General features: G+C 42.6%; 2 protein-coding genes across 4 annotated transcripts; one reads left to right on the forward strand and one right to left on the reverse strand.

Annotated features, from left to right (window-relative positions):
- The first annotated feature begins 16,115 nt into the window (after positions 1-16,115).
- Positions 16,116-70,886, forward strand: LOC147887731 (protein TIC 21, chloroplastic-like). Of its 3 annotated transcripts, none has more exons than XR_015543133.1 (5): positions 16,116-16,523; positions 47,272-47,529; positions 47,921-48,124; positions 70,424-70,699; positions 70,748-70,886. XR_015543133.1 is itself a non-coding variant. In XM_087393622.1 (4 exons), exons 1-4 carry the CDS (start codon positions 16,206-16,208, stop codon positions 70,538-70,540), a joined length of 897 nt encoding a protein of 298 aa, XP_087249748.1. In that variant the 5' UTR covers positions 16,116-16,205; the 3' UTR covers positions 70,541-70,886. The 3 variants fall into 3 exon arrangements, 1 of the variants encoding a protein (XP_087249748.1); XR_015543134.1 differs by having other exon boundaries at positions 70,756-70,832; XM_087393622.1 differs by having other exon boundaries at positions 70,424-70,886.
- A 51,447-nt stretch (positions 70,887-122,333) lies between these two features.
- Positions 122,334-124,300, reverse strand: LOC147887732 (uncharacterized). Its single transcript, XM_087393616.1, has one exon. It carries the CDS (start codon positions 124,214-124,216, stop codon positions 122,840-122,842), a length of 1,377 nt encoding a protein of 458 aa, XP_087249742.1. The 5' UTR covers positions 124,217-124,300; the 3' UTR covers positions 122,334-122,839.
- Between the last annotated feature and the right edge of the window lie 19,879 nt (positions 124,301-144,179).

Consider the following 144,179-nt stretch of genomic DNA (forward strand, 5'->3'; position numbering starts at 1 on the left):
GGTTTTTTGGGAGAATTCCAGCCCAACATCAACTTCAATAAGTTTGTATGTAATGTTAAATTGGACATGTAGCCTCAGTGACGACTGATGACCTCTTTATGAATATTGAAGAGGAAGTTGGAGAGGGAGCATGTGCCAGTGAGACATCACGTTTTCTAATGCAACTTTACGAGATGCAACTATGGAGCATCGATGGGTGCTACAAGAACTTGAGCAGGTGAAAGGTGACTATGAATGATTGCATGCACTGTTATCTCAAACTGGACAGCAGCTTGATATCGACAATGCATACGCAGAGATGTGCCTAATAGCAGCCAATAATTGTCAATAGGCATGTGATGCACAAGCTTCCTTGCAACATATCAAAGAAGGAGGCATAGTCTCGACAATCAACTGTGATTTTGTTGGCCTCGCCATGCGCAAACCATCCACAACACCTACACAATTATAGTTCATCATGGACGGGCCATGTTGTTCAATCTTCCAAGATCACTTTGACCAAGCCATAGGATACTATGCCCTCCCTTGTGATCATCGCTTTCACCTTGCCTGCCTCATGAATACTTTAAAGGTGAGAAGTGCATGTGCGGCATGCAACACTCCTATGGCGCGTGAGTTGTATTACATGCTCAGCATCCGTGCAACATACTCTCCTAATCTGAGGCTATGTAGAATTTAAATGATCAGGAGAGAAAAAATTGTGTATACAATCTGACATATAATATTAAACCATTTTTTTGGCATGTATAATTAATTTGCAATAATTGCATTAAAGGTTTGTTTTAATGGTGTATTGAATTAATATTCGTTTTGTTTTCAATTGTGATTAATTTTGTTTATGATGGTAAATTAAAATAATTCTTATTCAGTTTACTTTCAATGGAGTACTAAATCAATTATCATAAAGTGTAATACTTTGTTTTAGTAGTAGTCCCACGATGTTGATCATCCTTGCAATCTAGTTGATGCTCATCGCCAACATGGTACTAGGAGTTACCATCATTTGCGGATGCTTTGTGGTGTTATATTACCATGGTCTACACATTTTACTGGGGGCTTAAGACACCCACCAGCTTCCACCTAGGCACCTTGTGAAAAGCTTCTATGGATTTCATTTTGGCACACAACACCTGTTTTGATAGGATATTGTATGGATATATGTTGGTTTTTTTTTACCAGGCCCATTTTGTATCGATATTGCCATATACCAGTGGATATTGTATGAATATTACCATGTTTTAGCTTTTTTTTTGGGTGGGCTCATTTTGTATGGATACTACCGGGCCCATTTTTTGTAACAACAAATGTTTTCGGCCGGCAGAGAAGCAATCTCCAAGACACGGATACGAATAGCTTGCAACTTGAAATGTATACCAATGTGTTGATGCTTATAACAACATGTTTTGTCAAATTATTTTTGTGAAAATGCTGAAGTGCTTTATGTCGAATTGTCAAATGCTGACGTAACTAATGTACATGTTTAAATAATGCAATGCTATATCATGCGAGGTATTATGTCAAATTATTATTGTGCAATTGCTAGAGTAATTAATGTGTATGCATTGGGATATGGGTTGCACGATTGTCATGACTCATACTATGAAGTGGAATTGTAAATAATGCAATGCTATTATCACACGATTCATGAAACATGTTGCAAAATTAGTTTCACCATATGCAACATACAAATCGTAGAATTTCATTTATTAAATTAAAGGTTTACAATGCCCCAAAACATTGCATGGTAAATTGTAATAAGACACCACACGGTGAACATGTTTACCGTGTTGCAAAATTAGTTTCACCATATGCAACTTACATTTCGAAGACTATCGTCAATTAAAAAGAAGATTTACAATGCCCCAAAACACTATTGTTCATCAACAGGCCCCAAAATGGTACCAACAATGGCCTCAAGGGCCCTAAGCTAGCCCCTTGCATTTTGCAATTCCTCCATGCACATCACCCAAGAAATGCAACCCCTGGGGCGCCAACCCAATATGTACTACGTTACTACCCTCGTCCAAAATCTAGGGTATGGGGGGACAAGGTCCATATATAATATGCATGGATTTCCTTTAAAAAATTCAAATATGCAAGGGAAAAATATGAAAATTTCATGCCCCCCCACTCTCAAAATATAAGGTATATACCTTGAAAAATATGCAAGGTTTTTAAGATTTGTTCATATTTTTCATAATATGTGAGGCCCAAGGGGGGGTTCTTTTGGATGAGGGGGGGTAAAACAAATAATACACTAAAATATGAAAACCCATCTCCTTTCAAATTACTATAACTTTTTCATGTGTTACCGAAATTTCAAGGTGTAAAGACATATTTGAAGCTCTTTTAGTGTAGAACACAACCATGTTAATTTGAATAATTTCTACTCATGGAATATTGTTAAATTCATCTCATACTCAAGATTTTGATGGGTTTTCTTACTAAAGGGAGTTGGTGCCCCAGGATGCAACCTCATTCTAAAGCGAGAGCCAATGTATTCTTGATGGCAAACATTACATCTCCATCGTCTGCCATCTAACACCATAACATTATTCTCCACATTTGTGACAACTTCAACCACATCTGTAGACTGCATTGTGGTCCCAACACCAATACTAGCAGGTGCCTACAAGATGGCGGTCACTCTCTCTACACCACCGCCTCTGCATCGTGGCATTGTCCTATTGATATATCCCACGAAGTGCCATAACATTCTCGCCGACGAGCCTCAAAATGCCTGATGGCAGATATTGCATCTCCAACTGCTATCATCATAACATAGTTGTGTGTTGCTGTTGAACTTGTGGTCCTCTCTAGAGCCATCAGGTGCTGTTAAATTAAGGATTGTAGTTAATTCAATTTCTTTCATAATCATAAAAAACTTTTGAACTTGTTGTATCATTTTAGTCCTAACTTCCAACATGTGAGTACTCCATGCAAGCTTGCTAGACCTCAAGAGAGAGAAATCATCCAACTCTCTTGCCCCCTCCTGACATAGTTGGATGATTGTGAACATGGTAATCTACCTATTAAAATAGGCATGGGATGGCAAATCGCCTTTTTCCACATTCTTCTCTCTCCTAAGTAAGCATCTATTTGCACCATGATCATAAACAACATCATGCTCTATTGATGCATGTCGGTATTTCACACACACTAGTGTAGTAGCTAGCATCACTTACACAAGTACATATAAGTTGCAAGCAATTGGATAATACTTTCCAAGTTTGAACATGGAAATAAAACATTTGTAATACAATCTAAATTCTTTAACATAATTTCCAATTGGCATGACGTCAATCAACAAAATTTAAATGGCACAATTTTTAACGAGTCATAATGTGACCACAATCAATAGTGTCAATAGTATTTCAAGCGTGTGCATTTCTATACGTCACAAAGTCTCCTCATCCTCATCCTCATCATTGCTAGCTGGCTGTGACTTGCACTTGTCCAACGATGGGAGGATCATGCAACGGGCCTAGGAGATCACATTGTATCCACTTGGATAGATCTCCATCATTACTCTCTCCCTTAACATCATCCAAAACTCTACCATTTTCATAAACAGTTACCAATTTCTCTGGCTTCAAGTGATTTATTGTGACTGAATGTACAAACTTGTAATTACTCCAATTTCGTTCACTCGACGAATTGCTACAAGGCTGGGATAGCACTATCACAGCCAACATTTGCAAATGAGGTGTCGATGCTCCACACTCTTCCCACCATCTCCATGTAGGCATCTCCTTTGCAAGGTCTTGTATTCTTGTATATGCAAAGAACCCTTCTCTATTTTGAAAAGTGGATAATTCCCTGACAACAGCAGCATATTTAGATGTATCCTCAAAAAACCATCCCAAGAGATTATGCCAAGGCTGCATTACATGTTCCAATGTTTCCAAATAATACTTCCACCATTGAGGATCTAAAATATGACTAGCATAGTGAAGGTCATTGTGAACATGATTCCACACTTTTGAAACATCTTTTACAAAGGGCACGACAATCAGAGCTATAGCCAATGCCATCACTTGTCGATATTCTATTTTCCTTTAATAGGTCTCGCTTAGTAGTCCACCAAGCCATGTAAGCACTACCCAAACTTGAACCTTTCACGTCTAGTTTTCAAATGGCAAACCACACCAGCCTCATTACATCAGTCGCATCAGCTATTCTCTTCCAAAAGCTAGCAATGTGAGCGATCTGCTTCATCTCTGTGAATTTGTTATAGGCATTTTGTGACGTTGACTCAGCTATCCACTCGTTAGCTTCTACACTAAATAATGTCTCCATCATAACTCCTTGTAGCTTGAGCAAACAGTCCAACATTATATAGTTTGTTCCGAAATGTGTTTCACCAGGTTTCAAAACTTCTAGTGGATGTTCAACAGGTTGGTGGTTTATGAAAATGCCCAACAATCTCTCATGGTTGAGGAAGTACAAAACCAATCTTCGTCCTTCATCTATAGTGGCTTTGAACCATAGGGTCTTCGCTGATTCATACCAATCCTCAAGCACAAGGTCAAGGCAATGGCAAGAGCATGACGATGCCCAAATGGTTGGATATTTTTCATTTATAATTTTTCCAACTTCCCTATAGTTCTTCGCATTGTTGGTGACTATCTGAACAACATTATGCTCCCCAACATCCATAATTATAGCCTCCAATTGTTCAGCAACAATGTATTCACCTGTCTTGGCATTACCACTTGTGTCAATGGATTGACAAAAAGCCTCTCTTAAATGCCATGACCACAATGTTGATCAGAGGCCTCTTGATGACCTTTTTCCATCCATCACTAACAATGGTGCATCTCGTTCTCTCAATACCATTGTATACTACTTGCTCCATCTCTTGTTTCATCCTCTCATAGTATGCATCCAAGTAGTTGTTTTGGATAGCATTGTAACTTGCCAACATAAAGCCTAGACCTGCCCTTGCTACAGATGCCATGGCTCTTTTCCAATGTGGATTTGAACCATGCTTAGTGGGTAATCAATGCGACAAATAGCCTCAAAAACATCTTGTTGTGCTTTCTCTATATGTTGTTTAAATGACTCTTCCAAATATCTTTGTTGTAGACACGCATGCGATTGCGAATGAGACACGTCACTGCCTTGTCCACTCTCCATATACTTCATAGAGTAGCTTGTCATCTGTGTCAATGAGGCCACACCATTACTTTGAGGTGGCACATCTATAGATTGACTAGCTTGAGGTGTGAGTATATCATCATGGAATCACGAGGCTGGGATTGGTGACATGTAATGATATCGTCTACCTAGTTGTCCATACTTTTAGGCATTTGTCTACCTCGAATGGCTATAACTCTCTCAACTCCTAGCCCCTTGCATTTTCCAATTTGTTTGTTGTGATCACCCAAGAAGTGTTTTTGCATTATTGTACCAAATCCTAAGTACTCTTCATGACAAAAGTTACATTTCCACTTCTTATTAGGCAACATCGTAACGTAATCGCAAGCCTTTGTTGGGTTTCTTCCTTGTTTTTCTAGAGCCATGCTTGCAATGAAGACTGTAAGAGAAACATACAAAAATTTACATTAATTTTCATGTTTTGGATACTACCATATCATTTGGGTTCTAGGACACATAACAATATTTGGAATCATTTACAGTTCTACATCCAAAATCAATGTGGCTATTTGGGACACTAACTTAGAATACTCCATGCAAGCTTCATAGATCGAGAGAGAGAGAAATCATCCAACTGTCTTGCCCCCTCCCGACGTAATTGGATGATTGTGAACATGGTAATCTACCTGTTGAAATAGGCGTAAACGTGGTAATCTACCTGTTGAAATAGGCATGGGATGGCAAATCGCCTTTTCCCATGTTCTTCTCTCTCTCTCTCTCTGTACCATGATCATACACAACATCATACTCTATGGATGGATGTCGGTATTTTACACACACCAGTGCAGTAGCTAACATTACTTACACAAGTACTTATAAACAATTTTACTACTACTTTCTAAGCTAGGAGACTTTGTTAACCTAATACCCTCAATCCTCAATATTGTTTTTTTCTACGTATATATGTACCATGGAGTTTGGGTTCTAATAAGAGCTACGAATTATAGCGTATGCAACATAATCATATCTAATTTGTTACACCTAATAATGTATAAAACATAAGGATAGTAAACCCATGTATACCACTAGAGTACCACTATCTCTCCACACGTACATGCCACAATTTTGTGAGTTGCTACGAGCCAAAAAATTGCAAGCCCCACAACTGGCTAGACTTCGAGCAAGATGCAAACGGCTGGCATAAGTGAGCCCGAAACCGACTTGAAGTCAAATATTTCCTCATTACTCTTAAATCGTAGTTTGTAGAGTTTTACTAATATATAATATAAATTTTCACCACATAAGAGATGTTCCAGGTTGGCCTAAGCAAACCTCCAATTGGCATGTGGTATAATATTATTGATCAACGAACGAGTTGTTCCATGTCGCAGCTTAAGCAAACCTTCAATCGGCTCATTGACTTTTTTTTTTAAATATAGTTACAAGCTATAGCTACATGATTATAAATAAATACATATGCTAAAATTAAGAAAAACATACACACAAACATAAGCTCTTCCAAAAGTAAATCATTTCATGCATGTTGTAATGTCTACTATTCCATTTTTCCAAAGCTTGCTAGTACCTATGATATTTCATGCAACTAGATTGAAATCTTAAGTTATATAACTAAACTAAAATCCTAAGCCATGCAACTAACAAACTCTTTACCTAGTCCTAAGTGACAAATCTTTCCAAAGAGTCTAAAGCCTAGACAAGTTGCAACTTAAATACTTCATGCAAAAAATCAAAATCATCTATTTTTCGAAAGCCACGTACAATGTCACATGCAACTAACTTACTCTTTACCTAATAGTATGTAAATGGTAATTATCCGATTAGTATCTAAGTGCGAGTGGATTCCAATCGGGAAAAGCAAGCCCACCACTGGCATCAGATATTATTTTGAATTTACAACGACTAACAAAACTTACAAATTTCTTTGTAGCTTTGTTTATCCTCTTTCTTATGCTTCTTGTCTTTCCCAAGACTCCACAGAATTCTAGGAATCTCGATTATGTGAATAGTACCAATGTGGTGCTAGTTTATATATCATTAACAACACTGAGCGGTATAGCTAAACACCTCTCGGTGTATTAAATTATACCACTTGGTGTAGTGGAACATCGCTCGGTATACATAACACTGAGCGGTATAATATCTTACCGTGTAGTGTTCTGTTGATATACCAAGTGATGTATGGATTTACTGCTTGGTAACCAGTTGGAGCCGGCCTTGGTTAAAATTTGCTACTAGACCGTTTTAAAACGCCCCATGATTAATTTAAAAACGTTCAAAACGTTTTAATACAACATTTTAAAACTCATGTTTCAATACCGCCACAAATCCTAAATGACTCTAAATCTCACCCTCTCATTTATTGTTTTTGCTTTAGCCTCTTCATATCTCTCCACCCATCTTTGCATCTCGGGACTATTGAGGACACAAAACTTATTGAATTTCTCTCTTTGCTCTTCGCTCATCTTTCTTTCAACCCCTTTACCTTGGGGAACCTCCATAATGACACGATCATTGTCCTTGATGTTCCAAGCATGTGGCATATTGGAATCCATGGATGCAAGAAACTCTATGATGTATACTAATGACTCTTGCACAAGCCATCCCTCTACCATGCTTTCTTTGGGTCTAGATCTTTGCCTTACAAATCCCTTCAAGGTTTCCATAAAGTGTTCAAGGAAAAACATCCAATGAATATGAACGTTTCCTGCAATGGCAACCTCATCAACTATCTGTACAAGCAAGTGCACCTGAGTCATTATAATGCTTGAGGGAAAGTGCTTCTCAAGCAAGAACATAGCTTCAATGGGGTCCACCTTAGCCCTCTCGATGCTCGACACAGAGATCTCTTTTTGTGAGATCCACCTATTCCACATGCACTTGTAAGATTCAATATTTTATACCATCATTTAAAATTGTATGAAATATAATGAGGGTGATTTGATAGTAAGCATACCTGACATTCTCTTTTCCTTTTCCGTCCTCTATTTTCCTTCACTCCTCTCCTTTTCCCTCTCTCTTATTTTCACATCCTCTGTCTCCCCTCTCTCTGTCTCTCTTATTTCTTCTCTTTTCTATCTTATTTCCTCTCTTTTCTCTCTTTTCTCCTCTCCTCTTTTCCCCCCTCTCTTTCTCTCTTGTTTCCTCTCTTTTCTATCTTATTTCCTCTCTTTCTCTCTTATTTCCTCTCTTTTCTCCTCTCTTTTCTCTCTTTTCCCCTCTCTTTTTTCTCCCTCTCTTCCTCTCTCTTTTCCCTCCCTCTTTTCTCCTCTCTCTTTCTCTCTTATTTCGTCTCTCCCCTCTCTCTTTCTCTCTTATTTCCTCTCTTTTCTATCTTATTTTCTCTCTTTCTCTCTTATTTCCTTTTTTTTCTCCTCTCTTTTCTCTCTTTTCTCCTTGCTTTTTCTCTCTTTTCTCCTCTCTTTTCCCCTCTCTTTTCCCTCCCTCTTTTCCCCTCTCTCTTTCTCTCTTACTTCCTCTCTCCCCTCTCTCTTTCTCTCTTATTTCCTCTCTTTTCTATCTATTTCCTCCTCTTTCTCTCTTATTACCTCTCTTTTCTCTCTTTTCTCCTCTCTTTTCTCTCTTTTCAAAAACATATAGCATAATAAATAACAAAGAGAGGGATACAACATGATCTCATCATAGAGCATAACAAAATCCAAGAGCGGTTATATGAATGAGCTTCTATTTGGTTGTTTTTTTAAAACAGATTGTAAATGGAATGCCCTGCTCCCCGACAGTCTTTTGTGAATCCCAACTCACTTCCCCATGTTGCCACCATTCTCGACACATCGATACTATGCTACCACATGTAAACTCAATATTAGATAAAATAGGAAAATCCCAATTCCCATAAGAAACAATGGTGTCTGGTGAACCTTTACAAGATTTTGTGAAAACCCCCTCATATGACATATCATTGGAAAGACCTCAAATGGTAGAGATTAAATCTGCAATCTCTGACAATTTTGGAGTTTGTATGCTTGATATATAGCAAGAATAATATTAAAGTTTCATTCCCAAAGTGCAAAATTCTTTCTACTTTATCTAATATTGACATTGTAGCAGAAAAAATTTTGCATGATGCAAATTTGATAAAGTTCAACGTCAAAGTGCAAGCATGTGGGTGGGGTACAGACCGATTGTCATGGGAGCAATATTACCTAAGGGTCACATGAACCAACCTACGGGATCTCCGCAAGCTTTAGAGAGACCGCTTCGAGCCCAAAATTAACAAGGAGGAGAAAGACATCATGAATTGTGTAGACATCTTCTTGGACCGTGGGTACATCGTCCAAGAATAGTTTCAATATATATTAGAAAACGTGCAAGATGAAGTCTCGAGTGACCCGTCTAGCCATGAGGAGGAGGACAACATGAATGATAGCAATGCAGAGCAGTAGACCTCCTCCTCTCTTTAGCATATGCATGAGAATGTCTCTTTTTGAGACAAATTTTGTTTAGGATTACTCTTGGGGCGCCAACTCCCTTTACTAAGAAAACCTATCAAAATCTTGAGTATGAGATGAATTTAGCAATATGCCATGAGTAGAAATTAATCAAATTAGCATGGTTGTGTTCTACACTGAAAGAGCTTCAAATATGTCTTTACACCGTGAAATTTGGGTAACACATGAAAAATTTACATTACTTTGAAAGGAGATGGGTTTCCATATTTTAGTGTATTTTTTGTTTTACCCCCCCCCGTCATCCAAAAGAGCCCCCCCTTAAGCCTCACATATTATGAAAAATATGTACAAATCTTGCATATTTTTCAAGGTATATACCTTATATTTTGAGGGAGGGGGGACATGAAATTTTCATATTTTTCCCTTTCATATTTGAAAATTTTAAAGGAAATCCATGTATATTATATATGGACCTTGTCCCCCCATACTCTAGATTTCGGACAAGGGTAGTAACATATTACATATTGAGTTGGCGCCCGAGGGGATTACTTTTTTTGTGAGAATTTTTGTATATAAACACTCTTTTGGAGATAAATTTTGTACTTGAACACTCTTTTGGATACATATGGTAATCGTATTTTATGAAGATATAAGATAATATACGATGGAAGTCTTAAGTAAATTGTCTTTTCATGGTTTTAGTAAATTGAACTTGAGTTTTAAGTAGTAAATTGTCTTTTAAGTAAAGTGTAAGTATTTATTGCTTTTTTCGCTTCTTACCCGCTCTTGTTTATTTCTATGTTTGTCCAATCCCCCCAAATTAGACATGTCGGCACGTCGCACCTCCGGAGAGCACAAACCCCATGATCATGGGACCTCTCGTAGGAGACGTCATGACTATACTCTCCAAAGGACTTCAATTCCACTCAACCGACTCCTCAGGGGCCTACCCCTGGGTGGACTCCCCACTCAGGGGACTACCCCTCAAGGAACTCTTTTACTAGCAACCCATGGCTTTGTCGGGATTCCTGATGAGTTTGTCGCATCCATGAGCAACGCGAAGGCAGTAAGATTCTTCTCTCTCTAGTCCCAAAGGACCTCAGCTGTCCCCTCTCCTACACTCCTTGGGGGTATAGATCACGGACATCGACGGCTTTACCTACTCGACAATCGTCCCTTGTAGCCCCTTCTGAGGGGTCATCACCTAGGCATTCCATCATAGATGCCCTCAGGATATAATTTCCAAATCCTAAAGCGTATGAGTTTGATCGAAATGTCTTGCTTACACACATGGGGGAGCTCCTTAAGTCTCGTAGATACAAATTAAGGAATGTTGTTAAGGATGGTAAGCACAAGCCAGGGTGGGCGGACCCAAAGGATTGAAAGAGAGCGAAGAAGGATTACAAGGAGAATCCATATGTGTTTGAGCCTCAGCGGAGGGTGGCAAGGATATGCCTAGAGACTATAGGTCCTTCACACCTCGGGAGTGGTCGCAGACTCAACAACAAGGCATGGGTGGTAAGTATATATTTATCTTCTACTGAATTTATAATATGTTCAATCGTTCAAATGTCTTTTCATTCATATCTAGCTAATTGAATTTGGATCCACAGGAATCTATGATTGGAAGGCCTCCAGACAACGAGGAGTATAGAAGGGTGTTCAAAATTGGAGCCAAGAAATGGTTTAAGGAGAAGGAGAAAGAAGGAGTCCACATCGATTGGGAAAGAGTGGCGGCACGTCATGTGAGTATACCCTATTCCTCTTCCTTATCGTTTGACTATCACCATTGTCTTACAATCGATGCTCTTAGTTTTTCTAACTTGTTTCATTCTTAGGGAGGCATGTTTGATGCATCTAGAGATCCAAACGGAGAGACTAGATCTGAAGCAGAAGCGGTTGGGCTCGCAAAGAGAAGGGCGAGGGATTGGGTGCATGCAGAGAGATCGAGGACAAGGAGGGCAAGGAGAATGAGGAGGGCGCACACAGAGATATCAAGGGCAAGGAGGGCAAGGAGAATGAGGAGGGCGCACACAGAGATATCAAGGGCAAGGAGGATTAGAGATCCCATTTGATTATGGACAGGCCCTTGTATTAATATCACACCTACTGTCGATGGATGGACAAAGGCACATTGCACTTAAGATGATTATACCAAGGCTTAATGGATTGGTAGCCAATAAGGCTGACACTCGAGTATGCAAGAATTATACCAAAATATAGGAGGAAGATCACCCTTGGAACTAAGAAAGGTTACAAGGAGGAATTAAGCCTATTGAGGGTATGTTTGGAGCTTAAGAGAATAGAGTTCCCCAACTAGGAATGTGAAAGGTATACATGGAATTCACCATGGGCTAGAGAGGACCTCTAGACATATGACCTATGGGCAGCTGGTCTCGATCACCCTTTAGGATGGCAGGGTATTACACTACACCATGTGGTTAAAAAGAGGAGATAGAAGGAAATCACCCTTAGACCAATGGCGGATAACCCCCCAAGCAAAGACAAAGGTTGCAAAGCATGTTGAGTTAAAATAGGGTACATTCAGGTACCTTTAGGTGGGTTATACTGTGCGCCAGTATAGGGGAGTAAACAAAAACAGGAGGAAAATCAAGCAGGATATTAAATGAATAAGACTGGTGCCAAACATATTAATTATGGGTCCTATCACCCATTACATGATTGAGAAGTAATGATATTACCACCCCCAGGAGGGCGGGAAAAGGCATGGAATGGGAGCAACAAACTATGAGGGTTCATTGGATACCCCTGGCACATTGAGAGAACTACCTTTGGCATGGAGCTCGAATATCAGAGAGTACTTTTGGAGCATTAAATCTACACATCTCAAGTTCCAGCAACTCTGAGCCATCGGGCTGACAACCTTGAGGGACGAGAACACAACTATTGAGGCTCTCGATTCATGCTACTAGCCCCAAGGCATTCATGGAAGAAAACCAGGTATGGAGACCATTATACCTGTGAGCCACCTCGTTTGCTTGGTGAAGGTGCAAAGCAGGGCTTACTACTACGAGAATAAGAAGAGTTGCTCCTTGGGCTTGTCGTAAGGTCCATGCTCGGTTTTGTCTCCCCTTGTGCCCTGGGTGCTGTAAAGCAAGCATAAACAGGGCCTTATGATTTCACCACCTGCTTGCTAGGTGTAGAGAGACTATTCCAAGCATGCTCCTCGATTCCTCTTGAAAGAGTCCTGTCCATCATGGTGATAAGACCAAACATGGATAGAACATGTGCTCTTGTCAGATGGTTTTACGTGGCATGGGCTCCTAGAAGCGTCTTGACTGGTCTTAGGAGCTCTTGGCCGAATTGGCCTCATTTCTTTACGATGCTGGTTCCTAAACACATTAGTAGGTGAGCTCTGAGATGGGGAGCACTACCCCCATCAAGGATATTTAGAGAGCATTTATGTGCCCATAGTGTCACTTGTTATCATAGAAAGTGTTTTCAATCCGAATGTTGATCTTGGCTTAGAGAAAGGCCCATGACCTCTGCACGAGGGGAGAACATCACATAGCTTTGGCTTGACACCAAAAAAGCATTGTGGTGTGAGGAATCCCGTGGATGGGCTGAGTGCCCTGCATAGATACCTTGAGATAACATAAAACAGGGCTTAGCGATGCTGCTCGAAACACATGCTACGTCTCACTCCATGAGAGATAAAACACATTGCCTTTTAGCCAAATGCTTGCACACCAGAAATGACTAAAACTTAGTACCACTACTTGGTCACTAGGAGGGTAGCTATGGAGAGATACAAGAAGTTGCGTGCATGGTGTCCACATGATGACAGGTGTCCACAGGATATGGGATGTCGTTGCTCGGTGTTTACTTACGTTAATCAATGTAGCCTAAGAAATGCTGGTCCTAAGTTTTGGTGGGGTGCTACAAACTGTAGATAGCTTAAGCTACGACATATGAGCAAAAACACGAAAACTTTTCAAGTTGGCTATAGCTTTTTGACCAAGAATGGTCGAACATATCTAACTAGGAGAGGGTAACATGAATACAGTGGTACAACAATGCGCACACTGCAAACACTAGTTTGCCACTGCCCGTAGTCGATAGCAGAAGGTCTACTTGAGAAGTGCCCTGATTAAGATTGGGTAATACTCAGCGAACCCCTAGCATTAGAGTAAGATAGATCTATCACCTCTCACGAGAAGTGAGTTTCCCTAGCACTAGAGTAAGATAGGTCTATCACAGCAAGGGGGAGCTGACGGAAGGGCACTCCACTAAGGAGTTCTTGATGGACGAACTTGTGTATGCTTTCATTTATTTGTGTCATGAAGAAGCCATGTACTACTAAAGCTTTACCATCTACGTAAATATGCTTGCAGGATTTGTGGGTAAATATGGTGGAACCTCGAACTCACAACAGCTCCTTCAAAAATCGGAACAATGTGTAGAGAACCCCGCAATATTTGATGATTCATGACATGAGAGAGCCTCTTATGATGTCCCAGATCATAGATGATTGTTGCGCACATCTAAAACCTTCAAAGGGACTACAAATGTATCAGAAAAGTTGCTGGGCCAATGCTTGAGACATATTTCTTGGTTTCGAATTATGACCAGTAGTAGCTTTCTATAGGTTGGCAAGTTCCCCCTTCCCAAATGTTCGGAATGATAAAGCATGTTAAACCCTTCTCAATTTATGAAAAGAATAATGAGGTGTTGGTCTTGGATATGGGAGTAGAACGAGAGTAGAACAGAGCGGCGGGGAGTCTAGACACCATAATACTTAGAGTTCTTTGTTGAGGTACAAGGTTATTGGTCTCATAGCTCTACCTCTTACGCCTCTCTTGTAGCAGTTGCTTAGTACCATAGACTGTGGTTTGCCAAACCAACAATGGACTAGACACTTGTAGTCAACAGAAAAAATAGACGTTCAATGTTTTAGTATTTTTTACACTTTATGATGGCCTTTCTTACAACTTTTCTTTTAACACTAACCATTGCTGACTTCTGATAGATTTTCTAGGAGTTACAAATAATTCTCAACACTGCCAATTTTCAAAGAACTTGTGAAAATGGATGGTTCCCTTGGTGAATTGTTTAAAAAAAAATGTGATCTAGGACAAAGTAATGTGGTACCACATAGGGTGAACATTAGTCAGATTTATAGAATTTATGTGTACACTGTCAAGACTGTTTAGACATGTTTTCCCATGAAATATTTGAGAGCCCCTAGGATATTTTCTTTTGAATCATGTAGAGGGACATGGATAACAATTGTGCAGGGGTGTTGAAGCCTACCTTCCCATTGAGAACTAACTAATGTCGTTTCCTATGGATGGTGGCAAGTGAGTCCCTGCACTTCTCTACAAGACTCTATGAAAACATCTATGATAGCTCGCTGGATGGAACAAAGACAACATCGGCATGGGCATTCTTTCCATTGGCATGAGAGATGAAACTATATATTGCCCTTACCTTGGTGGAAGCCCCATAGCAGGTTTTTTTGCTTTTTTTAAAAATATATATAGACAAGAACAATGTTACTATCTAGAGGCTTAAAATTCTAGGGTGATTTCATATAAAGAGAAGGATGAATGGGAGATATGAAATATGGGACCCCTGCTTAACAATTCTGATACAAATAGAAGAGCACACTTTTTTTGAATGACATGTGAAATTCTGCAGTTAATATTCAGGAATGTACATGCTTTGAAAAAGAGAAATGCTCCATGAATAGCCTAGGTATCTGTATATTGTCCCCATTAGAATATGCTAAAACCCATAATTAGAGATCTACTCGGGCAACATCCCCCAAGGCTGGGTTCACACTAGGTGGCAACCATCCTAGAAAATGACTAGGTGGACCATTGAAGAGCATGCACTTCACATGTTGTGGACGACTAAAAAGTTGGGTAGCATGTAGGTGTTGGACAAGAGATGGGCATTGATTGTGATTGAATGCCCGTGCTGTCCCACACATTATAGACCAAACAATGGATGAACATGTGAGTCGAAGGATGGCCGCCACTGGGTGTGTACAACACACCTGATGGCTGTTTGTCTTGCTTGGAGTTTGAAAGCTATGACCTTCTTCGTCTATGGTGGAGTTTGGAAGCTATGGCTACGAGGCGGTGTGAACCCTCCCTACGAGGCTTTTCCACCTTCTCTGTGTGTTTTATGACAAAAAGAGGAATGGTTTGAAACGTTTTCAAAAGGTGGTGTGAAGGACTGCCATCTAAGTTGGCCCAGCCCGGGCAGTAACACGAAAGATTTTGTGTCCGCTGGCCTATGAAGGCCGCGCACGCCAAGCAGTTACATGTTTAGGCAGGCAACATAGTGGAACCAAACCCTCTTTCTTCCCTCTCGTTGAGCCACGTGGCACACTATAAAAAGCAATCCCAAATCCACATGAGCGAATCCTATATTTGATGTTGCTAGATATTGCCTCCTCGGGTCTAGTTTCTCTCCCTCGTTTCTTGGTAGGCAGTGGCTTGGAACGAGATTGTACCCGCCCAACCTTACACCGTTCAGTGCTGCCTGCCCGGTTCTAGTTGGTCCATTCCATCTAGTCTAATTGCTACATGAATCACACGTTGGTGGCATAAATTAGGAGTCAGATGAAGCCCGGGCGGGGTGAGGGCGCGGGCGAGGCCATGGGTTGCAAACCCAAAGTGATATAAATCTTAAGTGGGAGGTGCTATTATGCTGTGGAGCTTCATTCTTGCAACCATGCATTTGCTCTCCAAGCCAGCAAACCCATGCGTACTCCTCAGAGTCTCCATCTCCCCTTCTTCCCCTTGCACCCGCCCCTTTCTAAGATTCTCGTGCTCTGCACTTCACCTCTCTTCTCTTCAAGCTCATTCAGCCTCTTCACAGCTCGCATTGCTTCTCAGAAAACGTGAGCTTGCCTTCCCCCATGCCCGCACCCGCTCCCCTCGGATTGTCGCTTTGGCTGCTTACAATTACCAGACGTCGGAGAGCGACTTGGACGACCCCGCCGAGCGCTCTAAGCGTGATCAGGTAGCTCCGCGCGATGGCTCGCTGTCTCGCCTTTCGGACACATTGATTCGAGCTCTTTTGTTGGAATTTCCACGGGATAGTAGAAACATACTGGGGAACGCAGAATCTGCTTTGCAGGCCCAGAGCTCCTTTATTGCATGAGTAACCGTACGTTCCTTGTCGACCCAATTGAATTAAGACAGCAACTTTGCCATTGATTTGCTTAGAAAGTAGTAGGTTGCCAATGAATAACAAATCACAAAGTTTCAGCCCTTACCTCCAAATATTTATCATAGTCATGTTCTGGTAAGGTCCAAGGGCATCGGTCAAGAATGCTGTGGAAGAATGCAGGGGCCAGAATGGCAACGAGGGCAGGCTAGATGATGCAGCCCCGAGGTAGAGCATTTTGTGGTCCTGGCTTGTGTGTGTAGACGGCAGACCGCTGGCAGAGATCTACCCACAAGCTTAAAAACGGAAGGCTGGCTCGTATTTGGAAGACCCAGACTGCTGAGTAGAGGACATGGCCTGAAGTGCGAGCTGAACGTGGCCTCAAACACCATGTCAAACACTACAAGTCTGTCATTGAAGAAGCCACCAAAGAAGCTGGCCTGGAACAACTTCGCTACCCCTAAATATGATTTGGTTGGTGGGAGGATCTAACACGTTTATTGAAAGGCACTTCTCGACTGGTGTGCTGCCTCTCAGCAGCAATATGGTGAAAAACATTTGGGCAAGAGAGGACCCAAAGAGCTACTAGCAAAGACGTCTGTGGAACGCACCTGGCAGGTACATGGATCTCGCCACTAAGCTTGTTTGTCTAGAGAGTGCTTCACCAATGGAATCATGGTCAAAACGAGGAGAGGTTAATGAAGTAATGATGACCTTGGCTGTCCATCATGCAGAGCAAGGGACGAATGTCTTGCATCTCATAGAACTGCCTGTAAATCAGAGGACTCTGGTGTAGAACTGATAAATGGATGAATGCAGTGCGACTGGGTCTTGAGGCAGAGAAAATAACGAAATTGAACCATGTTCTGGCTGTTTCTGCAGGGCACCCACCTGTTAAAGTGCGAGGAAGCTTGCTGAAAATGAGATCAAAGAGAGAGAGAAGGAGAGGAGCGAAGAGACACGTTGAGAAGTTAAAAGAGTAACTTGCATTAAAACTGAAAACTGCATACATACATAGGGCGCCTAATGTTAGGGCCTCATTTATTCATACCACTCTTTGTACCTTAACAATTGGTACACATTTATTGTACTACCCTTCATTTATTTGCTGCCCCCTTGCACATTAGATTGACATCATTATTTTAACTCTCACACTCCCCCTTGTTCTCTTTTACATTCATCATGTTTCTGAATTTTTCCAACTTATCTCGAGACAATGCTTTAGTAAGCATGTCTGCTGCTTGATCTTCAGTAGAGCAATAAACCAGCTCTATCTCCTTTGCTTGCACCTTCTCACGAACATAATGATAATGAATTTCAATATGCTTCGTCCTTGCATGGAATACTGGATTTTTAGCAATCTGAATACAGCTTTGATTGTCACAATAAATCACTGTTGCACCTGCCTGTACTTCATGTATTTCAGCCAATAAGCACCTCAGCCACACTGCTTCACAAACGGCACTTTTTGCTGCAATATACTCAGCTTCAGTAGAGGATAAAGCAACCGTGGGCTGCTTCTTACTCTTCCATGAAATAACTCCAGAGCCAAGTGAGAAACAATATCCTGAGGTAGATCTTCTGTCATCAACACTGCTGGCCCAATCAGAATCACAATAACCAGCCAGCAATAAATCACAAGATGCAACAAATTCGAGACCATCATTATAAGTGCCCTTCATGTATCTCAACAACCGCTTTGCTGCCTTCATGTGGCTTTCCTTTGGATCTGCCATATACTGACTTAGAGCACTCACTGCATATGAAATATCCGGCCTCGTGATAGTAGCATAAATGAGACTGCCAACCAGTTTCCTATAACCTGTGCCATCCACTTTCTTTTCATCTACACGTGAGGTTAGCTTCTCATTCAATTCCATGGGGGTGTGCATTATTTTTGAATCAGCCATTTCAAATCTTTCAAGTACATCTTTCACATACTTGGATTGGGTAAGAAACATACTGTTTTCCTGCCTTCAAACTTCAATACCAAGACAGTAATGAAGCTGTCCCAAATGTCAAATTCAATTGACAAGCTCTTCTTTATGCGCTTAATCAATGAGGTGCTGCTTCCTGTGATTACCAAATCATCCACATAGACAATGATCAACAATAAATCTGCATTTTCATGAAAGACATAAAGGTTGGAGTCATTCTTACTCCTCATGAAGCCATTCTTTGTGAGATACTCATCAATCCTTGAGTACCATGCCCTGGGAGCTTGTTTCAAGCCATACAACGCCTTCTTAAGCTTGCACACAAGCCTCTCCTTGCCTTTGATTTCAAAGCCTTGGGGCTGTTGCACATATACCTCCTCTTCAAGAATGCCATTGAGAAAGGCAGACTTGACATCCATTTGTGCGACAGACCACCCATGATGAGTGGCCACTGCCAAAACCAATCGTATGGTTGTCATTTTTGCAACTGGAGCAAATGTCTCCTCATAATCAATCCCTTCTTTTTGCACATAACCTTTAGCAACCAGCCTTGCCTTGTACTTGTCCTTGTACTTGTCCAAGGTGCCATTTGCCTTGTACTTGATCCTGAAAACCCACTTAGTACCAATGGCCTGCTTCCCATGAGGTAACTCAACAAGTGTCCAAGTGTTATTCTTCATGATAGAAGAGTATTCTTCTTCCATTGCTTCTTTCCATTTGCTGTTTTTGATTGCTTCAGAAAATGAAGTGGGTTCATCATTAGAAAGAACTTTTGCCATCAAAGCAAAGTTCACATGTGACGTACCTTTGTCCTTGATTCTTTGTGATCTTCTCAGCCCATCATTGCCACTTTCAGCCTGCTCCAAAGTACTACTATCTTCAATAGTTTTAATATACCATCTGGGCAATTTCTTCACACTTTGTGAATTGTCTGCATCAACACCATCCATGGGAACCACATTTGGAATATTTGGGACTGTTTCATGCACATCTTGAGGCGGAATGCCTTCATTGATACTTGCTGGCCTGTTTTGAGCTGCCTTGAATCCTTCATCTTTCTTGTCGCCCGTCTCTTCATCAACCTCAAAGAAAATGAGGGGATCTTCATCTTCTTCCACCAAATGAAAATCAGCGCTGTTCTTTGTCTCATCAAACAACACATCACGTGTGATTATAACCTTCTGACTCACAGGGTCATAAAGTTTGTAAGCCTTTGAACATGTTGCATATCCAATAAAGATACACTTAATTGATTTATCATCCAATTTCTGCCTGTTTTGCTTGTGCACATGAGCATATGCCAAGCATCCAAACACACAAAGATGAGACACATTTGGTTTCTTACCATAATAGACTTCCTCAGGAGTCATACCATCAAGCGCTTTTGTTGGAGATCTATTCTGCAAATATATGGCTGTGTGGACAGCCTCTGCCCAAAACCTACGTCCCAATCTTGAATCTTTGAGCATGCATCTTGCTCCTTCCATCCCAGTGCGATTCTTTCTTTCCACTACTCCATTTTGTTGAGAGCTATAAGCTGTAGTAAGTTGATGAAACATACCACTTTCATTGCATAACAAATCAAACTCATTTGACATGAACTCACCTCCTCTGTCTGTGCGGAGAGTCTTCACTTTCATACTTGTTTCATTTTCCACATAAGATTTCCATTGCTTGAACACATCAAGAGTTTCACCCTTACTTTTGAGAAAATACAGCCAGCACTTGCGTGAATAATCATCAATAAGGGACATAAAATAACGTGATCCATCAAGTGAATTCACTTGAGCCGGTCCCCACAAATCACAGTGTATCAATTCAAGTTTTTGCGTTGCTCTCCATGAGCTTGCTTTTGGAAATGGAGTCCTTGCATGCTTGCCCAAGGCACAAGGCTCACATACACCCGGTATCTCACCAATCTTTGGGATTCCTGTGACCATGCCATTGTCAAATAAATACTTAAGTGCTTTCATATTTAAATGACCATACCTCCTACGCCAAAGCTGAGAGGTTTGCTCCGTTTGAGACATCAATACTTGCTGGTCACTCATAGTAATTAGCTTGTACAACCTGTCATTGCTGCGTATGCCACGAGCAACTTCTTTTCCCTCATTCTTGAGGTCTTTTATGATGAAGTACTCCTTGAAAAACTCAACACTCATGTGCTGATCTGTTATGCAGCCCACAGAAAGCAAATTTCTTGCCAAATTAGGAATCCACAATACATTTTTAAGAGTACCAATCTCACCATTTTTGAGCTTGATAGGTATGTCGCCATGTCCGTGAATGTTTTGTGTGGAATCATCACCCAAAAACACTTTGTTACTGCCTTCTTCATCAACATACTGAGAAAACCAATCACCATTGCTGGTCATGTGCGCTGTGGCACCCGAATCGACATACCATTCCCCACGATAGTGGGACTGTTTTGTATGATCAGCCATCAACAAAAACTCATCCTTGCTATTTCTTTCATTATTCTGATTTCCTTCTCCTGCAAAGTTGTTGCTATTTTGCCTTTGCCAATTTGAGAAGCCTCTGCCTCTCCCTCTTGATTGTTGTGCATGCTGTTTTATGCGACATTCACTCTCCACATGACCATCCTTCCCACAATAGTAACACGGGCCTCTTCTTGAAGTGTAGGAGCTGCGTCCTCTTCCACGAAAGTTGCCTCTATATCCTCCTCTTCCTCGAGGGGTAAATTGCCTTCTTTCTTGATAGGAGGAGTTCGAATCTCCCCCTTCTTCATGCCTGCCCTGATTTTGCCTTTCATTGTTTCGATTCCATCCACCTCTTCCACGGCCACGCCATGGTCTTCCTCTCACGGTGAATGCTTCATCTTTGTTCTTGGAACTCTTCGTCCCGCTTCCTTGTCTTCTTAACTCTTCTTGTAGCAAGAGAGCACTCAACTCCTTAAAGTTAGGAGTGGTCTCCCTCACCATTAGGGAAGTCACCAAATGTTGCCATGGTGAATTGCTTTCATTCATAGTAAGCCCATTCATGGTTATGCTTACCATATCCACATCTGTTACAACCTCATCCACTGAGAGCAATTGGTGAGTGATATCTTTCAAACGAGTCAAATAGGCAGTGATTTGCTCATTTGGTTCCTTCTTAAAAGCATGCAACTTTTGTTTAAGGAACAACAACCTTGTTGTATTTACTGATTCAAATAGAGTTTGAAGAGTTGTCCATGCTTCATCTGGAGCTGTAGCACCACTTATTTGAGGAATGATGCTGTCCTTCACATTCATGTTGATGTAACAAAGAGCTTTTTGAGCTCTTTTATCAAATTTTGATTGAACTTCAAGTTCTTCTTCATACCTTTTATCCTCAGCCCTCTTTTCTTGAGATGTCATATTGGGCACCGTTACTGGCTTCATCACATCAGGCCTTTCATCTTTGCCTTCTACAATCTCCCACAAGTCTTTCAACTTTAAGAGATTCTTCATCTTAAACTTCCAAATTTGATAGTTTTTGCCATCAAGCTTCCCACTTTCTGGGAGCACAAAATCAACCTTGCTGTCCGCCATTTTGACTGAATTACAGCAAGCAACAAATTAGAATAATCACCCCAAAATACACTTCAAACACGCAGCGGATACCTTACTGTTTTGGGGTCTTCAAATCCTCAATTTTAGAGGTCTTTGGCTGGTCTTTTGGGCTGCAAATCTTCTTCACTTTCATGCCTTCATGGCACTCAATCTTGGGCTGTTCTTGGCTGGTCTTTTTCTTCATTCATTGACACGTGTTGCAAACACATATGGGCTGCCCTCTCTTCGTGGCTTCACCTACCATAGGGCTGCCCCTTTTCTTATGTACTTGTTTCTCGCTTGATCTTCAATCAAGCCATGCTTGCTGTTGCATCTCTTCCTTGGAGTCAAGGGCTTCATTCTTCGTCACTTGTGTGGCGTTTCTGTTAGAGACTCACTGTTCCCACCTGTGAGCCCCCGTTTTGTGGGGACAAGGGGCAGTGAGGGTAAGGAGGGAAGGGAAAGAGAGACTCAGCAAACAGCAGCGTTTTGGGGGGGGCTCCAGGCCTTCCTAGATGCAATGGACTGGCTGCACAGGGCACCCTTTTATAGGGGCCTGTTGCAGGACCAGTCGGTCCAACCAGGGCCACCGACCAGGGCCGACCCTGGTCGGTTTTACAGACTGACCTGGTCGGTCCCCAGTCAGGGAACCGACCCTGCTGGTCGGCCAGACCAACAGGTCTGGGCAGTGCCTATAAAAGGCCCACACTTCCCTTCATTCAGTCATCCAGTGCAGGACAAAAAGCCTCTGTTTTAGGCTGTGCTGTGCACTCAGATTTGGCATACTTGGCTGAGTTTTGTGTTGCTCTCCTGGAGCCAGTTTTCTGCCCACCATCCGGTGGATGAATATATTCTCTCTCTGCCTAAGTTTTCTCTGAGTGAGTATTGTATCTGTGATCAGTTATCTGAGTTGAGTGTTGCTAGAGCGGGAGAGATCTTGGCTGGAGGTTAGAGTGATTCTTTCCTTCTGTTTTCTAACATGGTATCAGAGCCATAGGCTCTCGTCTCTTCCTCATAAATTACACTCTCTGAAGGAAGGAGTTCCTTGGCTGTAAGGCAACTCTGTTTTCAGCTCAGTTCAGTACAGAAGGTGAGTTCATTTATTTCTGTTTCAGTTTTTCAAGTTCTGTAGCTATTCACTGAGATGGATCAGCGATCAGAAGCCTCTACATCCATTGCTCATCCTTCCTCCTTCTCCAGTCATCTTCCTTCTTCATTTATCCCTAATTTCGGTGAAGCTGGAAAGCTTGATGGTACAAACTTTCCAATCTGGAAAGTCAAGATCCGAAGCCATCTGTTGGCACGGAGATTGTGGAAGATGGGACTGAAGAAAAGCCGGAGGATATTGTGGACAAGAGAGGTGAAGTTCTAGCTGAAGCAGATGCAGATGAACTCTGTGCATGGGAGGAGAGGGATGCTCAGGCCTTAGCAATGCTTATAGGCACGACAGCAGATTCTGTTATTCCTCATATCCAGTTGGCATAAACGTCTTCAGAGGCGTGGACCATACTGAAGGAGCTGTATGAAACCGATAATACAGCTCGTATCATCACATTGCAGCATCAGCTTTATAACCTTGATATGAATGAGGATGATAGTGTTCATGATCATCTGACGAAGGTGAAAGTTGTGCGGGACCAGCTCGCAGCGGTTGGTCAGAAGGTGGACTCGAGTCAATTAGCATTACTCACACTCCACAAGTTGCACGGAGTTTCAAAAGTTTTGTGACTACGGTCACTGCGGGTCAACGGACAAAGCCAATCAACTTTGAGGAGCTTTGTCCACTCCTACTTCAGGAGGAGGCCCGAGAGAAACTCTTTACGCAAACCGACAAAAAGGCATTGGTTGCCAAAGACAAGCCTGGCAAAGGCAAGTCAAAGGATTTCAAGAAATCAGAGGACGCTGAACGTAAGAAGAAAATGAAGTGCTTTTACTGTGAAAAGCTTGGCCACTCCGCCAAAGAATGCCGGAAGAAGAAGGCGGATCAAAAGCGGAAAAGAGAAGCCAAAAACAAAGAAGAGCCTAAGAGTGATTCTGCCAATGTGACAACTGGTCAGTTATTCTTACTCAGTGAACATTGTTCAGCTTATGCAGTTAGTGAAGGTAAAGAAGGTTGGTATGTTGACAGCGGTGCTTCTAAGCACATGTCCAACAGAAGGACGTGGTTCAAAACCATGGACAGTACACACCCGGATTCCAAAGTTTCTGTTGGGGATAGCCGGACATGTCCTGTGAAGGGCATAGGTAGCATTCCTTTCATTACCACGGCGGGTGAGGAGAAGGATATCTCTGGAGTACTTTATGTACCCGACCTTTGCAAGAATTTACTATCTGTAAGTCAGATGGACAAAAACAACATGGCAGTTCTTTTTCAAGATGGCAAGGTTACCGTGACATCTAAAGGGAGTGGGCAAGTGGTGGCACAGGGTGTTGAAGAGAATGGACTGTACCGTCTCAGTGCAATGTTGGTTCATGATGATCACGGAAAGTCCAAACTTTGGCATGAGCGCTTCGGTCACGTCAGCTATGGAATCTTGGCTGAAATGTCAAAGTCAAAGATGATGGATGGACTTCCACCAATTACAGGCAAGGATGATGTCTGTAGGGCTTGTCTTGAAGGCAAGCAGCACAGGGATAAGTTCCCACAAGAAGCTTCGTTTCGGGCCAGCAAACCACTTGAGTTGGTTCACGCCGACATTTGTGGTCCAATGTCTACTGCATCATGGGCAGGATCTAGGTATTCACTTCTCTTTGTGGATGATTTCAGTAGAATGACTTGGGTATATTGTTTGGCTAAAAAGTCTCAGGCTTTTGAGAAATTCAAAGACTGGAAGGCTAGAGTTGAAAAGGAGACAGGGGAAGATGTCAAGACATTTCGCATAGACAGGGGGGAGAATTCACCTCAAGTGAGTTTAATACATTTTGTCGCAAGCATGGGATCAAGCGACAACTCACCACGGCACATACTTCTCAGCAAAACGGGGTAGCCGAGAGAAAGCATAGAACCACCACTGAGACAGGGCTTGCTATGCTCCGAGGGAGAAATCTTTCTAAAGCCTATTGGAGTGAAGCTATCAATACAGCGGTACACATTCTCAACCGGACCAAGACGAAGGCCGTCAAGGATAAGACTCCATATGAGGCATTTTATGGTAAGAAGCCCTCTATTTCTCATCTCCGCATTTTTGGTTCTAACGCGTGGGTGCATGTGCCCAAGGAAGATAGGACCAAGCTTGATTCCCGAAGCAGACCATGTATCTTTGTTGGGTATAGTGAAGAATCCAAGGCCTACCGCCTCTTCGATCCAGTAAAGAAGCAAATACTCATCAGTCGTGATGTTGTCTTCGCGGAAAAAGAACCTGAACCCCAGGAGGAGCCTCAGATTGAGGAGGAGGAGATAGTTCAACCCCTGATCCCACCCCGTCCCAGATTGACCATTCAAGAGGTTACCCAATCAAAAGCTGATATTCCACCCGATACTCAGGAAGAGCAGGATGTTCCAGCAGAAGTTCCCGTTCCTCCTCCCACAGAGAAGCAGAAAAAGTTGCCCCAATGGTACCTCCGGACATTGGAAGAGTCTCGTGTCACCTCATTACTTGAGAGTAGCAGTTCCGGATTGCGACGGTCTCAACGTCTTCAAAAGACCCCATCCGTGAATGTTGCCTTGGTGGCTCAGATTGTTGAGCCAAGAACCTTTGCGGAGGCGAAAGACAATCCCGAATGGCAGGCTGCCATGCAGGCAGAGATGGATGCTATTCTGAAGAACCATACATGGGACTTAGTGGCCAGGTCCCTTCGACGGAAAGTCATCGGCACTAAGTGGGTATACAAACTCAAATACAAATCTGACGGCAGCTTGGATAAGTATAAAGCCAGGTTGGTTGTGAAAGGTTTTGCTCAAACTGAAGGCATGGATTTTGATGAAACTTTTGCTCCCACAGCCCGCATGGTTACTATCCGGACAGTGATTGCTCTTGCTATCCAATTCCAGTGGCCTATTTTTCAAATGGATGTGAAGTCCGCATTCCTTGATGGAACCTTGGAGGAGGAGGTATATGTGGAGCAGCCACCGGGCTTTCAGGATCCAGTGTCCCCATTAAAGGTCTGCAGGTTGAAGAAGGCGTTATACGGGCTGAAACAGGCCCCCAGAGCTTGGTACCAAAGGATTGATATATTATTTCAGAAGATTGGGCTCAGTCGGAGTCCTTCTGAGGCAAACCTTTACTTGTTCATTGAGAAGGGATTGCGATTGGTACTCATCCTCTATGTTGATGATCTTATCTTGGCAGGTGATCATGTCAAGAAGATTTCACAGGTCAAGGAGCTACTCATGTCTGAGTTTGAGATGACTGACCTTGGGTTATTACATTACTTCCTTGGGATTGAAGTAAAGCAGGCTAAAGACAGGATCTTCATTTCACAGGAGAAATATTGCAGAGAAATTCTGAAGAGATTTCAGATGGAGGATTGCAGAACAGCATTAACTCCCATGGAGGTCGGGCTGAAGCTAAGTGTTCACGACACATCTCAGCTGGTTGATACTCTTTTGTATCGACGATTGGTAGGAAGTTTGCTTTACCTTACCAATACGCGCCCTGATATTTGTTATGCAGTTGGGCTATTATGTCAGTTTTCTGCTTCTCCCAGGAAGAATCATTGGAATGCAGGTTTACGTGTGATGAGGTATCTGAAGGGTACTTGCACCTTTGGGATCAGCTACACCAAAGGCATTGAACTAGGCGGGTTCTGTGACAGTGATTGGGCAGGTGATGTGGACACCAGAAGGTCGACGACAGGATATTGTTTCTTACTTGCATCTGGAGCCATCTCTTGGCTAAGTAAGAAGCAACCCACAGTATCCCTTTCATCTACAGAGGCAGAGTACAGAGCCTCGTGTACAGCCGCTTGTGAGACATTGTGGTTGTGGTGGATTCTGGAGGACATGGATGTGTGTCAGGAGAATGCGACAGTGCTGATGTGCGACAATCAGAGTTGCATAGCTATTGCAAAGAATCCAGTGTACCATGCGCGGATCAAACACATCGAAGTTCATTATCATTTTGTTCGAGAGCTCATCATCGACGACGTGATCGAGCTTATCTACTGCCCGACCGCCGACAATTTGTCCGACCTTTTCACGAAGGCACTCCCTCGAGAACAGATGGAGCACCTCATCAAACGCATGGGGATTGGCCCACAGTTGTGACATTGAGGGGGGGTGTTAGAGACTCACTGTTCCCACCTGTGAGCCCCCGTTTTGTGGGGACAAGGGGCAGTGAGGGTAAGGAGGGAAGGGAAAGAGAGACTCAGCAAACAGCAGCATTTTGGGGGGGGCTCCAGGCCTTCCTAGATGCAATGGACTGGCTGCACAGGGCACCCTTTTATAGGGGCCTGTTGCAGGACCAGTCGGTCCAACCAGGGCCACCGACCAGGGCCGACCCTGGCGACTGACCTGGTCGTCCCCAGTCAGGGAACCGACCCTGCTGGTCGGCCAGACCAACAGGCCTGGGCAGTGCCTATAAAAGGCCCACACTTCCCTTCATTCAGTCATCCAGTGCAGGACAGAAAGCCTCTGTTTTAGGCTGTGCTGTGCACTCAGATTTGGCATCTTCTGACAGAGAGAATTTCTGCAGTTTGTCTCAGCACTTGGCTGAGTTTTGTGTTGCTCTCCTGGAGCCAGTTTTCTGCCCACCATCCGGTGGATGAATATATTCTCTCTCTGCCTAAGTTTTCTCTGAGTGAGTATTGTATCTGTGATCAGTTATCTGAGTTGAGTGTTGCTAGAGCGGGAGAGATCTTGGCTGGAGGTTAGAGTGATTCTTTCCTTCTGTTTTCTAACAGTTTCTACCCATCAAACTTGGGCACTTTCTCGCCATAACAGGGCTGATTGCTTTCTCACCTTCTTGGGGCTGATTCGCACTTCGTTCATGGGCTGGAAATTCAATCCAACATGCCTTTGTTGTTCCACAAAACTTGTGGCTTCAAAATTCTTCACAAACAGGGCTGATTTCATCACAAAAACAGGGCATATCTTTTCTCCATCATCTTGGGGCTGTTTGCTTCCATTTTGGGGTTCAAAACCAGGGCTGAAACCCTAATTTCGAGATAGTTCAGATCCATTTACTGATTTCTTCCACTTGGGGCCTGATTTTTCATCACTTTTAGGGTTGGAAACTGTGCAAAAACCCTAATTCCGGGATCTTTTACCTCCTTGGGCTGATTCTCTCCACTTTTAGGGTTGATTTCAAATCTACTTCATAGCAAGGACCTTCTCCTTTGTTGCTGAAGCAAAACCCCTTTGATTTGGGGCTGATTTTCATCAATTTTTATTGCATAAACCCTAATTTCGAGATTTTCTTCAAAGTTTTTGAAACTTTTTCAGAATTTCTTCTTCAATGTTGGTCGTTTTGCCTCATAGACTGCTGCTGAACAAGGGCGACCTACCCCTCCATTTTTAAGGTCAAAATGACAAAAAACCCTAATTTCGAGATTTTTCAGATTTCGCCCAATTTTTTTTTGACTTTTTCATACTGTTTTTGGTGAATGCTGATGCTGAAGACCTCTCCTACAGGGCAGCTACAATGCGATTTCAAAACGCTTGGTTTTAGGGCTCGAAACCCTAATTTTCGTCACTTTTTGGGTGCAAAATTTCTGCACGTGTTCTTCCCTTGCATCGCTTCACTTGGGCTCCTCCTTTCCTTACTTGTCAACTGAATTTTCTGATCAAATAACAGGCTGAACACGCAAAATCTTCATATCTTCGCTTTCTGGAATTGTCTTTCAACTTTCTTCGCGTCAAACCGTGCGCAATCGCGAGGGAATCGCTTCTATCCAACTCTCATGCACTCTTTCTGCTCTGATACCATGTTAAAGTGCGAGGAAGCTTGCTGAAAATGAGATCAAAGAGAGAGAGAAGGAGAGGAGCGAAGAGACACGTTGAGAAGTTAAAAGAGTAACTTGCATTAAAACTGAAAACTGCATACATACATAGGGCGCCTAATGTTAGGGCCTCATTTATTCATACCACTCTTTGTACCTTAACAATTGGTACACATTTATTGTACTACCCTTCATTTATTTGCTGCCCCCTTGCACATTAGATTGACATCATTATTTTAACTCTCACACCACCTACATAGACTATTTCAAGTATATGTGGCAGCCTGTGTGTAAAGAACCTAGAGGAAGGTCAGCGAAGATATTGAGGGAAGAAGCCTTCATACTGAAGAATGTAGATATTTTGGGTCATATTATTCCATACCTCACAAATGAGCTCACTCCCAATTGAAACGGATTTGGAAAGAAATCTCAGCCTCTCTCTCTCTCTCTCTCTCATTCCCTTCCTTTGGCTCCTCTGCCTCCCTTTCCTGCCTAGCTGAGCTCCTGCTCCTTTGCATGGGTGTTCGTCCCCTTTCCCCCCTGAAGAAGTACAAAAGGATCCAAATCCTGCAAGTGGGAAGGAGTGGATAACGTCCAAAACAAGAGAAGAATGGGTTGAAGGAGGACCGATTTAAAAATTATGATGCTCCAATTTAAAAAGAGACCCAAAATTGTAAGTAAAGTTATCAGCTTTATAAGTCTTAATGTTTGTACATATTTAGACATGCGCGAAAAATTAGCTACCTTTCTCCAATCATTCTTGCATTGCAAGAAGCTAAAGTTTCTCAGGACACATTGGACAACAGGCTGGTCGAAGTAGTTAAGAGGAGAAAGTGGTACTACACATAGTAGACAATATGGATTTTGAGTAATTACAACTCAGGAGTCCAGCCTGTAACCTCTCTCCCGAGGCATAATTGATATCATCATCATTATGTAACTGTTCTTTACTTGACCCCTCTTCTTGCCACTCCTTCTCTGCCAAATCAGCTCAGTTTGTCGTTTTTGGCACATCCTCTGTAAAATTCTCAAGTTGTTGCAAGTACCAAGAGGGAGGAGCATTGCTGATGGCGTTGCTCTCCAGAGGTTTTCTAGGAATGCCTGGGCTACTCTGACTGAAGCCTTCTCCTTTAGTGCTAGCCTTCGTCATGGCTGAGTCTGCCCTTCACCTCCGGAGTGCTGACAGAAACTCAGTACGAAGACTTTGTATAAATGGACGCTCAAGTATGTGTGGGTGTGTGGATTTGTATGTGTGAGAGCATTGTTTATACTATGGTCTACACCCACTGTTGGGCGCTGTTGACGTCAGTGGGGATGTCATAGTAGCTAGTCCCTGCTACGCGTGATGGAGTTTATGGTTTTAACCTTTTGAGTGACTATCATGAGATTGAAATTGCACTATGTTGTGTTTTTAGAGGATGAGTTTGGGCATGTTCGTGGACTCATCTAGGTATACTCTGACTGAAGCAGAAACTGCAAATGATGACACTTCTAGACTTTTTGGGAGCCTCCTTGGAAATAGAAGGATGCTTGGAGACTTGTTTGGCCAGCTTCTTCATCTGAGCTGGAGGTTTGTTAGTTGAGGGCTATAAGGTTTTTGAAGATGAGGGACTGGACCCTTGGCCAACCAACTCACTTATAGTAGATAAGAATACTGTCAGGCAGTTTCTTTGCTAGATCAAGTAGACACAGATTTGGGGGTGAACCTGTGAGAAAAGCAGTGGATTTGAACAGAAATGGAGAGAGAGAGAGCAAACCACACACAAACAGAACTGGAAAGGAGAGAAAGCGACAAGAGAGAATGCAAGGGATAAAGCCCTTCAACCTTATGAGCGACTATCATGAGATTGAAACTGCACTATGTTGTGTTTTTAGAGGATGAGTTTGGGAATGTTCCTGGATTCATCTAGGTATATGCTTCTGTCGTATTAGCAGACATGCAAATTTCACCTTGTGAAGTTTTCTTCCATGTTGTGACCTGCTGGTATTGCATGAATTCTTTCTATCTTAAATGGTGCGTTGCCCTATCAGCTAGATTTAGATGCTCGTTTGGGAGACACTAAAATGAAATTGTTTAGACTTCACCACCTCTGGAGTGCCGACAGAAACTCAGTACGAAGACTTTTTACAAAATGGATGCTCAAGTATGTGTGGGTGTGTGGATTTGTATGTGTGAGAGCATATTTTTATACTATGGTCTACACCCATTGTTGGGCGCTGATGATGTCAGTGGGGATGTCATAGTAGCTAGTCCTTGCTATGCGTAATGGAGTTTATGGTTTTCAACCTTATAAGTGACTATCATGAGATTGAAAGTGCACTATGTTGTGTTTTTAGAGGATGAGTTTGGGAATGTTCCTGGACTCATCTAGGTATAAGCCCCTCAACTGTTGGGGAAAACCTCTGCTGATATAAGCACAACTGTTGCTCCAAGAGATGATCAAACAACTAGTTGGCTCCTGATCAAAATTTGTGTTACCTCTTCTTGCGTCTCTTTCATTTTTTCTTTTATTTTCTTTGTAGATTTTTGGACTTTAGAACAACAAAAAATCTAAGTTTGTACGATTGGATATATTCTAGTCTTACAAAGGTTTAAATAACTAGTCGGATCCTAGGTGGGCTGACTTTTTCCGTAGGTGGGCCGACCCCCTCTACTCCATATAGGGGCTGCCATGCAGGGCTCTAGCCCTGGCTCTAGGCCCCCCTCATGCCCTATATGAGGGCTGCTGCACAGCCCCCTGCCTACAGGCAGACCAACAGGTCTAGGCCCCTCCTCAGCCTATAAGAGGCCTCCAAGGGGTGGGTCTCTAGCTCCCCGGGTGGCACGCAGGCCCCCAAACTTGGCCAAGCACAATGTGCCTCAAGAGGGCTGACACGCGGGTCTAGATGGACCCCCAGTTGGGGCCTCCACAGTGGGCAAATCTGCCCTCAGCCCTACCCTACTCTAGCCTTATAGGGGGCGGGAACACCCACAACAAGGGTCCCACTCATGTACTAACCTAACCTCTCACAGGGTGGGCACACCACAAGCAAGGCCCACTCTTACCTAAACCATACGACATCAGGAGATGTTGACCTCCAACACCCCCTCTGAGCTCCGGGATGGAACATGATCTGCAGGGAGCTGGGTGTGCTGTTGGAACAACGAGAGGAGTCCGGAGTGTGATGCTCCGTTGCTGAAGACCACCACAAGTACTGTCATAGAAGCCCCCCCCTTGGCACGAATTGTCTCAGCACGATCACTGGAAACCTGGTACTAATGCTCCCCGCCACAGGTGCTAGGCATACTCCTTTGGTTCGGTACTAGGTACAATAATCCAACTAGTACAATAGTTCAACTAGGACAATAATCCAATTGATACTGCCATCGGTGCAAGGTATGCTTCCCAGCATGGGCACCTGTATCTCAGAGCAATACAACCTCTGAAGCCCCCTCTCAGATTCAAACTGGTGCATTGCCCCTAGGTCGATGAACCTCTGTTCTCCAAAAAACAATGGGCATCCGACTATTCACTAGGATCAATCTCTGGTCTTTGGATTCACTGGTAATCATCTGACCCATCTCGATCTCCAGCAGCTCATCAGACAATAGCTGCATCAACAGAACACAAGGAAAACCCCTCTGGATCTGCCGGGTCATGATGCTCAACAAAAGACAAACTGGTAACATACGGGCACCTGAGTCAGCCGGAACAACTCCTTATGGCTCAAGGTCCTGCAGGAAAACCTGCCTCGATCAAAGACTCCTTTGCCACTATACATGTCTAGCAAGTCATGTTGCCACATACAGGCAAGCAATCTTCCATATGAACCAAAAGGCCTGCCGCAGTGCATCCTGCCTAGTGCTACTAGAAGGCTGGAACAATCGACATGATGGCGGTAGAACTTTCCTTTTGCCCACTAGTCCCCTCACTGATCCTCCGAGGACATTGCTGCCAATAAGGGTCTTTTTGGCCACAATGGTTACGTGTACGTGAGGCCTTTACTACTTCCCTTTCCTCAACTATCAGTTTCCTCCTTCCCTTTTGCTCTGCCGACAAAGCCTCAAAGTGAATGTCATAAGTATGATCCACAAATCTTTCCTCCTGGTTGAGCACCATTGAGACCAATTCCTTCCAGGTTAATGCATTCATCCTTCCATTGGTTATCAAGGACAAATAGAATGCAGAGTACTGAGAAGACAGGTGGGACAGCAATGTTGGGTATGTCCTCGGAAGATATCTGCTTCCTCGCCTGGAGAATCTCTAGCTGTAGTTCCTGTAATTTGTTGATGTGCTCCCGCATTCGTGAAGACTTCGTTGGATCCAACAATCTCATCTCTGGACTTCAAAGAGACCTCTTCATGGGGGAGGTTCTGTTGTACAAGGACGCCAAATGCTCCCATATACTTTTGGCTACCGTCATGTGCTTCATGTGGTTAATCACTTGAGGAGTGCAATTTAGGAATATCAACGACCTCACCCTTGAATTGACACGGTCCCATAGCTGAGACAGGGTCTCGGCCTCCTTCTATTGCAGGATCCTGGATTAGGTCTGTCAACTCCCACCAATATGATGTTTGACAAATCATACAACTGTAGCACGGACTCCATCATGACTCCATCATGACTCGCCAGAGTATTGAGAAGACGGGTGGGACAGCATTGTTATGGGCATGTTCTCGGAAGATATCTGCTTCCTCGCTTGGAAAATCTCTTGCTGTAGTTCTTGTAATTTGTTGATGTGCTCTCGCTCGATGAAGACTTCGTGGGATCCAACAATCTCATTTGGACTTCAAAGAGACCATCTTCATGGGGGAGGTTCTGTTGTACAAGGACGCCAAATCCTCCCATATACTTTGGCCACCATCATGTGCTTCATGTGGTTAGTCACCTGAGGAGTGCAGTTTAGGAATATGAACGACCTTACCCTCGCATTGACACGGTCCCACAGCTGAGACAGGGTCTCGGCCTCCTTCGGTTGCAAGATCCTAGGTTGGACGCAAGGGGATTAGGTCTGTCAACTCCCACCAATATGATGTCTGTCAAATCATACGACTGTAGCACGGACTCCATGATGACCTTCTAGACACCGTAATTGAGGCCATCCAATTGATGGTCAATCTTTAAGGTGGGAAAAACCGGAATTTTTTCCTTGCTTTCCACCATCTCAGCCAAGGTAGACATGTTGGAGTGAAGAGAATGGATGGGAAAGAAGGTACGAAAGGGGAGTGACGGCAAAAAGGAGAGGAGAGGGCTGAAGAAGATGATGAAGTGGCTTGGGGCCTAAGTACCTTCACTCCTGTGCTGTCCCGACCCTAAAAAATTCTTTCTTTCGAATCTGAAAACACCCTTCAAGGAAACCACAGCTTTCTTGTCACGCATAGGGTCCACACCTCTGTGCACTCACTCCTCAAGAACACCTCTGAACAGCAGCCCTAAACTTGCTCTGAGTTTGATGACTCAACACTCCCTCCATGTATCGGGTCTCTAGCCAGCTGTGTCTCTGCTGATACATGTGAGAAGTGCAGCAGATCTAAACAGAAATGGAGACACACACAAACAGAACTGGAAAGGAGAGAGACAAGAGAGACTGCAAGGGATCTCATGACAAAACTCTTCAACTGCTGGGGAAACCCTTGGCTGATATAGGCACAACTGGTGCTCCAAGAGATGATCAAACAAGTGAGGGAGGGGCATATGTATAGGCAGTCAAACACCCCCCCTCCCCCCCCCCCCTACCCCTCTAGTCGGCTGCTACATTTGGGCCGACCCACAGCCCTAGGTGGGCTGACCTCTGCTTCATATAGGGGTTGCCACGCAGCACTATAAAGGGCTGCAGCCCTGGGTCTAGGCCCGATTGGACTGCTCCTAGGGGCCGACCCCTCCCTGCCCTATATGAGGGCTGCTGCACAGCCAATAGATGGCTGAATCCCCCAGGTGGCCGACCAGCAGATCGGTCCACCTCAGCCTATAAGAGGCCTCCAAGAAGTGGGTCTCCAGCTCCCCAGGTGGCAACGCAGGCCCCCAAACCTGGCCAGCACAATGTGCTTCAAGAGGGGCTGACACACGGCAACCAGCAGGCCCAGATGGACCCCCAGGTGGGGCCTCCACAATGGGCAGATGTGCCCTCAGCCCTACCCTATTCTACCTACCCTCACAGCTGGCGGGCTCACCCACAACAAGGGCCCTCACTCGTGCCCTAACCTAGCCTCTCACAAGGTGGGCACAACCGCAAGCGAGGCCCTCATTCTCTACCTAAACCATGTGACATCAGGAGATTGCTGACCTCCAACACCCCCTCTCAGCTCCTAGATGGAACATGATCTGTAGGGATCTGGGTGTCCTGCTAGAACAATGAGAGGAGTCCGCCATGTAATGCTCCGTCATTGAAGACCGCCATAGGTACTGTTGTAGAAGCACCCTCTTGGCACGTACCATCTCAGGATGATCACTGGAAAACCTGGCACTAATGCTCTAAGGCCACAGGTGCTAGGTATTCTCCTCTGGTCGGATACTGAATAATCCAAGTGGAGGAAAAATCCAACTGATACTACCATGGTGCAAGGTCTGCTTCCTTGCATTGCAACTGTATCTCAAAGGGATACAGCCCCCTCTGAAGCCCCCCCTCAAGTCCGAAGTGGTACAGTTCGATGAACCTCTGTGCTCCAGAAAACAATGGGCATCCAACTACTCACTAGGATCAATATGCGGTGTTTGGATTCCTGCACTGGCAATCATTTGACCCATCTGGATCTCTAGTAGCTCATCAAACAATAGCTCATCAGATAATAGCTGCGGAGCAGAACACAAGAAACCCCCTTCGGATCTGCCAGGTCATGACGTCCAAACAAAAGCCAAACTGGTAACATACGGGCACCTGAGTCAGCGGGAACAACTCTTCCGGGCTCAAGGTCCTGCATGAAAGCCTGCCTCGATCAAAGACTCCTTTGCCACTGTACCTACTGGCAAGTTCCACTGCCACATACAAGCAAGCAATCTTCCATCTAGAACCAGAAGGCCTGCCGGCAGTGCATCCTACGTAGTGCTACTAGAAGGATGGAACAATTGACATGATGGCCATAGAACCTTCCTTCTACTCACTAGTCCCCTCACTGATTCTCTAAGGACACTGCTGCCAATAATGGCCTTTTTGGCCACAACGGTTACGTGTACGTGAGGCCTTTACTGCTCCCCTTTTCTGAATTGTCAGCTTCTTCCTTTCCTTTTGCTCAGCCGACAAAGCCTCGGAGTGAATGTCATAAGTACAATACACGAATCTTTCCTCTTGATTGAGCACCATTGAGACCAATTCCTCCCAAGTCAGTGTATTCATCTTTCCATTGGTTATCAAGGACGAATAGAATGCAAAGTGGGAAGATAGGTGGGACAGCAATGTGATGGCCATGATATCTGCTTCCTCGCCTGGACAATCTCTTGCTGTAGTTCCTATAACTTGTTGATGTTCTCCCACATCATTGATGAAGACTCCATGAGATCCAACAATCTCATTTAGACTTCCAAAAAGACCCTCTTCATGGGAGAGGTTCTATTGTACAAAGATGCCAAATGCTCCCATATACTTTTGGCCACTGTCATATGCTTCACGTGATTAATGGCCTGAGTGAAGGAAAATAGCAGACAACAGAATGGGAGCAAGAAAGCAGAAACCTAGAGTGTTTAATAGAAGAGATGAACAACATACAAGAAGGAGAAGGTTTTGTCTAAGTGACAAAACCTTATCGTATTTACTAACCGTAGTTAGTGAACTAATTGTGGTTAGGGGGAAAAACCTCTAAATGAGGGAAAAGTGCCCCTAACCCACTTATTGGCATTACATTGGTCACTGCCTAGAATATATCAATAATTCTAACACCCCCCTGTAGTGCCAATGTCATGTACAAGGAAAAGATCAATCACCAAAAGGAGATAAGTTCAGGGCACTGCGAAATGCCTCAAGCTTCTCACGTGGAAGTGCTTGGGTGAAGATGTCTGCAACATTGTCATGTGTTGACAAATAGATCATACTAATCTCCCCTGCATGTAACTTCTCTCTGACATAGTGATAGTGAACCTCAATGTGCTTTGTGCGAGCATGAAACATAGGATTCTTTGCCATGCAATAGCACTCTGACTATCAGTGAGAATAGGAGAAGGATCCTCCAATGAGAGATGAAGATCAGCAAACAAATAACGCAGCCAAACATATTCAACTGTCGCTGTGAAAGCTGCCCTGTACTTAGCTTCACATGAGGAAGTAGCCACAGTAGATTGTTTCTTGCTTAGCCAAGAAATGCAAGCTTTGCCCAAAAAGAAACAATGTGGAAACCAAGATAGGACTCAGGAAGAGAATTCATAGTGGTGGTAATCATCTCTGAATCCGGAATAACTTCGTCTATATTCAACAATTGCTCCCTCAAATCCTGAAGCTTTGTGAGGTGAGTATTCATGGAATCTCCCTCATCCATATGCGTATGAGATAGCTCTCTCTTCAGGAAGGAGACTCTGGCATCATTTCTTGCTGCAAACATACTCTCTAATATCTCCCAAGCTGCCTTTGAGGTCTTGCATGACCGAATGTGAGGAATAATGAACCTCTTGACAGAAAGAGAAATCACTGATAGAGCTTGTGCATCCCTAGAATCCCATCTTTTCTGCTCTGCTGTGGGAGCAACTGGAGGAGCAACAGCTCCAATTACTTGTGCTGCATTTTGACCTCTACCCCTGCCTCCAGCTGTAGGAGTGACGGGTGTAGCCACAGAATCTGGCCTTGCTTCATCTCCATTGACATAGTCCCATAGATGTCTGCTAACCAAGATGTTGCGTACTATAAAACTCCACAAGGAGTAGCTGGTACCATCCAACTTGTCCTCTTGTGAGAGGACACCAAAGACATAGTCATTCTGATTGTTTTGGGCCATGTCTGCTAAAAAATCGCAGCAAATGTACAAAACAGAATTCCCTTTCTGGGAATGAAGGTGCACACTAAAATCCCTGCTGGGATATCAATGCAAGTTGTTAGCTTCCCAAAAACACAGCCAATCAATGGCTCTGAATGCAACAAGACAGAAGCATAAACCCACTGGTATCTCTGCCAAGTGTTCCTGCAAGATACCTGCAAAGTGTCCAAAAGCCCCAAATATAGGAGATTGGGTGTCGAAAAACAAAAGACAGCTTGTTGTCTTAGCCTAGCAAAGGCTCTGAATGCACCCAAAATGCTCTGCAAATGCCCAAAAATCTGCAAGAAATCTCAGCAAAAATTCCCAAATGTTTGCAATGTGACTCAAACTGAGTCCAAAAAAGCGTGCAAAACTCCCAAGTTGTTTTTCACTGCAAAATTGCAACCCAAATGCAAAGCCCCAATTTCTTGTGGGAAATTACATACAAAAGAGGGCAAATAGACTGAAAGCCCCAAATGTTGCAAAATTTGCACTCTGCCTGTAAAAGCCCCAAATTTCACTGCAAAATTGCAGTGCTAAACGAAAAGCCTCAATTTTTTGAACAAATCTGCAATCTGCTTGCAATGTCTGTCCAAATTTCTGCAATGTGCCTCCAAATAACTCAAAAGCCACAATTTCTCTGCAAAGAAATAACTGCAGATTTCAATGGCGCAGACTTGTACGGTGCTGAAGCTGATGCAGATTGTACGGACAAATGTGTACGGCGCTGAGCTGGTACTGAAATCCGTACTGTGTACGGACGATTGAGCTCAGTGCTGTACGGATGACGCCAAAGAGGTTGTACGGAGGCTTCTCTGATACCAAATGAAGGAAAATAGCAGACAACAGAATGGGAGCAAGAAAGCAGAAAGCTAGAGTGTTCAATAGAAGAGATGAACAACGTACAAGAAGGACAAGGTTTTGTCTAAGTGACAAAACCTTATCCTATTCACCAACTATAGTTAGTGAACTAACTGTGGTTGGGGAAAAAACTTCTAAATGAGGGAAAAGTGCCCCTAACCCACTTCTTGGCATTACATTGGTCACTGCCTAGAATATATCAATGATTCTAACACTGAGGGTATAGTTTAGGAATATGAACGACCTTACCCTCGCGTTGACACGGTCCCTAGCTAAGACAGGGTCGTGGCCTCCTTTTGCTTTAGGATCCCTAGGTTGGACGCAAGGGGATCAGGCCTGTCAACTCCCACCAATATGAAGTCTGCCAAATCATGTGATTTTGTGCCTATGACAGTGTGGCAATGGCTCTTAGTGGTGGTTATTATGGATGGGCAAGTGTAATTGGTGACCTGGTCCTGTGTAGGTCTTCACATGTGCTTGGTGGCATGGCTTAGGGAGATTGGTTGCATCTAACAAGTTTTGGGCATTTGGGGAGAACATACGCCTCTACCCCTTGTGGGGACAAGTATAGGTCTATTTGGAAAGGGAATGGAATGTGTGTGGACTTGGGGACTCTTAAATAGTCCCCCCATATGGATACGTCTAATGTGTGAGGACACAAAGGGTCCTCAATCTCCTAGGATCCACCTTTTGGGGAGAGAAGCCCTCGGGTGGTTACGTGGATGCTGGGGGATGGGTCCTCTAATGGCTCCATGGGTCCTTAGGTTGCAATGGCCTTCTTGCAGACTGTTGTGAGGGGCATGGGGCACAGGGCACAATTGTGTGGAGCTCTGGTAATGCCTATGCTAGGTATGACGGCCTTAATATGGGATTAGGATGAAGGAGATGCTCATGGGTTTCTTCTAGATGCTCTGTCATGACAAGAGAAATGATTATTTAGTTAATTAATAGTCATTAGAACCTTATTATTGTTAGGCGCCAATTTGATGGTGCGGTTATATGTTTGTATTTATGATCGATCAAGCGGTGTAAATAGTACTGCCAAAACTATGTAACATTGGCCAATGATTAGTAATAAAGATGTGCACACACGTGTCTAGGTCCTAGGGGCAATAGGAAAGGGAAAGGGTGCATTAGAGTGCATTGAATGGTAGGTGCATGGGTCATAGGATAAGGGTAGGTGTAAATGGGAAGATGGAGTCAAGGGACATTAATGGAAGGGTATCACCCTTTCATTGTGAATCTCACGTAGCATTCTCTCTACTACATTGCATTCATCCGCCATCTCTCTCCCACCTTGCATGCAGGTCGAAATAGAAACAAGTACTCTCATGAGGGCGCTCTTCCCCATTGGAGGGCCAATTGGCATTCAAATTCTGCATGCATTGCACACATTTGCATTCTCGAAAAGTCTGGTTTTTCACATTTGGTATCAGAGCGGCGATGGTCCATGAGCGGGACGAGAAGAGGGTGAGAGAGCAACGTGCAGAATCGTGGCGGAAGCACTGGGAAAGGCACGGCTTGTGATAGCTGCGAAGGACGGCGGGAGAAGGCACGGAAGTCACAGGAGAAGGCGCGGACGGGGAACGCGATGCAACGAAATCTGATGATGGAATCCCGACGATACACATGCCCAGCAGATAGCGCAGCAAATCTACGGGCCACAAATATCTCTTTCCCTACCAACCCTGAATTCTCGAGGTAAACACCTCCTTCTCGACCAAGCCTGATTCTTGAGGTTCTGGAACAAGGGATTTTTCTGAAAGTTTTTGGTCTTGAACGGTGAATGGGGTGTCCTAACGGGATGAACCCCCTCCGGTGTGAATGTACCCTTAAAATCCTTAAACCGTGAGGAAAAGGGACCCCCTTGTTCTCCCCAATGGAAAGTCGGATCAGAACAAGATTTTAAGGGGGTGATCCACCCATCAAGTACCCCCTATAACGGTATCTAGAGCTCCAATACGCTCAAAACAAGTAGCCCAAAGGGAGCGTACCAGTTTACAGCAGAAATACAAGAAGAAAAGCTTAAAAGAGAAGGAAGAGGAGGTCATTTTAAGTGTCTTCTCAACACAAACGAAGCGGGAGTCGGATAAGTACCACCAACTCTACAACACTTGACTTTTGCTGTAAAATAAACCCCTTTTTTGAAATTACAGCAAGTCATTTTTTCTCTTGTATTACTAAAAGGAAAGAATGGAAGGGGAAGGTAGATATAACAATGAACTTATTCCTTTTCCTCCATTATTCCAAGGAGAGAGAGAAAGAACACCTTCACCCCCTCTTGAAGAGGATGGATTAGGTGAGAGTTACACACATCTTGAGTATGATAACCCACAAATAGATTTACAGTAGTCTATCCTTCAAGAACCTCTTGATAGGGAGTTCTCCTTTCGTAATGAAAGAAGAAATGAGACCAGCCAAGAACAAGGTGATGAGTTTATGCCTTCAACTCAAAACCCAGCACACATGGATTATAATCCAAGTGCAAGAGGAAGAGAGGAGACTCTTGTTGATAAGCTGATTTTCCAGCTTAGTAATATGATTGAGCAGTCCATTATGACAAGATTAGGGACTAAGAGGACTTTAAACTTTGGGGATGAAGAGTTGAGTACCCCTTCTAAGAGGTCCAAATTCCAACCGCTAGAGAGAATTGAGTTCCCCAAATATGATGGGGCAAGGGAGGTTGACAAAATGTTAGAAATGACCCAACAGAGGGTACGAACAGCGGAAGATTGATAGTAATGCCCAGGAGCTCACACAGTGTGGTGTGGGGTGTGGAAGCACAAACTTCTTAACTTATGTGCGTAAAATAGATGTGCAGACTCATCAATAGACAATGAATCAGCGAGATAGAGAAACAACCAAAATAATATATTTCCGTCCAAAACTATTGACACAATACAAAAGAGATAGATCCAGAGTCCCACCAATGGTGTGGTCCCCTGATCTTACCACAAGGTACTTCTCCTATCTGCTGGCTATCTCTAGACTTGAGTCCGTGTGCTCCACCTTGAGCTTCTGTAGACTTTCCGTCCAGATCCCTTCCATCTTGCTGTCTTTGCACCAGCCTAGGTGGGCAGCGCTCTTAGCTAAGTCTGCAGCTCCTGTGTGCTCCCTTTACCTCCAGTGATGAGGCCTAAGGCAAGCTCCCTGCTGCTCCTTTCTGCTGGTAGTTGTGTTGCTCCAAGTGATGATCAAATGAGGCCAAGAGCCTCTGCTTTTATAGGCCCTAAGGGGTTGGCAAAAAACCGACCAGTCAGGCTGCCTATGGCCGACCCAAACAGGCTGACCAGGCCCTGACCTGGTCTGCCTAAAAATGCCCCTTTGGGGCCCTCTTTTCTAGGGCTTGTTGGCCCACGATTCCATGCAGGGGCTGAGCCCTTGGCCAGCCCTAGATAGGGCCTGGTTGGCTGGCTTTGCCCAGCCCAACCAGCCCTCCATATGGGCTGCCATGTGCTGCTCCATCCCCCGCCATGTCAGCGCCTGTTCACCCTGCTTCTGCTGCGCCAACCTATGCACCATCATCAGGGTCTGTTGCAGTCCCAGTACCCTCGCCGTATGGCTCGCCAGGCTGATGCCATCTGCTGGTGTCTGTTGCAGGTCACAATCCTGCCCACAGTCCAGCCATGACTCCACGCCTTGTGTCATCCTGAAGCTGTCCTCTGAGTGCCTCATGCCAGGCCTGATCCAAGACAATGTGTCCCCGCCATCTTCCTGCACATGAGCTGCTCCTAATGCAGCCTTTCATCCTTGGGATACCCCACCAACCATGAATGCTCCAGATCTGTCCCGGATCCACACATCCAGGTATTCTCTCTTTGGGCACATCGTGCCCTAGGTCTCCCTCCCCCACGCTCTCCTCATTTGGGGGCTTACAGATGGGGAGGTAACCTTTCCAACACAAAATACTGAATTGGATTTGCCATTTTGAGCTATACTTTGCCCATCAAGACAAGACCGAGCAAGAGAAGCTTGCTCTTGCCACATTGCATCTGCAGAAGGATGCTCTAATGTGGTGGTCTTTGTCACAAACAGGAAAAGAGCCTATTCATGAATGGGCTAAGTTCGTGGAGCAACTGAAAGCCACTTTCATGCCACCAAGGCATGAAGAGAACCTAACCTTTCGTTGGGAGAGGTTTAGGCAGTTCGATAATGAGAGTAATGTAGATTTTACAACCAGATTTTGGAAACTCTCTCTAGAGTTACCCGAAAAGAGTGAGGAAGATAGGAGAAAGAAGTATTTAGCAGCCTTAAGCCCAAAAGTAAGGTACGAGGTTGAAATGTTTAACCCGACCACACTTAAGGACCTCACTAAGCTGGCTGAAATAGCCAAGAGGAAATTGAATCCTCGTAAACCCTTCAATAAGGAGGGTGGGTCATCATCTAAGACCAACAATATATCCACTTTTAGGAAACCAAACCGGTTTAAGAATAATAAAGTGAAGGGTAAAGCTCTTGTAAGGAATGTGAACAGCCAATCACGTCGTGGATGGGTGCCATTTCCTTCTATGACGGACAAAGGAAGTTGATTAAGGAAGGAAAATGTTTCGGGTTTAAGAAACATAAGCCAGGGCACGCATGGCATAAGTGTCTCGTTCTCTTGGCTAAGATTGCCAAGACGAATTCTGTAAAAGAGAAAGCCAAGGCATCCAAGCAGGAGGGTGAGGCTTCTACCTTGTCACCCTCGAAATCTACCGTGACTATTGAGCCAATAGTGAATGCTGTCCATTCAGCCAATACTTTGGGCCTCATGATCTTTTTAAGGTGTATGGATTCGTGAATGGACAGAGAATAGTGATTCTCGTAGACGATGGATGTAATTATGACTTAGTGAGTGATAGATTGGTAAAATTACTCCATCTTAAACCAGAACCTATAAAAAACATGTCGCTCTCAGGAGCTTTTAGGAGACACAATGAAGAAGACACATCCATAGTACGGAATATTCCTTTTCGTATACAAAAATATAGAGATCGAAGGGATTTTCTAGTAGCTCCTTTACAAGACGTTGACATGATTCTAGGTAAACCATGGCGGTATGATTTTAACCTTGCTATTCATCCTCATACTTATCATTGTTGCTTTGTACATAAGGATGAAAACATAAGGATCGTAGGGGATCGGGACATGTATATAATTCCCTTGATTACTCCTACCCAAGCGAAAAGATTAGTAAAAAGAGGGGTAGATTGTAATCTTGTGTATATACGGGTTCCACGAGATCTTCATATCTCAAAAGCATCCCATTGCTTATGAGAGTAGAAAACTTCAAGGGGCTGAATTAAAATATATCACGTATGAGGAGTTACCGGCAGTCATTCATGCTTTAAAGTTATGGAAGCATTATTTATATGGTTCTGCTTTCAAGATTAAGACTGACCATCAAAGTATCAACAACTTGTTTTCTCAACCCATTGTTTCTTCAAGGCAAATCAAATGGGCTGAATATATTCAATCCTTTGGGCAACCAAATATTGAATATCAGCCAGGAAAGGAGAATTTAGTAGCTGATGCTTTGAGTAGACGGCCCCAAGTTAATCACATTTCTATGATTAAGGAGAAATCATTAGGAGCAATGGTTGAAGCTTATCCTTTAGATGAGGAATGGGAAGATTCAGTGTAATGAGGTCGAGGGTTTAGAGGCTTATTCCATCGTGGATGGATACTTATTTTTGGGACGTGCCATATGTGTACCCAAAACATTTCGGTATCTAGTCATGAGTGAGTTACATTGAGTCCATATTCTGGACATAGAGGCATTAGAGGGACCATTGACAATATTGAGAGAGACTTCCATTGGCCTAAACTTCGCAAAGAAGTTTCGACCTTTGTTCAACAATGTGACGTATGTCAGTGCATTAAATTTGACACAAGTAAGACTGCTGGTCTTTTGCAGTCTTTGCCTATTCCCTCGGAAAGGTGGGAACACATTACAATGGATTTTGTGTCAGGTTTCCCCAAGGTTGGTCAGTTTGAGTAGATTTTTATTGTTATAGATAGGCTGAGTAAACAAGCTCTTTTTATTCCCTGTAAAAAGGAGTTGTCTGCTTCTGAAACAGCAAAGTTATTCATTAGGGAAATCTTTAGGTTACATGGGTTACCAAAATCTATTGTATCCGATAATGATGGCCGTTTCATTAGCAACTTTTGGACAGCCCTATTAGAGAATATTGGAACCAAACTGAAATTTACTACAGCCTTCCATCCTCAAGGAGATGGACAAAGTGAGAATGCCAATCAAACCATAATTACTTCGAGCTTATGTCCATGACCAACTTAGAAGGTGGCCAAAGTTCTTACCCATGTTAGAGTTTGCTTATAATAACACTGTACATACTTCCACCAAGAAAGCCCCTTTTGAAATCATCTATGGGCAATGTTTACCCACTCCAGTAACACACTTGGGGGAGCGAATTTTTGCTGCTGACCAGTTTGCTGAGGATATGTCACAGGTTATTGAGCAGGTAAAAGAACATATTAAGAAGGCCCAGGTTCAACAATCCAAGGCAGCCAATAAAAAAAGAAAAGAAGTTTATTACAAGGAGGATCATTGGGTTTTATTGAAGGTTAATAAAAGAAGAATCAAGTCAGTGAGAGGAAGTACAAAACATGTCAAGTTAGCACCGAAGTCTTATGGTCCGATTCAGATTTCAGCAGCTTTATATTTAAGAAGAAGGATCCAGAGCGTATGAGCTGAAATTACCAGCCCACGGGCGTATGAAGAATATCTTTCATGTGAGCAATTTGAAGAGATACCATGGCGATACTTCTACGTTTTTTGATACTCAGCATCAAGAAGAACCTGAACTTGAAGATGGGACTGAAGTTCTTACTCCGGAACAGATCATGTACCATAAAGAGACGAGTACTCGTGGAAAGAAGAGATACATGTATTTACTGAAGTTTAAAAACCAGCCAGCTAGTGATGCACAATGGATGGAAGAAGAGTTCTTTACAGATTTTCCACTGATACTCGCAGATTATAAAGAGGCGATGCAATTCCAGAATTAACAAGAGAAAGTGCACGTAAGAGGAAGAGATAAGCAATAATCTAGAAGAGGACTTCTGATCATTCAAGCAGGAGGGAGTGTCATGACAAGAGAAATGATTATTTAGTTAATTAATAGTCATTAGAACCTTATCTTTGTTAGGCGCCAATTTGATGGTGCGGTTATATGTTTGTATTTATGATTGATCAAGCGATGTAAATAGTACCGCCAAAACTATGTAACATTGGCCAATGATTAGTAATAAAGATGTGCACACACGTGTCTAGGTCCTAGGGGCAAAAGGGTACATTAGAGTGCATTGAATGGTAGGTGCATGGGTCATAGGATAAGGGTAGGTGTAAATGGGAAGATGGAACTTGAATGATCTCAAGGGACAGTATCACCCTTTCATTGTGAATCTCACGTAGCATTCTCTCTACCACATTGCATTCATCCACCATCTCTCTCCCACCTTGCATGTAGGTTGAATACTCTCACGAGGGCGCTCTACCCCATTGAAGGGCCAATTGGCATTCAAATTCTGCATGCATTGCACACATTTGCATTCTCGAAAAGTCTGGTTTTTCACATGCTCCTTGAACTTATTGTTGTAGAAACGATATGGGATGCAAGAAGATCATAGCGGTGACTGCTCTTGTAGTCAAGATCCTCTTCCTCTTATGACGTAAAGCATTGATACGTGTGAGAATGCAAGTGAATGGCTCTGATACCAATTGAAAATGTGAGAGCAGGAATATTTAGAAATCTTAAACAAAAGATTAAATCCTTTTTTCCCTTTACTGACTTGGAAGCCCCTAAAAAGACAAACCTAGAGTTGACTAACCTACATGACCGTACCATCATAAATACTTTATAATTCAACACCACATGGACATGGTTTTCGATGTCATTGAAATTGAAATTGCTAGCAGGCGTAGTAATGGTAAAGGAAGAGGAAATATAGTAAGATATCAGCCCTTAAAGGAAAAAGTTAAAGTATGAAGAAATGTATTAAAATCTGAATGCATGGGACCATTTAGATATACAATGTTATAAACTATAGTTAGTTTGCGGCCACACAAATTTCATAGTATAGACTCTAGTTGGTTTTCAGCCACACAAGTTTTATAATGTGCATATGATACTGCATGCTTAAGAAGATAACATTAGCAATACTCGAAGAGTTGGCTTTGCATTGCAATCTGATCAAACACACGCAGACTTCTTAATTTTCACATGATTGAAGTAGAAGTTGTGTAGTGATGAGAAAAGAGATTGTTCTCAGTACTTCAGAGAAAAAATACAAATTTTGAGTGGTTTTGTTGCTGCATTTTCTTACATTTTCTTTTGGATACTTATAGAAAGAGGTATTGGGTATGGCGATACCACAAGAACTAAAAGACTGTTTTCTGATATAACGGAATCAAGGTGCTTCCAAAGAGCATTATAACCGTGTTGCTATATTTTTGATGGTTGGGTTTCTAGGTTTCAAAACGTTTGGAGTCTACAGCTAGATATTTTCGGCGGCTTGGAACACTTGGATTCTGGGGACAACTTGTGTGCACTGCAGTTTCTGCTGTCATCTTAGCATTTTCTGTTGCAATAAGTGGATCACCTACGTCACAAGCCACCTTTTACTCGACGGCAGGAGGAATAACAGCAGCTTTTCTGTCTGTTTTTTGGTCATTTGGCTACATCCGGTTATCTGAACGATTGCGGAATACTGTTCATGAACTTAGTAAGGTAATTTGTATATCTTGCATTGATATCAATAAGCTTTCTAAATGTTATTTAGAGGGTAAGTCCAAAAGTCGAACTGGTTTGCTGCTTGCAGCAATTTTAAGTTTCAAGCGTGGGCCTTTGGGGTATCCACTGCCTGCGGCCTACATGCAGCATCTTTCTATTTGGTCCTTAAAACAAAAAGATTGACAGCATCTCAGACCAGTCTGGTATCTTTTTCACGTGTTTAACATAATATATTCCTGGTGCTATTGAGCCTTTGATTCTTTTGAAAGAAGTTTCCACTAAGGTTCAATATTTTTTTTTTCTTTTTGGTTGAGTCTCACAGTGACAAACAAAATCAGAAAGAGCATATTGCTCATTTTTGTTACGATGTCCTATCTAAATTCTGCAGGCTCCTCCGCGGGCTGAAGTGGTAAAGAACATCAAGAATGGTATCATCGTGAATCTTCTAGGAATGGGCTTAACGTTGCTAGGAATGCAAGCTACAGTTGGTGCACTTGTGGGAAAATCTCTGACATCCACAGCAGGGCCCTACTTGCAAGGAACTCCTGCAGGTTACAGCCCCGTATTGGCTCTTGATGTCTTTTTGGTGCAGGTATGTGCATTTCTGCGCATTTTTGAATAAATGCTCCTCGTCTGATGTAGTGTTCCTAAAGCAAGCAAAAACTTTATTTATATTGATTTCAGAAAGAAAAGAGGAACACAAAATTGTGAATTTCAATAATTGTGTGAAGATTACGTCCAATTTAACTTATTCTCATTCCTTCTTTCCACGGCTGAGATGTTGTATATGTGGGTTCCTTTCTTACTTCATTGATTTTCAAACATGTTGAGCTTGCAGCTTCTGTGTCGGTCTCTGGCAAATTATTACTTTTTGACTAGTTGCATCCCTTAGTTTTGATTTACTGTACTGTTGTCTGAAAGAAATCTGTCTATGCATGGAGATAAAAAAATTGGTAGGGTTGATCAATAACGAATTACAACAGTAGTACAATCTTGCGTGATAAGCAGACTCCCCTTATAGGAGATGGGCTACCCTATGAGATGCCAATCCTCTCAAAGGAGTTCATCAGGGTAGGACAAGTGGGCTCTCTTCATTGGATCAACCGTCACAACAACTCCCTTCCACTTCATTATCTTTCATTGACCTTCAATTATAGTATGCCGATGCTATGTTATCATGTGTGTTCATCACCCCTACATTAGTTAGAGACGGGCTAGTACCTCAAGCCTGTAATGAAGGGGAAAAAGGGCCAAGTTAGAGGTCCTTTAGGTGGAAAATGTGGAGGGACTATATAAGTCTCCATCCACTCCCTACTATGTACCTTTTGATGTGACATCTAATCCTATCTACTCTCTCTTTCTCCTTCCTGCCTATGCTCACTCACTTTTTCTCTTCCCTACTCCCTCTCATTCTTTCCCTCTCTCTTTCCTTCCTCATTCTCTCTCTCCTACCCCTTCTGCTAGTCTATCCCCCTTTCTCCAAATCTGCCCCTACCCCCTTTTCTACATTGGTATCAAAGCACTTTCTTGGGTGTGGATCACAAACTCCCTTGCAGTTCAATGAGATACGAAAAGAAAGACTAAGCCTTGACGATCAGTGCGCTTGACGATCACTGCTGCCCACCTGACGACCGCCTCATGACAGGTCATTGGACAAGGCCTGCACTGGGGCAACAAAGCTGTCCACAGTGTCCGAGGCGTTCGAAGGGCAGCTGAGCTCCAAGCACCACCAAGGTGCACAACGAATCAAGCAGCTCCATCCAGAGCTGGCCGACCCAAAGCTGGCAAAATAGCTCCATCCAGAGCTGGCCAACCGCGTACCCAAGCAAGCAACCTGCATCGCCCTTCCTCGTCCACAGAGATTCGTAGCACATCTCTGTTCAGCCCGACGTGCAAGGAGTGCACCTCGTCCTTCCCCGACACCCAACGTCGTCAAACGGCGTTGCCCCTTCCTCGTCAAACGGCACTGCTCCTTCCTCGTTCAAACGCAATCAACACAATCCTTTGCCACACTTCTTGCTGCCCGGCTATCGATGCGTGATGGTGATCAAAAGCTACGCCGCCCTCGTCGTGCCGCCTAGCCCGTGGCCTCCTGCAAAAACCTTGGCCTACAAGGCTCTAAACCCTAGGTTAGCCTTAATCTAGGGTTAGTTTAGTTAGGGGTTAGGTTTAGATCTGATTAGTTTGGACCTAGGTTAGGTTAGTACTAACTGGGGTTAAAGGAAGGGTTAGGCTAGCTTAACTCAGTGTTTTAGCAGTCCTAATAGTCCTAGGGTAGTGTTGTCCTAACTGTCCTAGGTGATTTAGCCCCCCCCCCCCCCCCCCCTAAATTATATTAAAAAAAAAAAAACTACTCATTTTTTTCCAACCTCTTTTAGGGCCTTTCCAAAGCCCTATTTTGGCTCATTCAAGCCCCATTTCGCAGCTTCTTCAACGAACTTTCTTTTGAGCCTCTCCATCGACCTTTTTCGTGTTTCCACACACTATCTCAGGTGCTCATTATAGCAAGGATTTGCTATCCATTTCTCCTTGCCTACATTCGAGATCCTCTCTCCAGGGCCAGTCACCATGCCACCGAAGCGTGCCCCTCGTGGCATATTGCACGACAATGATGAGGTTGCTCAGTATGAGCAAGTGCCTGCCACAGTGGTTGCATCCACTGGTGGTACAGATGTTCCTTCCACTCAGCCTCTCTCCCCTGCATCCCGAGAAGCGCAGGCAGCGCAGACACAGTTTTTGGATGCCCTCTCCTCTATGCTTCAGGGGGCTTTCTGCCAGATAGGACAGGAGTTCAACCAGCAGCTTACCACAGCCATGGCTATGCATGATACCGCTCTTGCCCAGATGGGACAACAGATTGGTCAGCAGATCACATTTGCCATTACTATGCAGGATAAGGGTAAGCAGCCCGTATCCCAACAAGGGGAACGTTGCATGTACCCCAGCATGGGGATTATCTAGACTTAGATGATACTTAGATGATGCATGTGCCAGAGAGCACCTTCTTGCAGGATGTCAGGCCATCTTTTGGCTCACAGCTTTTTGCATCTATGCAGGTTGAGCCGTCTCTTTTGGGCCGACCTGTTGGTGTGCATCTGGTTAGTGCTCCTTCACAGCACCGGCGAGTATGCCTGGAGCTGGCTTTGGTTTATATGGCAGCCCACACCCTTGGGAGAGAGGTCAATCCTCTTCTCAGCCCTTTGGTATGCCATCATTTCAGAGAGATGCATTTGGCAGAGAGACCCAGCCCGGGGTTCATGCACCTATTGCTCCGCCAGCGAGCACATATAGCCAGACGCAGCTAGTGCATCAGATGACAGCAGCTACTACGCAGTAGGGAGCGAGTGGTGGGCAACAAGCCACTTTTGATGAGATGTTGGCAGATTCTTTGCGTGCATACAAGGCCCTACCTGAGGCCATCAAACTTGAGATGTCCTTCTCTGATTATGTGAACCTCAAGCGTGATGATGCCCGCACTTCTAGAGGTTACATACACAAGAATTATGCAGCCAAGGATATCAAGGACAAACTCACAGTGCATAAGTTTGAAGGGGACACTCGCACTCCCAATGAGTTGGAGGAGTGGCTCACGAAGCTGGAAGACTATTTTTGCTTCTACCCCAAGTTTGAGGAGGAGCGCATCATTTTTGCAGGTATGCATATGCAGGACTATGCCCACACATGGTGGCGATACATGAGGGATTCACCTCAGAGACCAACCACTTGGAGGGGTTTCAAAGAATTGATGGTCACTACATTTGTATCCCCACTTGTCTTGGATCAATACTTGGCTGAATTTTATTTGTCGCAGACCGGTACGTCCAAGAGTACTTGCAGCGCTTTTGGAGGCTTTCCCTATTTGTGCAGGACGTATCTGAAAAAGGAAAAGTTGCTGCGTTTCATCCATGGGTTAAGTCCTTCTCTTGTTGCAGATGTGAAGGCACTCAAACAATTGATCGTGCAGCCCAATTGGTAGAGGTATTTGAGCCCAAATATGCCAGCAAATATAAGATGATAGTGGGCAACGCATATGGGAATGCAAATGAGGTTGAGAAGAAGCCTAAAGTGACTGACTGGAATGAAAGAAAATCAGCAGCAGCACCATTTCCGAGGAGCATTGGGAAGTTTGCAAAATGTGTAACAGTGGTACTGTAAAACTCAGCATGATTATTGAGATATCGGATGATGACGATTTGATGGATGCTTCTGAGACTTTGGATGCCACTCGTGATGATTTAGATTATGCCAGCAAATATAAGATGATAGTGGGCAACGCATATGGGAATGCAAATGAGGTTGAGAAGAAGCCTAAAGTGACTGACTGGAATGAAAGAAAATCAGCAGCAGCACCATTTCTGAGGAGCATTGGGAAGTTTGCAAAATGTGTAACAGTGGTACTGCAAAACTCAGCATGATTATTGAGATATCGGAAGATGAGGATTTGATGGATGCTTCTGAGACTTTGGATGCCACTCATGATGATTTAGAGGGTGCACAAATCGTGGAAGAAGCTCTAGATGTTGGAGCCACGAAGGGGGTTGATTTCCCCTTTGATCCCGGTGGTGCTAATGAACGTAATATGCATGGTATACAATCTGATGACACTCAGCCCACATGTAACCCGTGAGGCCATTGGCCTAAAGTCTTTCATGTGGAGCATCGGGTTGCTATGCCCTTTCTTGCGCGAGAGGATGCAAATGGTAATGCTCCTGTGGACGAGGAGGAGATCTACTGGGATGCGCAGCAAACAATTTATGCTATCTATTCTCATGCATTGATGGGTGCCAAAAGTGCTGAAACTATCATATTGAAAGGGCAAATTAATGGCAAGACTGTGCTCATGCTTGTGGACAGCGGTAGTACTCATAGTTTCATCAATTCTTAGACCTTACAGAAGGTGGGACTGATTGCTACTAAGATTGATCATGGGCTGAGAGTAGAGGTGGCAAATGGACAACATTTGGTCAGTAAATTTTGTTGCCAAGATGCAAGGATCAAGCTCTCTGATGATTATGAATTTGCTGGGGATCTCTTGGCATTGGATATGGGCCCAATAGATGCTGTCCTAGGCTGCAATTGGCTGAAATCTTTGGGTAAACTCAGCATGGATTTAAATGCCCTATCACTCAGCTTTGTCCACAAGGGTAGAACTGTAGCATTGCATGGCATTGCCACTCCTAAATTGCAGGTCATTTCAGCAAGGCAGTTAGCCAGAGAGCTCAGGAAGGAGCATGCCCTCTATGCATTGAATGCGTCAGTATCTCAGGGGGGTAGCATTCCCCCTGTTGAGGATTGTGATATGCAGCAGTTGCTATCGGAGTTTGCTCATGTATATGTTGATATGCCATCCCAATTGCCTCCCAAGAGGGATGTGGATCATGCCATTGTTCTAGAGCCTGGTAGTAAGCCCATAAACAAAGCCCCATATCGTCTCTCTAAGGTTGAGCGGGAGGAAGTGGTAGTACAGGTGCGGGAATTGCTTGAGAAGAACTTCATCTCTCATAGCACTTCTCCTTTTGCCTCTCCGGTGCTTTTGGTGAAGAAGAAGGACGGATCATACTGCATGTGCATTGATTACAGGGATCTAAGTAAGACCACTATCAAGAATAGGTTTCCAATCCCCAGGATAGATGACCTGTTGGATGAACTCAAGGGTGCTTAGTTTTTCATGAAGATAGATTTGAGATCTGGTTACCATCAAATCAGGGTGAAAGGAGATGAGCACAAGATGGCCTTCCGCACAGAACGGGGCTTGTATGAATTCAAGGTGATGCCTTTTGGATTGACGGTAGTAATGAACAAGATATTGCAGCCACTTCTTTTCAGATGCGTGCTGTTTTTCTTTGATGATATCCTCATTTACAGCATAGACAAGAGCACATTAAGCATGTGATGCAAGTGCTGGAAATTTTGAGGATGCATCAGCTTTATGCAAAGGCCAGCAAATGCACTTTTATGGCAAAGGAGGTTGAGTACCTGGCGCATATTGTGAGTAGACGTGGCATTTGGGTGGATCCTGCAAAAGTGAAATGCATCAAAGATTGGCCACAGCCACAAAATCCCACCCAGTTGAGAGGATTTTTAGGTCTTGCTTCCTTCTACAGGCACTTTATTCGCAAATTTGTCAAGAGGGCAGCTCCTCTTACTGACCTCTTGAAGAAGGATGCTTTTGGGTGGTCAAAGCAAGCACAACGCAGCTTTGAAGACCTGAAATTTGCCCTCACTCATGCGCTTGTCTTGGTATGCCCTCCTGATTTTTCACGTTCTTTCATTGTGGAGGCAGATGCCAGTGGCATTGGGGGCTGTTCTGAGACAGGAACACAGGGTAATAGCCTTTGAAAGCAGGAAGTCTTTCATTCTCTCCCTCTCTCTTTCCTACCTCATTCTCTCTCTCCTATCCCTTCTCCTCCCTTCTTCCCCTATTTCTCTTCCCCTTCTGCTAGTATATCCCCCTTTCTCCAGATCTGCCCCCTACTCCCTTTTCTACAAAGCCTCCCAAACTCTATCCCATGCATGCGTGGAAAAGGGGACTCGTGGTAATGCCCAAACATAAGAGTGTCTTGATTGCATAAAGGTGAAGGATGGCATCAACCTCAAGCTTAAAGCTAGTGAGCTGAAATGGGTAATCTCTGTAACAGGGAGATTGCCTACTCACCCTCTCTCTCCTGCTCACTACTACCTAAACTTTGAGAATAATGCACTCAAAACAAAAGTGGAACTGTGGAGTGTGTGTGAGAGTAATTCAATGGACCTTCGAAGAGGAAAATAAACTGAATAAATGGATGCCCAGTAGGGCTGGATACAACTGAAAGAATAGATGCTGTATGGAGGGGATAACCCTCACTGCAAAAGACTAGAGAAATACTGTATAGACGGAAGTGAACCCTCACTATAGGAACTGAAGGGATAAAGGGGGATGCTTTGATGCTGACCCCCACTGTTGCTAGAATCCGGACTGAACCGGACCTGTAGATGGACCTGTACTGCTCCCCGAACTTGGCCTGAACAGCTACTGTATGCTGTTGATCCTGCACTTTGAGGGTACACTGCCCTGGAGAAACCCTGAATAGAGGATGGAATGAAGGGCCAATGGGTTGTCGTTATATAGGACGCTTGTGCCCAAAGATGACCGAACCAGGCTTGCCTTGATCGCTGACCCAGGCTTGAATCTGCTCGATCAGACAGGTTGGGCCTGTACATCCACCGACTGCCACGTGGTGCCTAAGTTTTTGCTGACATGTCTGTTGTAGATACTGATGTGTTTGTTGCAGGTGCTAGATGTTGACATGGTGGCACTTACGTGGCCTGTGCTGACTTGGATTGGTTGCACTGACATGGCTACCTGATGACATGGCAGTCCACTGCAGGGTTTGCTGATGTGGCTGCCTGCGTGACAACCTGTGTGACCTGCTGACGTGGTAGTCCATGTTCTAGTCCAACATGCCACGGGTTGAGGATGGCCGTGACATCCCCTTCTGCTGAAGCTCAAACTAGGGTATGAAGAGTATGCTGGAAGGAGATGCCTGACTTTATGGTATACCTGCCTCATGAATCCTGATTTGATAGAACCGAAGGCTTGGCTTATGAATCTTTGATTTGATGGAACTGACTCTCAAGCTCCTCTGCTGACTTCTGCCAAGGATACTTGCTGCGGAACCATGTTTCAGGAAGATGCTCAATGCGATGCTCCTCTGGTCATATTGGTGATAGGGACGGAGACTCGTCGTGAGGAAAAGGTACTGGTCATGTTGTAGTACTGCGTTCTTTTTGGGGGTCCTAACTCGTGCCCTCTGAATAGCTGAAACCAAAGGTTGAGGAGGAATATCTCTAAGCGAAGAAATGAACTTGGAGCCATAGCCTAGGATCTTGATATCCAAGCCTTGGTTTTGATAATCAGGTCGAACTTCAAATTGGTTCCACCATCGTGTCTCCAAGCTGATATCCGTTGCCTGAGCAGGTGTGACCTTGAGTGGCTGACTGTCTATCCACCCTCAGATATTCAGAGTGGTTGAGGTGACTTCCATGTTGCTCTCCACCTGCTGTCTCGGAAATGCTCCATTCAAGACAATGGTATCCGCTAGCGTAAGAGGCAACTGGGGTTGCTTGGATGCTTTGGTGGAAATAATATCCTCGGTCTCGGAACTCCCTGAATCTGCCAGGATGAGGAGCTTTTGACAACCAATCTGTCCATAAAACTGAAACACTGTGGGAAACTTATGAGGCTCCCCCTTCTGTTGCTGATGGTGTCCCATAGGAGTTGAAGCTGTGGATGAACCACTTGACGTGGCTCCTTCTACTTGAAGCTGCTTCAAGTGTGGGCAATCTTGCTTCTTGTGGCCCTACGCATGACAATGGAAGCACCTGTTCTCTTTGGTATAGGTCGCTCGTGTTGCTGCATCCAAGTACCCACCATAGCTGTTGCTATCCTTCCTCCTCTAGCTCTTCTTTTGCTGCCCATACCCACCATCACCTCACGTGAAGTCCTGGGACTTTTTACTGTTGACCTGCTTGGATCCTAGACCCTTGTGCATGAGCTCGAAATGGTAAGCAAGCTCATGTGCACTCTAATCGTGTGGCCTGAAACTACGAACATACCACTGGATGTCTGTATGCAGCTATAAGCTCCTGGTTTTTCTCTAGCTGCAACTGTATGAACATTTGATAAACTTATTGGCGTAATGATTCACCGTCTTTATGTCCCATACAACTGATTCTGCAGTCTGCCCAGGTACTAAGGTGGAAGGAACCGTGTTCTGATATCTTTTATGAACTTTGTCCACTCATAATGAGCTGACTCCTCGATTGCATCATAGTGGTCCTTTTGCCACTTGCGCCACCAGGTGACCGCCTTGCCTAATGACAATGAGCGGTGTATTCTCTCATCAATGCATCTAGGCACAACTGAAAATAGCTTTCGAATTGATTGAGCCACAAAATCAACACTAAAGGTTCAGTTTTACCATCATATCGAAGAAAATTGAGCTTCCCGAGAAATGAAGCTTTGATAGAGCTTCACGTCGCGTTCTTCTTTTGCCTCCCAAGATACTTTCTCGCGTTCTGTGGCGGCCTGCTTACGATCATCCCACATCTCCTGGAGCTGAACCATGAGGGTAAAGAGACTCTCTGACTCTTGTTGCTGCTTCTGCATCATGGTCTGCATCATGGCCATCATAACAGAAACTGTCATCGAGGCCTCTGCGACCATGTTCTGTTGTGGTCAGACCTACCTCTCCACTAGTGTTGGACGTGCCACTAGTACTCATGGTGTCCTTTTCGGTCCTTGTTTGTACCATAAAATAGTGGGCTGTCATGTTCAGGAACTGCACCTCCCTATCTTTGGAAATAAGATCTGAAGCTTAGATACCACGACTTTGAATTGTGAGAATAATGCACTCAAAACACAATTGGAACTGTGGAGTGAGTGTGATAGTCTGAGGGAGGAATGCAATGGACCTCCAAAGAGCAAAATAAACAACTGAATAAATGGATGTCCAATAGGGCTGAGTACAACTTAAAGAACAGACACTGTATGGAAGGGATAACCCTCACTACAAAATATTAGAGAAATATTGTATAGAGGGCACTGAACCCTCGGTGTAGGAACTGAAGGAATAAAGTGCACTGATGCCGACCCTTGTTGCTACTAGAACCTAAACTGGAACCTGTAGGTACCAAGGACGGGGTAGATCTGTTGCTCCCTGAACCTGGCCTGAACTGCTACTGTATTCTGCTGATCCTTCACTGCTGGTCAGGGGTACACTGCCCTGGAGAAGCCTTGAATAGAAGTTGGAATTAATGGCCAAGGGGCTGTCCTTATATAGGCCCCTTTGGCCCTAAAACAGGTCTGTGCTGATGGCTGACATGGGCCTGAATCTGCCCAACTAGACAGGTTGGGCCTGTACAGCCATCGATTGCCACATGCCAGTCTGCCAGGTGGCTGCTGACGTGGTGCATGCTCTGTTGCTTTTGTTAACTTGTTGCAGGTGCTGCTAACGTGTCTGCTCAGATGTTGACGTGTCTGTTGTAGATGCTAGATGCTGACATGGTGACTGACTGCGTTGACATTGCTGCTCGATGATGTGGCAGTCCATTGCAGGGTTTCCTGACATGGTTGCTTGTGTGCGGTCCACGTTGTGGTCTAGCATGCCACAGACTGAGGATGCCGGTGACATCTCCTCTATCTCCCATAAGCCATGCCTCATCCCCTTAGCTTTGCCTCTGTACCTATGCTGTGGTGATTGTGTGGCCAGCGATAGCAATGGCTAGATCCTTTGCATTGTTCGCCCTCAATGATGCCGACACCTCCATGTTTATTGATTGATTCACTTATGCATTGTTTTAATTTAGGTTTTGTCAGTCGGAATTGATGGACCAAAGCAGTTGATCTTCTTGTCTATCTCCTTGTTGGCGTCAGGCAAGGATACCAAGAGGCAGCCAATGTAGGAAGAATTGTGCTGTTTATACATCATAGACAATTGATACTATATTGGCTCTTCTCAATGGGGAAGAGCACATCCTATGCATATTTATTTCTATTGTGCAAGTAGAGAGTAGAGGCTGCTTCATGAATCATGAGTGCACACAATGGCCGTGTGAGTGTATGCACATTGGGGAAGATGTGTAAATGCTTTTATGAATGGTTACAAGATGCGCTAATCGACCATGGGGACTTGTCCATTCGGTTGGCACCCTTAGGGAAAGAGGTGTAAAACCCACCATTTTTAGCCAGTGGAGTCTAGACTAAGGTCTCTTGGCCCCATATACACCTTCCTACAACACCACCATTATGCCTGTCACAGGCATCTACATTATGTGGCGTGCTGGAATGCCATGTGAACTGTGACGTTAGCAGAGTACCAAGCTCCACAACAGCACATCAGACAGCCGGCCATGACAGCACCATGTCAATGCAGTAGCCAGACTGGCCACATCAGCAGCCACGTGGCAGACTGCCATGTGGAGGTCGGGTATTGGACAAACATAACCAGTCTGGTCGGTTCATAGCCTGCCCTTGGTCGGTTATTTTAGGGCCTTGGGGGGCCTATATTAGGTGGCCCCCTTGGCCACTCCTTCCATCCACATTTCAGGCTACTTTGGGGCAACAATTCTCAGCCAACAGCATCAGGATCAGGAGCCGAAAAGGCCAAGATCAGGGAGCAGCAGATCTGCCCCATCCCCGGCACTAATAGATCATAGGGGTCCCTTCACTTCATCAGTTCGTAGTTCCTACAGTGAGGGTTTAGTCCCCTCCCTACAGTATTTCTTTAGTCTTTTGCAGTAAGGGTTTATTCCCTTCAGATGGTACTTATTTTTTCAGTTATATTCAGCCCTATTGGGCAGATGATTATTCACTTATTCTTTTCCTCTTCAGACTCTTATATTCCTCCCTCATATTCTCAGACACACTCCACAGGTCCATTTGTGTTTGAGTGCATATTCTCTCAGTGTAGTTATCAGTGAGTAGAGGCTTTCTTCCTGCTACATTGGTATCAGAGCTTCATACTTCTTGAGATAGAGAGGTTCAGTTTTATGGTACAGACAAGATCCGGAAAGGACACCATGAGTACCAATGACAAGTCCACAACTCTGATGGGAGGAAGGATCCGCTTCTCAAGCCTTGCCACCATAGAATCCCACCTTGCCGCCGAGGCTCCGATGTCCATCTCTGCCATGGTAGCCTTGCTGCACAACAGGATGCTGATTGCAGCAACAATAGTTAGATAGTCTCTTTACTCGCATGCTTCAGCTCTAGGAGACATGGGATGATCGTGAGCAGGCCGCCAAAGAGGGTGAGCGAGCAGCTTGGGAGGTGAAAGAAGAGTGTGATGGCGAGGCTCAAGAAGCTAGGGAGCTTAGAGAGGTCACGGCTTGGGAGGAGAAGGAAGAATTGGACTGACATCTTTCTCTACTCCGTCCATAGGGAGATGAGGAACTGAAGAGAGCTCCATAGCCTGTCAAAGCTTCATTTCCTAGGAAGCTCAATTTTCTTTGGTATGATAGTATTACCTAACCTTTAGCGTTGATTTCTTGGCTCAACCAATTCGAGAGCTGTTTCCTTTTTTTTTTTTTTTTTTTTTTTTTGCAGAAGGAGACTTCTGTTAAGTAAGAAAGAAACTCGCTAGAGCAAGCTCTGTGCGGAAATACAACATGCTAAGCATGTAAGGAAAACACCTCAGAGTATTGAGGTAGAAAGAAACCAAGGCTGAGGCTGATAATGCCAAGTCAATCCTGTAGAAGTCTCAGCAAAGAAGGTCTCCAATCTCTGAGAAAAGTAACTCTCTTGGAGGAGGTTGCTCGAGATGATCCCTGCATGGTCGCCCAAATGGCCATCAGAGTGTGTACTGTATGTGTCCAAGTACTGGCCAAGATCTGAGAAGGGTGAACCTGAGAACCCTCCAGAGCCTCAGTGCATCTGGCTCTCCAAATGTGCCATGTTGCAATGCTAGCTAAGATCTCCCATGGAGAGTCAATCGAGGAATGAGCAGCTCTGAAGAGAGTGGCGGGAACATCCTCTAGAGAGCACGACTCCACGAGATGTCATCGGATGTGAAGAGCCCAAGAGGAGTCAAGTCTCTCAAAGAAGACCTGGGGCCCTGAAAGAGTGAGCCAAGCCACTGATCCCCAGGTCATGAAGAAGGGTAGGTGAACAAAAGTGCTGAAAAGTCTTGCAATACCCTTCCATATGATTCTCGCCTGTCTGCAATCCCAAAGGTAGTGCTGTATTGTTTCCAAAGCAGAAAGGCAACGAGGGCAAGAAGAGTCAGCTTCGAACCTAAATCTCCATTGGTTCACTGCTATCCCATCCTGAATAGAAAGCCAAAAGAAGAGAGCGATTTTTTTATTCCAGAGCCTTTGCCAAAAAAATTTCTGCAAGTCAGCAAAAATTTTTCTATTCCAGAGCCTTTGCCCAGCCTATAAAAGAGGCTATGTACTTGCTGTGAACATATCAATCTATTAACATCAGTTCGTGCCTCAGCTCTTGTCTCCAATCATGTGTCTCTCACCCTCTTCCCATTTTCAACAGTTGGTATCAGAGCAGGTCTTCCTTGACTGAGCTCTTGCCCACGCTGCAGCTCGTGCCCACGCAACTGCTGCTCTACGCTGCACCTCTCTGCCCACGCTGCTGCTCCTGCAACATTCGCCATTCAGCCCGCAGCAAACAGCAAACAAACCCACCATCCTGCGGATCTTCTGCCCGCTCCTCTGTTCGCTCTTCTACCCGCCTTTGCTGCCCTACCTCGTAATACTGCCCGCTATCTTCCTGCTGCGCCATTCTGCACGTCCTCCCTCACAGTCTGCTCACGCCTCCCTCGCAATCTGCTCATAGCCATCCCTCTGAAGATCAACTGCCCGTCATCAAGTTCTACAGCGCATCTATCTACCCAAAGACTATGGTGCATGACTATTACCTCTGACGGTGCTCTCCAAGAAGCAACTGACGGCAATGCACATGTGCACATGTCCTGCTACTGCCTGTGACTTGTGATGCATGCTTTGATCTGCGTCAATCTCCTTCCTAAGTGTCACTGATGCGCATGTCAGCGCTGCACGAACCACCTCATGAGCAATCGTCAACAACAACTGACGGGTGGGTGGCAAAGCACTTGCTAGGCACATAACTTTAACTACCTGTGACGTTGCAGCTGTGCAGCCCATTTTTCCAGCAGTTCGTAGAAGTTCGTGACTATTTTCAAGTAGTTTGCAACAACTCGTGGCTGCTTCCGGCAGTTCGTGGCATTTTTTGGGGAATTCTAACCCGTTTTCAACTTTGAACTGCTCCATCAGCAAATTTTCAAGGTCGCCTACCCTCATTTATGCTAGACGACCCTCTGCATAGCAACTTCAGGATCATTTGGTGCTAAAATCTGCAAAAATGGGCAAAAATTGTCAATTTTGTCCTAAAAGTCGACTTTTGCACTTTTAGCCCAGATTTTCAGTATTTTTTGGGGATTTCGGCATATTTGGCCTCTTCTGCACTATGGTTTTCATATTTTGAGAAAAAATATCAGAAACCCCAATTTTCTGCAAACCCTAATTTTGCAGCAACCCTAACCCAAAAATTTAGGGCTTTTCTGTCCTGTGTCTTCCTTTGGCATAATTGAAGCTTCTACCATGTAAAATTTGGGCCTTTTTTGAAATTTGAGTAAATATTGTAAGGGATTTAGACACTGGCTGTAATAACAGCTAAGACCTTCCCACCAATGGATAGCATAAAAAACTCCTCGTTCATCGAGAAATTCTCAGGGAGCAATTTCCCAACTTGGCAGACGAAACTCCGGCTTCTTCTTATGCGAGAAGGGATATGGAATATCACCAATGGCAAGGAGCCAAAACCCCAAAGTGATGATGCTAGAATCAGTTGGTGGGAGAACCAAAATGATAAAGCAATGGCTATCATTGGCCTAGCTTTAGCTGACAACCTTATCCACCATGTGGATTTTGATAAGACTGCAAATGACGTTTGGGAATTAGAGAATTTGTTTGGAAATAAGATCAATAATTCCAAAGTATTTCTTAAACAAAAACTCTTCAAGCTCAAGATGAAGGAAACTGAAACCATCAATGAACACTTGAGCAATCTTGGGTGAATTCTCCAACAATTATCTGCCATCCGAGCCATTGTTGAAGATGATGATCAAGTTGCTGTACTTCTCTCAAGTATTGAAGACATTTCCAAGTACAATGAGATCCTTGCTGTCCTAAGAGTTAGCCGCAATATGAGCTTTAAGGATATGGTAGCTCATCTCATTGATGAGGACCGTAGGCTTACAGAGAAAGCAAAATCTTCCTTCGAATCTGGCAAAGCATTCTTTCTCAAGAATAAGCCCAAGAAGAAAGGAAAACCTCTTAAATGTAATTACTGTCAGAAACTTGGCCATCCAGAGGATCGTTGCTTCAAGAAGATGGCAAAGGTACAAGCCAAAGAACATGCTAATCTGGTTGTGGAGCAGAGCGAGGACGAAGACGATGAAGCTACACCTTCTGGACCTGAGGAACAAGCCTGCACTGCTGCTGTTTCTGGTCTATCCCTCCATGAGGTGATAGATGAAGAGTGGGCTTTCTAGAGTCATGTGTGTTAGGTACTCTGCCTTGGGTAGTCCCCCTAAAATGATGTAATAATTTTTCATTTTGTGTGCCTTGTCCTATAAAAGGCTCCACTTATTTCCATGTACCCAGTTAGGAGACAGGGGGGTTGTTATGTCTTTCCTTTATCAGGCCTGGCTGAGTTCCAGGATGTTGGTGTACTCCCTAGATCTATGAGTTGGTCATGCATCCATGCTCAGATTTGAGTCTCTGATCACGTTGACACCTAAGCCATGAGAGTGCTTGGTTCAACCTCTGAATTATGCTCAGCTGTTAGCCTCTGAGATTGCCTGGGATGCACAGTCTGGAAGATGTCATAGTTTCTCACCCTAGCTCCGAAGGGGGGTTTGTTGGAATCGGAGTCCTAGTGTGTGTGGTCCTAGAGTCCTAGGAGTGTCCTACAGTTGTGTGAGTGTGAAGAGATTATAGGATCTAGATTCTCTTGTGTGTGACCTCATCTATGAGGTGTCTGTGTGGGAAGATAAGGCTTGCCCAGCCTATAAAAGTGGCGGAATCTGATAGGCTGATCTCAGACGGAAAGAGGGTGGGAAATTCGCCTTCATGCGCTGAAGTGCTGAAGTGAGAGAGAGAGAGAGAGAGAGAGAGAGAGAAAGAGAGAGAGAGAGAGAGAGAGAGAGTTTTTTACTTCGTAGGAACAATCTATGTACTTGCTGTGAACATATCAATCTATTAACATCAGTTCGTGCCTCAGCTCTTGTCTCCAGTCATGTGTCTCTCACCCTCTCCCCATTTTCAACACTGGAACCGATGGAAGAACTTTGAACCAAAGGAAACACTGATGTGTGTTGAACTTCAATCGACAATCGTGTGCACGTATAAACTCACAAACATTTAGATCTGGAATGATGGACAGCAGTAGAACAGCCAATAATATCTTTGCCAAAATGGGCCAAAACTATACACAAAGTTGCTCCCTCAGAGTCTTGTCACGTGCAGCCAAGTTTCTGCCTTGGAAGCTGCATGCTCCTTCGTGAGCTTCAGTGATTTCAGTGTGCTTGCAAGGCCCCAAATGAATAGAACAAGAGGGACCTCAGTCTGTCCCTATTCCACCAACTGTAGGACAACTGATCAGGCTGCGAATTACATCGACCCATATATGACCTGCCAACTGGTAGGGCAACTGGTCTGTTCCCTTTATTGGCCCACTGACCTGGGTGGACTGTAGACAAAAAGCCAAAGGTAGGCATGTTATTATATCATTTAGAGATTCCATATAGCAAATGGGAAAGTTTCTCTAGAGTCTATGGGTTTAATTGTGGGATTACTTAGGACATAGAGGGGAGACGACTTTGTCTAGGTAATCGTGGATTGATTGTCCAAAATGAGCTATGTTATTCTGGCCATCCACTGGTATAGTTAGTGACCGGGATAGCAAATTCAATAGTCATTTTTGGAGGGCTGTATATGAGTATTGTGAATCATCCATAGAGATGTCAATGACTAGCTATCTCTATGGATGATTCACATCTCGCAAATTCAAACATGTCGGGGTTAAGTCCCTGCTATCCGTGATGGAGTTTATGGTTTTCAACCTTATGAGTGACTATCATGAGATTGAAACTGCACTATGTTGTGTTTTGAGAGGATGAGTTTGGGAATGTTCGTGGATTCATCTAGGTATATGTCTTTTAAAAATGCTCTATCCTTAGAGAACCTTGTTGTTGTAAAGTAAGAGATTCCAAAGCTTTATTGATGCTGATTTAGGACATGTAGTCACAGCAGCTGATACTTCAATTTTACTTTCTAGTAATTTAAGAGACCTTTTCATGAAAGGCACAAAATTTCGATTGTAGTCTTTTAAAGAGTCTTGCCTTTTAAAAGCTATTGATAAGGGAATCTCAAAGTTTGCTTTTGCAAATAAAAGAAAGTTTAGGAGTTCAAAATATCTGATAAGAATGGAAAGGGAAGATTTTAAAGAAAGTTGCTTTGAAACTAGAAGAAGTCCCTTTTGTTAATTGCTGAAAGCAAAGTAACATCTCTCTAAAGAATATGGAACTCTTCTTCGAAAATTCCATAGGTAATTTGTCATTTCTTATATGGACAAATGTTCTAATAACTCTGTTTTTTATTTGCAATTTTTTTTACTTGGAATGTCTTTTGAGAGAAGTGAACTCGTCTGCCAAAACTTATGCCCTTGCCTTAGTTTCTCAAAAGGATCTGATCTTAAAACACCAAAGGCTTGCAAGTCTTCTGGATTTGTTTGCAATCCAAGTATCCCTTTCCTTTGTGCTGCTTGGAAGTTTCACAAAACTCCAAAAAAGCCAAGATTTATTGCAGCCAATTGTGAGACTACTTTGCCAGATGTCTCTAAATGGCTAAGCTAGTGCTTCAAAGCCATGTTGCCTAGTGTCCATTAACTTTGGAGGGACTTATTAAAGGAAGCAAATATCAAGCTGGATTTTAAAAGACTCTGTAGGAGTGATTCCTATTGTAAGATTTTTAAATTCCTCTCGAAGCATTTAGGAAGAAGAGTCCTTCAAACCTCTGAGTTTACTATGCTTTATATAAAGATTGAGCTAGAAGATCTAAAGTTTAGAATAGAAAAGCTAATGGCTGAAGTTTTTAAAGCTGAGATTTGACAAAGATAGATGCAACGTGTTAAAAGATGAGAAAATAGCTTTGTGTTTTGACTTTTTGTGGCTAAATAATAAAGACCATGACATTGATTCTAAAAAGAAAAGATAGAGAATAGTAAGTATTGCAGGTGTTTGGTCTTGGATAGATTTTCTTTTAGATAATCTTTACATCATAATAGGTGATTCTTTATTTTAACAAATTATAGGAATCCCTATGGGCACTAATTGTGCTGTCTTTTTATCAAACTTTTATCTTTTCACTTCTGAATTTGAGTTTATGCAACATCTTATTTCTATCAATACGTGCCCTATCATTTTACATAAGCTTAGGTGTTTTATAGATGATTTATCCATACTAGATATCCCTGACTTTCAAGACTTTATGTACAAAGACGCTTGTGCTTTTGGAGAAGGAATCTATCCTCGTGACTCTTGTGAACTGAATTGCACTTCAAGGGGGATTCTTGTGTTTTCTTAGATCTTAGACTTTCTCAATCTACCGTAGGATTAGAGGTTGATATATATGATAAACGTGAACAACTTGAATATAGTGGCTTACACATTAAAAAAATGCCTCATATTAACTCAAACATTTCTGATTTTACAAATATTTTCTGTGTAGATTTTTGCACTTTAGGACAACAAAAGTTCTAAATTTGTATGATTGGATATATTCTAGTCTTACAGAAGTATGTCTTAAGGAGAAGGGTGATGGGACAAATTGATGTATTGGGGTCATTACCAAGGATTACAAGGTCTGTGGTTGTGAGTGTGATCACATGAGTGAGTGTGTGAACACGTGTGTGTAGGTGTACCTGAGTTAGGTGTGATTGATGATGTGTCAGTTAGTAGGTTGTGATTGAGTGAATCTAGGAGTGTGGTGTGATTTTTTTTTTTTTGCCGAAAAAACAGTGCTGATTATATTACTTCGAAAACAAGATACATGAGGTCAGCTTTGCAACTGACGGGGCTGCGTTCACAAATCGGACGCAGCCCAAAGAGGAAACAAAAAAGTAAAGCTCACTCTCACGGAGGGATCAGGCGAGTGTGAATGAACAGCCAGAGAGGTGGTGAATAGCGCCACTGAAGGCCCTGCGAAGTATGCTCGAAGAAGAGGCCCTGTGTGTCCCAATCACGGAGGAAACGTCTCCGCTTCTCCCGGCCAGCCCGGGAGTCTCCCTGTATCTGGTCCCACTGGCCTCTGAGGGCGTGTATAATCTCACTCCAGATGTCGGTCATGACCTGGGCAGTCGAAAGGGAGGTGCCACCGAGGATCTGCGCGCAGCGCGAGGTCCAAATGTGCCATCTTGCGATGCTGCTAATAATCTCCCAGATTGGATGCCTCTCCTGAGATCCTGTGTCAGCCTCTGCCAGGTGCGGCGGAATGCTCTCGAGCGGCCCCCAAGTCCCCTGTGTGATAAGGAACGTGGGGTCCTGCGGACATGCCTCGAACAACTGATGAAAGCCAGGTGCGGTGCTGCACCAGCAGAACGCGCCCCATGTGATCAAACCTAACTCCGGTGCTGCGCGAGTAAGGATCCCGAAGGTCCACCTCCACACTTCCTGGGCGCGAGTGCAGCTCCACAGGCAATGTTTTGGTGACTCCTCGTCCTCATGACAGATCTGACAACGTCCATCCTGACCAACCTGCCGCAACCAGCTCCCCACTGGAAGACCTTTGTGGGCGAGAAGCCAAAGGAAGTAGGAGATCTTCCGCGGCCGCCAGCTCTCCCACAAGGCCTTCCAGAAGGCCTGCAGAGTGTGGTGTGATTGAGAGATGCTAATTGAGAAATCAATGGAGAAATTAGTGGAGCTTGGCTCTCATGTATGTATCCAAGTGCCTATATATTGGCCTTCTCTCATGAATAAAGTACAAGAGTTATTTTGGTTGTTCCACTCCCATCTTGCTACTTAGCCATGATCCAACATGTGGTATCAGAGCCACTTAGCAACCATGAGCCTCCTTAAGCCATTTCTAGCCACGTCATCATCTTCTTCCTCACACTCTCTTCTTCTCCATTTTTTCATCTTTTGAGCAGAATTTTCAAGCACTTGTTCTCCCTCTGTAGGCCACCATTTCCAAAATGCTTTGAGTTGTAGAATACTCTCAATAGGGCGAATTTCCACTCCCAAGCAATTAGTGAAATATTGCTCTAGTCACCCGTGCCGACAGCTTCTTCACTTGTCAAACTTTTGCATAATTCCGTGTGCTGGAGTCATATTTCGTCAATCCTCTTAGCAACAGTTGGGCGACTCTATGAGCTAGCTGCAGTTCAAATTTGAGCCCAAATGCTTTAGTATTCGAGGAAAAATCGACGAAAAACTAGTCGAGAATGGTGCATTTCTCACAGACAAACCGACGCAGCATTAGTGGATGATCTCTGGTACAAGACTTTTTATCTACCTAGAAAGTCCTCTCAAAGCTGCTTGCTGCTGGTTGAATTTCATCCTCCAAGTTGCTGCTATCTCTGGTTGCTATTTTGGACAGTTTTAGCTTTGAAAGGGTTAACCAAGTCAACTAAAAATTGGGGCTTTTGACCTTGACTAAAAGTTTTCAGTATATTGACTCTTCTTGAGGATTAGAACTCAGTTATGGAACTCATGGGTGTCATTGTACTTTGCATTTATGGAGATGACTTAGTGGTCTATGCAATATATCTTATGATGTATGCAACTTCTTTGCATCTATATGGGGATGACATGATGATTGTGCTCTCGAAGAATATGTTCTCAAGTTCATCTTGCTTGAGTCTATTTGTCAAACCTTGTAAGACATTAGATTGACCTTGCCTAGAATTGGATACTTTGCTTTACATGGACAAAAAGATTATGCTTTGGTATACCAAGAAGATACATAAAGAATCAAAACTTTGCTTCATAGCGACACCAAGTACAATTAAATGGACAAGCAAGTTTATGAGTTTGATACAATGGTGGCTTGGAAACGATGCCAAAAAAAGATTGCCATCAAGGGGGGGAATGTCCCCACATCTTCAACTTAGTTGTTTGTGTGTGTGATCAATAAGGGTTCTTTGCCCTGGGATGTCCCCCTCAAACGATTGTTAGCTTTATGTTTGAGGTTTTACCTTTTAGACCCATGGGGATTTCCATGCATAGTCATTGCAAACCAAGACCAAAGTTAGAGTGAGATCATGTTGGGGTGAAGATGCCCAAATGAGTTAGTTGCTGATGCAACTAGAGTGAGTGCTAGGTTGGGATCATGAGTGTTGTCACTAGAGGTGGGCAAGCCATGAAGTTTCCCATGGACTACTGCTAGGGTTGAGGTCATCAATTTGTGGGGGGTTATGATGGTACATATTGATGTATTGGGGTCCATACCAAGGATTACAAGGTCTGTGGTTGTGAGTGTGATCACACGAGTGAGTGTGTGAACACGTGTGTGTGTGACTGATGATGTGTCAGTTAGTAGGTTGTGATTGGCCTCCTCTCATGAATAAAGTACAAGAGTTATTTTGGTTGTTCCACTCCCATCTTGCTACTTAGCCACTAATTTCTCCATTGATTTCTCAATCAGCATAGGGGATGTTATGTTGATTGTAATATCCAGACCACCATATGGGTGGGAGACGAGGAGGGCTTGAGGTTTGGTGGTCTAGGGGCTATTCTAGGCCTAAGCAATGGTATAGGACATGTAGGGAAGGCCTAGAAAGGCTACTTTTCGATGAAGCAATTAAAGGAGAGCCCACATGGTAGGCATCGGGCTAAAGGGGTTTGTGGAGGTCTTGGACGAAGCCCAATCAGGCATCGCAGCTGGTCATTTCATCAGAGAGCTTAGGGCCCGCGAGGTACTGCAAGCAAGATTATGGTGGCCCACGCTCTTCGAGGATGCTGCTGAATTTGTCAAGCGATGTGATCCTTGCCAACGAATCTCCATGCCCCACAGCCAAGATTACATGCCCCTAATAGGAGTCCTTACAGATCAAGCATTTGAAAAACGGGGTATCGATTTTGTGGGGCCAATTAGTACAGCAGCAGCTAAAGGAAATCAGGCCCAAGACACTCTCGTGGCCACATTATTTTACAAAGTGGGCAAAAGCTAAGGCCACCAGGAAAACTGATGTGAGAACGACTGTTGAGTTACTGTACGAGAATGTCATATCATGTTTTGGCCTTCCACTTGAAATTGTGAGTGATGAGGGACACACTTTGTTAATGAGACAAGTCGCAATGATACAATTCACATACTAATGAGCGAGTTCGTCATCATCCACAGGAAATGCACATCTTACTATCCGCGGGCCAATGGACATGCCAAGAGCTCGAATAAGACCTTGTGTTGCACAATGACGTGCCCGGTGGAGGCCAGCAAAGCCCTCATTAAGTTGATTCACAATAGAAGAGTAGGACAGAATCTGTAATGGGCTGTCACGTAGAGGATGAGAAAATGGAATTTTGAACAACCTTAGACTTTAAAGGAAATTAATCAATGTCTCGCACGTTAGAGCTGTACATAGATGGCTGATGTAGATTGTAAGCCACTAAGGACTCAGACAAAGGAACATCAGTCTTTGATTTGGGGTTTCTATGAAGAAAATGCGATTCATAATCCCATTTATGTTTGGCTTGTTATGTATGTGTTGCCTCGTTCTGGAGAGTCCTCATTCTGATTGGGTTTTGCTGCAGTATGATTGTCAAATGAGACTGCTACTTCAAATGGATGCTTTGCATACATATTTTTCTTTTTTGGGGTGCATCTCTGTTAATGCATGGAGCAGAATATTTTTATTTGAAAAAGAAAAAAACCTGCTGTAATGGGCTGTCACGTAGAGGGCGAGAAAATGGAATTTTTAACAACCTTAGACTTCAAAGGAAATTAATCAATGTCTCTCACGTTAGAGCTGTACATAGATGGCTGATGTAGATTGTAAGCCACTAAGGACTCAGACAAAGGAACATCAGTCTTTGATTTGGGGCTTCTATGAAGAAAATGCGATTCATAATCCCATTTATGTTTGGCTTGTTATGTATGTGTTGCCTCGTTCTGGAGAGTCCTCATTCTGATTGGGTTTTGCTGCAGTATGATTGCCAAATGAGACTGCTACTTCAAATGGATGCTTTGCATACTTATTTTTCTTTTTTGGGGTGCATCTCTGTTAATGCATGGAGCAGAATTTTTTATTTGAAAAAGAAAAAAACCTGCCTATACCTAACGATATTTTTTTATTAACATTGTTTTTTTTCATGCACAGGCATCTGCAAACACTTTACTTTCACACTTTTTGGGGTTAATATTTTCTTTGGAGCTGCTCCGTTCGGTGACGCTGTCTCAACCGCCTCCTGAGAACGTGATTCCTAAGCCAGCTTAATGGATTGAAATATCATTAGATATTGTATATCTATATTTGAAAATTTAACTGCTGATAATGTAAGAAGGAGATTTTCAAAGGAGGGTGTGTACTCAATGGAAAATCACAGCAGTGGGGTTGGTGTCTGGTCACATGGATCTGAGAGAGAGAGAGAGAGAGGTTTAGTTTCAAAGAAAATCTAGCAGGACCTTTAGGAGAGAGAGAGAGAGAGAGAGAGGTTTAGTTTCAAAGAAAATCTAGCAGGACCTTTAGGACCGTGAGATTGGTGTTAAGCCTAAATGAGCTTTAAACAGCCTCTTTTCTGCTCTCTATTGTGTTGCTATCTTAGCACTTCATGCAATCATGTGTTGGCTTATATTCTTGTACTTAGTAGAAGTACCTATTCTTCGTCTATAGAGCTACAGAACTTCCAGATACTGTTTTCTTTTGATCCTCCTAATGTGCCGGCTTCCATTGACAAGTCATGGGATCTAATGCTTATATTACATATAATCTGCCTTTGTAAATAAAACTGTTGTCTCCCAATTAGAGAATCATATCAGTTTGCCTTGTCAAATATACGTCTCAAGACCGTTTTTCATCCAAGTATGCTTGCTCTTTCCTTGTTATTATTTTTTTCATCCTCTCTCATTATGTCTCTTCTGCTGTTTCACTCTAGCTTATATAAGCTCTCTCTCTCTCTCTCTCTCTCTCTCTCTCTCTCTCTCTCTCTGGGTTGACATCCTCCATGAAAATTTTAGGAAATCGCTCTTCGAGTTTGCTTACACAATTCCCTTGTAGCCTTGTCTTTTGAACCATCTTTCACTTAACTAGAATATTTTTGAATGATTTTATGTCATATATGTTTCTCTTTCCACATCAAGAATTCTCTTCGACTGGTTTAATTAAATCTGAGAACCTGTTCTATCATTTCAAGTAGTACTTTTGTCGAATCTTTAGGGTTTAGAGGGCTTAGGCAATCTCAAGCTCATTAAACTCAACCTTTTTTCTATGTGGATCCACGATTTTTAGCCTCTAGGTTGAGTTCTTTTTATCGTAAGTTGGGAATCTTTGTTTGCCTGTATGTTTTCCTTTTCAAGTATGTTTTGCTTTTCAAGCACTACGGATTGAGGTGATCTAGGATGAAATTTCAATGTAAATATGAATATAGGTCATTGAATTTTCCCAAGTATTGTAGGCAAACTCTAGAATTGGAAGATACTCTTCCCATTTCATCTACCTCTAACATATGCATGTAGCATATCTTTGAAAGTTTGATCGATGTTTTTTATCTGAGCCTCTGATTGGATAATTTGACATGCTCATATTTAATTTGTTTCCAAGGTGTGGGAGATAATTCTCCAAAAGTCATGGTCATACTAACTAACAATACTGGCTAGTAGCTCATACAATTTGAAAATATATTTGACAAAACAATTACATCTCTTTTCACATTTTCCCTACTTGGAATAAATTGAGTCACCTTAATCAATCTATCTGATGTTGCCCATATAGAATTGTGACTTTGAGTTGTAGGTAAATCAATAATAAAATTCATAGAGATGCTTTCCATTACTAGATGGAGTCTCTAGTGGATAAAAGCAACCCACTTGATGTAAAATGGTCTATTTTATTTGCTTATTGTTAACACCATAATCTTGGGCATCCACTCATACTTGGTTAAGAGAATTACTTTTTGAAAAGAGTGTAAGTCTTATGAATCCTTGACGTATCACATTTGGACTATTATGACTCATAAAAGTTGGTGTCTACACCAAACATAGATGTCTCACTAGTCATAGTACTACTATTTTTTGAAAAAAGTTTGTAGCCAAATTTTGGTGTTTGTACATTTACGCTAACAAAGGATGTTGAAATGATAGGATGATGATGATCATTAGATGTAAACTTCATAGGCTTTCTTCAAGTCTATTGAAGGCATATCCCAAAGTCCTAGGTATACTCCCAATCTCTATGAAAATCCTACTTGAACCCTTGGATAAATTTGTCATGCATAAGCATCAATGACAACATTATACTTTCCTTTATGATATGTCAATTACATGCCAAGCTCTTGTATTAACTCGGTCCATCTAGTGGATAAAAGCAACCCACTTGATTGTATTGGATTGCATATTTTCTTGATAAAAATATAATTTCAAACTTAGCATCATACAAATAGTTTTTCCATGTTTTGAAAGGATGCATGATGGGATATACGTTTTCCTTTAATGCCAAACGGTTTTGCTATGTTGGACCTAGAATTTAAGTTTAAAAAGTTACTTGTTCAATGTGGGTCTACAATGGCTTCCACACTCGCATTAGCTTCAAGTACAAAATCTTCAATTAGACTAATGACTTTTAACATTGAGGGTAGCCATTAGGTGCTTAATCCTTGCATCAGTGACATTTCTTTAGGCCTATTTCTGTGGTAGCTCTCAACCAAGTCAAAGTTTGGTTTATATAAACATGATACGAGGAGATATTGGTAGAGTTGGCATAGGTTGACCTAGTAGTGTAGAGAAGAGCAAGTGGAGCGATTGTAGGGATGTTTTGATCAAGAGATCGGATGGGTATCTCCAAGGAACCTGGTGTAGATTAGATGAGGAGGTTGATAGGTTTAATGGTTGGCAAACAGCCTTATGCAGGTTAATGAAGATACTTGCACAAGTGATGTGCCGGTCAGATATCTAGCTCAATTGTGCATTGAGGATCATGTAGTCCACTATGTAAATTATGTCCTAAAATGTACATCTATTTCCATGTATGTTGCATGTTGCATTTCGAATTTGACCTCCTACATGTAATCCAAATGATGTTGCATGTGGCATTCCAAATTTGACCTCGTGCATGTAAGTGTGCATGACAAAGTATAGCACAAGTGGGTGTAAGCATGATTGGGTGGACTAAAAAGAAATGATCACGACACTGTTGTTAGGGTTTGCTTTAGGGTACCCAAAGCATAGGTAAGCCCTCATGTACTTAAAAAGATATAGAAACATTGTTATTTCTCACTAATGGAAATCTTAAAGGAGATCATCGTGGTACTTTTGAGTTCTAAAAGCATATTGACCAATCATGTTTACACCCAATCTTGCATAAACAATGATAAAGGAGCTATGTGCATTAGCCAATAGATGAGATTGAGACTATAGTGCAACTAATGGAGTGAGACTCAAATTATTTGCTCCCTATTTGTAATTTGTCGAACTTAGTTCTTCATATATTAATGGAATACGCATAGAAGAATGGTTGTACACCCTTACTATTAGCATTTTCATTTGTGATGCTAATGTTGCTTATATGAAGTTTGAATAAATCGTGTTTGTATTCACATGCACGATCTTCCTTACCTGAATGTGTAAGAAATACAATGCAATTCTAAGAGAGGGAAGAGAAAGAAATGCATTAGCAATCCTTATCGTTATTAAGTGTTAGAAGGCAAATATTTTTGAAAGTTTAGACCCCAATCGTTGGATCTAGTAGATTGATAATGAGCCTTTCAATGTAGACCATGAATACAATATCATGTGTCAACTAAGACTATCTTTTGACATACAAAATGTGTTTATAACTCTTGAAAGCCTCAGGGTGTACTCCTACTAACAGGTAGTATAGATTTTATTGCATGTGTCGGTAGCATTCCATAGCACATTATTTCTAAAATTTTAATGGTTGGAAAGGCTAAAAGAAATTTGAGAATTTCATAATCTAATGTGGTTCCTAAGAAGACTAACGACCATGCATATAAGTAAACTAAACCTTCATCCTAATCCCCATCCCCATCGTTTGCAATGTTATTTTTCAAGATACCGATCAACAAAAGCATCAATTATACCATACTTAAATGTGTACCACTTCTCTTGGCCATTAATGGTTAGAGAAATACAAACATGAATGTCATAGGAACTAGATGTAAAATAATTATTTTTTGTGGAATCCTCAATTTCGTGATGTCTCAAAGGTATTTCTTCTAAGGTAACACTTTTGTAAAAATTCTCTCTTTTGAAAATAAGAGAGAGAAGACCAAAAATATTTTCACCCTGGAGTCATCGATCCAAATGATGATATCACCATCAGTCATCAAGCTCAATAGCTTCTTTCCTGACTGATTTTCAGCATTACCCAAGAAGCGCTGAAACGTATCATATACATCATGCTTCTGACGAATCAGATATACCCATATGTACTTTGTACCAGCATCTATAAATGTCACAAAGTAAGAGGCACCACCCAGTGAAGCGATAGGCATAGGCCCACAAACTGCACTATGAACCAACTGCAATGGCTTAACATACCTCTCACTAACTATCTTCCTCACAAAAGAGGATCCTGACTGCTAACCATCATGACAATCATGACATAAAATTTGAGAGACATCCATAACAGGAATGTATCTCAATGTTGTAAGGGCTTCCATACCTGCAGCAGACATATGTCCAAGTCTGGCATACCATAAACTAACTGATGGCTGCTTACTAATCATAAGCATCTGATCCTAGACACCTGATACATGCAATGCATAAGAGAATCCAACCCGTGATCCCCTAGCCATAACCAAATTGCCTCTAGCAATCTTCCATGCACGATCACCCAGAGAGACATGATAACCTTCCTCAATCAACTGTCTAGTACTGATCTTGCTCATAGCAAATCCTGGTATATGTCTAACCCTTTGCAGAACAAGAATAGAGCCACTAGGCATAACAAGGTGGATATCCCCGTAACCATAGACATCCATAGAATGATCAATGCCCATTAAACTGTCCCCCACAATGCATTCCTGATATGCACTGAACGATGAGGGGTCATATGACATGAAGCACATGGATCGAACATCCAATCACCGAGAATGGGTACATCAGTGGCCAAGAAGGAGGTGTTAAAGGTGCATTCATCACTGCTACTTTCAATGGAAACCCTGGCATCCACGCCTTGAAGCTCAACATGCTTCTTCTCCTTCTTCCTGTCATTCTTAACCTTGCTCTTCTTCTTGCATTTTCTTAGCCATTTCTAGCAGTACTTTTTCATGTGGCCATACTTTCCACAATAGAAACATCTAACACAGGTCCGAGAGCTAGACTTGCTCTTGGAATTTCCCCTTGAACATGACCTGTTTCTACCAATTGATCTACCTCTAGAGTGCATATCAATGTTGTATTTCAGCCCATCAACCACTTGTAAGTTCAGCCCATCATGTTGTAACATAACACTATCATGGTCATACATCCAGCATATATGAGTATAGAACTCATATGCATGGCAATCTACACCCTGTACACCATCTTGTACCTACAAGTAGACTGACTTCGAGAGTGATGACTGAATGATAGAGCGTGCTTACTCATCCATGTCATCCCAATCACTCTGTTTAATGCTATTAGGCTTGACATCTTTGCATTGAATGGGCTTATGCTGCCTCTTCTGCACTAACACATCGTAAATCTGCTCTTTTCAATACTGAAAGTTTGATCCATCCAACCTCTCAATATCAAAGAGGGCACTACCAGCTGTAGATGCAATATCTGTGGCACAATAGCTCACAACCAAAGAGCAGTATAGTGCAATAGGCAACCCAAATGACCAAAAAATATAGTGCTATCCAGACCAATCAGGTCTCCAAATAAACTGGCTGATCCAATGCTCAAAAGCACTCAGTCATAAAGAGGCATAAACAAGAATATATGTAGCCCACCAGTAACCTGCCAATGCCTGGCAATCCAAGTAAGCAATGCACTGAACCAAATGAGCAATGCTTGCTCAACCAATGGTAGTAGGAGCCCATAAACATCAATGCAGCATCCACCAATGCAAATCAATAATGCATCGAAATGGCATTTACTGCATCACCAATGCATCACCTCAAGTGTGCAACCCTTTGGCATCAAAATCAAGCATTCACCACTTGCCAAATGTGCCAAAGTGACTTGCTAAAATGCTAATAATGCCCTTGTACTAAAGTGAGATCCCAATCACTTTCTGTAATTTACTAAGTTTCCAATTCACTGTTGTGCAAGAGAAATTTCTACAACAATACCTCACAGCCACGTTGGGCAAAATAACACATTGTCCCTGTTTTTAAACAGTGATATCTTTTTACCGAAAAATCAGATGCCAAAGCTGTAAACAAGTTGTAGCTTGTAAAAAGATCTACAACTTGTCAGCTGACCTCAAGAGCCAAATCCTTGTGAATTCTCAGATATTCTCACCTAAAGACAGCTTCCTGCACATTGGTCACAAATAGACAGTAGACTGCAACTTTTTATTGTTTTGCAGAGGCTGTAACTCCTGCAGCGTATACAGGATCAACTTGCTTCCAAAAGCAAAGTTGTAGTCTGTTCTGCAAACTATGACTTTCCAGTTCAGCACAAAGTGTAATTCTGCACTAGAAAAGAGATATTTAGTCCTCAAAATGAATGTTTTGTCATAAAAATAGCAACAGCAGCTTCCTTGTATGCTTGCTGCCCTTTACAGTACTCATCTGCTCCAGCAAAACAGCCCCAAAAAATGGTCAAAATACATCCAATAGATCACCTCGTATGTCAACTATCAACTGTGTCTATGCTTTGTCACAAGATCTATCCCAAGATCACAAACCTGCCAAGCACATGTAGCGTATCACCTCGAATGGCGAACCAATGACCGTAAGTGAGTAGAAGCGCGAATGAACAATCCGCTGCAGAGTGCAAACAAGCCGTGCACTAACAGAGTAAGACCTAGCTCAAACAGCTCTCCAAAACGTCATCTACATGCATATCAAACCTGGCAAAAAAACCAACAGAGTCCCCTGTAACTGGAGCAATTTCAATAGTATTACAAGAGGGAATCACAAAAAAACTGTTGCAATGGCCAATCCGGGAGAACACTTGACCGGAATCACAGCATGAACCAAAAGTATCGACACTGCAATGCACATCCGAGAATCAAGCATCCAGGAAAACCATGAGCGTATAAACTCCTACAATATCGTACATAGATAGAAAAGTTTGGCGAGTCAGCACTCAAGCCAAGCAATTAGACACAATGCCCAATGGCATCACTCACTTGCTCCAAACCGAGCGATGTCTGAATATCAACAACCAAGTCCTGTCACGGCATTACACTTCGCAATCGAGTGTACATGGAGCATGAAAATAACTCGCAAAACCGTGCAATGCTCAACATGAGAGCATAACTATGCCAAAATCTGTGCTAGAATATAACCACAAAGAGCGTACATGAGAAGAGCTAAACTGACATCATGCGAGAAAACCAAAATCTGGAATCGCTCACAACAATCCACATGTAACCTACATGCTAAGACTATGCCAAAGAGTGTCTGCTGCACTCCACTCTTGCCACATGCACCAACATCATGTGCTGGCGCACCTCACACTCTCTGCTATCCAACACCTGCATACACCAAGACGAACTAGCGACTGCACTCCACCTACACAAAGCTCAAGCCGCAACCTGCAAACACACCTATCAAAACCGATGTCGCAAAGTACAGTACAATTTGTTGTCAACGAGCCTCAGCATGTCAACCCACACACTTGTATGAAGCTATGAGGAGAAGAAAAACACTAAGGAGAAGCTTCTCGGGAAGCCCACACACTCCCAGAGTGTGTATCTCTTTCTCTCATGTTCTCTCTCACTCTCCACGCAAGTGTGCACAAAACTGTCCTGAAAAAATAGTCTCTGTGTTTTCGATTTTTGACGCACTTGCATGCTGAATCAGCTGATGACTTCTTTACCAATCCGTAGAGCTTGAAGTCACCTCCGTTTCGATAAAAAAAGTTTTGCAATCGGAGTTTTCTAGCTCAAGTTATGAGCAAAATACTGAACTACTGTCAAACTGCCATAGCTGAGCGACTTGCTTCTCTCCATCTGTAAGTTCACCGGATGAGCTTCTTCCTCCAAAACTGGTAACGTGACCTGATTTTACCCTTTCATCAAGAGAAGAGCCATTTCCCACACTATAGAAGCTCCCTTGAGCTTCTCCTTCTCTCCGATGAAGCTCTCTCTCCGCTGATGGCTATGGAAGCTCCACACACCACAAGAAGCGCATCGACTCGAAGCTCGAAGCGTCGCCTACGCCCGCACATACCACAAGCCCGAAGCCATGGTGCTCTGATACCAGTTGTGGGAGAGGAGAGCACACACAAAGGGATAAAGAGACACCAGAAGTGGTGGAGCAAAAGCTACAGCTTATTCCTCTATCATATATATATGAGTATACATGGGCACTGTACAAGTGGGCGGGCACACTGCCCTTTACCCCAACACAATCAAGGGGCTTCAATATTGGGCCCTTACTCATGGCCTCCTTAAGTTGCTGAAAAGACTCTTGTTACTCCACACCCCATTAGAAAGAAACTCCTTTTCTTGTCAATAAGTTCATGGGATGCACTATCTAAGTGAAACCATCACAAAAGCGTTGATAATACTTGCTCTTTCCTAGAATTTCTGCGAACACCAATGACACTCTTAGGACTTGGCAATGCCATGATTTCTTGAACCTTGTCAGGATCCATTTGCAGGCCATCTTTAGACACAATATGCCCCAATAAGACTACTTTTGTTTAAGCCAAATGAACTTACTAGGATTTTAGACACCCTTTTGCTTCATCAATCCTAACTAAGGCCATCTTTAACTTCTCCATGTGATCTATGCGCCGAGAATAAATGCAAAAATCATCCAAAAACATCCTTATGAACTTTTCCAAGTAAGGCTTGAGCACTTGACTCGTGAACCTTTAAAATGTAGCTGGTGCATTGGTCAACCCAAAAGGCATCACTCTATAAGCAAAAACTCCCCAAGGTGTGACAAATGATGTTTTCTTTTGATCTTTCTCTCGAATACGAATTTGAAAGTACCCAGAATACCCATCACATACAGAATACATCTCATGCCCTGCTACTTGGTCTAGTATTTCATCTTGGAATGGCAAAGGAAAATAATCCCTCTTAGTGCATGTATTCAAAGGATGAAAGTCGACACAAACCTGCCACTTATTTCCTTTCTTTGGTGTGACAACTATAGGAGATATCCATTCTGAATCATCAACAGGAAAGATGAATCCCACCTCAAGTAGTTGTGTTATGTCTTTCTTTAGTGCCTTAGCTTGGATCACCCCCAATCGCCTTAAGCATTGCACAACTGGCTTGCTTTCTGGCTTCAACTCAATCTTGTGCTCCACAAGAGAGACTGGTCGAACCTGTGAATAGCTTGTTGCAAAGAGACATGGAAAATCATCTAAGATATCCAAGTACTAGAGCTTCTCACTACCTAATAAAGAATCACCAAGAAGCTCTTCATTGCGTTGGCGTCGTTTAGTGTGCTCCACATTCTCCACATGAAGTGTCTCTACAGGATCTTCTTGTACCACCACCTTGTTCCCTCCTGACTCATCCCGATCAGCACCAAGACAAAGACCAAAGGCCACTCCTTCCTCCTCACCCTCTGAGCTGGACTCCTCGGAGCTACACCCTGTCTCTTTTTCTTCATTGATTAAGTTAGAGCTCAAACTCTTTGATGTTGAAGACTCCTCCTTGTTAACAACTTTCTTTTTGTGGCTTCTAATGTTGTAGCACACCTTATCATTTTCCTACAAAATCAATTCTCCAGTATCCCACTTTTGAACAACCTTCACCTTGCATAGCCAAGGCCTTCCCAAAACAAAGGATAGGCATGTGCATCTGGCTTGGTAGGGATCACCTGAAAAGTAGTCGGCACAGAAATTCCACATACATCCACTTCTAGATTCTTCACAACTCCCAAGGTCTTTACCCTAGTGTTGTTAGCCAATTGGATGCGATAAGGAGAGGTAGTACTAGAGTATTTTAAATCAGCATCTATCATGGTCTTCTCACTCATGACATTACTCGATGCACCTCCATCAATGTACACATTAGAAATCACTGGACCATCAATGATCACATTAACCACAGGTACATCATCACCAACATCTATATCTACTTTTTGAACAACAGGAATGGTACTTTTCTTCTTTTTCTTCTTTGACACTCTTGTGCTTGCTAGCTTTCCCCATTCCTTCCATAGTTTTGGAGACAAAGCAAGTAATTGACCAAAGGTGATATGAGCTTCCTTTTCTTTAAGGTCGGACAACAAGTCATAGCTTCCAATGCCTTGTCCTAAAGGAAAGTCTGATTGGCTAATTCTCCTTCTAGATGCCCTCTTTTTCTTAATACGGTGTTCCTCTTCTTGATGTTCCTCATCTACTTCTTCCTTGCTTTCTTCTTCTTCTTTTGCTTTACCATGCCCTCGTTTAGCCATCATTACCTCTCTTTTCTCATCCCCCGAAGAAGCTCCTAACAAGGATACTTGTTTCTCTTCTTTCTTTCTCAATCTAGAACACTCGAGGCAATAGTGACCTTTTTCATTACATTCATAGCAAGTGACCCCACTCTTATCTCGAGGCCTATCCTCACTATTTGGTGCTCTAGGTTGTCGTGCATTAACCAAATGCAATTTCAAATCAGCAAACTATGCCATCAATTGGGAGATATTATGATCTAACTCAGAGGACTTTGGTACTTGAGGAGTGCCCATTACCTCCACCTTAAAAGTTGAAGCTGTTGAAGACACAAAAGAGGATTCTGTCTTTAGAGAAGCTTCTTTCTTGGTCGCAATGCAAAGTGCCTCCACGTATGTTGTTAGATCTTTACTCATTACTTTTGAGCAAAGATGAGGCTCCAAAGCCATAGCAAATTTGCTCATCTTTAAGTGCTCCCCATCCTTGAGAGACTTTGAGGGGTCGATGATGCAGATGCCACAGCTCGCAAAGCTACCCTTTCATACTTTGTCCATAAAGTTTCATATCAGATTGCCAACACAGAGACCATCTCACCCTCTCTTGATAGAACCGGTCCAACTGCAACATCAAAGCATTTGGCGACTCCACTGCCCCAAATCTCTGCTTCATTACAGCCACCACTTGGTCCCAATCCTCCTTAGTAGAGTTCGGTAAGGCCTCATGCCAACTCAATGCTACACCTTCAAGAAAATCAGGCAAAATCTTCACCCGATCCTTCATGGACCATCCAAAAAGCCAGCATCCTCGAACAAAATCCCGAAGATAAGACTTCGGGTCTTCCCCTTGGGTCCCTCGAAACACTAGAATCTTCACCATGATGAAACACAAAAAGGAAACACCAAGATCCAAATAATATCCTAAACAAGATCCAAACAAAATCCCACAGAGCCTAAAAAACCCTCCACAATGTGATCCTCAACAAAAGCTTCAAAAATAAGTGACCAACTAGGACCATGAAAACATTGTGTATACATGCATTCAAGAATCACCCTTCTCACAATTGGAAGTGCACATAACAGCTTCAAGATATTGTACTCTTCATCATTTGCATAGTAAAAGAAGTTGAAAGCATCGAGAATCACCACCTCATTGTTATAGTCAAAAACTACCCAAAGATTCTTCTTCACACCAAGCTACTAGTGCATGAAACAATCCCCAGTCTATCATTGTGCCGCTGCCGGCATTGTCGATTCACCAACATATTCAAGAGTGCAAATATAAAGGATATGATCATAATGACCGTGTGAATAGCTTGAGCATCACCTTCACAATCTTCTAGTTCTCTTAAATGTGCTACAATCTCTTCTAACAGAGTCCTTCCAGGCATCACATCAGAAAACACATGCCTATACTAGGCATAACATGTAATCAAGTACACCCAAGACTGTTTAGTAAGGTGGGATGAATTCAATACCAAATGTACCTAGCATCTCCACCAAAAGATGTGACATGAAGTTGGGGGTAATAAACTTCACGCACCTCTTCACTTCCTATTGCTTTTGAACTGAGTGACAAAGATATTTATCATTGTAAATTGTCATTAGACACAAAGGCCTATAGCTTTCGGTAGAGACATGATACCAAAGACCAAACACATATAGAGATGCATCTTAAGATGAGCTTTGCGCTGATATACATTTCATAAGAAACAAAGAAGCGGCTAGAAAGTTAAGGGTAGTTTACTAGACGGGGGTAAAAACTATCATGAAAACAGACTGTCAAACATAGAGACTCATAAATTTTTGCTGTAGTATCTGATTCAAGGTTTAATAATATAGAGACATGTCTTGAAAGAGCTTTGCGCTGATATAAGTTTCATCAAAATTGGACTAACGAGCGGAAAGTTATGAGCAAAACACTAATAGGGGGTCAAACTATCATGAAAATAAACTGTCAAACACAAAGACTCATAACTTTTTGATGTGGTACTGATTCAAAGTCTAATAACACAAAGACATGTGCCTTAAAGAAAGCTTTATGCTGATATAAGTTTCATTAAAATCAAACATCCTCTCAATCCCATACGATATCTTAGAAAATAGAAATAAGTGAGAGCCGCTAGGCTATCACTTGATACTCAAACTCTTATCAAACATAGAAGAAAACAATACCAATGCCAAATAAAAAATATCAATTTTTGGCATTACAGTACCTGAACTCAATATGTTTGGTCTTTGCATGAAAGACCAGATTCTGTGCTAGTTGAATAGCACTCATGGAATCACTATGCAATATTGGTACATCTGTATGAACCCCCAAATCTCCCACTAGCCTATCAACAAGCCGTATAGCCTCCTTGCAACCCTTTGTGGCTGCAACATACTCAACCTTTATGTTAAATAAAGCAACACATTTCTGTGCACGAGACATCCATGACATTGCACCACTTGCAAAGGTGAACACATAACTAGAAGTGGATCTCCTACTATCGACATGTGCTGCATAGTTTAAATCTGTGTATCCAAGTACACGCATCTCTCTTCTACCAAAGTAGATGCACATCTCCTTGGTACCCTTCATGTACCTCATGATGCACTTAACTGCCTCCCAAAGCCTCTTTCCTGGATTAGATATATGCCAGCTAACAACTCCCACTGCCAATGCAATGTTCGATCAGCTATCATAGCATACATAAGACTCCCAACCGCTGATGCATAAGGAACCTTGGCCATCATGGCCCTCTCCTCATCTAATTCGAGACTATCTACCTGACTCAGTTTCACATATGGAGGAAACAGAATACTTTACTTCCTTACCCCCCTCCATATTGAAACACTGCACTACTTTTGTAACATACTCCTTCTATGAAAGCCAAAGGAGTCTCCTACTTTTGTCATGCGTGATGCACATACCAAGAATATGACATGTAGGTCCCAAATCCTTCATGTCAAAGGCCTCATGCAACTTGGTCTTCAATGCATCCAGCTCATAAGTGTTCTTGCTAGCCAATAGCATATCATCCACATAAATTGCTAGGAGTATCTGGCTATTATCCTTAGCCATTTTAGTGTAGAGGCAGTGACAATTTTATTCCTTTTAAAACCCTGGGACCAAATGAAAACATCAAACTTCTGATACCATTCTATAGGCGCTTGCTTAAGGCCATAGAGACTCTTTTTTAGCTTACAAACCAAATGCTCTTTGCCCTTTTCTTCAAAGCCTTCCGGTTGTACCATGTAAATTTCCTCATGTAGATCCCCATGCGAGAAAGCTGTCTTAACATCCATCTGCATAAGCTCCATATCCTCTATTGCCACAAGTCTAAGTACACATCTAAGTGTGGTCATCTTCACAACTAGAGAGAACATTTCATCAAAGTCCACACCCTTCTCTTGCTTGAATATTTTAAAAACCAAATGCACCTTATACTTAGGCACATCATCAACTATGACCTTCTTCTTGTAGACTTATTTACATGGCAATGTTTTCTTTCCATGTGGCAAAGAAACCAAGCCCCAAGTCTTATTCTTCACGAGTGAACTCATCTATAATTTCATAGCATACTCCCACTTGCACTGATCCTTGTGCATCATAGCCTCTCTATAGCAAGAAACCTCAATGGAATCATTAAGCATCACATAGTCTACCCCTAGAACAAATCTCTCAGGCGGCAGTCTAGTCATTCTAGTTGAATTGCCGAGAGCATTTCAGCTTGCTGTCCTGCTTGCATATCAGCAACATTTGGCTCATCATTTCCACCAATAGATGGTCCATCATTTGCTCTTGATTTTGTACCTGTGGGAGTACTCGGTGGCACCATTTTTGGTGCATGGACAACTTGCCATCTATCAACATATGCAGGTGGAGTCACATCTTAAAAAGTGATTCTCTTCATTTCCACATCCTTCATGGGTGTCTTATGCATCTTATTCTCCCTCTTGATCCCATGTGTATCATAGAAATGTCGAAAGTCATGAGAGAGAGACTCTCCACCATTGTCAGTCCATAGGCATTTAAGCATTATACCTAATTTATTTTCAACGAAGCCAACCATTTCTGAAATACCTAGAACACAATTATTAGGGGAGAAATGGGGTCTCAAAAGAGCCTCCACATTAGGGGAGAATTGGGGTCTCAAAAGGGCCTCATAAGGAATGGGTTAAGAAATGGATTAGGCCTAATGCAAGTCCTCTTGTGGGGTCCAAAGGAGTCATAACCCCCCCTACCTAGGTGGGTTAAGCCCAGTTGATCCCACCTCTTACACCTCTTACACCTAGGAGGGGGCCACCTCTTACACCTTTTATACCAAGGAGGGGGCACTTTTCCCAAAGTCAAAATTTCAAATTTCGAATTTGAATTCCCTCTCTCTCCCTCCTCCCCCCATCCTCCAAAGTCAAACTTTTGAATTTGAATTCCCTCCTCCTCCCCCCATCCTCCTCCTTGTCTCCCTCCTCCCTCCTCCTCTTCCACACGTTCCATTCCTCCTCCTCCTCCTCCTCCTTCTCCTCCTCCTCCTCCTCCTCCTCCTCCCTCCCCCTACCTCCCTCCTTTCTCCCCCCCTCCTACTCCATTTGTCCACACGCCTGCTCCTCCCTCCTCCCACATGCATCCTCCTCCTCCCCTTGTTGCTTTTTCCTCCTCCTCCCCCCTCCCATATGCGTCCTCCTCCTCCCCCCTGCTCATTTTTCTTGCTCCTCCTCCTCCCTCATGCTCATCCATTCTCATCTTCCCTCATGATCATGCCTACTCCTCCTTCCTCCTACTCATGCAAGCTCCTCTTGCCTCATGCTCATGCCTGCTCCTGTTGCTTCTACTTGTCCTACTCATGTGTATTCGTCTGCCTTCATCCTCACACCTAGTCCTTTGCTTGCTTCTCCTCCCTCATAATCATTCATGGTCCTTCTCATCCCTCCTCAAACATCACCTACCTACTATCATGGCCTATCATAGTCTTTGTAAACTCTGCGACTATTGATGGCACCATTTGTGACTGTATAGTTGCAGGATCAATATGTGATCCATGATTGTTTCTTTCAAGAAAAGATCAGTAGGTGCTCTAAAGAGGAGAATATGAGATAAAATGTTAATTTCGTAGCGTTTCAATGTAATTTCTTACTTTGGATTATCCATAGTGGTGCATTGCTTTTGCTAAGGTTCCCTTAGTTGTTCTTTCAGGACCTTGATGGAGGATGATATGAGAATGGTGGGCATGGATAATATGGACTCTTCATATCGAAAGACACAAAGTCATGCATGAGCAAGTTGTTTTGGAGGTGATGTAGGACTTGAAGGGAATGGTGATGCAAACGAGATGCCTAGAGCTTGTGATGCTGCTAATGTAAGTCTTGAAGCTCAAAAGTTTATTGAAGAAGAAGAATTCACATGATGCATTACATCTATTTAGATTTAAATTTCTAAAATGATGTTTCTTCATGTGTGTAGTAGCAAGCAGGAATGGAGAATCTATCCATTTGGAACAAGAAGGCATGGAGAAGTCATAGTATTGACCCAAGGCAACCTACGTGATCCATTCCAATGTGTTGTACATGAGATTATAAGAACTTACGAGTTGAATGTGAGATTCCAAATAGCATAGCGGTCTTTCTAAGGACTTAGTCGAGGATTCAAAGACCCTATTATTGGTGTATTAGAGTTGAAGAAGAAGAGAAACAGGCTATGAAGCCTCTTTGTAATACAATTTAAAATACAAACAACTATTTCTAATAATATTCTTCTATCTAAAGCAAAAAAAATTAATGTATCTATGGACAAATGGTGAATATTTGGTTATGTCTATTTTAATTATTTGTTGCTTTTAATATTGCATCTTTTTTTATATAAGCTTGCACACAAAAGTTATATCACATTTTGATGTAACTTACATATTAATAAAATGTTGTATGTGAAGTTTGGCCATTCCAATACATATGTAGAAGGGATTTGACCATGGCACCACATTGATTAGATGGAGTGTTTAAAAACCAAAATTTGAGATTTTCCTACATCACCTTGTAAAGGATTGATGCATTTCATGATTTTCTATGAAGAAATATAGATTTTGAAGGGGTAGATGAAGAAATTTGACAACTTTGGCCATTTCAATGCCAATTTTTGGCAAATGTAGGAGGAATCTGATTGCGATAGAGAAGGCAAAGTTGGTCGGGACATCATGGGTGTCCAAAAATGCAAAAACCCACCACGGCGCGAATTTGGCCATTTGGACACCCTCCAAATGGCCAAATTCATGCCGTGGTGGGTTTTTGCATTTTTGGACACCCCATGACATCTCGACCAACTTTGTCTTCAGTGCCGTGGACAAATTCCTTTAACATTTGCTAAAAATGGACATTGGAATGGCCCAAATTGTCAAATTCCTTCATCTATCTAATTGAAATCCATGTGTCTTTATAGATGCATCAACTTCAACATAGATAAACATGGAAAAGAAAATATTTACAAAGTAACTTTAGCAAATGACGGTTGGTCAAATGACAACTTATGTGCCTTATAGCATAGCTCTAGTAAGACCCTTAGGCAATATATTCTCTATATAATTTCTTGCGCTTTGGAGGAATCTTGTAGGTTGGCTATGTTAATGTAATTTTTAATTTAATCCAGAAGACTTTGATCTTCCACTACATTACCTTGTAAATTTTCATTTTCTTTGTTTATCTTGCATTTGGAGCCACCTTTTACGTTGGCTATGTCAATGAAATATTTGATTTCATATCACTAAATCACCTTGAAATAATTTGATGCATTACATGAGAAAATATATATTTTGAAGAGGAATTTAAAATTTTCATTTTCTATGTTTTCTTAGTCATGGAGGTTGGCTATGTCCATGTATCTTTTATTTTAATTTTTAGGTTTGCTACTATATCACCTTGTAAAGGATTGATGCACTTCATGATTTCCTATGAAGAAATATAGATTTTAAAGAGGTAGATGAAGGAGTTTGACAACTTTGGCCATTTTGATGTCCATTTTTGGCAAATAAAGGAGAAATTTGACCACAGCGCAGAAGGCAAAGTTGGTCAAGACATCATGGGGTGTCTAGATGGCCAAATTCGCACTATGGCAGGTCTTTGCATTTTTGGACACCCCATGATGTCTTAACCAAATTTGCCTTTTGCGCCATGTTAAATTCCTCCTACATTTGCCAAAAATGGTCACCAAAATTACCAAACTTGGTCGAGAGTATTATTTTACTTGGAATATTCATAATATTTTCCTAAATTAGTTTTATAAAAATATATATACAAGTAATAGAACTTAATTGCATGGAATATGAAGAGAATAGTAAAATAGCTATAACTTTTGTGCTATAACTCTAATTGTAAATTTTTTTAGTTCAAAATCAAGAGCATGAGTAGCTCTATGATATTTGACCTGAAAACCCAAATGTTCAAATTCAATGTAGAAGACCTTCAAAACTCAATCACAAGTTGAGGGGGTCATAAATTTGTAATTACTTTGGATACAAATGAAGGAAAAGGGACAAGTTGGTATCTAAAAGGTTCACCTCTCTACACAACAAACTTGGAGGTGGTGTATTCAATACTCTACAATTCAAAGTGACATTACCTTATATTGAATTAGCAACACATTCAAAATTTCAACCATGACTCAATCAAAATTATTGCTTATGACATGGTATCTTGCAAGGAAGAGAATGTGATAAAATGTACATTTTTGTATTATAATCTCTCCATTCAAATACAAAGACTCTTCATAGCTTGTACCTCCTCTTTGCTACCTCTAATACATAGAAAAAAGAGGCTTTTGAAATCCCCAAGTAAGAGTTTTTTACACCATTGCCAATGGGATACAATGCAATAGGGGAAGCCATTGGATGTGGATCACAATGATAAAGTTGTCAATACTTTAATGCACTTCAGTTGTTAAGTAGGCCATTCCAAAAATTGGATGTGGAAGACCACAACGTATCCTCCTTCTCGACTAATATAGTGCACCAATGAGTGATCTCAAATGCTCATGCATCAATTCAACAACCATTACATTAGCAGACCTAACAAAGCACATTACATTAAAAGACCATAAAATATAAATCAATACATAGGATGCTTACCATCATGGCATTGTCTCCTTTAATGATGCAAGCAAGGCAAATAGGTATAAACTGTAAACTTTAGACATGAAAACTTTAGGCATGAAAACTTTATACGCATTACTTGAAAACTTTGGACATGAAACCACACAATAAAACCATCAATGCTTTTAATGTCCTCTAAGTCATGAAGAAAACCTATGCAAATTCCAAAATGCCGAACCTACAATTTATGGACAGCTTGTATTAGGAGTCAAACACATTGTTTGATGTTGCACGAGGGATAAAATGGACATTTTCATGCATTTCTCTAGATTCTTGCCTGCTATTTCACCATTTCAAGTAAAGTTGAAGGACTATACATTTCGTTTTCCATGACTAAAAAGTATTCCTGCACATAATTTACAAACAATCCATTGTCAGTTATATCAAAGATTCCACTACTTCCCACTCCTATGTTAAAATAGGATCTTGTAAAGAAGATAGGCAAGGAAGGTACATAGTCTAAGAAATACATCCTTCCTCTTGGGAAGCTTATGTGGACCCTTGGCAAAACCTTCCATGACTATCTAGTTAGTCAAACTGTAAGTTCAAGTCATCCAATGCATTTTTCATGTTCTAGAACACACTAGAGCTCACAATATTGACATCTTTGGACACTTTGGTCACTTTGTTCCTGGACCATGCCTCTACAACACACTAGAGCTCACAATATTGACAGCTTGCGTCACTTTCTTCCTGACCATGCCTCCAAAACACACGAGCTCATAGCATTACCACCTTGTGTCACTGTGTTCTAGACCATGCTTGTTGGGAAAACAATAACTGTAGGAGAGGAAAGAGCAGTTGTATCCTATATGAGAAGGAAAAGAAAGAGGGGAAAAGCTCCTGTAGGAGAGTAAAGAGTTGCTGTAGTAGAAGGAAAAGTGCCTGTAGGAGGGAAAAGAGCACCTATACCAGAAGGAGAAGCACCTACAGAAGGGAAAGAGAACCTGTAGGATATGGCGGCTAAGCAAGAAACCATAGAGCAAGAGAGGGCAGATCAAGAGAGGAAAGAGAAGGCAGAGGTAGAGCATGAGGGGATAGAGTAAGAGGAGGCACAGAAATAGTGAGAAGAGCAGGAGAGAGAAGACCCAGCTCTAGGAGGTGCTACAACCCAAATTTTGAAAAATGGAGGGAGAGAGTAGCTGGACTAGAGCAAAGGAGAAGAGAGAGAGGGGGCAAGCCTGCAGTAGGCTAGAAGACAAAAGAAATTTGTCCAAAAGGTTCCACAATGGAGGGAGAGGGAAGTTGGACTAGAGCAGAGGAGCAGAGAAAGGGGGTAGACCTACAGTAGGCTAGAGGATAAAAGACATTCGTCCAAAAGGTCCCACAATGGAGGGAGAGGGTAGTTGGAACAGAGCAAAGGAGCAGAGAAAGGGGAAAGACCTGCAGTAGGCTAGAGGACAAAAGAAATTCGTCCAAAAGGTCCCATAATGGAGGGGTAGTTGGACCAGAGTAGAGGAGCAGAGAAAGAGGGGGCAGACTTGCAACATACCTAAGGAGAAGAGAAATTCGCCCACAAAGACATAAATGAGATTTGGGGATGATCTGGAGTGGGTGCACATGGGAGGGTGGTCAAGCATGGATTAAGGGGGGAGAGGATGGTTTGGGTGGACCCTAATGTAAGAGGAATAGCCACAATAGGGGATCTCTGCATGGCTGCCATCCCTCCACCTCAACATACCATTGCCCCACACAAAGGAGCACTCTCATTGGTACACCTTAAATCTCGCTCTAATCCCTTGAAGTTAGGAAACTCTAATTGAAGGCCCTTTTGAGACCCCATTTCTCTCCTAATGATTAGTGTTTCCTAATTTCAAGGGATTTGAGGTGTACCAATGAGAGTGCTAGAAGGTGTGGGTCAATGGTGTGTTGAGGTGGAGGGTGGGCAGGCTTGTAGAGAGCCCCTATTGGTTGATCCCCTTACACTAGGGACCACCCAATCCATCCCCCCTGCTTAACCCATGTTTGACCCTCCTACCAGGTGCACCTCCCCCACATGAGCCCAAATCTGCCTTCAATGAGATGGTAGGCCCCTTCTGGCAGATTTTTCTCCTCCCTCTTTCTAGGGCCTCTACCCCACTATCCTGGTCCAGCCTGCCATTCCCTCCATTTTTGAATTGTGAGGCTGCCCTCGCTTGAATTTGCCCTCTTTCCCCTCTTTCTCTGCTCCCTCCTGCTCTGGCTTGCTTGTTGCAACTCCTTTGTGTGTGTGTGTGTGTGTTTTCCATTTGTTGTGTACCTCCCCCCTGCACCCCCCCTCTCTCTCTCTCCCCTCTCTCTCTCTCCCATGCCTCTATTGGTGTTGTTGTGTCCTTCTCCATCTCCCTCTTTTGTGCCTCTGTTGGAGCTGATCTGTCCCTCTCCTGTGCCTCTCCTGAGTCCATTTCTAAATTTTGTGTTTGGAGTCTAAGAGCTCTTATTCATGGTGGCAGATGTTTTCCCTTTGGACTTCGAGGAGTGGAAACCAGTTGAATCATTCATAGGCAAGTTCACTCTGCGATTCATGAGGATTTAGGTAAGAAAATGCAAGCCGGGGAGAAGTTGGCCTCCTTGCAAATGAAGAATGTGTATTGGTATAATGCAACATACATGACTCCAACGGCATCATCAAGCTATGGCCATCTACAAACCATTGCACCACCACAACTTCAAGATATGGATTGCACCAATGTGGACTCGAGGACATTGAAATCATACAAGGACAAGATTGCAAAGGACGTGGGCATCGACATGAAGTTTACATTTGGATCCAAATGGGCAAGGTTATCTTGGTTTATGCCTCCACACATTTTTCCCTCTTTGTTTTAAAATATACATATGCGTAGAACAAAAACTATGTGGTCCTGCAAGCATCTAGATGAAAATGCTCTTGAAGATTTACTTGGGATGAATTGGGAAACCAGGTCAGGCGACCAAAAGGGTGATGTGTTTTAATGTCACGCATGTAAAAACAATGTGGTTATTAGATACCATTTGTCATGCCAAATGTTGTATTTAGCTTTTTAGTATAGGCGCTGGAAGAAAACAAATGGTGGCGGCTTCCCCTAGACTCTAATGATGAAGACAATATGTGGGTAAGTTTGTCTATTGATGTTGAAGAGGGAGATGTCAAGAATGTGAATGTCACATCGCAATGGACTCTAAGGGATGTCTGAGAACACCTATTGGTCATGGAGGATGGCATGTCAGAGTCCTTCTACTTTACCTTAAACGGTGGTAAGATCAGCCGTCATGTGGAGAAGTGCATGCATAGTGCCAATTTCATTCCTCCTACAACTTTGAAGCTTGTTAACAATTTGTTTGGCTAGTGTAGCATTTAATTTTTTGTCAAACCCTAGTTCTTGTTTCAAAAGATGATGGATAATTAAATTGAAATGTTATTTCTTTTGATGTTTTCTCCTTTCAGTTCACGGTAAATGTTTTTCAAAACATTTGGGGATTTTATGATTAGTTTTAATTTTTAGGGTTTTGATATATATAAAGGGGGTAAGAGCCATTTTTATATCACATTCTAACTTTCACTTTTAGAGAGCCATAGAAACTCCCACCCTCAAAAGTTACTCACTCCATCAGTCGCTATTTGCACGTCGTGAGGAAGAGCTATCTTTAGTGTTTGATAGGACTTTAGATGTCCTAGGCACATATATGCGAGCCAAGGATGAATTTGTAGATCTCATCCTCTATATGCAAGGGAACTTCACAAATTTTGCTTATACACTTGACCACTCTTCAAAGAGATGGGTTATCATAGATTACATCAAGTATATGTTCCTAGAGGAACCCAAGTTTGTAAAGCAATTCACCCGCTTTTGTGATAACCTTATAGAGAAAGGGTTTAGGATGGTAGAAGTAAAAGACATCCTAGAAGCGGGGATCATGGGAAATACAAGCACTAAAGTCCTTTCATGGGAGATGGCATTCATCTTTCTTCTACAAGAAGGAAATTTAAAGGAAGAAGCCTCATCGTCCATCACCCCCTCTAGTCGAACTATTGATATCCTTGTCCCTAGACTAGACTTTGACATGTACACAGAAGAGAGTCTTGACCATGCAATAGAGGAGATGGAAGCAGCTCAAGCATTGAGCCTACTTCAAGAGCCCCCAGTAGAGCAAGAATCTGCATCGGAGACTGCTGACCCAGAAGCAGACTTATGGTCCTTGTCCCCCCGCATCATTGATGGAGAAGAGTATGTATTCCTTCATGACATAGAGGTTCTTTGTGGACTACAAGAGGATGAGGCACTCAGATTCCTATTTGGGTTTGATGTTGACACAAGTGTCAAAGATCTCGGGGATTTAGGTTCCGAAGACTAGACAATGGAAGAGTTTCTCTTGACGATGCTGGTTTTAATGGGGGGTGCAGATATGTCCATATATGATGCACAACCCTCTCATGTAGAAGCTTCCACCTCTAAGATAGGTCAGGAGGAAGCTTCCACCTCCCAAATGGAACATCACACAACACACGGTTCCATCAACATTGCAAATGAGGAAGGGATATAAGCTCGGGGGGTCCATCTGGGAAATGTAAGTATACTATGAGAGTTCAAAATGAGGGGTATTTTAATTCTCAAGACTTACAAAAATATATTTATAGCAGGGGTAATTTTATACACCGTTTTTAAATTAACAAGTAGGGTGTGTTTATTCTCAGATCCAAATTAAAAGTTATTTCTTAAATATTCTCTCATTTAGGATGATGTGTAAGAGCAGTCATAATTTGTTCATGGGTAGCTCAAAGTGTTAATGTGCTGACTAGCCCTCGCAGTCATGATAATAAGATATTGAAAAGATGTGAGGCCCAGTAAGAGAAAGCCAAGCCACTGAGCCCCATGTCATAAAGAATGGGGAGTGCATAAAGTGATTGAAAATCCTAGCTACCCCCATCCAAATCATCCTCGCTTATCTGCAATCCCATAAGCAATGTTGAATTGTCTCCAAAGTAGAGAGGCAACAAGGGCAAGTAGTGTCAGCTCCAAATCTGGATCTCCAAAGGGTCACTACAATCCCACCATGGATAGAATTCAGCGAGACATACACACACACACACACACACACACACACACACACACACACACACACACACACATAGAGAGAGAGGACTCAAATTGTATCTTTTAAGCTATGCTTTGAGATAGTGGCAATTTAGTAACCTAATGTCGCCTCATATTGGAGCCTTAGCACCTCCTAGATGAGTGATGAGCAAATAAATCCACATGGAAGCATCCAAATGATCACAACCGTCAGTAGAATGGCTTACATCACTTACATCACTGAAGGGCCTAGCTTGTCCCATGCATCCTCTATGAAGGCATTGGTAGGTTGCAATGTAGTTGGAATTATCTAGTAGAGCTTGGGTAACCCCATCCAAGTTTCATGGAGATCTAGAGAGGACCTTATAACCCATGTTTAGAGAGGACCTTACGACCCATGTTCTCTAGAACATGGGCAATTTGCTACTGCATCCATTCCTTATGATGCTCAGCTCTTCCTTTCCTCACGTTGCCTTTGTCCTGTTGATTATGCTGCAAAGAAGAAGAAAGAGATAAGGGATCAAGAGAGAGAGAAGATGAGAAGCTGATGGGCATGGTACAGAAGCAGAAAGGAAGGGGGGACGATTCAGGAGCTTGTGGCTCAATATAAGACTTCCCAGTCGTTTTATTGCAGCCAAGATGCTTTCATAATCTAGAGCAGGAACTCCAGGCCATGGAGAACAATTCCCTGAATGGTAGCAAGCGGAGCTGCCCTCATGCCCTAAATGCCTTGTCCATCCTAGCTTGGTGTGCGATCTCCATGATCTGACGAATTTGGGTAGCTACCACATTTATGACCAGGAAGTGTCTCAGTAGCAGCTATGCAATCTTAGCAGCTTCCATGGCAGAGGATCCTCTTAAAGTTTCTAGCTGTGGCAGCTCAATGTTGTTACCAACCAACTTGGGCATTTTTTATTAGTAGAACTGTTTTGCGGTGAACGAATTTCTCGAGTTTCCAAGGACCAAGGATAGCATCATGGAGCTTAGGTTTTGCTCATCTGTTGGGGCACTTTATGGTCGTACATACAATTTGTTTTTTTGAGGTTGTGGTGGTCTGGGTTATCATGTTTTTGATGAATGATGAATCACAAGCTGTGTCTAAGACCAGAAAATATGCATATACACTGCTGGCAGTCATCTACAGGAAGAAAAAGGTTTTCGACGACTTCAAAGGTTTTTGATGTCATTAAAGTGGTCAAGGGTCCTCCCTCCAGTGTGGAGAAGGCTACTACTTTGTCTGACAATGTAGACGTGCCAGGAAGTGTTCTGGCAGGAAGTAGCATGGGAACCCGACTTGTTTCATGGCTTTCTCGATCTTGTGACAACAAGCCAAAATGAGGTGGAAACATTCGAAAAAGCTCTAGAATCTGCTCTGTAGTGCAAGCTTCAGGAGAATTAAAAGGAACATTGCCTTATTGCAAGCATGATTTTATGATGTTGACTGAATCATAAGCCGGTGAATGACTGCAGGTCCATATCTTGGAGTATTCCCAGGAAGATTGAAAGAGTTGGATAGTTTTTTTTCCCAAGGTGAAGCAATATTTGGCATTGATGATGTAGACTTGCCGATTTCCAAATATCTTCTCTGGAGGGCATCGCAACCCTCTTTAGTGACAAATTACCAGAACCTGTGCTCTTATTCTCCTAACTTTGGGGCTAAAATTCACAACTTTCTTAAGCTAGCTATGCACTACGTTGGAAATAGGCTTGGTCTTGTATTTCATGTGCTTTGCAAGGTTTATATCCTAGGATTTTCGTTTTTTATGCAATAGCCTTCCCCTCATGTCCTATTTGAAACTAGTAGGGGTCAACTATGTTTCTGACTTTCAAGGTGGCCATGTATGATGGGACTACATTGTTGATGCAATCCTTGGCAGACAAGATATATTTCCTCAAGGATTATATGAAGGTAAACATGATTCTTTTGTCACAACTCTCTTGTCCTTTGCAACCTTGAATGTTTTACATAATTTCAAGCCACCTCATAGGTTTCAAAGTCATCCTAATCATGCACTATCTACGGATGAATTTTGAAGTCATCTCAAAGTGAGGGCTATCACTCTGCATTTCTTCTTGATTGTTGATTAATCGTACTTGTGGCTGAACTTGAAGGGCTTTTGGAGATGGCAATGGGCAAGCTAATTGCAATTAAAGGTTTTGCATTACATGGCAATCTTCACTAGTAGAGGTTGATGGTGAGTGTATTCTCAAATTTTTTCCAATAAACTATGTACATGTGGTTGGGTAGGGTTAGTTATAGGATAAACGATGTCTTGTATAGATATAATTTGGTTTCTTTATCTAGCTCGTATCATACATTTCTAGGTATCTTGGATGGCAAGGCATTGATGAAAATGTAAGCCAATTTCGTGTCAAATTTGGTGGATATCCATATTAAATTATGTAGCAACATCTGAGCAGTGACCAAGGCTTCATAAATATATGCTCAAATTGTTAGAGAGGGTTAATGGAATATGTTCAAAAAATTGATCCAAAAATCACTCACAATTGGTTGGACCAGGTTAGATCAATTCCTTGTCTTGCTTGCTGATCTTCCCTAAGGCAGCCAACACATCAATTTGTTTTGGCTCCGTGCCTTGCATCACCCTCCAAATCTCCCTAGCCACCCTGTCAATCCACAGGTCGAGGTATCCATTTGCAAGTTTGAAGCTCTTCAATGCCAATTCAGTGTAGATTCATAGGGTCCTCTAGGGCCAACTCATGCACAGCAAGACTAGGGCCCATCGAGGCAGCAAGAGGGCATAGAAAAGCCAGTAGCAACCAATCCAGTCAGCCTTGGTTGGCTGACTAAGTCGGCAACATTAGCTAACCAGATCTAGTCGGATGGATAGACCAAAAAGTTGGCTAGACAGGTAGCTCTAGACACTCTTTGCAGGTTGCATTCTAGGCAGGTAGCACATACAATCCAACCTTTCAGCTCGTAGCTCCAAGTAGATTATCCACCCTTACTAGCATAACATTTGAGGATAGCATGTCGCATTTTATGTGACACCATCTGATGAGCAGTAGCAGGGCCATCATCTGGGTCTGTAGAGATGCATATGGGACTCGTAGTAGCAGTCCATGTGCTCAACACATGGGCCTAATTATAGTCCATGCCTAGCCACTCAAGGTCAGCCAAGTGGGCCAACAAATAGGCCAACTTGAGGGCCGATTTTGGGCACCATAGGGTTGGGTATGTAGGCAGGGAGCCAATCCCCTGTTGGTGGGACTTTGTGCCCTGCACAAGGCCTATATCATGTGGTGATAGTACCTCTAGGCATGAACTAGAGTGCATTCAGACCTTCCTTACAAAGTGCATGCTTTGCATATTTTACCATTACTACATCTCTTGAGACCTCATTATGAACTGGCACCTTGTCAAACACTTTTTGTGCTTCACAAGTGACCTATCTGACATCTCCAAAGTGCACTTGACTGTTTTATCATTTACTGCTATCTTTTGCACAGGCATCTCCTTTGTTTGTAGACTCTTTCCAACCTGGTCTGACCTGTAAAACACCTCTAACCTATCCCTAGAATAGCCATCTTTCTGCCACGTATCAGCACTCCAGAGAACAGATTGGAGCAGCAGAGCAGTACTCCAAGGAACAAATTGTTCAGAGTGTAAGAAGTTGAGGTTTGAGTGTTTTGTTTCAGCAGCTCTTTTGCAGTTTATTCACAGATCTCTGAGCTTACCTTTAAGCTCTCATCTCTCAGTTTTCATGCTCCTTTCTCAGTTTCTCAGGTCCATATCTCAGCTCTCTCCATCATAATTACCAAGGAATAGGAACATTCCCAAAATTTGGGTGTCGGAATAGGAACATTTCGGGAAGGGGGAATGGGAACTCAAACACCACGTTATACACGACACATCATCATGTGACATAAAACTATGCTAGAAAATGAAAGAAACTGACATTTTACAGATTTAAACTTTCTAGATAAGCTCTAAAAGACCCATTCAAAATTTTCAAAGAGCCTTTTCTTTTTAGACATTCCGAGGCTATTCCGGTTTTGGCTTGCTTCCCGGAATGGCATTCCAAACATTTCAGATGTTGAAATGCCATTCCCTGGTAACTATGCTCTCTATCCTCATATTCACCTCAGTTCATCTCTCTTGCTCATGTAGTCACTGTGCATGCCCATGGATAGCACTAGCCTCATAGCCTCACACAGTGGCCCTTAACGTTGGGGTGGTAGCATTGAGGTGGCTGGAGCTGCTGGTCAGCTCTACTTGTTCACATTGCTCTCTTCAGAGTGGCATTTTGTGCGCTTTAGAGGAGTGTCCTTTGTATTTCAAGTTCTCCAAGTTTAAAGCAAATTCTCCCCTATATTGGAGGAGGGGGCCCTCAGTGGGTATATGGACCCAATCGGTTGTTGATCTATCCTCTAACCTTTATCTCTCTCTCTCTCTCCCCTCTCTTTGATGCATACACAAAGACGTCTCGCATGAAGGTTTAAGGCTCGCTGCGAATTACACAATTATTAACCGTTGCATGGTACAACCAGCGCACATGGACCTACAATACTACCCGACCTGTCTTCTATCTTCTGCGGACCTATATTTTTGCGTAGCAGTCTTCTCTAGGCTCTGCCGACCAGTACTTGTCTCTTTGATCAGCACTATATCTTCTGTACTTGCTGTACCACATGATGCTGCACATGCTAGAGCCACGTGTCTACTCCGACATATATATCTACTCCTGACTAGGTATAGCCTTTGAAATTGCCCTGTACTTCCTTCTTGTAGCTGTACAGGTTCTGTACAACTTCTGTCCTATGCACAACCTACTGTAGCTCTGCCCACACTTTCTAATCTGCACACGTGGTAGTGCTCAGATCTACCCACATGGCTTCCCACAGATCCCAACCATGCTACTGTACACCTCCCGCAATCCTCCTCATTTGGGGGCTCACAGGTGGGGAGGTGATCTCAATAATCTTGACAGCCCCTCTCAATGACCCACAGCCACTCATTGATGCAAATGCTCCATGAGCTCCCACAAAGAAGCTCAGTTTAGAAATGAAGCAAACAGAGGGTATCCCACAATGGAAGACTGATAGAGCATCCCAAGAATTCATATGGAAGTGTTTAGGTACGGAATTCAAAACTTCTTTACTTGTGTGTACTCAACAAACATGTGTATGTGCATGCCAACAAGTAGACAATGCTTCACAAGAGATATAGAACCAACCAAAATATATATCCCTCCACTTGGACACAATACAAAAGAAGTACAGAGTCCCACCAAAATATGTGGTCCTCCATCCTTACCCCAAAAGGTGTCCTCCTACTACCTCCGTGGCACTTCTAGATCCCTAAGCCCGTGTGCTCCTCGATGAGCTTCTGTAGACCTTAATCTTCATGCTGTGATCCCCCTCCTTGCTGTCCTAGAAGCCATGATTACGGCCCCTTCTATAGCTAGGTCTGCAACTCTTTAGCCTCACTAGAACCCCTAGATGGTGGCTCAGATGCTGCTGCTCTTCTGCTCCAATCTGTTCCAATTTGCTCCTCCCGGATGTTGTGCAGACATGCAACACTATTTGCTGCCTTTGACTTGGCTCCCATTTCACCTTCTTTCCCATCTCTCCCATTACTCTTTCATTCCCATCCCATCCCTCCCATTGCCTTTCTATTCATTGTTTGTAGAATCTCTTTTTCTCACTGGGAGTGTCTTTGTTTTAGAAGCACAAGTCTCCAAATTTGATGATAGTGAAGGCCAGAAGAACAGGCTCATGCTAATGTTGCACGGTAGCACACTGTGCAGAGGCAGCAAACTGAACTGAGGTTGCTTGTGTGTGCTGCAAAAAATGGAGAGGTGTACTATTGGAGGAGGTCGCAAGGTTTAAGGAGGCAACTAGGTGAGTGATGTCATGCTCCAAAGTTGCAAGCTTGCTATCCAACAATCTAAGGAGGGGTCTCAAACAGGATGTCATATTGGGATTTAAGAAAAATACTCATAGAGCCACAAATAAGTACGAAAAAGGAGTGAGTGAACACTCTTGCTGGAGTGATCTAAAAATCTGAAATCTGTCCCATCTAAAGTCCCTGATAAGAACTTGACTGTGGGCTGATCTATAAAGTGAGGATACCTGTTTGATCCAAGGATCACAATTAAAAATTCCATGAATGCACCTTCCAAGAAACCCCAGTCTACTCTATGATAAGCTTCTCTAAATCTAGGAATGGATAGCGATGTCCTAAGCACTATGTCTAGCCCACACAGAAGCCTCACAGAATGGAAAGGTATATTATGCAAACTATTGCAGCCCTTCACAAAGCTAGTTAGTGTAATTGAATGTTAACAATGTCAGCAATAGTGTAATTGGCTCTTAACTGCGTGATTAAATTTTGGCCCTTAACTGTGTGAGTATTCTGGGCAATTTTATATGAGCATTTGTATTCAGTTTTGATCGTAAAATAGTGAGATTCTGATCATAATGGTGTGCTTGCTCTTACAATAGCTGGTAAAGAATCACCCTTTTTAGTGTTGAATCATCTTACCTTTTCTCTTCTCGATATAAATGTAACCTTGTTTTATTGATTAATATGTTGAAATTATTGATGGGCACGTGCTTATGCAGGTGATTACTGGAGTCATGAAAAAATTGAGTTTGACAATTCCTCCATTTGTGTGCATTAACAGAGTTGTGATCAGCTGGTATTTCTCCTCAAAATCTAGTATGTGTACCCTACCTTTCCTATACTACACGATTCTCGCTACATATAACCTGTATCTGAAATTGTGCTTTGGCCAGAGAGCATCATAATTTTTCAATTTCTTTTTCCTACTATCATTTTTATCATTCCATTTGATTTAACTACTGGCTTTGGAGGAACTTTATATCAATTTCTTGGGATCTTGTTTCCATTTCTCTGCTTCATATCTTGTTGGATGTGTAATCTGGTAAGATTCAGCAAACTAAGTAAGATTAAGCAAACTAAAAATTCATGTTGCAGACACTAGAGCCTTTTATTGGCTGCTATTCATTGGATTGGAAATGTCTTGAAATGTCTGCTGGTTGATGGAAAGCTCGCATGGTAAAAAAACTCCCTTGCCTTTTATTCAATATGTGGAGGTGATCGTGAAACCTTTTGTCTCTTCTTAATCTCAATTTTCTTTTCTGCCACTTTGATTATTCAAACTTTAAACTATTCAATCAAAATGTTGTCTAGAGGGACGTTTTTGATTTTGCAGAAGGTTTCCTCACTGTATAAATCACGTCTAATGAGACACTTACACCTAATTTGGCATTCTACTAAACCTAAGCAGCATGCATCTGAGGAGGAGAATACCGAGGATACTCAATAGTTTTGTACAGCATTCTTTCTGTTTCTTTTGTGCTCATCTTAAGCTAGTCTACTTCACACTCAATGGAAGAATATACTCTGAGTTTTGTCTATCCTTTTCATGTGCTATTCGAGTAAAATTTCAGTGTTAGTGTGATTATCTATTAAGTGTTTAACTTGGAGTTGAAGGGTCCAGAGGTGTGAGTCAAATATTTACTGGTTGTTAATTGGAAAGTCATTATTTAAATGAGGTGGTCTAAGTTCATATTTACTTAATGATTATGCATATCTGTTATGTTTGAATAACTATTTAAACATTGTAAGAAATTGCATTTGAATTTTACTCCTTTGTTGTCTTAGCTCATAACTTTGAAATCCATAACTTTGAGAATCTAGTCTTAGTATGTAAGCAATTTAGCCTCAAGAGCACTCCGGTCTCTTGACACGGTTTGTAATTCTCTTGGCAGAATGCTTAGACAATCAAGTTATGTATGTAAGTAATCTAGTCTCAGGAGCACTTTGGTCTCTTGACACGGTCTATAATTTCCCTAGCAGAATGCTTAGAGAATCAAGTCGTGCAATGTATAGTATTAAGCAATCTAGCCTCGGGAGCACTTTGGTCTCTTGACATGGTGTGCAATTTTCTTGGTAGAATGCTTACAGAATTAAGTCATGCAATGTATAGTATGTAAGCAATCTAGCCTCGGGAGCACTCCAGTCTCTTGACACGGTCTGCAATTCCCCTGGCAAAATGCTTAGAGAATCAAGTTGTGCAATATATAGTATGTAAAACAATCTAGTCTTGGGAGCACTCCGATCTCTTGACATGGTCTGTAATTTCCCTAGCAGAATGCTTAGAGAATCAAGTTGTGCAATGTATAGTATGTAAGTAATCTAGCCTCGGGAGCACTCCGGTCTCTTGACATGGTCTGCAATTCCCTTGGCAGAATGCTTACAGAATCAAGTCGTGCAATGTATATTATGTAAGTAATCTAGCCTCGGGAGCACTCCGGTCTCTTGACAAGGTCTGCAATTCCCCTGGCAGAATGCTCACAAGAATCAAGTCATGCAACGTATAGTATGTAAGCAACCTAGCCTCCGGAGCACTCCAGTCTCTTGACACAGTCTGCAATTCCCCTAGCAGAATGCTTATACAATCAAGTTACGTATGTAAGCTTGTAGCCTCGAGAGAACTCCGGTCTCTTCACACAGTCTACGATTCCCCTAGCAGAATGCTCATAAGAATCAAGTCATGCAATGCATATTATGTAAGCAATCTAGCCTTTGGAGCACTCTAGTCTCTTGACATGGTTTGCAATTCCCCTGGTAGAATGCTCACAAGAATCAAGCCATACAAGAATCAAGACCTAGGGATTTGCCTTCATTCCTTTGTTATTAAATTGAGCGTCTAAAAATATAGTTTATCTATCAAATTTTGCAATCAATGCAAGTGATATGGATCTCATTGAAGCTTGAAACATCCCAAATCTGTAACTAAACCTTCTTGTGAATTTCCATATTCTGCAGTAAAAGATGGATTGTAAAACTCTAAAGGACTACTAAAGGAACAATAGACTATATCCAAGAAACTATGCATCCAATGTACAGGTGGTGTATGGCTTTCTTTAAAGATCCACGCATTCTAATTATATATGTCAAAATAGCTCATTATTATTTTTACATATGGTCTCAAAATTGTGAGGGAAAGCATGGGTCCTTCAAAAGTTTGAATTGAAATATAGTAGAAATGGAATAAAGGGTGCTTTCCAAATTGAAAAATTATCAGATGCATTAATAATTAAGATCCGAATTCAATAAAGAAGCTATAATATTTCATCGTTTTAAAAGGGAAGCATGGATCCTTCAAAAGTTTGAATTGAAATATAGTAGAAATGGAATAAAGGGTGCTTTTTAAGCTAAAAATTTGTCAGATGCATTAATAATTAAGATCCGAATTCAATAAAGAAGCTATAATATTTCATCATTCTATAAATTTTCCTTTTATATCATATGCATCTAGCATATGGTTTGAAAGTTAGGATATTCAAAAAAATTTTAAAAAGTGATGCAAATACATAAATATGAAAGCATGTAAATTAAAGAAAAGTAAAGCGACATAAATTGAGAAAAAGGTATGGATTGAGTGATAATAAGCTTGATAACTTTATGCACTTAACATGATTAATTTGGATGCCTTTATGATGAGATGATACACACTATCTTTTCCTAATATAGAAAGTGGCATGTAGGCAATATGATGCTAGTGCATGCATCATATTGAATATTAACACTTACACTAAATCAACATAATGCTACTACATGCATCATATTTAATATAAAAACTCCCATTAGATCAACATAAGTTTAAAGTTTGGGCCATCTTATAAGTTTGTGCCTTTTTATTCATAGTTCAATTCACGTTACTTCATGCAAATCTCTAGTAGCTAGTGACAATTTGGGAAGGTGCAAGGGAAACAAAATTGGATAAGGTGGAGTAAATATATGAGATTTTGGGAATTGAAAAGATCAAAAGTTGAAAATACGTTCTATTAGGTACTAGTATGGGTGTAAAGTATGCATCTCCACGACATGCAAATTAAAGGGTTTTATTCAATTATACAATACAATTTCTCATAAGTAGCATCTGTTTCAACTTACACTGAAATGTACAAGAGAAGGGAAAAAAATATAGGCTTCTCTAATTTTAAATTTATTGAAGGGATATAATTATTGTTCCAAAAATTCATAGTAGGGGTATATAAAATAGATAAAATGTGGTTATAGAGGGGTTTTTTAAACACCTTTTGAACGCATGTTGTATAGCTAGCTTAGGTAAGGTGGACCCCCCGAGGATAGAAGCCGACGACATTGTAGTGGTAAGTTCGAACAATATTTTTTATTTTGATGTTCTTTCGGTATAATTTATTTTGTTGGTCTTCTAATGTTTGTTGAATTGTTGCAGAAGGCATTTGAGGTTGATGAATTCTCATCTCGATGGGGTAATGTTCACAGTGCATTGGGTGAGATCATTCTTTAGCCCATTACCTCGGCGAAGTCGCAGAGCACCTTGTGGTCTTCCATAGCACATTTTCTCCTTAAGAGCTTGCAGAGCTACTGCTGAAGTGCACGGCATTGTCGTGTGCTATCGGATACTCCAACATTACTTGGAATGTCAACAAAGTGATTTTGGTATGCCGCCTGGTTGCTATCAATGTTTTTGGATCGAACATTCACGACAGGGCATTGATGGTAATATCTATGTCTTTGGTAGCAGGAGAGGAGGATCTTAGTGCTATTGTGGCTAGGTTTATATCTAAGAGTCCACTAGGGGATTCAAAAATCCCTATTCTCAATGTACTCAAACTAGCCAAGAAGAAAGATAGCTTCTGAGGCCTCTTGTAAATATAAACATACATTTCAATGGATACATAACTTTAATGACTACATGTATTTCTTATTTGTTTTAAGTAATCGTTCTCATCATGAATTCATAATATTTATTCTACTGTATTTTTTTTAAAGTTGATGATATAGTTTTTCCATCCTTTTAATTGTGTTAATTCAATGCATGATTTTCACCAATTCTGGGTATCCAAGTTCATTTTTGTCAAATCCTGGAGGAATTTCACCGTGGCGCAGAAGGGAAAAGTGTCTGAGACGTCGCGAGGATCCCAGAATGCCCTAAACCTGCCATGGTGAAAATTTGTCAGAATGACGGCGCGAGGAGCCCAGAATGCCCTAAACCCGCCATGGCGCGAATTTGTCAGAATGACAAATTTGCACCATGGCGGGTTTAGGGCATTCTGGGCTCCTCGCGACGTCCCGGACACTTTTCCCTTCTGTGCCATGGTGAAATTCCTCTAGGATTTGGTAGAATTCAAAAGATACATTAAAATGAATAGTAGCTTCAGTCATAAACATGGAGAATTCATAACAATGTGATAGTGTACAAAATGTAGATATATTTTATTAAAAAATATCAGCCCTTGGGCCTCAGATACAAGATTGTGCCTTCAAGGGTAGGGCGTACTCTAGGTCCTAAGGGTGGGCTCCAAGAGATTCTAGGGCTTCAAGCTTGGGTCCATCCATAGCCGCTTTGCCCCACCAAGAAAGAGGGAAGTCTCGTAGCAAATCCAGGGCATGGAACATTGAGTTTTACCATTGTGGTGGCAAGAAGGGCCACATGAAAAAGTATTTCTACATGCTAAAAAGAGAGCAAAAGGATAAGAAAAAGAATGCAAATTAGGGTGCAAATAAGAAGGAAAAGAGTCCAAGGGAGGACAAAGGAAAAGTGAAGATCGAGAAGATCAATGCAGTTTCACTGATGATAGTAATAATGGCATTCTCTTCATGTCTAGTCTACCTATAGAGTTGCTTACCAATGCATATTCCTAGGATTTGATTTTTGATTATGGTGTTTCATTCCATGTTATAACCCATAGGGAATGGTTCTCCACTTATGACAGTGGAAAGACAAGTTATGTGCATCTTAAAAATAACTATGCATGTGACATAGTTGGCATAGGCGACATAAAGTTTCTTTTGCAAAAGGGTCTGCATTTGTTTTTAAAAATGTGAGACATATACCTAAGTTGACCAAGAGTCTCATTTCAGCGGGTCAGCTAGATGATGCTAGTTTGTAGACCACCTTTGGCTTTCAGAGTTGAAAAATTCAGAAGAGCTCTATGGTTTTGGCAAGGGGTGCCAAGTGTGGGACATTGTATCGCTTACATGTACGAGGGGTGTCTAATCATGTTGTTGCAATAACTGAGTAGTCAAGTACTTCTTTGTGGCATTGCCGATTGGGGCATATGAGTCAGAATAGAATGAAACTTTTATGCCATTTGGGTTATGTACTGCATTTGAGCTTTTTTTATTTTGAATTTTGTGAGCACTGTCTCTATCAGAAGTAGACTAAATCATCCCATAAAAGAAGGGGAAATAAAGAGCTTGAAAATATTGATTTGGTGGATTTGGACGTATGTGGTCCCATGCCTACACGGTCATTAGGCGGGACTGAATACTATGGGACTTTCATTGATGATGCAACTAGGAAAGTGTGGGCTTATGCTATAGCCTAGAAGAGCCATTAGGGGAGAAACATGGTCTCAAAAGGGCCTCACATTAGGGAGAAATGGGGTCGCAAATGGGACTCAAATTAGTGTTTCCTAATCTCAAGGGATTAGAGAGGCATTTCAGGTATACCAATGAGAGTGCTCTGAAGTGTGGGGCAATGGTATGTTGAGGTGTCAAATTGCATTTACTATGCCTAGCTCCAGGTGGTTTTGGAAAAATATGGTTTTAGTTTGAGAAAGGGCGAGGAATACCATGGATTTTGGGAGAAAGACCACCATGTTTGGAGAGAGATCACCATGTGCTGCCATGTGTCCCAAATTTGAAATAGGGGAGGGAGGGGGTGCATTTAAGGCACTCCCTAAAGTCAAAAAAGGTGGCTATAAGGCTTGTGCCTGTGCAGTGCACAAAAGTGAGAGAAAGCCACATTGCACGCATGCCTTCCATGTGTAAACGCAAAATTTAGGCACCACTTAGGGAAGGGGGGCCCCACTAAAACTTAAATGCCCACTTTGGCTCCTAGTAGGATTTGAACCTTTGACCACCTGCCAAGGGCCCCTCCACTCTAATCACTAGGCCATTGAGCCAATAGTGACATCCCTCTCTACCACATTCCCAAAACCATCTAGAGTCTACCAAAACCACTTTAGCCTCCATTATGACCCCTCCACATAGGATTGAATTATGAAAACTAAGCCTTTACTAATCCATTCCTTATGAGGCCCTTTTGAGACCCCAATTCTCCCCTAATGTAAGGAATGGATTAGTCCTAATGAAAGGGCTAAGGTAGGTCCCAAAAAGTCCTAACCCCCCCTCACCTAGGTGGGTAAAGCCCAAAAGTGACCCCACCTCTTACACCTCTTCCACAACTCTTATTCCTAGGTGGGACCAGCAAATTTGAAATTTAAAATTTGAAATTTGAATTCCCTTCCTCCTCTCTCCTCCCTCCCTCCCTCCCCCTCCCCCTCCCTCCCTCCCTCCTCCTCCCCCTCCTCACTCCCTCCTCCCCCTTCCCCTCCCTCCCTCCTTCACGCCTCCCCCTCCTCACTCCCACCTCCCCCTTCCTCCTCCTCCCCCTCCCTCCCTCCTCCACACTTGCTCCTCCTCCCCTCCCTCTCCCTCCCTCCGCCATGCATGCCTCCCTCCTCCACGCTTGCTCCTCCTGCCTCCTCCCTCCCTCCTCCTCCATGCCTACTCCTCGTCTTTGTTGAATATGCAAGCATATGTAGATTGGGATTGAGGGGAGCTTCCAAAATCCATAGTCTTCGTTCGCAAGGAAAGAAGCATCTTGACCTTTGGGTAGAAGGATCCTTGTATCCTCTAGATCCCACCAACCAAAAGAGCCCTTCTTCCCATACAATGCATGAGCTAATTTGGTTTGTTGGAGATGGACATGCAGGGTTTCTTGGTTATTGCAATTGGTTAAACAATGATCAGTCAATGGCTATGCAAGCAAGCGAGATTTGCAAAGCCTAAGCAAAGTTGCTAGCACATTAAGAAAATAGCACCATTGTTGCAATTCATAACTCTATGTAGGATTTTCAAAGAAAGAACAAGGATCTTCATGATGATAAAGCCAAAGCATTGGACTTGGAGCGGCATAAATTAGAAGAGTCACTCTCTAAGCTAGCTGAAACCAAAAAAGGCTCGGAAAGATCTATATACTATCATGTTCAACAAACTGTAGAGAAGGAACGAGAGAAGGTAGAAGAATGAGTTCAAAACTGGGATTGAAGGATAGGAAAAGAAGGTACTTACATAACATGGATGCATTCGCACTCATTGGTGGTGCTAGAAAAAGGAGAGTCTGGGCTACAAGGTTGGTTATCAAATGTTCCAATGATATTACACTCTTTTGTGCTACATTATTTGTGACTAAGTTTTTCTTATGTTCTTCTTTAGGAACTTCATGGAAGATGTGATGGGAAAAATGGACGGGGATGATATTGATTGTTCATATGCTCTAGCTAGTTTATTGAAGTCAAGCGATGTCATTGGATACTAAGGGACCCGACACAAGCGCCTACATGTGCAAGTTGCTGAACAGGTGATGAAGTACTTCAAGGATATTGTCGACACAAAGGAGATGCTTGCATCTTGTGATATTGCTAGTGTAAGTCGTGAAGCTTACACATCTGCTTTCAAAATTTTCAAGTCTATTATTTTGGGAAAGTATAAGAATTCTACAATGCCCCTACCTACACCTTGGTCCTCTAGTTGAGACTCCGTGTATAGGGAATGCAACAATTGCCAGTGCAATCCCGAAATCAGGTTAAGCAATTTCCCAAAAATCGATGCCTCTGAAATGCACTCCAACCACGGCTCCCTTTGCAGAGAATTTTCCCGCCTCTTGGCTTGGTTTGCGACCAACAATGGAGTTGCTTCGACCACCTTTGGATCATTCCCTGGTAAGTGTAGATTAAACTTGGCTTGATTCTCTACCTCTGATTGGACAACCAGTTCTGCAAACTGCACCTTATGTGCTTCACTAGGTGTCATTGCGGACTCTAACATGGACATCAATGGTGGCTCCTTCGTCCCCAACTTGCAGACTTGGCGTCGAATGCATTCCTGGATTGGCCAATCCAGCAGCTTGTCACCATTCTTGGGAGTTAGTCCTCATAGCTTGGTACTAGCATGGGTGATTATACTAATCTCCGGGCACACCAGTGGATAATCATCAACAATGTGTATCATCGAAGTGTTGGGCATTTTCCCGGACAACTTTTGCCACTCCGCATATTGCCGATCCCATTCCTGACCCTCCAGGTATTTGTTCTGCCAATGGCCTTCACCCAAGCAAAACAGATAGGTTTTCGATCGACTTTGACCATGACCCCCACCTCTGTAGCCACTGCCACCTCCGCCTCATTAGAACGTCTATTGTTGGGGCTGAAACGCTTGCTGCTGTGGCTCTTCTTGCACAAAAGACATAGCTGCATCTTGCTACTGACCAACCGCTCTCTGGTTGCGTCCATTGTAGTGGCATACCATGTTGTGTGTATTAGTTAAGAAAATCGTGCACCAATTCATGTTAAGAGCACACTCGACTGTGGAGTGACTAGGATTGCAGCAATGAGTGTTGATCTTGAGGGAATGTGTTGAGAGATCATGCTCAATATCATGTGATAATATTGTGCATAGCATTAACTAATAGAGTGCTATAAAGGAAAGAGCTAGATGTCCTAACCCTTCGGTAAATGGGTTTGTACGTATTCTACATTTTCAACTAAATCTAGTGTACAATTAGTCATTTGTGGTGTGGTCTCTAGCTGTGCCCTCTCTCCTCATCTCCACTCATATTTTGTCAATGGTTGCCTCTGCAAGTTATTTTGGACTCTCAGTTGTCAAAAGGAATAGGGGGATCGTCAAAAATCTCTTTTTTCTCCAAAACCACCTACAAGCTTGCAAAAACCACCAAGAAACTTCCAAAAACCACTTACACTAGGCTTCTACAAGGTAACAATACCACTTGGACAGCTCAAACAAGCACCCACAGGCTTGCTCCATGCTCCTAGAGAGCTTAGCAGTAAACTCCAGGCTCCAAGCACACATAGGGGCTCAGGTAGACCACCCACTAGCATCAAATAGACTACTGATACTAGTTGAGAGTTCTCTCAATGGATGCTAAACAGAAGAGGGGCTCTAATACCAGTTGAGAGTGCTCTTAACCGAAGCTGAACGAAAGAGGTTGAGAGAGAGGGAGAGCTAGAAGAGAGCCACACAAGTTTTGGTGGGTGGAAAACACCCTAATCTTCTATGTCAGTCATATATCTATATGTGTTTGAGTATTGTACATAACCGGGGTTAAGGCACACTGGCCTTTAACCCCCACATCAACAACAATTGCAAAAAGTAGAGGGCCAAGGGGATAGTCTTATCTAATTGATCTCCTCATAGGAAAAGGATGGTTCATTACTCCACTAAAATAGACTTTGGCTGAGGCATTTGTAAGCAATAATTGAACAAAGGAAACAAAAGTAGGCCCGAGGCCCATATCTTGTAGAGATTATATGAGGAAGTCCCACCGTCATAAGCTTTGTCAAAGTCTATCTTTAGAAAGCAGATGTCTTGTTTTGTCTCTTTGGCATATTCACACCCCTCCCAAATGTTTATAATGGTCTCAAGGAGATGATGACCCTTTATGAATCCTTTATGTTATGGCAATATCCAATATTTCATCTTCCCTTATATTCTAAGGGCCAGAACTTTAGCAAAGATTTTTTAACTACAATTAAGCATTGTAAGGGGTCTCCAATTTTTGAGCTTTTCTTTGGAGCCCTCCTTAGGTATGGGCTAATTCCTCCATTAACATGAGAGGGTAGAGCTCCATTGTGTAGGCTTTCTTGCCACAATAAAAGAAGCGAAGATCCAATAGTGTCCCAAAAAGCTTTATAAAATTCCACAGGCAGCCCATTCTTTCCTGGTGTTTTCCCATCAGCCATTATTATTACTGCCTCCTTTAGTTCTTCAAGAGTTAGAGACTTCTCAAGATAAGCCATATCAAATCTCTCCATGGCTCTATTTCTAACCACATGGCATAATTCTCTGGCACCCTGAACCTCCTCATCTGGTATCATTGTAGAGGATAGGAGTGTTTGAAAATGATCTTGGATTAGGTTGATATTTTCCTCTATAGAGGAGACTGTAGAATGATCAGCCTTCTTAAGGAGAGGGACTTCCTCATTTGCTCTCTTCCTCCTTGTAAGTATAAAATTTTCCTTAGTGGGTCTATCAATCTTTCCTGCCCTCCAATCTCTATAATACACTTTAAATTCATTTAATCTTATCTGTTCCTGAATTCTAAGATCTTTTTAAGCAATCAAAAGATCCCTTTGGGCATCTTCATGTCCTAGCCGAGCATGTTCCTCTAGTTTTTTAATTCTGGCCTGGATGTTGTCAATTCTCTGAGCTTTGATTTTAGCCATGTTCTTTCTAGTTGATTTTAAAAGCTTCTGGGTATTTTCTACTACCATAGCCCGAGCCTTTGCAATAGTTCTACCCTCACCAAAAGCAACCTCCCAAACTATACTCTTCGTTGCTAAAAAATTTGGGTCTACTTTAAACATGAAGATCCTTTATGGCCATTGCCAAAATCACAAGTAAGAAGGAAAGGTTTGTTGTCTGACAAGGTAAGAGAGGAAAAGGTTTGATTCTTCATAGAGCTAATGTTACCCAACATCCCTTGAGAAAGATAGATCTTGTCTAAGCTGGCTTCTCTTTTGAATTCTCCCATTTGTCTATTGCACCATGTAAAGTCACCATGTGGATTGGCATCCACCCACTGCTAATGTTTTTTGAGATCTTCCCAAACTATTAATTCAATCCCTCTAATCACATTGCCCTTTTCCAGCCATGAGAGCACATCGAAAATTTATTACCTTTGATGAGAAATTTGAGTAGCACCCATCTATTCAGGACATAAATCACTACTTGAGTCACTCCTCCTTGATAATGGGAGGGTATTCTAGTAGCAGCCCCTCCCTTTCCTTCTGCATGGGAAGTAAAGTACCAAGTTCTCCTTCTATCAATAGTTTTTAATGTACTCTCTAAGTTTTTAATCTAGTCTCTAAGTTCTCCTTCTATCAATAGTTTTTAATCTACTCTCTAAGTTGACTCGAGGTTGACTCCACCAGCCTTGACTTCTTGCAATGCTAGAAAGGTAGGAGAGAGAGAATTGGCCCTCAACCAATGAGCTATCTCCTTTGCTCTACCAAGGTCCATCAACCCTCTACCATTGAGAGTCAAGAAGGAGATGTTTTTACCTGACATTTTTTTTTTGGCCCTTCTTAGCCCTAGGTTAGGGCTGTTCACTTGAGTAGAAGCTGCCTTGGATTGTCTTCTCTTATTTTGAACCATAGTGAAGGATTTACCTTGACTTGCATCTTCTTTTTTTTCGGGGTACCCTTACCTTGATCCTCTTCTAAGTCTTCTCCACTAATACCCTCCCCTTCCATTGCATCATCTCTATCAAATTCCTATTCAAACTCCTTTGATCAACCATCCTCTATCATCATTTGATCATTAGGATCCTAGGTGTTACTAACCTCCTTGTCCTCCCCTTGTTCTCTAAGAACTTAAAATGAGCTCTTAGTTATAGGAGAGGAGGTAACAATTTCCTTACCTTTATCCCCAATATGTTATTGGGAAGTCTGGACCTCCTACTTAGAAGTGTCAAGGACAATAGGAGTCTTAAGGACCCACTTTTCATATGAAGAAGCTTGATTTTGGGCTGTAGGACAAGCCTCGCTAGGCTTTCCCCTTTTCAAAGAGCAGAAGTCTTAACCACATGTGTGGACAACACACATAGGAGACAAGAGTTGGGCAAGTTTTTATACACCAAGGCTTGCTCCCTAAAAATGTTGCCACTTCTATTCAAAATCACCAAGGTCTTAGGGAGTTCTTCAGTAATGTCTAGCTTAATACACACTTGAGGATTACCTCTAGAGCTGATGAAATTTTCTTGTTCTAGACCCAAGACTTCTCCTACCACACATCATAGGAAATGCAATTGATTACAAAAATATAAAGGAAGGTCAGGAATCTCCACCCACATAGGAATTCTAGTGGATCTGGGGGCATCAAGAGAGAACTCCTTAGTCCACCATTCCAAGTACAAGGGTTGGTTCCTAATGGTCCAAAGACCATATTGTAAAGCTCTAGCTCCCATTTTTGGTTTCTCAAAAAGAAAGACAAAGAAGCCTCAAAGAAGCCTTTTTTGAGAAATCTTACATTCAAACATTCGTTCCCTTCCTCACGCAGTTTGTCCTAATCCAAGTTTCAAGGGAAACCATTGGAGGCCTAACTCCAGGCATGAAGACTAGTGCATGTGTGCTAAGCCACCTCATGGAATCAATGAGAATATTCTCATCCAAAAAGGCCATGATGGACTTACCATTGCCAGGTGGTTCACCCTCTCCAATAGATTGGTGTGCTCTTCTATCAGTTGGCTGTGTTTCAATTCTTGCTCCTTGATCAGGTTGAGACATTGTACCTTTCTCTTTCGTCTTGCTGGCGAAGGGAAGCCTATGCAAAATCGAAGTCTTCCTAGAATCTTCAATGTCCTCTCTTGGGCTTCTTTCACCGTCACCTCCTCTGCTTGTTGGGGAGGAGTTGTTTGCTATTGTCCCACCTTTTCTAGTTTGTTTGCCAGCTCCATCGGTTCTTGTTTCACCAGGGAGTCTTCCACCATCTGGGCCATGGCTGTGTCTAGAATCTCATGTGGGACCATTTCCTCTATTTATTCCATTACCTAGAGTAGCAAGAACTCCGCTCTCAGCAGCGTTGGCAGCGGCTCTTGTTTCACTTGGACTGTTGGACTTCTTCTAGGCTAGGGAGAGCTAAGCCATTTAACACCTAGTGGCATCCCATGTCCTGGATTGACCATCGGCAAGAAAAGATTTAAAGGGCTTTATGCCTCATGTAAAGGTTACTAGTTTAGTCTGTATGAGAAGTTATTGATCACAGGATTGGGCATTGAGTGATAGACTCCACGGGGATATTGAGCATCGTATTCCTTCACAAACTCTGGTAGTTTTTTTTGGGTTTTCAGCTAGGGTCCATTTGTTTAGTTTTGTTAATCTGATTGTTTCCTTTTTGAGTCCTATTGGCTATTTGAATTCTTACATTGTCTTGACTCATTGATACATTGCGATTGGCCTGTCTCACTGGGTTTTGATTCAAGACCTGTGTGTTTGCACATACATTGTTCGACCCATTCCGTTAATGCAGCAACCATCCTATTAACGGAGGAAAACATGGACTCATAGAAAACGACAACAAAGTCATGCAAATGACAACACAAATCCATTTTTGGAATTTAAAACAAAAAAGTAACTTTTTTAAAATTATGGAGACAAAATACACAAACTTATGTCAAACATTCTTTTAAAATAAGTACGCAAAATACATTCATTCAAAATTATGGAGACAGAATACACAAACTTAAATTAAAAATTCTTTTAAATTAAGTACTTTTATGGGAAAAATTTTACTTACACCTTACTTAAGAACCCAAAAAAGTTCAACATTATGAATTGGAAAAAGAGTCACCATATAATTGGAAAACATGACAAATTACAAAGGAGAAAAAACTATTTTATTCAACTAGGAAGTCCTTGGACCTTTTTATTTAAAATGTCAATTGTTTTTTGGCACTAAATTGTCCAAAGTTTTTAAACTCAAATCCATACACAAGAATTTCTATAGCTTGCAATTTAAACACTTTTGCACATTCATGAATTCCACTTTTCTTATTTTTTGATTTGTTTACGTATCTTTTAATCATGCTTCCCTTTTAATACCAATGTACTTCCAAAGAAGTAACAACATTGCCCTCAAGTATAAGTTTTGTACCAATACATGTTTCCAAACCGTGTGCTGTACATAACATCCTATCCATAAACCTATAAGAATGTGCACTATCTTCAAAAAAGACTTTCTTTTTTACAATGTTAATCCAATGCTTGAATTTAAGCATATTTTAATATTAACATCGGTAGTTATATGGAATTCATGTCCATGGAAGAGGTTGTTGGATGTAAATATGTTTTTAGATTTAAATATCAACTAAATATATTTATCATCTTATATTATTTGGATCAAATGGCTTACTTTTGATCTAATAGCCAAAAATCTTGAGAAAGTAGTGAGATTTTAAGTTTATCAATTTACATTATTTCACAAACTCACTCTAAGTAGTTGTGATGTAAACTTGGATTCTAGAATTAATTTTGTTGTGGATTGATATTTCCATCCATGGACTGAAATTTCCATCCCAAAAAAGTGGGAAAAGAAGCTTTACAAAATGAGTGAAATATCATTTTTATAAAATGAAATTTCAGTGCAAAAAATTCCCGTTGACGAAAAAACAATTTGTCAAACAATTTCATCGATGGAAAAAGTGTTGGTCGAGGAAATTTGTGGTCAATGGATTTTTTTTTCGTCATCAAAATCAGAATTCCAAAATCCAAGTGGATTCTGGAATCCCAAATTCCATTGATGGAAAAAAAATTCACATCGACGGATTGAAATTTTTGTCTCTGTTGATGGAAATTTCAATCTGTCGATGGATATCTCAGTTCATCTCGACGGAAAATTTTTTTTTTGTCGATGAAACTTGGGATTTCATTATCCACTTGGATTCTGGAATCTCGATTTTGATGATGGAAATTTTTTTCATTGACGAGAAATTTTCGTCGGATCGAAGTTTTTTGGTAGGCAGAATTTTTTGACAATTTCTTTTTTCATCAGTGTAGGAATTTTTGGCAATAAAAACTCCATTGTATAAAATTGATATTCCACTCAATTTGGACGGCTTCTTTTCCCCCCTCTTTTGGATGAAACTTCACTTTGTCTCACTACGACAAAAATATCAATCTGTCATGAAATTTCGAATTCCAGAATCCAAGTTCACATCATTGTTTTCGAATAAGAACTCTTGTTGTTTCCATGACTTAGAATTTACCTATTATAAATTAGAAGTTATATGTTTGCAATGGCTTAGATCTAATAAAATAAAATGATAACTCTCAAAACTTAACTACCATCTAAATATTGACCATTAGGTCAAAATTGAACCATTTGATCCAAATGATGATTGATTATATTACTTGCTCATCTAAAATTTGACCATTCTAGATAGTTTAGTCAATATCTAATTCTAGAGACATTATTAATTTCAATAAATCTCTTCTACAAGCATGGACTTCATATACCTATTTATCTTAGCATCACAAATTTGTTTTAATTTAATTATTGGGATGAACTACAATGATTGAGAGATAATTAATTTATTTATTGTAGAAAATAAAGCATATTTTTGTAAGTCTAAGTAAAGGATGTATTATACATTACATAGTCATGCAAAAATGATTAGTAGTCTAAAAATATTAGATCTTGTCATTGACTTGGTTCTTTAATTTTTTTGTTTAACATGAAAAGCGAAAAAATTCTCATCTTTAAATTAGCAATATGTGCATTTTTTTTCAAAACTATACTTAGTTTGCAAAATTGTTTTCTTTAATGTCACCAAAAGTTTATAAATTTGATCAATATTTAGGAGAAATAAAAGATATGGATAATTTGTTGCAAACGACAACTCATGTCTCATTGTCACTTTTCATGACTCAATATTGGCATCCAGATTACATAAATGTGCTTATAAAGATGATGGTACAATAATAGAGTTTGCTCAAGGACTTTTAAAACAATCTGCTAACACACCATAGTTTCTTCTTCTTGAATTACTAACCAATTTTCTTTACTATATAACTTTGTCACTTTGGCAATATTTTGATATGGAATTTCTACTTAGGAACACAGGGTACAACTATGTATGGAGGAGCCAGCAGTGTTTTTTTCCAAGGCCTCCCCTTGGAAAAGTGTCAAGCATTTGGTGACTATCCATATATATTTTAGAAAAAGTGTCATGCTGTGTAGCAATCTATTACTTATGCCTAGTACTATAGTGCAATTTAGTGCACTATATATATTTTGTAACAAGCTTCATGATGTTTAACAGTATTTTCTATTTTGTGATAACCACTATACTAGTGTAGTCTCGTGCAATTTTGGGCAATAAAATGGCTCAAAATTTGGTGATAGCTTTTCATTTTGGGGCCTAAAAAACATTAGAATTTCGACCAAGATTACTTCGGGGTGTATAAAATTTGCATCTATAGTTTTTCAAAATATGAAAGCATGTGGATTTCCAGTCCTTATACTCTATTCTTCTTACCATTGTGTGTAGGTCTGGTTGAGGTTTGTGAACAAATATAGGGAGAGGTGAGGAGAAGAGTGGAGATGAGGAGAGAGGACATAGTTAGAGAGCACACCACAATGACTAATTGTACACTAGATTTAGTTGAAAATATAGAATATATGCAAACCCTTTAGGGTTATGGTTAGGCTTTCCAACCCTTTCCTTTTTAGCACTCTTTGTGTTAGTGCTATGCACATATGATAACACATGATGTTGAGATGGATCCTCAACACCTTCCCTCAAGATCAACATCATGAAGTAGGCCTTCCCTCAAGATGGTGATTATGGGGAATTGAAGAAGGAATGAACATTACATTCCATCACACCCCTATAATGGGAATCTCCTTCCTCTGCGTCAAACCAAGAGCTTGTCAGTGCTTCCCAAAAAGCTCTTTCCCAAGTGCTTTGGTAAAGATTTTTGGAACATTCTCCTTGCTGTCACAATGTTGCAATGTGATGTCACCAAGTAACACTCTTTCTCTTATGCATTCCATCTCTAACATCAATGTGCTTTGTCCTGGAGTGATATATTGGATTCTTGGCTAATGCTTGAGATAACATGGTATAATGCATCCTCGACCATGAAAACCATATCCAATGAGAACGATACTTTTGAAGTGTCTTAATTTGGTTGCAATTGAGAAATTTGCAAAGTATTGCACCCATCGGTGACTCATATGCTTGATTAAGGCACCTGGACTTGCATTTTTTGACTGTTGTGTGGACGGGTGTTAAAATCATGGTATAATGCATCCTGAACCATGCAAACCATATATGATGGACATGATATTATGCATGGAACTTATAGTAGATGAAATGGATTCATGTGCAAAGTATCGAGTTCATCATAAACTCTCATCTTCGAATAAGCTACCTCAAAGATGACCCTTGGTATAAAACATGGTATTGTCCCCTACCATGCAAACAATATCCGATGGGCATGATACTTTGTACATGCATTAGGGTAAGTGACATGGAGGCAGATGCATAGTATCATGTCCATCAAAGACTTGCATATTTAAATAAGCCATATAGAAGCATATTTGTTGACTCTTGTGCATGATGGCTCATGAAAAACATGGTATAATGCATCTTGATCATGCAGACCGTATCGGATGGGCATGATACTTTTCACGCGCCTTAAGGTGGGTGCAAATGAGATGCATGAAAGTATCATGTTCATCAAAGACTCGCACATTCAATTCAAGTTACCTTGGGGTACTCTGACTTCTACAATGTACTTTGGATGATATGTTGGGGCACTTTGACTATATTGGATGAAAGATACAATCAGGTACATTGAAGAGGTACCAAGAGGTAATTTGTAGGTTGCCACATGGGACTTTCTGGGTACTATAAGAGAACTTGAATTTTTAGGGTGCCACAAGGAAATTTTCTAGCTACCATAGGGGACTTTTGGGGGTACCACAAGGGACTTTTTGGGGTCTCATAAGAGACTTTTGGTCTCCCACAAGGGGATTTTTGGGATACCATAATAGACTTTTTAGGATCCCCCAAGGGACTTTTTGGGATACCATAAGGTACTTCAATTTAAATTAGAAGGTGGCCTACTTAGAAACACATTTCAACGACATGATATTGAATTTAGATATCTTGTATGGAATTAAATAATAATTTACCAATTTAAATTTTAGCAAGATTTGATAATTGAGTGTGCATGCAAATAGAATTTGATTTAGACTTCACATTATGTGAGAAGAATATAAATAATATTGCTACATTGTGACGTGGCTTTGTAAACTCTCCTTTTATTTAATACTTTATTTTGCATTTGGTTTCACATTTTTTGGGATATAAATAAAAAAGTATTGTGTGTGTGTGCGTGCGGGCGCACGAGCGTGTGTGTGCATGCACATGCGCGTGTACACTGGCAAGCCAACGCGAGAGAGAGAGAGAGAGAGAGAGAGAGAGAGAGAGAGAGAGAGAGAGAGAGAGAGAGAGAGAGAGAGAGAGAGAGAGAGAGAGAGAGTCAATGTCTAATAATACATGCATCTTTGACCCCGCGATATTCTCTCGACGGTTTGCATTTTTTTGCTCGGTGTGCATTGGCGGTGACTAGGAAGGATGTTCCATGACAGATTTGTTGGCCATTGATAATGTTTTTGCTCGTCTTGCTCTTCGGCTAGGTCTAAAGCATGCTCCTTAGGTTCTATGTCTAGGTTCACGTTGGCCGCTCCTTTGACTTGTGGATGGACCTGCTCCACCACTTGTGGAGAGAGAAGGAAGGGGTAGGGGGGAGAGAGGGGAGGGGGGGAGAATTTTATTTTTATTTTTATTTTTAAAAATTTAGGGAAATGGCCCCTTTACATAAAGTGCATTACTAAATGTCATTTTCACATTCACTGTTCACTCTCCTACTTCTCACAGCCTTCTTTGTCGTCCCAATCATCCTTCATTTGCATCTTCCCAAGCATCCTCCCACACTCATGGGTTCCCCTAGAGAAGCCTACGACCGTTGGATTTTATCTACTTAGTCTCATGCCTTAGCAGACCAGATTTCCCCTATCTTTTACAAGCTAGTCGATCTCAAATCACACTTGAAATCTTTCCTTCTTGCCGATAATCCCTCTCTTTAGTTTATTGATAGACTTCTCCATGGGCAATCATGACTTTAGTTTATTGATAGACTTCTCCATGGGCAATCGGTCATGATTGCTACCTCCTCTCACCAATGGGTCCCATTGGATATTTTGAGCTCTCTTGACTAGAACGCTAACTCTCTCGCTAGGGTCATGGAAAATCTCTCTCTCTCTCTCTCTCTCCGTGAGCATGCTATTCCCATTGGGGATGCTTCATCTTCTCCCATTCATTTGATAGAGAGCGATGCATCCCTTGCCATTCTCTTTACAACTAGCGAGTTTGATGAGGATGCTGAACAATAGCCTGAGGGTCCTTCTACATCCTCTCTCTCCCTCTCCCTTCCTCTCTCCCTCTCCCTCTCCCTTCCTCCCTTCCTCTCTAAGCTTGCGCGATACTCTCAATGTCTTGGAGCTGAGAGAGCTGAGAGTAGCTATTGAATCCACTCTCAGCTCTAAGACCAAGAGCATCTTGCGAGCTCAGGTGCTATAAAGTGCACTTCTCTCATCAAGGCTAATGGTGACAATACAAGCACCTTGTAATTGAGCATAATTTTCTTCATCGCAGATTCCTTCAAGGAATTGGAAGAACTCAACCTAGGTAAAGGAAGCGCACATTATAGCCACTATGAGCTCGAGAGATGCTTTGAGTGTCTTGGAGCTGAGAGTAGCTAGACATCAGAGCATCTCATGAGCTAATGCGTATAAAGTGTGCTGCTCTTACCAAGGCTAGGCGGCAACAATACGAGCACCTCATAATATCAGGGGAGATACTCATCAAATGTAACCCTATCACGTGAGTTCAATAGAAGGTTATTCTTATTCCTAAATTTTACAAAATTAATGTACATAAGGGAATATTTAAAGTAATTTTGAAAAAAATTACATATTTGTATTAAAAAATGATACATTTTATTAAGAAAATTTCTTTAGATAAGGGATTATACAAATAGGTCTTGAATGCACATGATATAGAGGGTTTCAACATAGTGACCCCCCCAAGCTCGTAATTCACAATAACTTTCTTCATCGCAACTTCCTTCAAGGCACTGGAAGAACTCTACCTAGGTAAAGGAAGCACACATTATAGCCACTTTGAGCTCGAGAGATGCTCTGAGTGTCTTGGAGCTGAGAGTAGCTACTAAAGCTACTCTCAGCTCCAAGACACAGAGCATCTCGCAAGCTCAAGCGTGTAAAGTGTGCTTCTCTTACCAAGGCTAGAACGGTGAATGTGAATATGACATTTAGTAATGCACTTTATATCAAGGGGCCATTTCCCTAAAAATAAAAACAATAAAACTAAATCAAGGAGCCTCTTCCCCCTGCCCCTTCCGTCTATCCCTCTCACTTTTCCTCTCCCTCTCCCTCTCCCTCTCTTTCTGTCTCCCTCTCTCTCTCCCTCTCCCCCCCCCTCTCTTTTTGTCTCTCTCCCTCTATTTCTATCTCCCTCCGTCTCCATCTCCGTCTCCCTCTCTTTCTGTATCCCTCCCTCTCTCCCTCTCCACACAGATTGAAAATTACAATCACCTGCACAAATGTAAAATTACAAAGATTTATAAATTTGTCCTTCATACATCATAGAGAGCCAACAATTCAAAGTTTCAAATGATTAAACACAATCAATGAAACATTGCTTTGTATTATTTGTTATGTTCATACATCTAAGTTCAATGCCTTGACATGGCCAAGTGCATTGTTGAAGCACTGAGAATACAAACACTTAAACATTGCTCTACAAAGGTAGTTTCAAAATCCAGCATTGGAATGCTCCATCAGATACGTTTTTTCTTCTCACTGAGTGGGCACGGGCATTTACGAGCACATTAGACCATGGGAACACTGGATTGACATTTCCACAGTCTAGATAGTTTGTGGGAACATTGGATTGACATTTCCACTGGATTGGCATTTTCATTGAATTGACATTTCCACTGGATTGGCATTTTCACTAGACCGCATCTGAGCAAGAATGCTCCCTCACACCCTACGCACATGGAGCAGTTATGGAAGCTTTAGGCAAAGTTCAGGCAAATCATGCAATCAGGTGCTTGACGGATGCAAATGGACTACACAGGCAAGAAAGGATTTCAATCCTAAAATGTGTCCGTATGAGCTTCAAGCTGACATGTGCCCCTAATTCCGTTTACATCCGGTAGGAAACTTTCTTGATGGAATGCAACTGGAACTACACATCTCAAGTTCTATGAAGGCTTATACACAAATCCCAGCTTCTAATAAAAAAAGGAAAGAACGACAGGACCAACAAAAGCACCACTTCACAGAACTGGCGCATACAAAAGCCTCGAGGTTTTCATGCATTTGTGCAGGGACATTGATTATGTGCAGCAAGGATTACTTCCGAAACAAACTGATCCTTGGTGCCCCAAGAACAAGATAACCTGCTTTTGGAGGCCATGAAGGGAATTGCCTGCTGTTTCACGTAAGATACACAATCCAAAATACTTCGACCATATACAGTTCGGTTGATTCTTGAGCAATTTATTTCTACTGGACAGTGGCATTTCATAGACTCTGTGAATATCAGTATCAAAAGGCATAACCTGATCAACTGAACCACTTACAGTTACAGCAATCCATCAACTGTTTCCAAGTATTTATTCACATGACAAAGAATCAATTGTAAGGTACCTACAGACTAGCTTATCAAGTATCCCACGTTTCAAGTCCAAGTATTTATTCACATGACAAAGAATCAATCGTAAGGTACCTACAGACCAGCTTATCGTAATCATGAATGTACAAGGCTATCACGCTAGAGGTTCTCCTGATGGAAGCCTCATGGCAACGTCCTAGAAAGAATATCACCTTATTATCATGGAACAAAAAACTTATCGTCGGGTTCCAGGCAGGCGAGATAACCTTCGTATGAACAAGCATCTAGAAAAAATACACGGGAGCCACTCGCTTTGAGATCACCTCTGGAAACTTTAAGCACTCCACGGATTAAAGATCCTAGTGCAGCAATCAATTTACCAGTAAGAACCGGAACCAATGCATGGCAAAGGAGAGACGGGTGAAGGTGGAAATTGTGAACGCTCACAGCATTGATCCGTTCCAGAACTGGAAAGCAGCTCATCAACTGCATGCATAGCTTGGATCTCGACATGAGCTGCAGGCTGCTGCACCTTTGCTGGTGGAAGAATTTGAGGTTTCCTGCAATCTTCTCTAGCTGGGTGATTTTAAATCATCGTGTCCCCTGGGTCTTTTGAAGCCACATCGCTGCTCGGAAGTATGGCTTTCAGAATTAGCTGAACCCATTGAGTCTACACAATTAACTCCTGCTGAAGAATGGCTTCCGCTTTCTGTAGATGCTTGGGAGATCTCTCTCTCTTCCAGCGATCTCGATACCACTTCCATTGGAAAATTCAACAGCGCCCTCGCACCTCGCATTCTGAAAGCTGCCCTGTCGTATGCCAGGGCAGCTGCTTCTGCTGTATCGAAGGTTCCCAGCCAAATTCGCGTGCCCTGCCTTGTAGAATCTCGAATCTCAGAAGCAAACTTCCCCCACGGCCTTTGCCTCACTCCCCTGAAATGCTTGGTTGCCTTCTTCTCTGCCACTCTTGCAGGCTTACTCGCGCTAACAGCAAGCGGTTTGCTCTCAAGAGGAGCAGGGAGCTGTGCTGTTGGCTCTGGTTTGGAAGGCAAAGGTGCCTGAGGCTCTGGCTTAAGGCGGGGAGTGGCAGGTGCCCAACCTTTCCCGGTGGCCTCCTTGAGCACTCCATAGACAACCATATCCTCAGAATCGTTCTCGTTCAAGGGGAGAGCGTCCCAGATACCGCTGAAGCAGGGGCTGGGGCAGGGAGGAGTGAGGGATGATGGCTTCAAGGCCCAAGGGCCGAGCTTAGGGGACCTTTGCCACGGCAAGGGGAGCTCTCGATTGCAAGGAGAGGGAGGAAGGCGGAGAGAAGGTAAATGACGAGGCTTGTGGGAAGAAATCCTCGCTGATAGATCACCGCTGCCCTCCAATTCCTCTTGCTTCTGGACCTCATGATAGCGTCCACGCCACGAGAGGCCGACGAAGAGCTTGCTCCGCAGTATGTCGTGCCCGATTCCATTAGGAAAGCCTTCCCATATCGAGTTGTCACCCCTCTCTTCGCAATTGCCAATCTCTCGCACGAGTTCTCCTCTCCCTTGCCATTCTTCCGCCGCCTCGACAGTCCAGAGATTGTCCTTGTTGCTGTTCTCGCCGATAACATGTGAACTTCCTAGCTTGTTCGCGATTCCAGTATCATCCACCCTCCATCGGCAATCCTCGCGCAGCTTCTTGTCACTCTCAGGAAGCTGGGGTTCTGCACGCGCTTCCCGACCCTCCTCATCTATTTCCCGCTTAACGGCGGACACCCAGCCGCCCTCTGGAGAAAAATCGACAACGTCACCGCAAGCTGAGGCGGGGGGGGTGCAGGATGCAAAACCCGACGAGGAATCACCACGAGGGGGAAGCAAAGGAGCGGCGTCGCGGGATGATTGGGGAGGGGGATTGGAGGAAGGGGGGGCGTAGGAAAGGAGATGGAGAAGACCAAACGAGGAGGAGGAGGAGGACATGGTGGAGGGGGCAAGGGTGGACGGATTGATGGAAAGTAAAAGATCAGGCGAAAGAGGAAGGAATAGTCGAGGCAGATATGGAGGGGGATGAGGAAGACGATGATGCTATAGAAGGAGAGCTAGTCAAACGTTCGTTGGCGAGCAGCAGAAGGCAGGGTTCCGCCATAGCCAAACTGTTTCGCCACCCTATGACGTGGCCAGCATCTTTCAGTCAAACGCTTCCACGTGTATCATAACCATGGTTCAAATCTCCAACCCTGACGTGGCCAAAAGCTACGTGGCGAGCCCCTTTGGTTTGACTTTGAATATTGTGACCTGGTCAAAATGTCAATTTTGTCATTTTTTACACGTGCCGTTGTACCTTGTCCCAAAAAGTTGAATCTCCCGGAACAACTAAAACATGATGTTATAAATGTTGTAGTCAAGAGCGTTAAAATTCAACTCGGGAGCTTTAAAATACAACTTACAAACCAAACATCTCCTAATCTAGCACGGAAGTGTCAATACAATGGTCCACTTGATTTACAAAGATTTTATGAACAACATGGTGTTGGTCTTTTTGGCCTGCCCATCGGAAGGCCTTGGTGAAGATGTGTGATAAGCTCGTGAAAAGAAAGGAAAAATAGGTATTTTTTAAAACATTTCTTTTTTCCTTTTTTTTTTTTTTGGGAAAAACAAGCCGATTTGTATTGGACATTTCTTTTTATTTTAAGGTGATTTATCCACATATGTTCCATTGAAGCTCTTGTAAGGGGCTTTCAATGCATGCATTCAGTGACTCCATCTTCTTTGGCCTTCCCTCTCCCCCCCCTCCCCCCTACCCTCTCTCTCTCTCTCTCTCTCTCTCTCTCTCTCGTGGCAGGCCACATCACTGAAATTCATATTGTTTTATTTTTTTTGTTTTGGAGAACATTGTCAACTTTAATTAATAAAGTGGGGGGGAAACCCACAGACAAAAAAATCCCCTTTACAAGAAACAAAAAATGGCTCAGATAAAGGGCAAACCACCTAGAGCCTACACTGCCGAAGCAATAAAAAGGAGCCTAAGAAAAGGTGGAGACCAAACAAGGAACTTCTTGGTTATCATTGCAAAATCTACTAGGTTCACGTGCAATATACCTATAAGAAAAATGTCATAGTATCCTATCCGAGGTCTATTACTAAGCACTAACTGATTTTGTCATGTCCATACTGCCAAAAGAATTGTTGCCATCAGATAGGGCTAGCAAGCTACCATCGTTGAGGTCATTCCGCTCAGATCACCTATGAGCATACACTTCCAGTTCATTGCCAGGAAAAATTGAGTCATAAGCCCGGACCGTTGAATCGCGTGCCGCATCCAGACAAGGCCCACACCAAATGCTAAACATCCTGATAAGCATTAGCATAGAAAGGGTAATGGGGAGTGACTTCCACTCACTTTGCAATTCTTCCACAAATAGGTAAAGAACTTTCCAAAGTAAAAAACTAGCCTTTCCGGCTATGCAATCCTTCCAAACATCTTTCAACTGAAGTTTCCACCAGCCTTGATCTCGCCTGAGCTGCCACTTACTATTCAACACTCGTATAGCTGTGAATGTTGCACTATCAACTGTTTGTAAATGACCTTGGCAAAGATCTTTCCAAATTTTTTCAAGTGGTCATGTACCAAATCTCCCTCATCCATATCAAGGTTTTAGAGCTGATGTTGAAGAAGCAAAATCAAGGATGTGTTATCTGTCTTGTACAGATCCTTCAAAATGGTGCACGCTTGTCTCGACCATCTGGATCTGAGGAAGCATAGAAAGCTCCATAGTCCCTATGATCAATGCCAAGGCATGGGCATCTCTATCTTCCCAACCTTCAAGCTCCTCTCCATCTACTAGTATGAGTTGTCGACCATGTCCTTCAACCTCGCCTCCATTCATGTTGTCAGTTTCGATAGCTTTTGAGCCACTTAATGACTCTAGATCTTCATCTTCCAGATCAGGTAATTTGACCCATCCAGTTTCCCAAATTGTCCAAAGTTAGGGATGTGAAATAAAGAAATCTAGGGGAGGAGGAAGGAAGGGAAGCAGTTTAAGAGGCTTTTGAAACCAACGTCTGAAGAGGAAGGAAGGAAAGGGCTGAAGAGGCTTCTAAAACCAGCATCTCTACTGCTAAACCACACATTAAGGTAATCAAACTCAACATTCCATAGATCAGAACTCTATATGCACCCGATTGAGCCTGTGTCACCCTCCTTCTTGCAAGGGCACTATCCCCCAGTCATGGATGTCTATTCCAAAGAGCCTTTGAATCATGGTCATCCTTTAGCAAGGTACCTTCCTTCAGACTCCCACACTTGTGAGCCTCCTACTTGGGCTCTGATACCATGTTAGAAATGACCTAACAGAGGGTACACATAATAGAAGACTAATAGAATAGTCCAAGAGCTCAAATAGTGTGTGTGGGGTGTGGAATCACAAACTTCTTTACTTAATGTGAATCACATAGATGTGCAGACTCATCAATAGACAATGATCCAACCAGATATAGAAAACACCAAAATAATGTATTTTTGTCCAAAGCTATGGACACAATACAAAAGAGATAGATCTAGAGTCCCACTACTGGTGTGGTTCTCTGATCTTACCACAAGGTAACTTTTACTATATGCCAGATATCTCTAGACTCGAGTCTGCATGCTCCACCTTGAACATTTGTAGAAATTCTTTCTAGAATGTTCTTCTCCACCTTACTGCCTCAGAACAGCCTAAGTGGGTAGACTCCTATGAGCTTGGGTCTACAGCTTCAAGGTCTCTTTCTCTACTTGAGTATAGGCCCAAAGGTAGTCCTGCTGATTTCTTTTGCTCCTTATACTGGTGGACTTGCTACTCCAAAAGATCATAAATGAGGGCTTCGAGTCCCTCCTTTTATAGGGACCCAAGGGCTACTACAAAAAATCAACCACGTAGCTTCATTCTGGCCAACTAGACTAGATGACCAGTCTACTGCTGCTGGTCCAGCCCTTTAAGGGATCTCAAATGGGGGCCCTTTGGCCCACACTTCTAGGGCTCTGGCCCTCTAATCAAGGCAAGGGCCCATCCCTCAGATGTGCCCTATATAAGGCATGGTTTGGTTGCATCCAAGAAGCCCAACCAACCTCTCTCTTGGCAAACTCCTTCTGTTGGTCTACCCCATCTGTTGCACCTTTACCATGGCTCTTTTGCAGGCACATAGCCTGCCATTTCTAGGCACCTTTTGGCATGCCATGCTGCTCCTCTGTGCTGCCCATGTGGTAGCCTCTACCTCTTGCTGTGTGCTCTGCCCACATGGAAGCCTGCTTATTGCTGCCTATGTGGTAGCCCCTTTGGTTGTCTTGTCCTTGTGAGGTGTTGCCTATGTGGCAGCCCCCTCTCACCTTTTCTCTCAGGCACATGCCCTAGGTCTCCCTCCCCCACACTTATCTATATGGGGGCTTACAGATGGGGAGGTGACCTTTCCAACAATCAAATGGAAAGATACCAAAATATGCTAAGAATAGCTAGATGTAGCAGCTTTAATTTTTCTATTTGATCTTCTAAGAAAATAATACAATGTCTGTGCTCAACAGATAACAGGATCTCGTACGCAAGAGACAAAACAAGATAGTATGGAGAATCAAAAATTTGATTAATGTAGAACTGATACAATAGATGGCACTGCCTCCCAACTGTGCGCTCCTGTGAAAGAAGCTTCGATGGCATGCTGGAAATAGTAGAAGACAGAGGCTAGATGCTAAGGAATCAGGGTTGCTGTAGCTAGTGATAAAATGGGCTTCACGAGCTTGCTCTTATATAGCCACCAATTGTAGTCGGTTAGGCTCAATTGGGTGATCGACCCAGTCCGCCCAAAACGATCGACTGGGGGTCGGTCCCAAAATAGGCCACCGACCATACGATAGAACTGGTGCGCAAAATAGAGCAACTAACATATAGTTTTCATTCGGCCCAGAGCCATCCGTGATCATTTGAGGCTCCAAACGAGCCCCGCAACCCAAGAGTGGGCTGCTACCCCGAGAAATGCTCCGTCTACCCTCAGTGCGGCCAGTCAAGGGATGCCTTCCCGCACTTGCATGTAGCCTAGTTGGCGGTGTGCCAACTCTATCTGAAGCTGTCCAGCCATCAGGCCACACATGGTCCCCATCTGGTATCCAAACCAGGACCTACCGGATAACCGAGCTACTCAAATGCCTTCTGCTCATATGGGGGGATTACAAGTAGAGTTAGCTGGTTCCCATGTAGTTACACGAGAGTGGAGCATTGATATCTAACACCCCCCCTCAATGTCCACCTGCAAGTGAACTTACTTTTTCGGCCCAATGCCAAGTCGATGAAGATGCCTCTCCAGCAAGTCTCTTCCAAGAGCCTTCGTGAAGATGTCCGCAGCATTCTCTGTAGTCAGACGGTACACCAAGTCGACCTCTCCATCCATGATGAGATCACGTACAAAGTGATATTGAATCTCAATTTGTTTTGTGTGAGCGTGGAACACCAGGTTCTTACTCTGCTTGTCACATGATAACTACGCAGGCTTGTTCTGCACTGCACCCATGTCCCCCAAAATCCTCCTCAACCATACTGCCTTGCAAGAAGCAAAGCATGCAGATTTGTACTCGGCCTCGGTAGAAGAAAGAGCAACTGTGGGTTGCTTCTTGCTGACCCATGACACCACTCCAGATCCAAGTGAGAAACAGTACCCTATCATTGATCTCCTGCTGTCCACATCTCCTGCCCAATCCGAGTCACAGAATCCAGTCAAGTTGTTGCCCTTGGTATAGGTGCTGCCATAATCAAGTGTGCCTTTGATGTATTTCAGCACCTGCATCCCTGCCCTCCAATGGTTCTCCTGGGGCTTATTGGAAAACCTGCTTAGTACACCAGTCACAAAACTGATGTCCGGCCGTGTGTTGCACAGGTAAATCAAGCTACCCATAAGCCTTCTGTACTTTGCTTCGTCCACCAGTGGTGATGAATCCTCGCTTGTGAGCTTCGTGTCAACCTCCATTGCGGTACCAACTGTCTTGCACTCAGCCATGCCAAATGCCTTCAATATCTCTCCAAGATACTTCAGTTGTGAAATGAAGATCTGTTTCGGCTCGTGCCAAACTTCAATCCCCAAATAGAAATGCATCAGTCCGAGGTCTGTCATTTCAAACTCTCTTCCTAGCAAATGCTTTGTCTGCAAGATCTTCTCTTCATGGTTCCTTGTTATGACAAGGTCGTCCACATAAAGGACCACGATCATACACCTGCCTCCTTCTCTGAAGATATACAAATTTGCATCAGATGGGCTCCTCCTGAATCTGTTTTGCAGAAATTAGGCTTCAATTCGCTAGTACCATGCTCCTGGTGCCTGTTTTAGCCCATAAAGTACCTTCTTCAGTTTGCAGACTTTACCTTCTGAACCGGGGATCTCAAAACCTAGTGGTTGTTCCACGTATACCTCCTCCTTGAGATCTCCATTCAGAAAGGCGGATTTCACATCCATCTGAAACACGGGCCAACTTCCCTGGGTAGCTAAAGCCAAAACACTGCGAATTGTGGTTAGTCGAGTTATGGGAGCAAAAGTATCTTGATAATCAAAACCATGTACCTGTGCAAATCCTTTTTCCACGAGCCGAGCCTTGTACTTATCCAACGTGCCGCCGGACTTGTACTTGGTCTTGTACACCCACTTGGTTCCGATTATGTTGCGTTTTGGTGGTCGATCCACAAGGTCCCAAGTGTTGTTCTTCATTATGGAGCCATACTCTGACTGCATAGCCTCCATCCACCTATCATCGCCCTGTGCCTCTTCACCTGTGCCTCTTCAAGACACTTGGGTTCATCAGCACGGATCACTTCTATCATCAAAGCATAGTTGACCAAGTGTTCCTGCGCCCTTCTTTGCTCCTCTAATCTCTTGGACCGGCGGTGTTCGGATGGTTCCTCCTCAATGGCTGGAGGTTCTCTACCATCCAAAAGCCGCTTTACCCACTTTGAGAATGGCCGTTGCCGTTGTGGTTTTGTAGGCTCTTCTTCATCTTCTTTGTCTTGAATCCTCCCAAGCACCATTGGGGGAGTTCGGTCTGCTATTAGTGGCGGTACTGGATGGATATCCTGGTCCTGGTTGTTTGGGAAGGAAGCATCCTCCTCCAATTGATGCAGCTGTTTAGAGAAGACCACATCGTGACTTACAATTACCTTCTTGGTAACAGGGTTATGGAGGCAGTAACCCTTCGCCTCTTCATTGTAGCCCAAGAAAATACACTTCTGGCTCTTCGATTCCCATGTGGTCCTAGTAGCATCAGGGACATGCACAAAACAATCATCCAAAAACTCTGAAATGTGCAGCTGAAGGTTTCTTACTAGAAAAGGCTTGCAGTGGAGTCATCCTGTCCACAGCCTTCGTGTAGCTACGATTCAGGATGTAAACTGTAGTGTTACATGCTTCAGCCTAGAAAGTCTTTGGCAAATCTTTCCCTTTCATCATACTCCAGCCCATTTTGCAGATGATGTGCATCTTGCGTTCTGCTACTCCATTTTGCTGTGATGTATGTGGCGGGGGTTTCTGCCTCTTGATTTCGTGACTTTTGCAGTAACTTTCAAATTCAGTTGATGTGAACTCTCCACCTCTGTCTGATATCAACTTCTTCACCTTCCTCCCCGTTTCTTTCTCGACCATTGCATGCCATTCCTTGAACCTACTAAAAGCCTCCTCTTTAGTCTTCAGGAAGTATATCCATATCCTTCCACTGTAGTCATCGATCAGCGTCATGAAGTAGTAGGAACCACCCAAAGCTTCCATCTCCATCTTTCTGCAGAGGTCTGTGTGAATGAGCTCTAGAGGAGCCTTTGCCCTGCTGGCCTCTTTTAAAGCAAAGGGATGCTGATGCTACTTGCCCATCATGCAAGCTTCACATACATCGGGCAGATCTGAAATTTCTGGTAGGTCTGCAATCATTCCACTTTTGAGCCACTTTTATGCATCTCCTTCAAAGAACTAAGGTTTAGATGACCAAACCTCTCATGCCACAGCTTAGTGTTCTTCACATCCACTCGAGCATTGAAAGCTGAGAGTTCGTAAATGTTGTTGTGCCGTGTACCTTTACGAACGACCTTCCCTTGAAGATCCAGAATCTGTGCATCATTCTTATCGAATTGAACTTTGAGGTCCCGATCCATGATCGCGGAAATGGACAACAAGTTCCTCTTGATATCTGGCACATAAAGAACATTGGACAACTATTTTACAACTCCATCTGACTTGAGAGCAATCGTACCTTTTCCTTTTGCTGGACATTTTGCATCATTGCCAACTGCTACCAGGATGTCATTCCCTATCGGCTGTAGAGAGGTATACCAATCCTTTCGACTGGTCATGTGGCATGATGCACCACTATCAATGATCCACGGTTCACCACGGTTCATCCGCAGGTACATGAACTGCCTCCATGTAAATCTCCTCAATTGCGACGAACAACTCTATTGGTACTGCCTGCATGCTGTTGCTGGACTGGGTGTGATTTTTTGGTGAGCTTTTTGTCATGAGATGTTTTTCAATTTTCATGAATATTGTGAGCTTTTCATTCACTTGAGAGAGAAAGAGAGAGAGAGAGAGAGAGGGGGGGGGGGGTTCATGGAGTAGGATGGGTTGAAAATTTGGGTTGTGGTTGCAGTTAAGACGAGAGAGGGGGACGAGGGGAGATAAAGGAAAGGGGGAGGGATGGGCACATGGGTAAGGTGGCATGGAGAAGGGAGGGGAGGGGAGTTGGAACATATATTCATTATCATAGTGGAGAACGTAGAGGGGGAAACTTATAAGGTATCCAAAGAGGAGTGTAAGGAGAAGAGAGAGGATGAGGAATGTGAAAATTATGTTCATCTACTAAATGCAAAGGGGAAGGGAGAGCATGTGGGAAATTTGTTCATTTTAAAAGTGTATAATTTGACAGGTTTGACCTCATATTTGGATTCCTCGTCGAATTCCGGTCATTTTGAGTACCAACATGACCATATTCCGATAAAAATTGTTTTTATCGGAATATGGTCATGTTGGTACTCAAAATGACCGGAATTCGACGAGGAATCCAAAAATGAGGTCAAAAGTTTCAAATTATACACTTTTAAAATGAACGTATCTCCCATAGTTCCTCCCTTCTACTTTGAATATGGACATATCTTCCATTATTTTTTGCCTCCTACTGCCACTCATATTCACCCCCCCTTGTGCATAGTATACACTCTTCCACCCCTCCCACATGCTATGAAAATGAACATATCCTATATCCTCTCCCCCTCTTTCTAACATCCCCATCTTTCTTATAACAAAAACACGTATGGATTTCTAAGAAAAGCTCGCAAAAACAAAGGAAATGGTAGAAAAGCTCACATTAAAAAGCTCACCAAAAGATTTTCCCCTGCTGAACTCTTTCTTTACTCCGTTCTTCTCATCTGCAATCTTCTTTCGACACTCATTCTGCTTGTGCCCTGCCTTGTTGCAATAGAAGCACTTGATCTTCTTCTTTCTCTTTTTATCATCAGAAGAAGATGGGTTACCAGAGTCCTTACCCTTACCTTTCTTTAATCCGGTCCAGAAAGCCAAATCTTCTCCAGTCCTCGTCTTTTGACACATCTCCTCCTCTAGAAGCATCGTGCTGAAATCCTCAAAGTTGAGGGGCGGATTCTGTTCTGTGTATTCAACACCGTAACAAGACCGTCGTACTTTGGTGGGAGAATCCGTATGCACCTTCGTGCTAGATTCTCGCTAGTGATGGTGATGCCAATCGCAGTCATCTGATCGCGTGGATTCTTCACCCTGCTGATGAACTTCTCTACCGTTTCAGACTCAGACAACTTCTCGTTCGCAAGTTGAGTCTCCAGATTCTGAATCTGCATCTGATTCGTGGTCTCCTACTGATTTTTCAAGACCGTCCATGCCTCCTCCGCTGTGGTGACATGTTGAATTAATGCCATGACAGAATCACTAACACTGCAGACAATAGAACACAATGCATCTGCATTTCTTCTTGTCCATGCGAGAATCTCATCTGCAATTGATACTATCTGTTGTCTTGCATTGGCTGGCCCGGCAACCGGCCTCACGTCCACCCTAGTAGCAGTGTCCCAAAGCTCGTATGCGCTTAGGATGGTCTTCATCTTGAACTTCCAGAGTGGATAGTTAGAGCCATCCAACTTTCCACTTTCGCCGAACGGTGGGATTCGCAATCTTGCGGGCTGGGCCACCTCTCACAATCTGCTCGCAAATAGAAAACACACTACCAAATCTTCTTGCTAGAGTCCAGGCTCTAATACCATGTAAGAAAATAATACAACGTCTGTGCTCAACAAATAACAGGATCTCGTACGCAAGAGAGAAAACAAGATAGTATGGAGAATCAAAAATTTGATTACTGTAGAACTGATACAATAGATGGCGCTACCTCCCAACCGTGCACTCCTATGAAAGAAGCTTCGATGGCATGCTGGAAACAGTAGAAGACGGAGGCTAGATGCTAAGTAATCAGGGTTGCTGTAGCCAGTGATAAAATGGGCTTCACGGGCTTGCTCTTATATAGCCACCAGTCGTAGTCAGTTAGGCTCAATTGGGTGACCGACCCAGTCCGCCCAAAACGGTCGACAAGGGGTCGGTCTCGAAATAGGCCACTGACCATACGATAGAACCGGTGCGCAAAATAGAGCAACTAACCTATAGTCTCCGTTCGTCCGGGATCATTTGAGGCTCCAAATGGGCCTTGCAACCCGAGAGTGGGCTGCCCCGGGAAATGCTCCATCTACCCTCAGTGCGGTTAGTCAAGGGATGCCTTCCTGCACTTGCATGTAGCCTACTTGGCGGTCATTGTGCCAACTCTATCTGAAGCCGTCCAGCCATCAGGCCACACATGGCCCCCATTTGCTCTCCAAACCAGGACCTACCGGATAACCAAGCTACTCAAATGCCTTCTCCTCATATGGGGGGTTTACAAGTAGAGTTAGCTGGCTCCCGCGTAGTTACACGAGAGTGGAGCATTGATATCTAACAGATCTTTGGACTTTTAAAGACACAAAATCCTTAGAAAATTGAAATATACATAAATGCAAATTGCAATGTGCAATGTGCATAAACTTTAAAGTTTAAAGCTTTAAGTCATAGAATTGCAGATCATAGAAGCTTGAGCATATAATGTGCAAAATACAAGAAAAGGAGGCCATGCCTCAAGCCTAAACAGAAGGCCTCAATACCAAATAGTAAATACAAAGGTACATGTTATATAGTTAAAAAGAGAGTCAGGCTTGCTGCCTAATGGTCTATAGGAACAAAGGACTCTCCCTCATCTTGCTCAGCCTCATCATAATCCTCGACTTGGGGGTCATCATCCTCATTCTCATCCTCAGGCTCAGGCTTAGGAGCATCCTTTGCATCACTGTTGGAGTCCTCATGTGGTGGAAATCCAAGATACAGTTCACAAGTGCAATCTGCCTTGAACTTGTTAAGAAAACACAAGTTTGCCTGCTACTCTTTTTTGTTGCAATGTTCCCAAAATTAATCCACAATTGCTCAACGGGCAAAGAGATAGCCCCCTAGTTGAGTATACGAATTGCCATACCTTGCAAAAATGGAGTATCTACCCCATAGTCCTCTGACCAATGAATAGAGAAATACTTGAACCTATCTTCCTGTGCATCCTCCAATCCAAATAACCCTTTTCCTTTCCTATTAATGAGATCTCCTACCACACCTTCCTACTATCATCTAAATTCCATCTATGCTCGCACCTGTCTCCAATCATCCACATTCCATAAAGTCGTCTCAATATTTGCTACATGTGTGGCTTGTTCGCATAGATGCATGAACAAAGAATTCTACATCTTTCATATGTTCTTATGCTTATGCAAAATAGATCCTTGTGGTACTTTAAAGGGAAGCTTGATGTTTCATTGCTCATTTGTGAGCTCAAAACATACAAAGATACATGATATATTCAAAGGACACGTAAGAATAGTATATTGTAATGACTTAAGATGAAATAATTCGTGAAGACTTATTGCAACAAGATAATTAGGAAGCAAGGAATAATATTCAGAGCCTTATATGCCCGGATGGGTAATAACAACAATTTCCATATGTACAGCAATGACAACCCCGGATTGTGACACTAGTAGTTTCTGTCATATGTTTTTCTCAAATGCTTGTGGGCTTCTCTTAACAGATTGTGACATAATTGAAACATCACTCGAATAAATTGAGAATGTTACTTTTACTATGACAAAATGTCATTGTACTAAAATAAATTCTGAATTTAAAATTTACGAGGAAAATGGAGAAAAAGTACATAATTTTGTATTAATAGAAACATTTACAATGCCCAGTAAACTAGGAATTACAAGAACAAAAATGTAGGCTCTGTGAAGATAGTGGGAGAGAGGGAAGGAGTCTCACTTGACGCTTTTTGACAAGCACAATGGGGGAATACACACAAAGGTGGAGGCTGAAAACAGTTTTCCTCTTCTTAGTTGTGAAAGCCAAAAGAACTCTAGTACAAAGAAATAGAAGAACCCTATATGTGGGTCTCAAACCAAACTCAACTAACTAAGGTGGCATACTAACTGAGCCACGAACTAGTGTAGATAAGGATAGCTGTCATCCAGCTATTATTCGTGGGCGGTGTATCAACTGCATCTGTAGCTAACAAGTCGGTGACATAAATGCACAACGGTCACCCTGGCATATCGCGAGTGGAGCTCGATATCTCAACACTCCCCCTCGAGCTCAATCCCAATTCCTGCACACCAAGTAGGTCTCTGAACTTGTGCAGCTTCTCTGTGCCCAATGCCTTCGTGAATATGTCAGCTACCTGATCCTCTGTGCTGACATAAACTAGATCAATAAGACCTAGTAAAACCTTCTCCCGCACATAGTGATAATGCACCTCAATGTGCTTTGTTCTAGCATGATAGACTGGGTTATTTGCCAAGTGTATACTGCTCATGTTGTCACAATAAATGACAACTGGCCCATCTGTAGACTGATGCATATCATAGAGTAGCTTATGCAACCAAGCTACCTCACATGCAGCCATTGCTGCACCCCTATACTCAGCCTCTGTGCTCGACAAGGCAACTGTAGGCTGTTTCTTGCTGCTCCAAGTGACTGCAGCACTCCCAAAAGAGAACACATATCCACTGGTAGATCGTCTATTAGAAATACTACTAGCCAATCAGCATTAGTGTATCCATGCAACTGTATCTGAACCCCAGCCTCATAAAATAGTCCATACTACAATGTGGACTTCACATACCTGAGTATGCGTCTAGCCGCATCCAAATGTGGTTTCCTTGGAGCCTGCATAAACTGACTTACCAACCCAATAGCATAGCTCAAATCTGGCTTGGTAATAGTCATGTAAATCAAACTTCCTACTATGCGTCTGTACATAGTAGGGTCTTCCAGAAGCTCACCTGCATTTGTGCTCAGCTTCACATTCTACTCCAAAGGAACTGAAATAGGCTTACAGCCTGTCATCCCATATTTGGACAGCATGTCCAGTCCATACTACCTCTGCAAGAGCTGTATCCCACTTGGTGATCTAATCACCTCAATGCCCAAGAAATAACGCAGCTCTCCCAAATCCTTCATCTCAAACTTCTGCCTCAATAGCATTTTCACATGAAGGATATCTTCATCACTATCACCTGTGATGATCAAATCATCAACATAAATGACAAGCAACATAATCCCTTTCTCTGTTTTTCTCACATAGAGTGAGAAATCTGCCTTGGAAATCTGAAAGTCGATAGTGACAAGATACTGTCCTATCTTGTCAGACCATGCTCTAGGTGCTTGCTTCAAGCCATACAAGGCTTTCTTCAACCTGCAAACAAACTCAGGATGAATAGCATGAACATAACCTGCTGGCTGCTCCAGAAAGACCTCTTCTTGCAAATCACCATGCAAGAAGGCATTCTTTACATCCATTTGATGTAAAGACCATCCCCTTGATGCATCCATAGCAATGGCTACTCTTACGGTTGCCATCCTTGCAACCGGGCTGAAAGTTTCTTCATAATCAATGCCATATGTCTGTGCATACCCCTTGACAACTAATCTTGCCTTGTATCTATTCACAGAACCATCTGCATTGTACTTGATCTTATAAACCCACTTACAGCCAATTGCATTCTTGTCTTTAGGCAAAGGCACCAATTCCCATGTAGCATTTGCATCCAAGGCATCCATTTCTTCATCCATGGCTTTCTCCCATTTTTCATTTCCCATGGCTTGCTCAAAAGAAATGGGTACTGGTTCTTGTATCACTTTGACCATATAGGCATAGTGAATGGCTATAAATCCATCATATTTCAGCCTATCCACAGGATACCTAACCCTAGTAGACCTGCACAAAATAGGCTCACTTCCAGATGCTCTCAAAACATCCCTGGTCTTCCTTACTCCAGGTGTAACAACAGAAGGAATACCCAACTCATCATCAATGCTCTGCTCTGAGCCACTGGATTCACCATCCACATAAGAGTGACCTGCATTCACATCAAACATGGGCTAATCTACCTTCTCTTTTCCTTTTTGTGATACCTACGTACCACTATCTGCATTGCTTTGAGGAGATTCTCCTGATCTCAATCTACCTGTCCATGGCAAAGTATGTGAACCACTGCTAGAGGACACTGCAGGTCCACTGATATTTTGTGATTGCTGCTGTGAATTTTGTGCAGTGTTTCCATTTTGTGCATCTACATCAATCATCACATTTACTGGTTTATACCAGCTGCTCATCTCATTAAAAACAACATCTTTGCTCACTGTGAACTTACATGTAGAAGGGTTATAGCATCTATACCCTTTCTGCTATAGAGAATAACCAATAAAGACGCACTTCTCAGCCTTTGGATCCAACTTGGACCTCAACTCATCTGGCACATGAACATAGGCAATGCAACAAAAAATTTTCAAATGAGAAATGTATGGTTTCCTACCAGTATACATCTCCTCTGGCGTCATGCCATGTATTGTTGCAGTGGGAGTCCTGTTCATTATATAAACTGCTGTAGCAACTGCTTCAGCCCAATAATAATCTGGTAGATCTTTTTCATTTAGCATGGCCCGAGATACCTCTCCAATATGCATGTTTTTCCTTTCTGCAATTCCATTTTGTTGTGGGGTATGACTGCATGAATATTGCTGCTTTATGCCATGCTCCTGCAGGAACCTTGCAAACTCATTTGAGAGGTACTCTCCCTCTCCATCTGACCTTAGGCATTTTATTTGCAGGCCTGTTTCTTTTTCAACCATAGCTTTAAAAGCTTTGAAGTGCCCAAACACTTCACTTTTCTTTTTCATAAAATACACCCAAAGTTTTCTGCTGAAGTCATCAATAAATGTGACAAAATAGTGACAGTCTCCAATAGATGCAGCTTTAGTAGTCCACACATCAGAGTGGATTAATTCCAATGGCTTTTTACTCTCTTGAACATGCTTAGGAAATGGTTTCCTTGCCTATTTTCCAAATTGACAGGCTTCACACACCTTATGCATTTCTGCAACCTTGAATTTAGGCAATCCTGCAACAATATTTTGGGCCTGCATTGATTTAAGTCGCTGTACATTAACATGACCAATGCATTTATGCCAGATATCAATATTTGCAACTATACCGGTCCCATGTGCAAAAATTGCTGCACTCAATTCAGGCATGTCCTCATCCAGCGTAAACATCCTGCCTTTCTTCTTTCCTTTTGCTATCAAGCGACCATTATTTTTCATATCCTCAACAAAACATCCATGAGGATTGAATCTGACCTGCAAGCCCTGCTCAACCATTTGACCAACAGAAACCAGGTTCTTGGTGATGTTCGGGACATGAAATACATCAGACAAGTATTTCTTTTTCCCATCCTGCATAGACAAAGGAATTTTTCCAATCTGCACAATAGGATGTGCAGTATCATCACCAGTCTCCACAAATCCTGGCTTTTCCATTTTCCTTGCATCCTGCATCCATTCAGCATGACCTGTCATGTGGTTTGATGCACCTGAGTCAACATACCACACATCATTGCTTTCTTCTACACTTGTCACAGAATTTGTCATATGCTGTACCATGAACAAATGTTCATTTCTGTCATCACCCTGTCTACTAGAGGATGCATAATTGCCTTGCTGCAATTTTCCATACATAATGTCATTCTGCTTTTTGTAGCAATCTTTAGCCATATGCCCCATTTTACCACAGTAGTAGCATTCAACATTGCTGTTTGCATTTTGGCCTCTCTGCCATCCACCATGACCTCTTTGGCTCTGCCTGCCTCTAGAGTTACCACGTCCTCCTGCATAGGACTGGTTTTCTTGAGTTTGCTGCATATTCTGATTTCTACCACAGCCTCCAGATCGGCCTCCTCTATCTCTGCCTCTACCCCTTCCAGCATTTGAGTAGAAGACAGTTTCTTTTGAGGTTCCTCCTGAAGAAGATGCACCACCATTTCTCTGCTCTTCAGAAATTAGAAGACCAATCAACTCCTCAAAATCAGGAAATTTTTCACGGACGGCAATGGATGTCCGGAACTGTGCATAATCCTTTCCTAGACCATTCAAGGTCACAGAAACTAAATCGTCATCATCCACTAGCGACCCAATGGAAGCAAGTGCATCCGTAATTTTCTTCACCTTCATGTGGTAGTCATTGATGCTCATATTTTCTCTCTGCACATTGTGCAGCTCCTGCTTGAGCTGCATTTTCCTGGGCTGCGTTATTTGTGCTGTACATTTTAGCCAAAGTATCCCATGCCACCTTTGGCGTACTTGCATCCTGAATATGCACAATCATTGAATCTGAAATACTGATAGACAACCAGTACATAACTTTTCTGGCTCTCTCATGCCATCCTTTAAATGCCTGCATTTCCTGTTGATTGGGAACATTAGGAAGAACTGGTTCTTCTTCATTTCCTGTAATGAACTCCCAGTAGCCTTTTCCCATAAGGAAATTCGTCATTCTAAACTTCCATGCTTGGAAGTTGTTCTTGTCAAGCTTTTCAGTGACAATCTGTGAAAGAGAATCAGACGCCATTACAGAACTCTGCAAAATATTCTGTCACTGCAAAAAACACAGCTTCTGCCTCACAAGAGCAAATCTGCAAACCTGACGAAAGTGGTTTTTGACCACACAGTCACTTCGTAGTGACGATTTTGCATCAACAGGCAATAAGGATGATTCTGCAACTCCCAATATCTCTGTGCACAGGCATACGATGCAATTTCTGCGGCAACTTTTCACCGACCTGTAGAACAGTGGTCGCACAGCAAAAATAGGGCCTTTTTCTGAGTGCCTGCGGAGAACTTCCGCCTCCAAAACGGGCCTCGAAATGACCTCGAATCAGAAAAATAAAGTCACCAAGGGCTTTGCCTGTGCCCGCAGCATATAATGCCCTCTCGCCACACCGCGAAGGGCGTCTCAATCTGGGACAATGCACTCTTGCACTTCCGGCTGTGCTACCTGCAGAGATTTACTCCCAAACTCGAAAAAGGAAAGCAACACTGGTCCTCTTACCAGGACACTGCGAACTTGGTTTGCTTTCTTGAGCTCCTTACCACGAACAAGGCTCTGATACCATGTGAAGATAGTGGGAGAGAGGGAAGGAGTCTCACTTGAGGCTTTCTCACAAGCACAATGGGGGAATACACACAAAGGTGGAGGTTGAAAACAGTTTTCCTCTTCTTAGTTGTGAAAGCCAAAAGAACTCTAGTACAAAGAAATAGAAGAACCCTATATGTGGGTCTCAAACCAAACTCAACTAACTAAGGTGGCATACTAACTGAGCCACGAACTAGTGTAGATAAGGATAGCTGTCATCCAGCTATTATTCGTGGGCGGTGTACCAACCGCATCTGTAGCTAACAAGTCGGTGACATAAATGCACAACGGTCACCCTGGCATATCGCGAGTGGAGCTCGATATCTCAACACTCCCCCTCGAGCTCAATCCCAATTCCTGCACACCAAGTAGGTCTCTGAACTTGCACAGAGCTTCTCTACGCCCAATGCCTTCGTGAATATGTCAGCTACCTGATCCTCTGTGCTGACATAAACTAGATCAATAAGACCTAGTAAAACCTTCTCCCGCACATAGTGATAATGCACCTCAATGTGCTTTGTTCTAGCATGATAGACTGGGTTATTTGCCAAGTGTATACTGCTCATGTTGTCACAATAAATGACAACTGGCCCATCTGTAGACTGATGCATATCATAGAGTAGCTTATGCAACCAAGCTACCTCACATGCAGCCATTGCTGCACCCCTATACTCAGCCTCTGTGCTCGACAAGGCAACTGTAGGTTGTTTCTTGCTGCTCCAAGTGACTGCATCACTCCCAAAAGAGAACACATATCCACTGGTAGATCGTCTATCAGAAATACTACTAGCCAATCAGCATCAGTGTATCCATGCAACTGTATCTGAACCCCAGCCTCATAAAATAGTCCATGTTGCAATGTGGACTTCACATACCTGAGTATGCATCTAGCCGCATCCAAATGCGGTTTCCTTGGAGCCTGCATAAACTGACTTACCAACCCAATAGCATAGCTCAAATCTGGCTTGGTAATAGTCATGTAAATCAAACTTCCTACTATGCGTCTGTACATAGTAGGGTCTTCCAGAAGCTCACCTGCATTTGCGCTCAGCTTCACATTCTACTCCAAAGGAACTAAAATAGGCTTACAGCCTGTAATCCCATATTTGGACAGCATGTCCAGTCCTCCATATACTGCCTCTGCAAGAGCTGTATCCCACTTGGTGATCTAATCACCTCAATGCCCAAGAAATAACGCAGCTCTCCCAAATCCTTCATCTCAAACTTCTGCCTCAATAGCATTTTCACATGAAGGATATCTTCATCACTATCACCTGTGATGATCAAATCATCAACATAAATGACAAGCAACATAATCCCTTTCTCTGTTTTTCTCACATAGAGTGAGAAATCTGCCTTGGAAATCTGAAAGTCGATAGTGACAAGATACTATCCTATCTTGTCAGACCATGCTCTAGGTGCTTGCTTCAAGCCATACAAGGCTTTCTTCAACCTGCAAACAAACTCAGGATGAATAGCATGAACATAACCTGCTGGCTGCTCCAGAAAGACCTCTTCTTGCAAATCACCATGCAAGAAGGCATTCTTTACATCCATCTGATGTAAAGACCATCCCCTTGATGCATCCATAGCAATGGCTACTCTTACGGTTGCCATCCTTGCAACCGGGCTGAAAGTTTCTTCATAATCAATGCCATATGTTTGTGCATACCCCTTGACAACTAATCTTGCCTTGTATCTATTCACAGAACCATTTGCATTGTACTTGATCTTATAAACCCACTTACAGCCAATTGCATTCTTGTCTTTAGGCAAAGGCACCAATTCCCATGTAGCATTTGCATCCAAGGCATCCATTTCTTCATCCATGGCTTTCTCCCATTTTTCATTTCCCATGGCTTGCTCAAAAGAAATGGGTACTGGTTCTTGTATCACTTTGACCATATAGGCATAGTGAATGGCTATAAATCCATCATATTTCAGCCTATCCACAGGATACCTAACCCTGGTAGACCTGCACAAAATAGGCTCACTTCCAGATGCTCTCAAAACATCCCTGGTCTTCCTTACTCCAGGTGTAACAACAGAAGGAATACCCAACTCATCATCAATGCTCTGCTCTGAGCCACTGGATTCACCATCCACATAAGAGTGACCTGCATTCACATCAAACATGGGCTAATCTACCTTCTCTTTTCCTTTTTGTGATACCTGCGTACCACTATCTGCATTGCTTTGAGGAGATTCTCCTGATCTCAATCTACCTGTCCATGGCAAAGTATGTGAACCACTGCTAGAGGACACTGCAGGTCCACTGATATTTTGTGATTGCTGCTGTGAATTTTGTGCAGTGTTACCATTTTGTGCATCTACATCAATCATCACATTTACTGGTTTATACCAGCTGCTCATCTCATTAAAAACAACATCTCTGCTCACTGTGAACTTACATGTAGAAGGGTTATAGCATCTATACCCTTTCTGCTATAGAGAATAACCAATAAAGACGCACTTCTCAGCCTTTGGATCCAACTTGGACCTCAACTCATCTGGCACATGAACATAGGCAATGCAACAAAAAATTTTCAAATGAGAAATGTCTGGTTTCCTACCAGTATACATCTCCTCTGGCGTCATGCCATGTATTGTTGCAGTGGGAGTCCTGTTCATTATATAAACTGTTGTAGCAACTGCTTCAGCCCAATAATAATCTGGTAGATCTTTTTCATTTAGCATGGCCCGAGATACCTCTCCAATATGCCTGTTTTTCCTTTCTGCAATTCCATTTTGTTGTGGGGTATGACTGCATGAATATTGCTACTTTATGCCATGCTCCTGTAGGAACCTTGCAAACTCATTTGAGAGGTACTCTCCCCCTCCATCTGACCTTAGGCATTTTATTTGCAGGCCTGTTTCTTTTTGAACCATAGCTTTAAAAGCTTTGAAGTGCCCAAACACTTCACTTTTCTTTTTCATAAAATACACCCAAAGTTTCTGCTGAAGTCATCAATAAATGTGACAAAATAGTGACAGTCTCCAATAGATGCAGCTTTAGTAGTCCACACATCAGAGTGGATTAATTCCAATGGCTTTTTACTCTCTTGAACATGCTTAGGAAATGGTTTCCTTGCCTATTTTCCAAATTGACAGGCTTCACACACCTTATGCATTTCTGCAACCTTGAATTTAGGCAATCCTGCAACAATATTTTGGGCCTACATTGATTTAAGTCGCTGTACATTAACATGACCAATGCGTTTATGCCAGATATCAATATTTGCAACTACACTGGTCCCATGTGCAAAAATTGCTGCACTCAATTCAGGCATGTCCGCATCCAGCGTAAACATCCTGCCTTTCTTCTTTCCTTTTGCT

Source organism: Dipteris shenzhenensis, chromosome 22, assembly GCF_047967505.1.
Source record: "Dipteris shenzhenensis isolate YYH24624 ecotype China chromosome 22, Dip_SZ_1.0, whole genome shotgun sequence".
NCBI lineage: Eukaryota > Viridiplantae > Streptophyta > Polypodiopsida > Gleicheniales > Dipteridaceae > Dipteris > Dipteris shenzhenensis.

Coding starts and splice junctions, on each gene's coding strand:
- LOC147887731 (XM_087393622.1), top strand. CDS start 16,206: ATGCTGTGGAGCTTCATTCTTGCAACCATGCATTTGCTCTCCAAGCCA. Junction 16,524..47,271: donor AGCGCTCTAAGCGTGATCAG/GTAGCTCCGCGC, acceptor TTGGGTTTCTAG/GTTTCAAAACGTTTGGAGTC. Junction 48,125..70,423: donor TTGATGTCTTTTTGGTGCAG/GTATGTGCATTT, acceptor TTTCATGCACAG/GCATCTGCAAACACTTTACT.
- LOC147887732 (XM_087393616.1), bottom strand. CDS start 124,216: ATGTCCTCCTCCTCCTCCTCGTTTGGTCTTCTCCATCTCCTTTCCTAC.